General features: G+C 53.1%; 5 protein-coding genes and 1 long non-coding RNA gene across 32 annotated transcripts; 4 read left to right on the forward strand and 2 right to left on the reverse strand.

Moving 5' to 3' along the window:
- Positions 1–41453: 41453 nt before the first annotated feature.
- On the reverse strand, positions 41454–69679 carry SPRY3 (sprouty RTK signaling antagonist 3). Of its 4 annotated transcripts, none has more exons than XM_080365370.1 (2): positions 54037–69679; positions 41454–48479 (listed from the first exon to the last, which is right to left on the reverse strand). In XM_080365370.1, the coding sequence occupies exon 2, from the start codon at positions 48430–48432 to the stop codon at positions 47512–47514; it is 921 nt and encodes a 306-aa protein (XP_080221496.1). In that variant the 5' UTR covers positions 48433–48479; positions 54037–69679; the 3' UTR covers positions 41454–47511. The 4 variants fall into 4 exon arrangements, with proteins under 4 accessions (XP_080221496.1, XP_080221495.1, XP_080221494.1 ...); XM_080365369.1 differs by having other exon boundaries at positions 52398–69679; XM_080365368.1 differs by having other exon boundaries at positions 41454–50407; positions 52398–69679.
- A 249-nt stretch (positions 69680–69928) lies between these two features.
- TMLHE (trimethyllysine hydroxylase, epsilon) lies at positions 69929–88374 on the forward strand. Of its 12 annotated transcripts, none has more exons than XM_080365350.1 (11): positions 69929–70087; positions 70298–70538; positions 71426–71519; positions 73192–73292; positions 76135–76316; positions 77746–77922; positions 78666–78945; positions 80059–80178; positions 83213–83449; positions 84156–84294; positions 85463–88374. In XM_080365350.1, the coding sequence occupies exons 5-11, from the start codon at positions 76136–76138 to the stop codon at positions 85592–85594; spliced, it is 1266 nt and encodes a 421-aa protein (XP_080221476.1). In that variant the 5' UTR covers positions 69929–70087; positions 70298–70538; positions 71426–71519; positions 73192–73292; position 76135; the 3' UTR covers positions 85595–88374. The 12 variants fall into 12 exon arrangements, with proteins under 12 accessions (XP_080221476.1, XP_080221473.1, XP_080221475.1 ...); XM_080365347.1 differs by lacking the exon at positions 71426–71519 and adding an exon at positions 71581–72748; XM_080365349.1 differs by lacking the exon at positions 71426–71519 and adding an exon at positions 71581–71636.
- Positions 86107–97051, reverse strand: LOC308053739. The gene is made up of 2 exons (XR_013923778.1): positions 96926–97051; positions 86107–94531 (listed from the first exon to the last, which is right to left on the reverse strand). It is a non-coding gene; the product is annotated as an uncharacterized lncRNA (long non-coding RNA).
- LOC308053725 (uncharacterized protein) lies at positions 96942–107302 on the forward strand. Its single transcript, XM_080365375.1, has 5 exons — positions 96942–97136; positions 97840–98241; positions 99682–99774; positions 100472–100515; positions 101595–107302. The coding sequence occupies exons 1-5, from the start codon at positions 97085–97087 to the stop codon at positions 101778–101780; spliced, it is 777 nt and encodes a 258-aa protein (XP_080221501.1). The 5' UTR covers positions 96942–97084; the 3' UTR covers positions 101781–107302.
- A 2050-nt stretch (positions 107303–109352) lies between these two features.
- On the forward strand, positions 109353–116901 carry LOC308053713 (uncharacterized protein). 10 transcript variants are annotated; one of them, XR_013923773.1, is made up of 12 exons: positions 109353–109471; positions 109581–109635; positions 111552–111896; positions 112852–113121; positions 113636–113752; positions 114306–114407; positions 114929–115051; positions 115276–115368; positions 115464–115537; positions 115703–115795; positions 116082–116139; positions 116720–116773. XR_013923773.1 is itself a non-coding variant. In XM_080365332.1 (12 exons), exons 2-12 carry the CDS (start codon positions 109581–109583, stop codon positions 116769–116771), a joined length of 1377 nt encoding a protein of 458 aa, XP_080221458.1. In that variant the 5' UTR covers positions 109353–109471; the 3' UTR covers positions 116772–116901. The 10 variants fall into 10 exon arrangements, 6 of the variants coding, with proteins under 6 accessions (XP_080221458.1, XP_080221460.1, XP_080221463.1 ...); XM_080365332.1 differs by having other exon boundaries at positions 115281–115368; positions 116720–116901; XR_013923772.1 differs by lacking the exon at positions 115464–115537 and having other exon boundaries at positions 115281–115368; positions 115929–116139; positions 116720–116901.
- Positions 116902–121158: 4257 nt separating this feature from the next.
- LOC308053714 (uncharacterized protein) lies at positions 121159–137002 on the forward strand. Of its 4 annotated transcripts, none has more exons than XM_080365338.1 (12): positions 121198–121294; positions 123767–123821; positions 124966–125133; positions 126428–126769; positions 129556–129825; positions 130022–130138; positions 131319–131420; positions 132401–132517; positions 132752–132847; positions 133193–133285; positions 134432–134508; positions 135526–137002. In XM_080365338.1, exons 3-12 carry the CDS (start codon positions 125100–125102, stop codon positions 135628–135630), a joined length of 1353 nt encoding a protein of 450 aa, XP_080221464.1. In that variant the 5' UTR covers positions 121198–121294; positions 123767–123821; positions 124966–125099; the 3' UTR covers positions 135631–137002. The 4 variants fall into 4 exon arrangements, with proteins under 4 accessions (XP_080221465.1, XP_080221464.1, XP_080221467.1 ...); XM_080365341.1 differs by having other exon boundaries at positions 126448–126769; XM_080365340.1 differs by having other exon boundaries at positions 121280–121294; positions 123767–123877.
- Positions 137003–137806: the final 804 nt, after the last annotated feature.

The raw sequence follows: 137806 nt of genomic DNA on the forward strand, positions 1-137806 counted from the left end.
TCAGCCCCGGCTCGACAAGCCTTGGCGGGGCAGGTTCGCTGCAGGCGGCGATGGGCACCGCTCCCAGCACGCACGCCCCAGCCCCGGCTGCAGGCAATGGGGTCCAGCGCCAGACGCGGGGCGGGATGCGGCGTGGGGGCCGTGGGGGCCCGTGGGGTCACCGGAGCCGGCGTCAGCTGTCAGGCAGAGCCACCCACCGCCGTTACCCACCCTGGCTGCTCGTGGCCGGGGGGCACACACAGACGGTGGGGAATGCAAAGGGGTGAAGGCGTTGCTGGAGCTCAGGTTTTCTCTGGGGTGCCGTGGTGGGGAAGCCCCAGCCTGTGCGAACAGGTACAGCAAAACCCACTGAGTCACATTGGGGAAAAATTGTTCGGATGTATAGGAAGGCTGGATTATCTTTTTCCCCCACCCGGCAAGAAAAAGAGATGTCCCTATGAAAAAGATGCTTTACCCTATTTCTGACCAAAACATTGTACTTCATTTGGCAGTTATCTGGACTTCAGCTTTAAGCTGTTTTCAGCATGTCATTTCCCTGTTTAGGACTATTTAAGAACCAGATCACCCCTCTGCAGCAAAAAGCTCCAACCAGCCAACTCCCCCCTAAATCAACTCTGTTTAACATTTTCTAATAAATTTCCCACTTTTTCATCTCTTTGAACTTGACTTGGGTTTCATGAACAGGTTTCAGTTCCGTTCAGGTGAACATGTGCATGAAATCCAAGTCAAGTGAAAGCTTTGCACAGGCTTGGAGAGGAAAAAGAAAGAAAAAGGGATTGAAGCACGATTCATTGTGGTTTAATTCAATGAAAAGTTCCACCATATTCTGTAAAAGAAGTAGAGTGTTCATTTTTGCAGTTTTATCAAAAGGCTCATTAAAGCTGATTATTTCTGGAGTTGAAGTAGGAAATTTCTTATGGATCTTATTTTTCACACTGAGAAAGATAATCCTCAACACTTCCCTACTCTTTGTGGCTCTGGAGTAAAATCTTGAGGGTTGAATCTAAGGAATTTAAGATCTCTGTTTGCCACGTGAACAGCCCATCCTTGGGCAGGTGGCAGCTAAGAGGTGAGAAAATACAGAGTAGCATCCTGGGGACCATCTTGGTAGTGGTGGTGACACTGGGGGGAGATTTTCCTGGGAGGTTGTCTCAAATACCACCGGGGTTCTCATATGGGGTAACGCTGTGGCTTTGGACCTCCTCCTTACCTCATGGTCACCTCTCCAGGAAAATCCCAGTGACCCAACAGGTTAATGCTGTTCCCACACTCACCTGCCCTTTCCCACATGCTGCCCCTGACCGCCTGTACCTGCTTTCTAGCTCTTAATCATCAGCTTTGCTGGGCAGCATCAGTCTTTTCATTGTTTTACCTCTTTGGTCCTATCAAGCTTCATCCAGTGTCACCAGGGTGGCTGGTCACACAGAAAGTGGGGTTCACCTGTGAGCAACCAGGAGGGGTGGCAATGAAGGGGTTAAAAAGAGGGGCTGTGCAGAGGGATGGGTAAATAGACATGGTTTATGGGGTGTCTGCCAGTTTGGGAACAGAACATTTGTACTAAAAGTACAATTTGGGGCTGGGTGGGGGTAGGGGTGGGGAGGCGTGTGTGGTCATGCCCTTGCAGAGGTCTGTGGGTTGGATACACACAGGCTGCGTGGTGTGCGCCCTGGGTCCCTGCTGCCACCGGGCTCCCCGAAAGTGGGATGCAATGAGCTGAGTGTGAGCAAGTCCGAGCTGAGTGTGAGCAAGTCTGCAGCCAGTTGTCCATTGCTGGGAGAGAGGAGGAGGAGGAGGAGGAGGAGGAGGGGGAACGGGTCTGCGTCCTCGCACAGGGAGGATTCCCAGGACACCCCTCACTGTCCACATGCTGCTCCCAGCTGCTCCCCTGCCCGCCACCAGCACATCTCCATAACATAAGCTGACACGGCTCCTGCGGGAAGAAGTGGGATTGAAAACCCTCCCTTCAAACCCTCTAATTGGAGTTAACTTTTGCCCTGGGAGTGACTCCATTACCAGGGAACCCCATGGAGGGGCAAGGGTAAGCTGGGGTTTGATGGGTCTAGACAAAAGTCGTTTTCCAAGACTCCCCCACTGCTTCACACCAGACTTTCTCCCATCCTTTCCCCTCCCACCACACTCTTTCCTCCTCTCCTGATCAGCTGCTCTCTGACTGGTAAAATGTTTATACTCCATGCAGATCCACAAATCAATTAGAGACACATTTAGCTGACATATGGCTTCTCCAGGTCCATTGCCTTGACTGATACAGCCAGAGGGAATAAAAGACCTGGGCTGGAGACCCTGTGTCCCACCCTTATGGACACCAACAGTTCTTAACGACCCTTTAAATCAGTTCTGCTTGAGGGATATGGGCCAAAGCCATTATCCTCTGACATTTATGACCATGACTCGCTGACTGCTCTGTCCCTACGGCTTCTGCAAGCCCACTGTTTTTACCTATCAAGACACTAGTAGTTCTTCTCTTCCCCCAGCACCAACCACCACATCTGGGCTGGGAGATCTTGACCTGCCTTGTCTGGAAAGAGCAGCAAATAACAGAGACTGCTGCCAGGCAACGAGGGGGAGGGAATGATTTTTCCCATCACTTCAATGTTTCTTCCTCCTTTGCTTCACCCGCAGCCACTACACATGGACAAGACCCAGCAGCCTCCAGAGCTGGCCCTCGTCTGTACAGAGACGGACACTGGAGATGCTCCAACAAAGCTCCAGTTAAGGCGAGCCTCTGCCCAACAAGCAGATTGGGAGGAAAAAGTCCTTTAAACACTGAACTGATGCACTGCAGAGGATCTTCTGCCTCCCCTGTGTCCATCTGAATTTGCTCTGCATTAATATATCAGCTAATAAAATACAAAAATAATTCTTAAAATGCTTCCACAGACTCTACACCAGATGATGGAAGAGGACCAGGTGCCTGGGTGACACACGGATGGTGGCCAGGCAGGGCAAGAAGGAAGGTGGGAGCAGGCAGATGGGGGGGACAGGGGCAGGAAAATGTGGAGGCTGCCACGTTTGGGCCACCACACTGGCCATGGGATTTGATGGAAATCATAAGTTATGCGACTTGTCCTAGATGTGTACCTTATAAGCCACAAAACCCTGCAGCCTGTCTGGGTTTGGCTCTGTGTAGATGAGGCACACTCCTGTCCCACCGTCCTCTGGTGACATTCCCCACATCCAGCTTTCTCAGGGTGAGGGGATATAATGAGCTTGTGGCTGTTCAACGCTCTGCATCCCCATGCAGTTGCACAGGGTGGGAATGGAGATGATACAGAGGGAACAGTGGCTTGGCCTGAGTTCAGGCTCAACACAGCCTCCAGGGATCCCATCTGAATATTATTTTTTTCAGGTTTCTCCCCTTAATGTGTGCTCTGAGTCCTCTGCAACCCTGTGTGAGACTGAACAAAAGTCAAGCCCAGACGCACTCCAGGTCAGATCCCCTCTGCGTTACCCGGCTGTGGCCATGCATCCTGCTACCACCATCTCTGTGCAGCTGGAGATACGAGGCAAACCCTGCCATATATTCCATCCCACCGATGCTGCTGTCTGACCAGTCCAGCTTTGCAGAAATGTCAAGGTGCCAAACATTTCACATCCTCTGCACTGTGCCTCTCCTATCGCACAACTTGGCATTTACCACCCCAGCCACAGCTGGGAAAGCTGGACCTTCCCCATCACTCTCCACTGATGAAGACTTCTTCCACTGGGCAGGCACAAACGCCGGGATGCAACAGCCTGGTCCCAAACCCATGCCCCACTGGTCCGTTCGTCTGTGAAGATTTGCCTCCAGAGCTACAGAAGCACAGAGCATCCACGTCACCTCCAGCCTCAGCAGGACACCCACCCGTGCCCAATGCTTCCAGGGGGAGCCATGGGGATTTCTGCACGCAGCCAGCCCTTGCAAAAAGAGGCTGCAGGTATGGGAACACAGCGTTCCTTGTTCTTCTGGGCTGAGCAAAGCCACCTCTTCAGCGTCTTTGGGACAGGAAAGGGAAGCCACCTCTCAGGCCATGGCTCTGGGGCTGCAGCTGCTGATGCATCGCCCCATCTAGTGGCAAAGGTGGCCAGAGGGATCTCTGCGGCCCCATTAATGCAGGAGAGATCAATGAACGGTTGCCCCTTGCTAAGTATTTTTAGTGTGCAAATGTTTCATGCTGTAATATATATCCCCTGGTTGAGGCTGAGCATGTCTCCATTTCCTTCCAGCATTACGAGGATGCCGCTGCAGCCAGACTGACGAGAGACTGGTTTCAATTATAACACGAGGAACCACATGTACGGGGCTGGTCCGTAATACGCTGCTGTGTGGAGAGCTGGGTGCTCTGGTAGTTCCAGTAAAGGTACAACGGTTTAAGTGGAAATGACTGGTATTGATCTTGGCAGGCAGATACCAGCAGAAGTAAAAATAAGCTGCTCTCAATTAACCTGCATTGATCTGAATTAAAAGAAAAATGGATCAGCCCTAAATAAAATACTAGCCTCTCAAGTCAGAGAGACTAGTGGTGGGTGGCTTTTTAGCAGAAACAGGTGTTTGACTCGAGAAAGGAAATGCCTGGTTTTAAAGTGCAGTGCTGGTTAGAAAAGCAGTGGTACAAGGCTGGATGTTCCCCATATTTTTCCCCTCTGTGGATGTCTTCCATATCACGGGGCCCTTGGTGTGCAGGTAAACAGAGCTGTTTTCGAGAAGCCAGTCTCCACAAGTCCACCAGGAACTTGTCCCACAGCAGGACCAAACGCAAGAGACTGGAAAATAGCCATGGATGAATAGATCGGAGTTACTCAGCCTTGGCAGCCTGCAGACCCTCTGCAGTGGTCAGCAGAGCAGGACCCAGAAGGAAGCCACGAAAGGTGCAATGGACCTTCTTCCCCAAGGACAAAGGCGTTTTTTGAGTAAATATCATAGACACACACTAGAAGAGACAAGCCCAAGTCCTGCTTCACTCTCTCAAGGTGATGCTTTGACTGTCCTGAGGCCAGCGCGCCGTAAGCCCCCAGGACACTGTGCTAGGTACTTCAGCCTGTTCTGAATCTCAGGCTTGGTGTTGGTGCTAAAATCATCAACCTAATGAGAGAACTGGCTTGAAGGCTTATGAGGAAGGCAAAGCTGACGCACAAGTCGTGAAAGACAACGCTATCTCCCCCCATGGAATTTATAGCACCCAGCACAACAGTTCCTGGGGGGCTAAGCCCTGCCAACAGACAGGGTCCTGCTGCATTCCAGGGTCACCAGGTACAGAGCGGAAAGGAGCAAGGATGGAGTCGAGACTTTGGACAGAGGGGAGTTCTCCACTGCATCTTTCTGCTCTGGGCTTCAGCTCATCTGCAGTTTGAACCTTCCTGCTTTCCCCATGGAGAATCTGGTTGAGGAAGAAACAGGAAAAGCTGGTCCAGGGAGCAGATCACGGAGGGAAATGATGCAGAGTCCCTCTGCAGTTGAGATGGGTTGTGGTATCTGAACTCTCTCTCACTCGTCTGCTCGGGTACTAAGAGTACGTCACCTGCCCAAGAAGTGGAGGAAGTGCTCAGCACTAATTCTCAAAAGATTTCCCTTGAAGGGCAAAAAGGAGAAGGGGTCCCTGCCCCGCAGCTCTGATGCATTGTCTCCACACCCCTGACTGTCCAGTGCTGTGACTTCTGCTGGAGTTTCTCTTTCAGGTCCCTGTTCTCTCCCATTTCTCAAAGCTGAATTTAACTCCATCTCCTGACCCATAAGCTCCATCACAGTAACTCCTCATAGCAGTCACAGGGTTATCAACCACCACAGCCCCTCCCTAGGCAGTGTGTAGCCCGATAAACCGAGACACTGACATTCTCTCCCTTCTTGCTGTCTAGCTCTGCCTATAGCTGTCACTCAGGTGTTGCTGGTCTTGGTGAACCACCAACCTAGGACACAGAAACAGGATTGCCTCTAGTAAGAAATATAAACTGGAAAAATCCCTGAGATAATGATAGAAGATGTAGAAGAAAATGTCAATGGCAAAAAAGACAAGACCAGAGAGGAGACACATTAATATGCTTAAATATGCAAGGTGTTCCTGCAAGGAGAGAGGCAACAGCCCTGGCTGGACAGGGCAAGAAGCGATGGATTTAGAACAGCAGCCAGGAGCACTGTGGTTAGGCAGTTTCTGTTTTGCACAGGCTGGGAAACTGAGGCCCAAGGAAGGAGCTGCAGAGAAGGGAAGAGTGGAGAAACGGGAACATATTCCCCAGAGGTCACAACTCCTTGCCTGACGCTGCGAGCTCTGGAGCAGAGCTGTCTAATGTGCACTAATGAACCTACTGCCCAAGGGGCTGGGAGAGTGAACTGAGCTGCTCTCCTGGGAAAGCAGAAGAGGGATTTGTGGCGAGCAGAAAAGCTGGCACTGCCCCCATACAGAAAGAAGGATTTGTGTGCCAAGCCTCTGCCTGGGGGAGTGCGAATGTCTGCTCTCCTGGCCTCCCCCTGCAGGATTTGAAATGGAGACTAATGCGACCTCAGGCACTGAAGAGGGACACACAGATGGGCTTTGAGATCCCTCAGTGGGCAGAGCACCCAGACTTTGGAAAAGTGAAACTTGGGTGTGCTGACTTTCCAAAATGATCTGTTACTGCAAGGGAATTCACAACTCCCTGAGGTTAAAATATTCTCCTTCCCCCTCCCCAAGCTCCATTGCTTCCCCGCAACCTGCAATCTGACCTACCCATCCTCTACTGCCACCTCTTTTCTACTAACTTTGGGCACAGTAGGTTTCTCTGTCTTCAAATTTCATTTAATGATGCTGAATACAGCTCATGGAGAGATTCAGACCCAGCTTCAGGTGGGCACCCACCCTGTCAAGCCTGACTCTTAATGTAAGCTTTCCCCATGCAGAAGGAGGCTTGGCTGGGACTGGTGCCTTCAGAAGACCTCTGGAATTAGTTCAGGACAGCCTTTCAGCATGCCTAGTTTGTTGAGACAGCGTGAACGCAAGGGAAGCCAAGGGAGCAGATGACAGGGGAAATTTTGAAGCTCTGTCTTTCAGACAGGACTGATAGCTGGGAGCCCCAGTCAGTGGGAGCAGGAGGCTGGGGGCTGCTCTGCAGGTAAGTGGCAGCGCTGGGCTCTGGCTGCCCTCCCACAGGCCACCCAAGAGGGCTGGGCCATTCTGCACGGTCTCCAGCATGAAACCCTGTAGCAGTCCAAGTAACCTCCAAGCAGCGGAGCTGCCCAAGTGATGCAAATCAGCATTGCCCCACTGGCCTGCCCTTGTCTTGCTGCTGGTAGGGCTTTCTTTGCCTATGCTATTCTCCTATCTCTTCTTCCTTTGTTTGTCCTTGCTTTTCCCAAAATATCTTCATGCTTAACTTATCTGTCATGTAATCCTTCCAGTGCTGCCACAGACAAAGTCCCTGGCACAGTAATCACACCAAAAACTGAACCAGGCAGGCAGATTCCTAGGTGCTACAGACAGCTGGGGCTCCCCAGGTACTGGAGGAGGATCTAGCCTCAGGAATCCCCAGATGGCTATGAGAAAGTAGAGTATCTGGTTCCCTCATCTGGTTCTCTGGTTCTGGAGACCAAAAAACCTCTCTGAGTGTGTGTAAACTCCAATAAATGTATGAGACCACCAACTGATCAGGACAGCAGGTTGAAGGATATAGTTCAGTGGGTGCACAACCTCAAATAGATCACTTTCAGCTTCTACAGCTCATCAGAATGATTTCTGCTTGTTTCTCTTAGTGGGAATGGACGGAGAGGTTTGGAAGAAGCAGCCTGAAGGGATAAGCAAGCAGGTTGTCCCTACATGCCCTTTAGAAGAGCAGTGGCTGAAACCCAGCAAGCCTTGGAGGAGCCATGCTGGGAGGTGGGAGAACACAGAGCTTGCAGAAGGACGAGGGAGCAACAGTTTCTCAGGGGACTCACTGAAGACCAGGACAGGCTGCCATGTTTGCCTCCTGTGCCATCCCCATCAGGAGCATGCTGCCTTGTGAGAGAGGAGAGCAAGGAAAGACAGCATCACTGGGGAGTGAAAGTACCATGGGAGACAAACACCTTCTGCAAGGGAAATCCAACGAGTGCAATGAGCCTGAGGCATCTCATTGAGGCCATGGACCACTCTGCTGCACGTGTGTGGCCAAAGCACGCTCAAGCAATAAGTCTGCATTACACTGATTGCTTTTCCTCAAGTTCAAAGGCATGAGTGATCCTCTAATAGCTCTCCAGAGCACTGGAAAGGTAGGTTGGCAACAGTGGGCGATGGCATATGTGCAAATCCACTTCTCAGCACTGACTCGCTAAAGAGGGACTGAAGCAGAAACAAGGACAATGGGGCTTATTTGGAGGAAAAAATAACATGTTGAAATAGAAACTAAGACAGAGAATCCTCTGGATATCTCGTGACCTGAGTGCAAAACAAGCACAGCCTCAAGCTTCATTCTTAAGCCTGAGCATCAACACTACCCAATGCCAACAACAGCTGCAGTGCAGCGCACAGCTGGGCTACAGCTGTCTTCCTGGCCTTGCAGCTAAAGGCAGCACATACCAGTACCCAACAAGTCCTACCGATCAGCCAGGTCTTACAAGATGCTCCATCACATGGCCCAGCTGGAGCTCACCAAATGAGGCAAACCGTTAACTCCCTTCTTAGGCCACCATGCAGAGAAACCTCCCCTGTGCAGGTAACATTTCTTGGTGAAAGTTCTGACATTGCTGAGTAAATCTGCCTGGGAGCAGAGGGCTGTTGCAGAGCTCCCACCCTCCACTCCCAAGGCAAGCTGACCCACAGTGCCGTTCCCCAGCACACATCGGCACAGCCAACCACACTCACACTCACACTCACACACACACCCCACACACACACTCTCTCTCTCACTCTCTCTCCAGGAACACATGTGCATCCCCCACTCCCCCACCCCATCACTCCTGGAGAAGGCAGGAGCAGACAAACCTGCCCAGACCCACACCAGGTAGAGTCTCATGGCTTTTCTGTTGATGCGGGCAGTTTAAGGACCTACTGAGAACAGTGGAAAACTGCTGGTCCACACTGCACTCAGTTTCCAGGCAGTGCCTATGTGAAGTTATAGTATCTACTAGTTGCAAAGAGACACAGAGTCTAACTCGCATCTTGGCACCTTACTCTCATTGATTTCAGATAGGAGTTAGGTGCCAGAACAGGAGTGAGGAGTGAGCTGAACCACCTGACTTAGGGCTGAAATACTACCGCTTCCCCAAATCATTGCTGCCACACCATATAGTCTGCGTCTATTTCAGGCGCTGTGTTCCCAGATGTACACTAAATGCTGGGAAAAGTGGCCCAACAGCCTGGATGTAAGACTGGGACTTGAAAGACCCGACTTCTCATTCTTGTGCACAGGGAATAGATGGAGGGCAAGGCTATGAGCAAGTCACTGCATACCTTTGGGGCTGAGCTTCCTTTTATCTGTAAAATACAGAGAATTTCCCAAGCAAATTTACCTGCTGTGCACCCAGATTCTTGTGTAAATTCACACTTTATCCTTTTGTAGCCGAGTCTCAGGGGACCCTAACAGTGGAGGGGAGCAGAAATGCATGTCACTTCCCACCACTGCCAGCTGCAAACTGCTCCGTCCACTGCTCAGACAGCAGGACTACCCCCAGGCTCCAGAGTGCTGTCTTGCTCCCACGTTGGCTGCTTTAGTTTGGGCTTCTGGGCTGGGTTTGGAGCTTTTTTTTTTATTTTTTTGGAGAGCACATTTATTAGGGAAGCCCTTTAATTTTTCCGTTTTGGAAGAACCCCAAATGGGCTTCCCGGCAAAACTAATGTGCAGGCGCTCGGCATTAAGCACTGAGTAATCCTGGAAGTACAGACCTGATGTCTCTACAGGCAGCAATAAACTTTTCAGCACAATATTGTAACCTCAACTCTTCCTCCTTTAATGGCTTTTCTCCGTGCCATTAGCATCGCTGCAGAACTTGCTGTGCGTGGCATGCGCGCCCGGACGCACGCAGGCGCACTCAGAAACAGGCAGGACCTTGGGAGTCAGGGCTCGGGGCAGCCGTTTCTCCAGCCTCCTTGGGTCGGGAATGCAGCCTGCAGGGTGAAACACACACCCAGATCCCAGCCAGGGCTTGAATGCTTCTTGCCTTTATCTTTCGCAGGATGCAATGGCCTTGTGCTAGTTTGGGAGCAGAGAAAAAGAATGGGGTAATCCTCCACAGCTGTCTGCTTCGGTGCCACCAGGGTCACATCTGGAACAAGACATGGTGTTTCACCCTGGGATAGGTTGGCACACGGCTCAAGCACCAAGTGCATGCAAATCAGATGATGAGGCAGGTCACATATGGAAAGGGATTTGAATGCTTAAGACCTAGTCTGTGTTGTGGCATCTGCCACCACGTCCTTAACGTTGACCCCAGTACAAGAAGATCACACATACATCTCCTCCAGGCTGCAGGACCACCTCGGGTCCCCAAAGCAGGGGTTGGGGAGAGCAAAAAAGGGGTCCGCAAGCTATAGCGAGGATTGAGGATCATGAGTGAGCCCCTTGGCTCCTGGGTTTCTTGGGGACTGGGTGTATGGCAGGTCCACACACCAGCATCTCCTGGCTCCTGTGAGCATCTATCCCTCTCCAGGGCCAAGTCTGGGGCCAAAGACAGATGTGGAGGTCTGGTGCAAGTTCAGGAATACGAACAGTTCTTGCGCAGCTGATGGCAACAGGTTGTCCTGGGCTGACCACCCCTCCTGTCAGAATGCAGCATACTGGGAAGGATTAGGATGCCTGGGAATAGGAGGTGGTTGCCTTGTGACACCTGTCACAGCAGCACCAGGAAGGGAGGACTCCCTTCCAGTTAGAGGGATGACAACAGGGTCTGGAAAACGAGTTTCCAACTACAGAGATATGGGAGCACTCGCAGAGAAGAGCCAGCTCAATTCCCCATCTTGGTTTTCTGCCGCTCTACCCACCGATGGCTGAGAAGGTTACGGAGGAAAAAAACTTGGGCTCTGGAGAGCCCTTCATCAGCTCAGCTGGCTCCCTCCAGTCAATTAAAAAGCACTACCGGTTGGCTTGGAGGAAGAACCAGCAGCAGAACCAAGTGCAAATTAATGCACGGAGGAAGGAGCGTTTTCTGCCACTCAGCAGCCTGAGCAGCCCCGACGTGAAGCAAGCTCAGCTGGGAAGAGCACAGGGCTGGGACCGGCTCCGCTGCCTCTAATTGCATTACATTACATGAGGCTGGGGAAGATCGCCATGAGCTGGGGGCCAGAGGGAGGGCCAGACCCCCAGCCTTCCCGAGCAAATTGGCATCTGTGACCTTGCAAGAAGGAAGATTTTGAGTGACACTGGGGCACTGCATCAGTGGTAGAAGCCTGGGAACCTGTATCAGCAAGTTTCAGCTCTTGGCTCTTTTTCTTCTTCATAAAATTAAAGATGTAACCCTTTCCTCTGAAAGCAGAGCTTTCTTTCTTCCATCTTCAAAAAATAATTACAAATTAAAAAGAAAAAAAAGGCAAATTTTCTCCTGGAGCCGATTTTTAAGCCCAACTGGCAATGTTTGAAGTTGTGTGAGACGGAAGATACTTTCAGACACTTCAGAAAAAGTCCAGCAAGCTAAATATCACAAAGTATCCATCTAGGGACACCAAGGACATCAGGGCTGTCATCTGGGTCTTTGGGCCAAGAATTGAGGCTACCCTGTCCTGTGCAGGATGCACCCCTGCATCTGGTTCTTAGATGGCTTGTCCCCAGGTCTGGTAGCTGGAGCGAAGGAATACAAACCTAAGAGCCCAAGAGCAAGCGAAATACGTAACTACTGACTCCCAAAAGCTAGAGAGACTCCTTTCTGCCTCCTGCTGCCTGCAGTTGAGTTTAGGTGACAGAATGTACCCATCTAAATTAACCAAGAATAACCAGCACCACCCAAGTGCTGCACAACTCCAAGAGCTCCCAGGTCATGCTTCCCAGCCTGCTTTGGGCTAAAGCAAAACCTCTCTGGGAGACTGAATCCCAGCTTTTCCCCAGAGTTTTGGATTTGGGATTAAGCAATACTGTCCCTGGGACTTGCAGCTCAGAGGAGGAACCTTAAGATACCCAGCAGTGAGGTCTTCCAACCCCGCAGCAGTGGCACCGACAGAGTCCCCACCTCAAGTTACAATGATCTGCACTGGGATGTGGATGCAGCTTCCTAGGAGCTTCCTAGGACGTACCCTTGGGTTTATGGCGTGCCAAAGCCCAGAGCATCGAGGCGTAACCCAAGTGGATTGCACCAAGGTGATGGACAGCCCGTGATTCCCTGGGATCGAAGGGAACTCAGCAAGCGAGAAGGATGTGGTCAAAGAGGACGTGAGCTGACACACTCACATGCACACAGCACTAAGTGCATGAGTCTATCTCTAGCAAAGTAGGTCACATCAACAAGAGGCTGGCTGAGCAAAATGGGACGCTCTGGTGTTACATTAACATTAACAAACATTAACATTAATATTATGAGTCGCTCGCTCCTCCCCCGGGGTCTCCTTGGACCTAGCTGTTCCTTCCTCACACTGGCAGAGCCCTGAAGAAGGAGAAAGGCCCTGGGAAAAGATGCAGAGAGTCCGACCCTTGTGATGTGCGGAGACGGGCAATCTCATAGAATCATAGAATCATTTAGGTTGCAAAAGGCCTTTGAGATCATCAGGTCCAACCATTCACCCAGCACTGACAAGCCCATCACTAAACCATGTCCCTAAGTGCCACATCTACACAGTTTTTCAAACACACCCAGGGATAGTGACTCCACCACCACCCTGAGCAGCCCGTTCCAGTGCTTGACCACTCTTTTGGTGGAGAAATTTTTCCTAATATCCAGTCTAATCCTCTCCTGGTGCAGTTCCCTGGAGATGGAGCCTGTGAGAGGGAATAGGGCTTAACTGCCGGCAATTGCAGGAGGCACGAAGAGGAGGAGGGCAGGCAGCAGCTGGGTATCCCAGCTGGCGGGCAGGTACAGGCAGGCAGAGGAGAGGCTGATGGACCAACTCTGATGCATCAGCAGTGCTTAGCATCTGTAGTGCCATCTTAACAGGCACCAAATATAAACCTTAAACATCTCCCCATGTTTTAGGGCCATCCCTTGGGCTCTCAGGCAGCTCTCCACTCTGCTCACTTCCCAGCCCAGGTGCCCAGGAGGAAGGAGCCTGTTTTCCTGCAGCCACCTTCCAGTGCAGGGGCTCTCCCTTCCTCTTCCTCTCCACTCATCACTTCAGTCCGTCTCAGCTGTCAGCCAGGGAGGGGATAGATCCAGATCCTACTTTTGCCAGCTCACCACAACCTGGAGTCACTGCCCTGAAGAAAGCTCCTGTTTAGATGGACCTTAAGACCTGTGACAGCCTGTGACGGTGGCAGGAAGGAAGGATGCTTTTCTCCAGCTTGGAGCAAATAAATAAATAAATAAATAAATAAGTCATCCCTAGAGCTCCCCAAAGGTGCCATTAAGGAGCAGAGAGTTAGTGATTAGTGGCAACAGGAAAGGGGGAAAAATTATAAACAAAGAAGTCATCGTCATGTCCATGGGGAGAGCACTTCTAAAAATCCTTTAACAGGGCTCATTAAAAATACATGGCCTCAGTGGCTGGCTATACATCCTGATTAGCCCATGACTTCAGCTCCTGGAGTCCACGGTGTTTCTGCTCCTCACCAAAGAAATAACAGCAGGTGGTCCATCGCAGCGGGCAGTGTGGCCAGCCCTCCATTGGCATGGAGAGATCAGGACCCCATGGAGCCCTGCAGACCTTCCTGCTAAGTATGGCACAGTGGGCACAGGCACAAGCTGATGCAAAACAGGTCCAACCCATTCATTCTGGGTAAGAAGCAGAATGGGAGAGAAGGAGGAGGAATCAGCAGGGACTACAAAGGCCCCAGACACGCGCTTGCAGGTGTTTCCTTCCACCTCGGACAGCCGCAGTCTTGACATGCGGCTCAAGGAAGGGGAACCTTTGCAAAACATCACCCTGTTTTATCCAGGTCTGCTGGAGCAGAGCCACGTGGCACCTTGGGTGGGATGCTGCAGGATGCTGTGCAAGTCTTTGCTGCAGCTGCGAGGGCCAGGTGCCCAGGTTAAAATTTGTGTGCGTCCTCTAACCTCCATCCTGCCTTGCTCTTCTGCTGGAGAACATGCAGTTCACCCACTCATTCAATCAGAGCAGTCCAAGGCCTCTTTCTTTTCTTTCCCCCCTTCCTTTAATGATATTAATATTTTATTACTTTTCATTGGAAGAAACATGCAAATGAATGTGTGTGGGAAGGCCCTGGAGTCTTCCAATGTTAACAAAACAAGTAAACAAGGACTGTCCTCCTTATGAACGATGTTAACACAATATACAAGTGTTGTTCTACAATCGATAACCTCATAGGAAACTCGGGTGGCTGGAGGCTTTGTTACTGCATTAACTCAGATTGTCATTAAAAGGTTTCTGCTTTGCTGATAATTTTTTTTTCCAAGCAATATGAGAATTTCTTTCAAACATTACCGTAGGATCAGAGAAACACAGGGCTGCACAGGACATCGTGGCTTCAGTGATCAATTCCTAGCATCTCGGGAGCTGTCCTATAATCCCTGAATGCTCCTAAGGCACCAGTGACATTTTCAACCCTAAGACTGGCATCTTAGGCACTAAGGCCAGAATCAAGAGGCAAAGTTGACTATAGCTTCACCTTGTTAGATAGTCTCAGTGCAGAGCAAGGAAAGATGAAGCAGAAAGCTTTGAAATCATCACCAACAGTGTCCTGACATCCCTGCTTGGGAAGGGAGATGAAGCCAGGAGTCCCTGCATCTCTGCACATGGCCCTCTACTGACCGAGCTAGAGGTTAGAGCTCTGCAAAGCTCCTACCCGATTTGGCTGCTTGCAGGAGACAGGTCCTCACTTGGGATCCTCAAATCTGGAAAGATGCAAAAGGCATGCTAAGATTTCACTATAAGGCACCCAGCCCGAAACACCTGGGTGAGAAGGAACATGAGATTTATTGCCATCAGTTTTTAGCCACTGATCTTATGACAGAACCTAATTCAAAGCCAAAGTTTCATGCAATATGAACCTCCCAATTCAGGTAAGTCAAAGTCCTACAGACACCACACTTGCCAAAAGTCACAAGAATTGCCATATTTTATGTGTGGGGTCCATGATGGTTTTGCATAGAAGTGTAGAAAAATAGGAGCATGACAGGAGAAAAGAGAAGAAAACCAAGATAGTACCACTTGCGGTAAATTCAAGTTAAACGTTACTGCAAGTGGGAGATGCAGCTGCAAAGTAGCCTGTAAGGCTGGGTCCATCCAGAAAGGTTTCTGGATTCTATTTCCTTGGATATTCAGGGTGTAAGAAAAGGAGCCGAGGAGGCCCTGCTGCACTAACCCATGTATCACAACACTGCCAACTTTCTTCTGGTTTTCTTCTTTTTTCAAATTCCTTCTGGTTTCACCCATCACTCACAGCATCTTGCGCATGAAAGGTGGAAATACTGGATGGGAAATCCCGCTTGTGTGGCTCTGCCTGAGAAGCAACAGCTGCACAGAGCAAACGGGACGCAGAGCTCCAGCACAGCAGCCGCGGCTCCCCATGACCAAGACAGTCCCTTCCCAGATCCGAGTCCCACAACTCACTCAATCACTTCCATAAACATCTCCCTTTGAAACAGCAGCCGTTTTTTTTCACTGCTTAGCCTGGCCTGGGCCAGTGGGTAGAGTAATTATGTTAATTCTGCCATCAAAATGATTAGCCATTCCATTTCAGCCAAGAAAATGCTGGAAATTGGCTCATGATTTATTCTGCGCTCTTATTTCATCTCATCCTTTTAACATGGCACTTGGGTCTCCCTGCAGCTCGCTGGCCAATTAGTCGAATCAAAGGAGGCACATAGAAATGCAGGCCTTAAACGCAGCTCGGTCCACACGTTGGCAGGATCTGGATGGATCCGTTCTCTGGGAGTTGGGGAAGTGACATCTCCTTTTCCCTGGAGATCCTCCACCAGGCTGGACTTTTCTCCTTCATGTTCAAGAAACCACCTCCTTGGGGGACGGGCAGCTCTTAAGTTCATGAGTTTCTCTGTGAAGTGGAGAATCTCTGAGCTCAGCCCGAAGATGAAAGAGACTGGTCTCTCACAACCTAAAATAGTGATAAAGCTGCTCAGAGAGAAACCCTGCTCCCAGCTGGAGGCACCCAGTAGTGACTGAGCCTGGAAGGGGCCAAGCTCCCCTCCTCATCCCTGCTCCTGGCCATGCTGGATGCCTCACCGTGACCACAGCATTTTTCTCTAATCTGCTTTCCAGTGTCCCCCATGGGATCTGCAGCACTTCCCTGGGAAATCTTCCATGGCCTGACACATCTCTCTGTCAAGATGTTTTCCCTGGCACTTCGTTTTAAATTAAAAGCCCCATTCTTCTTTGTTGCGTTCTTTTTATGCCCTGACGTGTTCTCTCCCTCCCTGCACAACCTTTTTGCTGAGAAACAATTCCTCCTATCATCCATTCAGAGAACTTGGCCCTTTCACCCTGCCAGCCACCTTTCCCTGGTCTGTCTTGATTTTTATTCTGATGCTTTAAAACTTTAGGTAATTCCTGTATCTTGAAGCCTGAGAGGTCCATGAAGTGTCCAGAGAGCATGTTGAGAGGGTCTTTCTGGAGCTGAGCAGAGCTCGGCCATGCTCTATCTGCCATGCCTTCAGCAAACCCCTCCAAAGATGTCCTGCTATGTCACCACACATCACAGCTCACACACGTGTCATCTCCTGTCCATGACACATTTCCATCCTCACTCTTGTGACCCATGGCACTGTCCCCAGGCACACACTTTGCTCCTCCAGCACAGCACCAGAGGGCTGCTCGGGTCCGTGTCTGCCTGCAAGGACACCCCACGTCCCTTCGCTGTCTGCACTGATGGGTTACAGGGCGGGACAGGTTCACCCTTCCAGGAGAAGTCGAGTCACAACTATTGTGGAGCGATTTGTCTCCTGCTGACCTGTCTCAGCCCAGCTCCTGCAAGCTGCTAAATGGAAGTGACTCCCAAGTTCTCCTGGGGCCACCTCCCCATTTATCTCAATGAGAGTGGTGACATCCCGGACTGTGATGCATGAGGCATGCCACCTTCCTCCACACCGTGACATCTCTGGGTTTTCTGCTTTGCTGCCTCTCTACCACACTCTCCCATGAGACACCCATCACCACTGGGGGTGACGGCTTCTGCTCTCAGTCCAGCAGGCAGCAATACTTCCTAGGAGAAAACACATTATTTGCGCTTTCCTCTTAAAAAAAAAAAAAAAAAAAAAAAAAAAAGAGGGGAAAAAACATCCATGGACATGTCCGAAATGCCAATGGGCTGCTTTTGAACTTTCTGCTTTGCTCCTCTCCAGGCGGTCTGGAATAACTCCACAGCCACAGGTGCTCCCCAGTGCTCTGGGGGAAGAAGGAAGAGTCACCAGTGCCCCAGCTGCCCTGAGGCACAGGGCAGCCCCACCAAAGGCAGCTCACCTGTCACTGTGGTGGCACTCAGGGCTTAGGGACAGGTGACCTCACACAGGAAATTTGGGACGGACACAGGGCTGAGGCCAGATGTCCCAAGCCCCAAACCGGTGCTTTATCCATGAAACTCAGAGAGATACCATCCCATGCCTCAGCAACAGGTCCTGGTGATATTCAGTGCCTCTTCCCCACCCTTGCACTGGGAAAAGTGTCCAAACAACATTAAAAAACAAAGTCAGGTTTCCAGCAGACCCCTGGAGTGGCAGTGCAGGAATGCCAGACTCCGGGAGAGGAGTAGAACGAAGCTGTTTTCCTTAATGTCTGCTTCTCTGTTAGAGATGTGCCCACTCCCAGACTAGAGACCCACCAGCAGCCGCCCCTGGCTCGCGGTGGGTCATCCAGCCTGAGCCACCAAAGGAGCACGCCAGCAGCCGCAACAGCGTACATCCACGTTGACAGGAATTGGGGATAGGTTTAAATCAATCCTTTCCCTGCCATCAAAGCAAGCAGAGTCCTTGCAAGAAGCTGCAGCCATACAGAATGACTTCTAAGTTATCCTTGCAAACCCCTTCAGTGGGAAAGTTTCCTCTGAACAGTGTGAGCAATGGGAATTTTGAGGGTTTACCCAAACAGCAGTGCCTTTCCCAAATTAAAATGCTACAAGGAGGGAAGGTGGAGAAAGCAACATCCCCCCGTGCTGCAGCCCTGAACTCGTCTGGCTGGCCACTCCGGAGCCAAGGGCTATAAATTACCAGGAAGTGACTTTTCTCGTAAATGGTTTTAATTTTTGTTTTTATGTTCGGAGGGGGAACTGTGTGATCTATAACACAACAGATTGCTGCTGGTTCTCCCATAGAGCTCTCGAGCTTCTCTCAGCCTTTTGTTTTTTCTGCTTTCCCATTAACGGGCAGCCCTAAAGGGAAGCCGAGGAGGTTCATTGTTGGTCAAGATCATTCCTAAGCCTGAGCCAGAGACCAACAGATGCAGTTGGTGCCCAATAAATGCCTTTTTCACGTCATAATTTCTCACTGAAAGGAGGTAGTGAAGTCTTAAAGGGAGATGCTGCTGTGCTTGCTGGGATATCCCCATTCTATGGGGGCTGCTGTGCTCCAGCACCTCCTCCGGGCTCAGCCCCTCCTTGCAGAGGTGCTTCGTGCTCAGATATGCATGGAGAGCATCCTGCAGAGATGGATTTTGAGCAGAGAGGCTTGTACCATACTCTTCTGAGACAAGGAGAGGCTGGTCAGTCGTGCGGGAGAGGAAGGACAGAAAGCTGTAAGGCTGCAGGTGGGGAGGGTTTTTGGGGACATGGAGGCAAGGGTCCTTCTAGCAAAGTATTTACGGCTTTCCCAGCTGCAGTGCCACAGCTTCTGCACCCTTGTGGGACAGTGATGGAGAAGATCACCCCAAATCATCTGGTATAGACAGAGCCACCCATTCACACTGCCTCTGTGGGATGCAGAACTGGGCAGATATCAGTCAGAGACACTAGCTGGTGGGTCACAAGCCCGCGGGGATCCAGGTGCAATCTAACAGCATGAATCGAGTTTGAGTTAGCCAAGGCAAGGCTGGGTTTGATCAGCTTGGCAGCCTAAAGAGAAGTACTGGTTGATCTCTCCTCCATGGCGCCTTTCAGTGAGAACACACCCCTTACTAGCAAGTCACCAGCTTTTTCACTGTCATAAACTTCTCGGGCTCCAGTGAGATGAAAGCTGTCATTAAACACAAAACACCATTACCAGGCCGAACATTACAGATGCTGCCAAAACCATGCCATGAAATCATAGGAACCTGAAACAGCTGCTAGAGAGCCGCAGAGATGCGGTCTGCACAGCAGCCCAGGTATGAGCTCCAGCACTGTCAAACCCCAGCTACAAATTAATGGTCCAGGACACAGGGAAGGTGTGTCCGAAGGTGGCACCAGCCCTCACATCTGCATCGAAGAGCTTTAGCTTGTTCAGACAAGAGTCAGTTCTCAGGGAGTACAAAAATCAGCTTCAAGCCTTTGCTCTGGATGTTCATTGCACACTTCCATGCATCCCTACTGCAAACAGTGTCATACGCCATGGCAGCCTAGCCAGGCATCCGCAGCAGCTCTAACCATGCCACCAGACCCCAGCCCGTGTCCCTGCCAGTGCCTCCACCACTCCTGCAAACTGAGCAGCCTCTGCTGCCTGCACACCAGTGCCCTGCTCGTCACTCCGAGCAGCCCAGGGTCCCGGCGCCGAGCAGGGCAGTGATGGGTTATCACACCAGCCCATTCCCCGTTAACACCACGGAGGTGGCATACATAAAAAAGCAGAGAGGCTGCAAAAAACTTCACAGAGGCTAGGAAACTGCTTCCTCTTCTCCTCTGGAGCTCAGCTGCCCCCAAAGTCAGCCCTGCTGAACAAGACCAGCCCTCTGGGAGGAAAACCCCGGGGTGGATACAGGTTTATGTATCCTTGAAAGGTTCCTGTATCCATGAAAGAGCCCACCTCACCCCTTGCCAGCAATCTCTCATCTCATTTCTAACAGCAACATGTTGAGCTTCAGCCCCTTCACCATGACCATTACCATTTTTACCATTTTCATCACCAGTGGCAATGCATTTCCTCCTCATCTTCTCCTTTTGCAAGGTCTGCACCCAGCCTCTACCTCTGTAATTCTTCCACACTTGCTCTCCTCATGTCCCTACCCACTGCCATGTCCCCAGCGGCTGTCATCAGGGCACACAAGTCCCCTCGCAGCACACTGGCTGGCACAGGGCACGCCTTGGCTACCACCCTCACTCCTGGGCTCTGGCCACATGCCACCTTGTCTCAACAGAAGCCCAAACCACTCCCCAAAGCACCAGTTGCCCCAGTTGTTCATCTGACCCTCCCTCCCTCCTTCTCTGGAGGCTACTGGCATCTGCAGGGCCATCAAGAAAGTCGGGCTGATGAAGCAGAGGGTATACAAGGAGATGCTGAGGGAACAGTGTTCTTACCCCAGAGGAAAGGAGTCCAGAGGGGGGATCTAACTGCTGCCTTCAGCTGCCTGGTGGGGAGTCACAGGTAGGACGGAGCCAGACTCCCAAAGGTGCACTGCAAAAACTCAGGGGCCAAAAGCCGCTATGAAGAAAAAACCCAGCTGAATAAGGGAAAGCAGGAGAGCGGACCTCAGGCTTGCAGAAGTCCCGTCCTCCACAGACCTTTCAGTGGTTTCTGCAGTACGGTGGGACAGAGCAGGAGCTGGATCTGGTTAACGCTGACCCAACAAGACCAGAGGTCGCTGCTGGGCCGTGGCTCTCCACCAGCCCGAGCAGTGGGACACGGAGCTCTCTGATGGGCTCGGCGATGGGGGGCCGAGCTCAGGGCAGCCTCGTTACCCCATTTACCATCCCGGCAGTTTTGCTGCATTGGCAGGTTCGGTCACAAGATGGAGCGGTTGCCCCATTTGTTATTCCTGGCTGGACACCACCGGGCTGTCCTCAGCCCCTGCTTCTGGGGAGCGGCGGGGATTTTTTGCAGCCTGGATCAGGGGGTTTTTCTTGGCTCAGGCCCCTGCTCCAGCAGATACCTGAGTCTGCACAAAGTTGCTCCTCAAACGCACCCTATGGCACCACATTCCTGCACATTCGTGCTCAGCAAAAGGTCCGCTCCGACCATCTGCACCGCCTGCCTTCCTCCCCCCACATCCCACCTCTGCCCATGCTCTAGCCCACTGCTGGGCTCTCTGCACCTGGACAAAATGTCTCTGTCCCCACATTTCAGGGGTTTTCAAAGCTACTGGGGATGAACATGCCTTTGACAGGACACCGTGGGTTCAGGTCCTCATGCCCAAGTGCCCTCAAGCTTCAGTGAGCAGCTGAAATCCCACCAGGGATGCAGAGCTCCCCTTGGCAACCAAGGCCACAGCCTGGTATTTTGGGATGTGATTGCACCTCATAACTCTCCAGGAGCACTGGGGACAGAGGAAGGGCTGCCCCATAGCTCAGGCGATGGCAGGACTGTTGGACATCCTGCCTGCAAGCACCATGGCAGGGAGGAGAGAGCCGGCCTGGGAGAGGCTGGAGGGAGAAAAAAGCCAGGGAGGGATGTAGGAGGCTGGCATCTGCCTGCGGGAAAGGTGGAGGTAGAGGAGCAACGAAGGAGGTGAGCAATGAGGTGGTCTCTTGGAGGTGGTGGCTGTGGAAGGAAATAAAATGGGGCAAGATACCCCTTTTTCAGCCGACACGGCACATCTGACGAGGTGGAGCAGTGAGATTGCAGTGTGCCATTGCACCGTTGATCTGGCCATGAAGAAGAGGTTCACCCTGAGTGTTCCTGGGGTCTTACTGCGACTCATGCCAGCTGGGCGCCTCCCAAGCAAACCACTTACATCAGAAAATGATGGCTCACTTGAACTGGAGCTGTTCCACTCCTCCATATCTCTCCTCATTAAAAACATGTTTGGAAAAAGTTGAAACATCCCGTTTTTCCACAGACACATTTTTCTTAGGACAGCTTTTCCCTCCTGAACCACGTTCTAAAGTTGATTGGCACAACAAAACAGCTTTTTTGGAGTGAGCAGCTCCAAAATAGTCATTTGGCCTCTCACTTCCCGACAGCTTTCATCAGGATGGGAAAACTGCAAGAGCTCGGGAAGAAATCCTTTCTCAGTAGCGCTGGCCATCAGACACCAGTCCAGCTAACTTATTCCCCATCCAAGCCAGCAGCACAAGGCGTGGCTGCATGGGCTCTTTGCCCCACACACTAAATGTTTCATGGAAGCTGGGGGCCGCCCAGCACAAAGCAAACAGCGTGAAGCCACATCTGTATAAACATCTGGGGAAGCTGGCCATAACCCTTCCTCCGGGATCCCTGGGACCTCTCAGTGTGTGTACAGCAAGCAAGGGAGAAATGCTTGAGCCTCACCCCCACCCCCAGTGGGCTTCAGAGAGGGAACAGCTCCAGCTCCTCTCCCATGGAGCTGTGGCTGGGGTGCAGCAAAGGTCTTGGTTTTTCAAACAACCCTTGTGTTCATCCCTCTGCACAGCCACCGACCTGCTGCCAACAGCTCCAGCCTTTCCACAAGAAGCGATCACTGAGGTCTCATCACCACAGGCAGAAGGTGCCAGGGGATCTCCTGAGCAGCGTAGACACCATGGATGTTCAGTGGGAGTCCTGTGGGGCTGGAGAGATGGGCAGGAGGCCCTGGGATAGATCCATGTGAGACAGCACGGTGCTGACCCCTCAGGGCTTGCTGGCTCCGGCAGAGAGCGAGCCTGTGACCACTTTGTTCAAGCCCACCAACGTTTGTGGGTCATACCCCTCAGTCCCAGCCCGCTGAGCACTGTGCTGATGGCTGATGGGGCTTGCACAGAGACAGGGGAGCCAAAATGTGCGTATTACCCCCAGGATCTGCTTGTCCCATGGCACCTGCCTGGGACTGACTAGATGTGGAGCAGCAATGGGTTTCTCCAGCAGCAACCAGACAAGAGTCGCAAGCAGCGCACAGTCTATCATCCTCTTCCTTCATGAGAGCCACTGCTTGGAATAAGAGAAGAGCTGAATTTTCCCAAGCTGCCCTCACCTGTTGGGTAGCAAATGAGGCCAAATTTCCCCCGTACAAAGAGTATCACCAACAAGTCCCGTTAACAACCTACACAAATAGTCCGAAAGTCCCATCTCCCCGGCTGGTCCTTCCCCGCCAGCTGCCCCGGCTGGTCTGGCTGCTCATTCCAGGCATGTTTCTCATGGCTGTCAGAGGAATGCAAAGCCCTGGGGTGTTCATGGACACCAGCACCAGATCTATTCTGAAAAGGGACAGCGGGGTGATGTCAGCGGAAACATATTTTTAACCCGCATTCGAATGAAAAGGAAAGGAGCCAGAGGAAATGCATAAAAAAAAAAAAAAAAAGACTCCTGACAATGAAGAGTCCAGCTTTGCTTTCAAGTTTTACTTTTCCCAGGACACTGACTCCCTCCTGCCCTCAGCCAAGAGGGAAAAGCGCGAGCGAGGGAGCGAGAAGCCTCCCCGCACAGCCCACAAACAGGAAACATCGGCTATATAAAGACTGGGGCTGCGTCAGGAGACAGAGGGGCAAGACATGGGATGTGCCAGGGCTCTGGGACACCCACCTGGACCACCAGCCCACCTGAAGATGGGCACACTGGCTGGGCAGGCTGTGCAGAGCAGGGCAGCTCCAATGCCATCCAACTTTCTTTTCTATGGCTGTGCAGCCAGTGTAAGCCAGCCAGTAGAAAGCTGCATCCTTGCATCCTCATTCACGGCAAGATAAACCCAGGGAAATGAAATACGAAGGGGCTGCTTCTGCAAGGAAAAGCCTTCAAACATTTTCTTTTCCAGAATACAGAGGACAGAGCCTGTTGTGTCGGGCAGCAGGCAGGGTTGCAGGTCCAAGCCATAGCTTGGCAGACAAAAATCCCTGCAGCAAAATCGGGAGGGGGGGTGTGTTGCAGCAGTAGGGCAGTAGGGGTTTTCTGGAGCCTCGGCACCCCAATTGCTACCAAACTTCCATCATCCCAACAGGATCTGGATCATCACCCCAGCAGGACCCAAATTTCACCCCTAGGGAAAGCCATTAACTTCAGATCCATTGCTGGCCAGAGCCAAGGGTGTCATTTTGATGGGGAAGAAGCAATGGGAAAACTTCTTCCCACTCTGTGTCCTGGAACATGGAGTGACCTGGTGGCTTGGGCATCCCGATGGCAGCAGAGGGGCTCCTGCAGCTGGCAGGAGGGGAAGGATGGAGCCAAGGTGGTCTGGGCAGGGGCAGCAGCCCTCATGGGCTTTGCAGTTTCCCATCTTCCAGGGAGCCTCAGGGGACACCTAACACCAACTTGCATCCTGGGAAATACTGTCCAGGTCAAATTGCTGTCCACCCTGCAGAGAGAGCCCATAAACCTTCCTGCACAGTCTAAACCAACCCCTTGTTTGTCTGCATCCCTCCCCAGAAATGCTCTGGGAACCCTCTGCTCCTCACCAGCCAGCTGCGATGCTGCACATGCATAAATAGCAATGCAGCGAGTTCTGAGAGAATAAAACCATCCAGTAGTCGGAGATCACTTCTCCTCTTCCCCACCCAGCTTGGCAGAGCCAGCGGGTCTCTCCCTCCCCTCCCCAGAGCTGGTCTGTCACTGGGGAATTACTGCTCTGAGCCTCTCCACCGGCCTGACAGCTGATCAATGCACAGAGGAAGGAGGTTCATCAGCCCCAGATGTGCCCCCTCGCCTTCCCCTCCTCTGAACCCATCCGTTCCCATCCAGCTAGCTGGGGAAGAGCCATTTGTTGAAACCTCTGCCAGAGAGGCTCATTAACACTATTTAATACCCCGTTTCCTGGAAGGCATGAGGTTCCTGGGGACAGAGAGGGAGAGGGGGAAGGAGGGAGGAAGGGATGGAGGGAATGGAGAGGTGGTACCCACATGCAGGGCATGCCTTGCCCCACATGGCACCATGTGCAGTGAGTAGGGCAGAAAGCAAATATCCACCCCACCCCACCCAGCCCCCAGAAAAGAGAAAACCTTGTCACTTCATTCGATTCCAAGTGGAACTGCTTTCTGGCTCCCCTCTCCATCCCTCTGGAGATACCCAAACAGATCACACAGGCACCCAAAGGCAGGGCTGAGACCCAGCAGCTGAGACTGAGGAGGGCAGGAGTGGGACCTCACAGGGCACACATGGCTCCAGGATGGCTGCAGGAGTGGATCCCCTCTACCCAGCCTGGAGATCTCCCCTGTGCTGTGTCCAGCTGTGATCTGTAAGGGGTGAGCCCTGGGCGGCTGGGGTGGACATGACTCCCAGCTCCGCATAGCCCACTGCCTAGTCAGAGGCTGCACGATGATGGGCCAGCATTTCCAAAGCCCTGGGGCCACATTTGCCCTCCAAGACTGGAACAGCACAGCTCTGCAGCTCCAAGCCCCAGCACACCACGGGTCAGCTGTCCAGGGGGCACTGACTGCCTCTTCTTTATTTCATTTTGCCTCCAGGGCTGAACTCCAGCCCAGAAGCTCTTCCCTAGACCTGAACATGGGAATTATTTTTAGCACGGCAGGCAGGAGGCAGGGGCCGAGAAGAGCCTGGACCTGGCTGCAGGAAAGCGGAGCTTGGCAAGGCAGGAAGGAGCCGGAGGGTGGATCCGAGGAGCACTCCCTGCCTGCAGCCACGGTGGCTCCTTCCTCTGTCACACACCACCGGCTTCCCAGAAACGGCCACCCAAGGGGAAGATGCTCGCCTGCCCGCCTGTGCACGCAGGGACCGTGGAGGAGCCCCGGGGGCAGGACAAGAGAGGGCAGAGGTGGCGGTGGGAGGAGAGGAGCTTCCAAGAGCACCCCGTGAGATCCCAGCCTGGGGGGATGTCCCCCACCGAGGCTACACCAGTCACTGGCTTTTGCCCCCATGCACTGCTGGTGGGAGCAGTGGGAGGATGGGGCTGCGGAGGGGAAACAGCTTGGCTCGGCCAGGGGCTGCGGTGCAGTGGCGCACAGGGAAGGGTGCTGCGAGGGGCGGGTTAGGGGAGCCTGAGAGCTGCACCGCTGCAACTGAGCAAGCAGGCACGAGTTAGATGCGCATAAGCATGCCTAAGTAGTGTACATCAGCAGGCTGGAAAGGGTCTGGACCCTGGCACAGAGGGCAGAAGTTGCTCCCTTCCCAGTGCTGGAGGAAGCCCTGAGGTTCCCACCCTCCCTGTGTGTTTGCAGCCCTGAAACTGCTGCCCCAGCAGCACCCCGGTGCTCTGGGGTGCCTGGCAAGGGCTGCTCACCCAAGCTGCCAGGTCCTCTACAAGCTCACAGGACAGGATTGAGAGCTTTCTGCTCTGCCAGTGCCTGGGTGGCATCAGTATGATGCTGGAGGACAGCTCCTTCACCTGGGAAGCAGGATAGACAAGGAATAAAAAGAACAGCTTGAAGCAGCAGTTCCCAGGCTTTAAGGCAAACCCTCAACTCAAGGGACTGTCTGATCTCAGCGTGCCACCTGCATCCCCATTTGCCTTATGCCAGTGAGATGACGCCCCCCACTCAGAGTGCCAGAAGAGCCATGGCAGAGCCCCAGCCTCCTTGCTGATGAAAATGTGGGCAGCACATTCCCTCATCAATCATTCAAATATTCTCCATGAACATAAAGCAGATGTGACAATCAGGGGCAAACCTGTTGGTGTGTGTTTCCTAAAGCAGTCTGCACCCACCTGCCTGATACATATCCAGGTTTTGTGTGTATTTGAGGAGGATTTCTTCTTTCTTGCCTCTTATTTTTGGGAAAGTCTATTTGCCTCAGTGGTCTGTCTGCCTTCAAAATTATGTGCCTGCCCTTGCTGTGTATCTGACATTTCTGGCACTTTGAGGTAGATTTACTTCCCTTTTAGGCAAGGAGACCTGGTAGACCAACCTTTATCTGCAAATCAGATTTCACCCTGAAATAGCTTTCCATCCCCCATGATTTACCCAAGCAAATGCAAAGTCTTGCTGCAGGGAAATTGTTTCCAGGCTTGCACCACCAAGTTCCTTGGATCTGATGGGCCTGGGAAAGTGCTTATTTGTGGGAGAAGGAAAAGCAAAAAGCAGCAGGGCCAAAAGTTTGCTTTGCTGTCCCTCCACTCAGCTTCCTGAGATGCTCCTGATCTCCTGGCCTGCAAACTGCCTGCAGGTATTCCCACAGTCCTCCCCCAGCTTTGATGGACAACTTCCTTCACGCTGAATGACATTTGGGGACCCACCAGGCTGTGTGAGGGGTTTCGAGGACTGCTGACCCAGCCTCCACCCTGCAACAGTGACAAGAATGAGCCCTTGCCCCCTCCTTAATCCACCTTCGCCCTGTCGCCGAGAGGAGCCAGTGAACCCTGTCCCCTGACCTGTTAAACGTGAAAGGGAGGAGGCAGCGAGGGGGGGGGAAGCCAGGACCCGCCGAGGCTGGCCAGCACTGGGCATCTCTGGGGGCTTCAGGCCACCCCCAGCACTCACCGCCCCGCATTGTGCAGGGGAGCGGGGAGGACGGGGCGCTGGGCATGACCCCATCCCGCCACACTCTGAAAGCCGCTTTTGTTGCGGGGCTGTCACCCGGGCCCAGGCATCCTGGCCTCTGGTTTCCAGGACGACAGGAGGAGGATGGGCTGATGGGGAAGAAGGTGAGAGACAGCAGCAAGGAGGTTTGGACAGTGCGGGCAAAAGTGAGTCCCAAACAGTGGCTCGGTGGTTTCTTCAAGGCACCCTGTTGCTGGCAGGGGAGATGCCAAAGCTGAGCCCTGAACTGCTGCCAAGCCCATGGCTGGTGTGGGGTGCGAAGGGGGTCAGGATGTGGCCCATGGGCTTGGCTCAGCTGTATTCCACAACAAGCGCGGTGGGGTCCTTTCTGCTCACATCTGTCGGTCTCAGATCAAACCCTCCCCAGCTCCCTCTTGCTCAAAGAGCACGGCACCAGTTGAGCTCATAATGGGACCGCTCAGTCCCAATGGCTACTTGCCCACCCTAGCCGCTAGCTCAGGCTGCCTCCAGCCCCCCTGACCCATCCCACCTACCTGGCAGAGCTCAGGTACATTTTTAGCCAAATATTTATGGCTTGCCCTTTTGCAGCTCTCCAGTTCCATCAGGTTTCAGAGGAGTTCAAAGGTGTTTCCCTGCCTCCTACGAGCTCTCGGTTATTTACTGCTGTCAGATGTTGGCAGCCCAGCTCTCATGGGCAACTGTATGGGGACGGTGTGCGCGTGGAAGTCGCTCATTGCTTCTGAGTAACTTCAGGACCAGCCACGAGCCTGGGGTGTGACGGGGCATTGCTTACAGTCCTGTGTACAAGACAGTCAGAAAGGGTGGGTGGTGAAAAGCAAAAGGCACTCCTTTGGGCTGGATATGAGAAAAAAGAAAAATATCAACTTTTCCAGGGAGATCTCTTAATGCTTGGGATTCTCCTTGGGCGAAACTATGCTAATCCTGCCCCATGGGCTATTTCAAGCAAGGGTGGCCTAGTTGTTGTAGCTGTTCTAGCTCTGGGGATGATCTTACTCTTCCTTCGGTGCTCAGAAGAGGACGGATATCATATTGGCGTGTTTCACTGCTGATCTCAAAGCCCGGCCTGTTCTGACCTGGGTGCCTTCACAGCACACAGTGCCACGAGCCTCTCGGATGCCTGCATCCAGCTCCCAGGCTGCAAAAAGGCTTTCCCAGGCCAGGACTTGGGGAAATCATTATCATTAAGAGCTAAAAAGGGCTCGCTTTTCTTACACACCCGCTGGCTTGTGGCTGGACTGACCTTTCCCAAACATGCCAACAGCCCCAGTGGTGACCAGATGAGCTACCAACCTCAGGCAAGCTCTGACCCACCGTCATGGTGGAGGAGAGAGCCTGTTCTCCTGCGCTTGGCCATCGGGCAGTGAAGTCTGGCCAGGAGGGGGAAACCAAAGGGGACTTCAGACTGGAGTTTCATCTTTCCATGTCATCTATTGTGTCCAAGGACACCGGAAAAGATTCAGCATTTGGGTCTTTTGGGATTACGTTGCTTCATGGAAAAGGAGAGGTGAATCGGGACTCTTGCTGGCATTCCTGGTTTGTTGTTTTTATTTTTCTTTGTAGAAGGTGCCTCATTGGGAGAATACAGCAGGGTAAAGTAGGAATTTCAAACTTTGAGAGTCCGGGGGTCTCGCATCCCTATAAAACTCCGTACTTATAAAGCTGCCAGGAATGACCAAGCACCAGTGATCTAGAAATGCCACGAGGGCTGCACCAGCACAAGCTTTGTGGAGCTGTGCAGCTGGCCGTGAGGGCGAGCACTGGCCCATTCCAGACCTGACTTAATGCTGTGGGTCAAAACAAGCTTTCTGACCACACCGCACCACCACTGCCGAAGGGACCGCTCGCTTCTACATCTCTTCAGGTGCTTCCCTGCTCTCATCGAGGGCAGGGAGAGAAGAACACCACATCCATCCATGAGCACGCAGGAACTTGTAGAGAGCTGGAAAAGAACTATCTGAGCTGGACAGGGTCCAGGGCAGCAGGGACACATGCCCCTCTGCTCAGGAAAAGAGCCAGAGAGACTTTTACCAGCTGCCCCAAATCACTGTTTTACATCCCATCTGAACAAAACCACTTCACCTTCCCTTTTTTTTGTGCTCGTACACACCTCTCCCTTCAGCATCAGCTGCCAGCATATGGGAGTGTGGTGGGCTATTTAAGGAAAACGCCCAATAACATTACAATTACTTACCATAAAAGCCTCATGTTTCCAAGAGCAGCCTAGTGTTCCAGGCACCTGTCCAACAAACTCAGAGTTTCTTACCTGCCCACTGCAGGATTCATATCCATCACACTTCCCAACAGACATCTAGATGTGCCATCACAAAACTGCAAGGCTCCGGAAGATCCCAGAACAGCTGCCGCACCTGTCCGCAGTGGGGACAGCGGCTAGCAGGACCCCGCCGCACTGCTGGGGGCTGCAGAGGGGGCTGCAAGCGACAACCAGCGTGGGAGAGGCAATGTCAAAAGCAGCAATTTGCCTCTGTCCAGGAACATCTGCCCAGCTTTGACCACTGCCATAGCACTAGCGTGGTCTCCCGATGGCCACAGCTTCTGGCAACAGCCGATGACAACGAAGGGGCCCAACAGGACCAGATGCCACTCTCACCTCCTAACACGGTCACCCTGATGCTGGAATGAGGCGGAAATAGACAATCGGAGCAAAAACAAAAGGGCTCATAAATGTTTTTCTTGGTCAGATCCCATGAGCCCAATCAGCAGTATCCGCAATGGCTTTTACAGACCAGGCTGGGCAGCGCGATTTTGTTCAAGTGTTCCCAGGGAACAAAAAAGCCATCATAAACATGTGTCTTGCTGAAAACAGACTTTCCAACATGAAAATGTGATTGTTCACCAGCAAAGTTACTTGTGGACTTGGGAAACAGTTCACGAGCAGAGGAGATGGTGTAACAGGATGTGGGCATCTAATCTCTCCGTACCAGTAGACAGTCATAAGCACTGGCACTTACCCAGCAGTCAGCTACAATTTGTTTGCACACAGGGTTTGCTGGAAAATTGCATCCAGCCGTCCAGTTAATAAAAATCATCCTCACACAGCTCACCAGCAGTGTTTGCTGAATGAGAGATGGATGCTAAATTATTCACTCTGCACCACCAGAGTCTCAGCGGTGGAAGAGAGGGGAGGAAGATTTCACTGCTGCTAGTCATGTTATGCTGTCAATTACGGAGCACTTCATTCTCAGGGCTGTAAGGCTACCATCTGGTACTAAATTCACCACAAAAAATGGAAAAAAAAAGAAGGCAGCATTTTTATGCATTGACTGCTCATCGTACAGCAGTTCTAGAACACGTCTTAACATTCATGAGAAGTACAAATCCAGGGGAAGTGTGGAGTGGAAGGGATAATATGCCATTTAGAGTTTCTGCCTACAGAGATGCAGGAGAAACATATGCGGGCACAAAACCCCATTCTGTCTAGCCTGTCTGGCACACCTGAGAGGTCAGTGGAGAGGGTGGACGTAGCATAAACTTCTGGATATGTCACTGGGCTTCACAGCCAGGCACTCTCCTGTTCTCCCAAGTATTCATCTGTTTTCTTTCGCTGCTGAACCACCTCTCACCCCACAAATTCTGAAGGGTTTTAACCCTGACAACCAGGGAAATGAAAACATTTGTAAGGAGGTCAGCATTATGGGAGGTCCTTGTTCTCAGTATGCAACTAGAAATGTCCAAAGTGGAAATTTTTGAGAAACTGCAGTTGGACTTCATGGCCAGGTGCTTTGGTGTCCATGGTGGAAATGTTTTGGGGGAACTGCATGGTGACAAGGCTCTGGCTGCATAACCTGTGTTTGGAAGCACACCCGGCCCTGCTGCATACTGCACAAAGCAATGTATTTTATCAGGAACCAAACAGGGGAGATACATTAAGTAGCAGAGTGGAGCGTGTCCCCACGGGCAGAGCTGGGGAGGAAGATAGAGCACCTTGGCTGGATATGAAAGGCTCCAGGAGAACAAAAGAAGAGAAGAAGGCAACAAAATCAGATGGGTAAACAAGCTCACTAGTTTGTCCATAGAGCCACAGACTTCCCGCACTGAACACCAGAGATTTCGGGCGGCTTTAATAAAGATGGAGATGAGGGCACCATGTGATTCATTAATCTTTTGCATGGCCCAGAGAGAGAGGGACAAAGACGCAGTACTGCCGTGTGCCTTCCCACAGGGCATCACAGTGCTGGGAAGAACTGAAATAACCACAGGATGCCCTGGGTAAGTCCATTAATCAAGAGGCTTCTTCCTTTTCATGCCTTTTTCCTCCAGGCCATGTACCTTTCACCCTCAGTACAACTCTGGAGATCACAGAGGCTGGTATCACATTTGGAGATGATGGGGAAGCTTGAAGATCTGGTTTAAGGTCTTCAACCTGCTGTGGCTTGGACTTAAAGCATCCACAATGCACTCAGGAAGACAAAACTTGAGCTGTCTGCTGCCTTCCCAGCCCATGCAGACTACATGAAGCTTGTGTTCCCATAATATACTGAACACACTCTATGTCCCTCCTCAGAACTCCCAGCATGGGGCTGAGGGCTCCAGTGAAGTCTATACAGTGAATCTGGTCTGGAAGACAAATGTAGACTCATTATAGGCAGCACAGATGTGCCTGGTAAGGTCCCATGGTAGCTGCAGAAAGTTCTTCAACCTCACCCATCCATTCTTTGTTTGGTCCTTTGCTAGGTCATTGCTCCGGAGAGAAGAGTCATCCTTCCTCCTGATGGGCCATCCAGCCACGTACTGGTGAGATCCCTCACATGAAGTCTGTACTGCTAGTGGAGGTGCCCAAAGAGGTGGCTGACCTTACAGAGTACCCCTGCTCCTGCGCGAAGTCTGAAACACGCTTGGAGAGAGGCACCAGTGAACTCTAAACCAGCCTCCACCCAGCGCAGAACTGTTCCACAGATTCTCATGTCCTCTGCTGGATTTCTGACAGTCTCCCATTCTGCTGGGACCAAGCAGCTGGTCTCTTTCAGTGACTCCTTTAGCACGTGTCTGGAGCTGAGGACCCATGTCCTGCCAAACACTACAAAGAGTCAGCAGAGGCAAGGGCATGAAAACTGGGGAACACCATGATGGAAAAGGGGAGTGACTGGGACACTCACCCTCTCCTTCTCTCAGGAGTCTGTCCCTCTTTGGGGACCTGAAGGAAGAGCCAGGCTGGAGTTTTCTGCTTCAAAGGTAGCTCAGGAGTTGACATTTTCAATAGGTTGTAAGGTGAGGAGTAAAGCAACCAGCTGATTCTAGGAAGACACCCTCCGTGTGGCACCAAAGCCACAGCCTTCACGGGGCTGGAACCCAGACATGGCATCCCGTGAGCTTTGTAGCTGAAGCTGTTGATTTACTTACCACAAGGGTCACTTTTGCAGCACATTTCATGGCTTGTGCCCCCTAACAGAAGAAGGATGCACTGATGGAAGGGGCAGAACCTGGTTCTCTCTCCTCAGCACCTCCTTACATGCCCCGTGCCATCTACTTGGCCCATTGGCTTGACCCTTTGGACACAGTGGCTCGTAGCAGAGGAAAAACCCTCTGATATAAGCCTTAATTTCCAGTCCTCTTTGGACTCTTCCACTTCTACCATCTCTTCCTGCTCTGGAGCCTGGACTGCTGAAGCTGCTGCTTTCTTCTCATCCCAATCACCTTGCCAGTTAAGAAGTGATGCTCCTGCACAGCCAGGGGTGCTGGATGCTCTTTTTACTTTCTAGCTCACTCTTTCCCCCTTTCTCTCTGAAGTTGGTCCTTCTGTCCTCAGGGAGCTGAGGGACATGCAGACGAAGGTAAACCCCACAGAATACCAGCTGGTAAAGCCCACGGGCTTGCCCTCCAGGTAAGGCTCTCTTGCACTTGTCCTGAGGTACAAACAAGGGCATTTTCCCTGTTATAAATTCTCTAGTGTGTCAGACTCATCCAGACCATTTCTTTCCCTCCAAAACACAGTGGGCTTTTAGCCCGAGCATTGGGGGGTGTTTGATTTTTAATGCTTACTTATTTATTTTTGACATTGCACAGTCCATTCCAGCACCCGCTTTATCTCCAGTGCTCTTTGACCCCCGCGTGTCAGGAGTTCAATCTGGTATGTTCCACTCTTTGCCCCCACTTAATTCTTTTTTAGCTGCTCAGCCTTTGAAACCTGGTGCCATATGCCAGCCCAAAAGAGCCCTGATCAATACCGGGGGACCACATCTCTGTGACCTTGCAACCTGCACCGTAAAGGGCAGAGCAGAGTGTTGGCCATGTTTTCATTACGAGATTTCAGCTGCATTTGTTGGGGGGGAGGGAGAGCCTTTCTTTCTTGCTTTCTTTCTTACTTTCTTTTCATGAAATTTAGTCCAGCTGGGACACCAGAGCTCCTGGCTGCTTGTCGACTCCTCTGCCTCATTTAATGAAAGTGAGCAAGAGAAGCGCTAAAAATCGGGATGCCTGAAAAGGTAAAATAGAAAGATCAGCACCACATCTCAGTATAAAAAAAGGAATTGTTCATGCCTGTCCCTTTCAGACGGCCCAAGTGCTTTGGGGGTGCAAATTCTGTCTCCCTTGTAATGGAGGGACCCATTAAAAAAATCGCTCAGTCTGCACAGAAGAGCCCTGGCAGCGACGTTGCTGCTTTGCCGGGGGGGCACCTGATCTCTCTCCCTCAAAGCTCAACCTCTTGCATGGCTGAGCCTCTGCCCCAGGGAAGGAGTCCCTAGGAAGGTGCTGCCAACCCACAGCTGGGGTGCATGGCCCTGCCTTGCACCCCATGTCACAGGCACAGGGGTGGGGGTTGAGGGGCTGTGTGAACCCTCTCAGGGAGCACTAGTCAAGAGCTGCTGTATTTGATAGCCACTCTTTTTTCAGGCACAGACCTGCCTCTTGGTCATTCATGTTTTTTTCTCCTCTGTGCAAAAGGTACAGGCACCTCCTTTCTGCCCTGGTTGCTTTCATTTTTAGAACAGGGAGACGAACAGATGAAAAGGGAAAAGCTTGCCGTGTCTCCTTGGGACCGCAGGGCTTTGATGGTACTGCTTCCAAAGGCAGATTTAACCCAGCTTCGCTGCAACAGGGAGGAAAACCCAGGGTTTAAGTCTAAGCCAAAAGTGTTCACCCAGGAATGGCCAACTACCACGTACCTGCAGGGTCCTCTCCGTTTGCTGCTGTGGGTCCCATCCCCATGGCGTTTGGTGCTGTGTCCCAGCACAGCAAAACTGCCAGGGGCCTTGTGGCAAGGCCGGGCTGATGGTGCTGCCTCCCCGTCTGCAACACACCAACACGTTCTTTCCCTTGGGCAGAGGCTGTTTCCCTTCTGGATATATGGATATGTACACCAACATTCCCAGTGATGGCTGGGAAAAAGCTACTCCCCTGCACAAGCACCAGCCCTCCAAGGGGTGCAGGACAGAGCATGAACATGCCATCAGCCACCACTGTGCGAGCCATGTATTGCCTGAGCCACCAGGCTCGGAACTCAGCAGCCAAGCCATGTTAAACCTCCTCGTTCCCCAGGGTGCTGAGCACAGAATCACAGAATCATTTAGGTTGGAAAAGACCTTTATGATCGTCAAGTCCAACCGTTACCCCAGCACTGCCAAGCCCACCACTAACCCATGGCCCTAAGCACCGCATCTACATGGTTTTTAAATACCTCCTGGGATGCACCTCCTGTTTCCCAGGTGTCTGCAGGGGGAAGAATGATCAGCCCACACCCTCAGTCAGCAATGGAAAGGGCCTGTGGGGTGATTTGACTGGTGTGGGTTTGGCTGCTGGTTGAAGGGTTTAATTCCTGGTGTTGGCACGATCGCCCAAACCAGTCCCTTTCCCCTCTCTTTTGCATCCACCTCTCTGCAGAGGCAGGGACAGCCCATGCCAGGCTCTGCGGGACAACAGCTATGTCCCATCAGGAGTAAAAGCACTTTTGAACTGTCCCTGCAGGCTACCACTTTGGGGCCAGCAGCTTGTACATGAATGACCCCCTCAGAGAACTTTTGGGGGCATTTTTGAGCTTAGACGAGCTGACGACTGCCCCCTTACCCTAATTACCCAAAGCCCCATGGGGTGACAGCACCACATCCCAGCTCTCCCCAGGGTGTCTGGGTTTCTCTCTGAGGCTGGAGAGCCAGGAAAGACCCCACACGCCTTGGTCTGTGACCCGAGTGTTTGCCCAAGGACATGAACGATGGGGCATGGTACACCTACAGGCAGTCCCTATCAGTGGCAAGGAGAGCCAATACCCCACGCAGAGGGCACTGCTGGGCACCATCTAATTAACCCTTCTGACAGCATCGATTAAAAATAAAGGGGCCTTCAGGTCCCTGCTGGAGTGGCCTATTTTACGTGTGCATCTCCTTGGTTTTGCCTCAGCATATGATGTTCAGGAGGTGGTTATTTCAGGAAAGGTACGCTATAGATAACTGATCTGCCAGCCAGGTGTCATATTCCTTCATTTATTTTCAATTACTTTGCCTCTTTAGCTCCAGTGAGAATTGCCTGGTGTCAATTCATTTGGTCACCTCCGTGCCTGCCGCACCTCTCCGGAGGCACTTCTCCGGTGTGGTGTGATCTCTCCCCAGGGGCAGCCTGTTACAAAACAGCTCTGCTTCTCTTTCAGCTTCATCTTGTTCTCATCTTTGGGGCCACCCCCAACCTTGTGCCCCTTGTAAGGGTCACACAGCATTTCTGGGAGGAGCAATGGTGTGAGCAGGCAGAGGAGAAAAGGTGAGAAACCCAAACTTTGAGGTGGGAGCCTCCTCTCTGCTCCTCAGGATGCTTACGATGGCAAATAAGCATGCAAAGGTTTCCTGCAAACCTCCTTCCCAAGTGCATCTTGCTGTCTTTACTTACCAAGTGGCAAGCGCAAAGCCCTGGACCTGCTCTGTCCCTTGGCTCATTGCTCTGAAGCTCATTTTCCCCCTCAGCTGCTGAACACAGAGCCAGTTCGGGAGTCTATGTGTGCACAGAGTGACCTGGAACAGGAGGGATGTTCTTCTCCTTTTGTGGGGAACTCCCCCAGGCAGAGCAGTCAGGATGAGGGTGGCAATCCAGGATGCCTTGGACCCTTCGTTCAGCTTCCCTATGCTATGTGCACACACGCAGAGACACCTCAGTCCCCTGGTGCAGAACCTGCCTCTCCTGGTCAAGACGCATGGCCACTGTTCACCTGGGATGGCACTGTCCCCTCGGAGGTGTGCTCACAGGTCTAGGCCAGTGACACCCTAAAGTCACCAGGGCACAGGAGTCAGGCACTGTCCTGAGCAGCATCAGGGTAAGGTGGTTTGTGCTTGTGGTCTCGGGGCTCATGTCATTCCCTCTTGTGGACTCTGCTTTGATCCTTTTTCTCCCTCCCAGTACTAATACCAAGACCACGCCATGCCCCTGCAGCAGCTCCTTCCCACTACCCAGCCCCTGCTCCCTCTGCAGCCCAGCCAGAGCTGTCTGCCGGCTCCCTGCCCACCCATCCAAGCCCACCCCAACCCCAGCTGCCTGTAACAGAGTTAGGGACAACTGCTGAGACAGACGGCATCATGCAGAGAAATGGGGACACTCCTGACAGGAGGAGACATCAGCATCGCCAGATGTGTCTGGGAGAGACAGCCCAGTCCTCCTGCCTCTTGCCAGAGAAACCCACACAGTGCTTTGTGGCTAAAGATGGGCTGAACCCTTCAAATCCAGATTCCCCTATGCCTAGGAGAAGTCCAGACCGGCAGTTTAAGTCTGGGCTCTCCTCTAGCTGAAGCCTCTCACGGTGGACTGCCTTTAGGATCAAGTACCTTCATGCTCGCTTACACTTATGGGCACGTTTTTACCCACCTGAGCCGCTCTCCAAGTGCGATCCGAGCCATTCCTGGCATGTCCCCACTCCCACTGGCACCGCTGAGCTGGCAGGGCTGGTGGCATGGGCTTGCTCATCTGCCTGCTCACTGTCAGCAGCATGGCCACCCCAGTGCTGATGGTGACAACAGCAGGGACCAAGAAGGGCATGATGTAATTTTCAGATCCATCAGGAAGTTCTCAGCAGTGATGTCTGGAAAAAAACCCAGCATTTTCCTGTGAAAAAGGGCACATTTGCTCTGGTTTCAATGAGAAAGAAAGAAATAGAAATCCTGGTAGTGACTGTCCTTAATTGATTAGTCATTTCTGCAGATGATAATTGCACATCAGAAGGCTGAGATCCCACTGTTTCATGCAAATGTCCTTACGAATAACAGCAAAGCACAGGGGAAGTGGATACAGGAAATAAATCCTTTAGAAGCTACCCAGGAGAATTTGGAGTTTGAGTTTCATTTCAGGAAAACAATTTTTGCTCTGAACATGCCTGCAAGAAATATCCTCATCCTCAGCCACTTCCCGAGCACAGAAACATGAAGCGGGAGGATGCTGTGGGAGCGCCCCGGTGAGGAGCTCTCCAGCCGGGGAAAAGCTTCTTCAGACACCAGTGGAGGACATTAAAATGCAGTTGGCTGCAGAGCCAGGGGCTGATACATTGCTGGTCGTGCTTGTGGGGTACGGCAGTAGCCCCAGGAAAACCAGCAGCCCTGCAGCTTGATGCATCAGTACCCAGTATCTGCCAAGGACAAAGCCTGAGGAAGGAGAGAGGTGTCCAGAGGAAAGAGCATGTCAGTGACTGGACTAAAATTGGAAGATGGACCTCCTGTCGCTCCTGCTTTTTGCATATCATCCCCAGTTTAAGGTCCTTCCTGCACATGGCAGTTTTCTGCACTCTCTGACATGGGGCTGGGGTGTCCAGTCTGACTCCTGATCCCTGGGCTGCGACGTCTGGGGCACCAGCAGAACCGCCAGCTCCTGGGCTCACATGAGAATCTCCGTGCTCATTTAATTATTTCTGCAAAGCTGCTAGCCCCAGTGTCTGGCAAAAGAGGCTTGTGAGCATGACTCAGTCAGCCTCCAAAAGCAGCAACGAAAAACAAGAATCTGCTGTGAGCTGCATCTTGATTTTTTAAGCCAATCTCATGATGTTTTGCAGGGCCAAAGCATGGGTCTGTAATATCAGGACAGTGCTATAAACTGCAGGCGCTTCTGCGGGCTTATAAGCAAATTGTCCCTTTTGCAAAAGGACCAGGGCACATTGTCACCACTGGGGTCACAGAGACCCCCTTGCTTGTAGGGAGCGAGGCCGCCCTGCATCCCCAGGGCTGCAGTCACAGCATGGGTGGACCCTTCACAGGTGTCATTTCTGGTTTGGGCTATTTCAAAGGCTCCTTGCTGCCCTCACGCCTGCCACCTTGCTGGTCCAGGTGAACCCCAAAGCTATGATCCCTCCAGGGCCCCACTGCTCGAACATCACTGACCAGCGCTGAACAGGGTTAGGCAAGGCGGACCCAGGGGGAACACCAGACTGTGCTCTCCTATCTGCCCACACCAGAGCAGCATCAGCTTCTTCAGGCCAGAGCGGTGGTCAGAGGTCTGCAGAGCAATATGGTGCCCTCAGCACTACGTGGAGGATGACTATGGCCAAGCAAGGAAAAGTTTATGGCTGTGGAGAAGCCACTGTGCAAATCCCTCCAGCCTAAACTCCTGCTCCATGGTCCCTACAGCCTATGGTGACAGCAGGGATCTAGATTTGACCTTCTACCTGGTCCTATCCAACTCCATGTGCCCAGGTTGCTACACACACATCACCTTCTGCGTGAGTTAAAAACCAGCTGGCATTTAATTATTCCTTTGTCTCCTCGTCACCGTCACTGATGAAGTCACTGATGAAGCAGGGCTGTGGATCCTCAGGGTAGGCTGAATTCCCCTGCTGACCCGCTGAAACTGCCACAGTTGCCAGGTTCAGATCCATTTTACCTTCAGATGTCTTCGGTGTGACGGGCTGTCGAGAGCTCCTTCCCTCTTTGTAGTCAGTGAAGAGAAATAGGCACTTTCAGGGCATGAGTCATCTGACCTATTTAGCCATCTTAGGAAGAGATGAATGACTCCTTAAGAGGGCTTGTTTCTTTCCGCTGTCTAGACAGCCAACCTCTTGACTGCAAACACCTACCCTTGCTCTCCTGGAGCACGCCAGGCACCCTTCCCAGGCTGGTGCCCGATGTTGGCTTCTTGGGTGTTTCCAGCACAGGCAGCGGGTTGGATGACACCTGGACATCCTCAGAGGGATTTGAGATTGGCCTAACTTTGCTCTCTCTGAAGGCAAGGGAAGATTTCAATGCCAAAAGGGTGGAAATCCACTTCTGGAAAACCTTCCCAGCCTCTAAGGGGGGTTTCATGGAGCTGAGTTTGCTCTGGCCATGCTGGTCCTAGGAGAGCACGGTACAGGCCATTTCAGCTCTGAACAAGCCCTGGCTGTGTTAGCCAAGAAAAAGTGACTTATTATTCTAGGCTCAACTAGCACGAGTGGCTCAGCCATGCAGGCGGTACAGCTATGTGACTGTGACCCGGTGCTACCACCAGTTCACCTGCGGCCCCGTGCTCTACGGTGTGTGCCATGGTGTGCTTGAGCCTGTGGAGTCTCTACCTGGTCTTCACACGGATGCTAAAGATTGTGCAGTTTAAAGAATGACCCTAATCTTTGAAGGAAGCCCAGCTGCTGTCACTTTTTGTGATTCAGGGGGGCATAATGACTTTCTTTACGCAGGAGAAAGAAACATCTAAGCAAGCATTACCATCTTTTTCAGATCATCATTGTCTGTGGGCCAGCCAGCTGTGCTTCTCCACAAATCTCACATCACAGTTCAGCTCCTGAGCTTTCCTTCACCCTTCTTCTACACGACCACAGCTGATAAAGATCCGCAGATGCCAGTAAGATTTGGTAGTATGAACTGATGAGGACAGGGAAGGCTTGGGAAGGTGGTACTATAGAAACCAAACGGGCTTTAACACAGTTAAAAGAAGGCTGTGCGTCCAGGAGCGATACTGGTTGGCTGTGTCCAAGAAAGCGGGACTTTGGCACTGAAAAAAGCCAATGGGTGACAAATGGTCTAAAGTAATCTTTTGTTTTAAAAGCAGGGAAAGAGTGAGTCACAGCAGGGATCAGACTCACATCTGTACTCCACATCCCTGAGGCAGATCCTGAGCACTGTGGCTGAGCCATTGGAACGTATTTTGGAAAGCATGCCCTGATACCAGCGACGGTACAAACAGGACTCCAAAACCAGTAAAACAGACTGAGAAAAGGCTCCATGGTGAAAGACACAGAGAATGCATGCTTTTAATGAAGCACGACGGTTGAGAGCGCTCTTGAGCACAGGTCTGGCCCAGCAAACCCATCCTACGGAAGGACCCTTGCAGCTAGAGGAAAGGGGTTCAGCTGGAATCAAGGGCTAGAAGCTGAAGCCAACAAATTCAGATGGGAATAAGGGAGGTGCCACCAACCATGGGATTCTTCAGCCACCAAATCTATGTGAAAGGACTTCACGCTCTGGAACTGCCTGAATAAAGATCCACCATCTCTGTGAGAGAAGAGCTTTGGGCGAGCAAAAGACACCCTCAAGCCAAGAAGTTACTGGGCTCTGTATATGCAGAAGTGCATGAAACACTGGCCTGTAATACGCATGGAGAGATGAGAAACACCAGCCTGATCCAGCAACTGCTGGTGCTATGGCCCAGATTCATCCTTTTGGGGCTAAACACATCACCAAGGCGCCTTCTGCAGCCGGTGGGAAGAGGTAGCTGTGTCCAAACTGCAGCTGCTCCTGCAGAAGATGTCCATTGCCCTGCGGCATCACCCCATCTCTTCTGGCATGGAAGAGGTTTTGGGAATGTGTGGGAATCTCTGTGGAGTGACCAAAATGCCCCAGATCTCAGGGATTTCTTACCCAACCCTTCTCTATTTGCTCCTGCCCTTTGCTACAAGAGCCTACACTTCCTCAAGGATCTGGCACAGTCACAGCAGGGAAGCACACACTGAGACTTTTTGAGGTTTTCTTTAAGCACCAGGAGAGGGCTACCAGGGGAGACCTCATGGAGTTAGAAGTGATGCCTCCAACACTCAACCCATACCAGTGCAAGCTCAGCCGCCCAGCGCCCCGCAGCCCATACAAGCCCTGTCGAACCAGGAGTCTGAGTCATGCCCTGGCCATCACGCAGACAAGAATGAGACCACATTCAAAATTAATATATATTTTTATTGAATAGTTGCTCTAAGTGGGCTTGTGAAGCCACCCATAGCATTACTTCTTTCATCTCAGCAGTGGTTCAGTAACAGTTAATTAGCTTTGCAAGAGAAGAAAACTGAACAGAAAAGGGTGCATTAAAATAAATAGGTTATTTTTTTTTCTTATCTTTAAAATAAACTTTTCAAATAAATACTTTGGGGTTTTTTTTATTTTTTTCCCTTAAAAGGTACAAGAGTATTGTCAAAAAACAGCCATCAGGTTATAAACATATATTATACCTTATAGAAAGGAACCCAAACAAAGAGAGGCGGGGGAGGGAATCTCTTTATACACTGTACAGAATGCCTTGGTACCAATTAAATGGAGAATTAGAGGCTTCGGTTCTTGGTACGAGGCCCTCCTTTGAAGCCAAGGGTGATCCGTCTCCTAAGGAGAATGTTGTGCTGAGGACACCTGGGGAGGCAGGAGGCTGCGCAGCCGCTGCCTGTCCGTCGAGCATCGCAAGGGCCTGAGGGAACTGCTGGAAAGGATGGGCAGAGGGGATGGGGGAAGGGAGAAAGGGGCTGTGCCAGGGCTGAGCGGCAGCAAGAGCAAGACGGGGACCAGCCGTGCCAGCTCTGGGATAGCAACACTCCATTCGGCTGATGCTGCAGCTGGGACAAAGGGCATGAGAAACCTCACCCCCAGTGCCCAGGCCAGCTCGCCGGGCTGGGTTTGGTCCTGCTCGTGCTGAAGCCCCTTGGGGTGCTGCAGGAAGGTGCAGTGGGAGAGAGACCCAGCGAGAGACCCTGCGCTGCTTCCCCTCGCCCAGCACTCGCACATCCACTGCCCCAGGGAGACGTGTGATGTCTCATCCATCCAACAACCCTCCCACCTGCAGCCCCCCTGCAAGGGCACCCTTCAGCCTCCCTGGCTTACACCCTCAGGGGATTCTCCTGCAGCATCACCCCAAGCTGGACAGCAGATCTCACCCACGCAAGCTCACAACCTGCACTCTGGAGTTTGCAGGAGATCCCGATGCTCACTGAGAAATACCCAGAAGCAGACTGAGCCCAAAGAGATCACAGCTCTGGTTTGGCCCACACGGGCCAGATGCTGACCAGCAGCCTCCAGCTGCTGCAAGCATCCCGCAGGTCTGGGCTCCATGGGCTCCTTGAAGAAGACAAGCCTGAACTGGATCCTACTAAAGACCAAGAATGGGCTTTGGGGTGGGGGTACATCATCCCTTACCTACTTTCCTCACAAGCTGATCACAAAGAAGTTAGACCTTCCAATATCTGAAGACCTTCCAGCTTCCTCCGGCCTCAAAACACCCAAGGGCCTGAGGCAGAGAGCAGCCTAAGAGAGCGGGTGCTGGAAACAGCAAGTCTGGGGCATGGCATGCTCCTCCCCTGTGCAGCCCAGCCCCTCAAATCTGGCAGCAGCTCCTCTCCCCCCACCGCTCATGCCTCTTTATTGCACTAAACGGTTATTCTGTGCTTTGGCATCTCATGGTCGATGACACTTGCCTGCCAGTCTTTGGGTTCACACATGGGCATGGGGAAGAGCAAATTCAATGGGATTCTGCAGGAATTTGAGAGTCCCAAAGAGCTTCCCTACCTTGTCCTTTGAGGGACTTGGCTGGCACTGATGTTCCTCAGGGATGGGCAGACAGCAGCCCAAGGACCACTTCTGTCCTTCTGCCAGGTGGGTTGGGGAGCTGGGATGGGAGAGACCCCACCTTGGTCCCCGGTGACCCCTCCTCAGCAGTGCTGGGACCGATCTCACGTTTGCCAGTAGGGAAGGAGGGGAGTGGGACCAAGGGAAGCCTCAGAGAAAGCAAGCACCAGCAGGAGCTCCTGCACGGATGGACCTTTGGACATCTGGGTGGGAAAAGGGGGGTCCTGCATGGGGAGCAGAGGAGGGGGAGCTCTGGTCCTGCTCAGCAACTCCTGCCTCCTGCTCCTTTGGCACCTGAGACTCTCTTCCCTTGTCTAAATCTGCCCTACAGCCTTGCAAGTTTCCTGGCAAAAAAACCCAACGTTCCCTCGCAAAGTGGATCCATCCTCGTCAAATCATGGGGTGCAGGGAAAACAGTGAACTCAGCATGTGACTCTCCCAAAAGAAAACCAAAAAAGACACGTCAGGACAGAGAGAAACCCAAAGTGCCAGGACAAGCAGCTGCAAACAAACATCTGGAGCAGATGTTATCTGACTCATTGCAGGGTGGGGCAGGAAAGGGGCTCTCAACCCCAACCAAAATTGGAGTCGTCTCTGCAGGGAAACAAAACTATCTGGCAGCCAGAGATGGGAAGGGAGCAGGATAGATCTGGTCTGAAGATGTTAGGAAAAGCTCAGGAAAAACCTCACGATCTGAGGCTACCCTCAGCCTTCCTGACCCCAGATGAGCACGGTGCCCCGGACCTGGCCTCCTTGGAGAGCTTTTGGCAAATCCCAACCTGTCCTTTCTGCTGAGAGCAAAGAACGGGAGCTGGCTGACCCCCCCTGGTGGGGTGGGAAGCAGTAACCCCACGTGAAGCCACCTGCCCCTACGAGCAGAGTAGGGCCCAACAGCTCCAAACTTCTCTAGCCCACACGAATGCAAGGTCTGGGTGCAGCTTTGCATTTTGCCCTCAACACAGTCAAAGCAAAGCCCTGTGCTGGTCTGCCGGACCTCAGTGCCCATCTGGGCTCTCCTCCTCTCCAGTTCCCTTCTACATGACCTGTATTTCATAAAATATATCTCAGAGGGTTGTCATTTCTTGGAGATGAGACATCCAGGAGACCTGGCCAGACTCCTCAGCCCTGCACCCAGGCTATGGCATGATTCCCTGGTAGAAGTGGGACTTCTGCACTGACCCAGAAAAAGTCCATTAGGTAGAAGGCTACTGGCAGGCGTCCTGGCCTCCTACCAATTACTGAAGGTAAATATGCTGCAATAGTAGTGCAGGGCTCCGCCTCGCCGTGCTACTGCCAAGGAAAACTGGCTCTGGGGAGCTGGTATGTGGACAGCCATCTTCTCATCCCACAGCTCCAGCACCTGGGGGAGGTCACCCCGTGCTTGCATGACTTGGGAGGCCGTGAAAATGATGAAGCTTCACATGTTGAGTCATTCCACCATCAGGAGAGGAAGCAATGAATTGCAAAGATACAGAGGTGGTAACTAAATTTATGAGTAGGATCCATTTAAAAAGGAGAAAAAAAATAAATCAAAGTAGAGCAAGTTGGAAAATTCTGTTCATTAGGTTTTTTTAAAAAGTTTCAATGAACTATTTCACATTCTCATTCCAATGAGGCAGTTCCTCAAATCCTCAGTGAAAAGGAGACATTTTTTTCCCCTAAAAAAGTTCTATACTTTTCAGGAAGAAGGAGTTTAATCAGCACCAACAGAAAAGTGAACCGAGCATTCAAAAGGAAGGGTGCCTCTTGATGGAAGTCTCTCCCCCGAACACTGCTTGGAAGTAGGGAGCCAAGCAATTATTGGCATATGGATAAATATGTTTGCAATATATTTCATAACTGCTGCCACAGAGACACGGACCAATCTTACGGAGGTACACACACCTACAGGGCATCCTCTATGAAGGTCGTTGCCTTAAAACCCAAACGATTTCAGAGTCCAGGGCTGTCCTCAAGGGATGGGCAAACTGCACAGACATGGCCCTCTCCCTTCCTAATGCCAGGAGATCCTCACTGTAACCCAGAGCATCATCCCGAATTCCCCACAGCTTATGGAAGCAGGCTCTCCGTTTTTGGCCAGAGGAAGCATCTTCCAACACCCCCACTCAGGCTGTAGGTGAAATCAGGGTGAGGGTTTTGGTCATGTCTGTAACACACCCCAGGCACAAACCTCACACCAGGGATGGGATTCATCTCCCTTTCCACAGGAAACCTTGAGTTCAGTGTTTGGGTCCCATTTGAGTCAAGGGAGATAAGCACCACCAGAACATAATTTAATGAATAATGTTTTCAAGCTGGATGAATCACTCTTTGGAACTGCTTTTCTCTGCAACAGAGGAAGCTTGGATCAGCCGCGACTTTTAGATAGCAAATGTATGGAAAGAGGAATCCCATGGTGAGAGTCTACCTCCTCCCTCACCCTACAGCCAGCACTAAATCCTACCCTCTCTCTGCAGAGCCCCCCCACCCAGGGACACTCCCCCACTCCCGACTACCTAGGAACTAAAGGTCTAGGATTAGTGATAAACAGACTGGGAAATCATCTTCCAGCATGTGCAAGTGTACCAGGAAGCCAAACCTTGCATCTGGCACCATTCACAGCAGTATCATGAATATTATTAGTAATAGACCTAGCCATCCTAATGTTATATTTATATATACAAAAATAGATCCACAGAACTCTACGTAAAGAGGTGGCTGAGGGAAGGCGACGGATGAGCCCTGGATAGCAGGGTCTTGGAGGAAGCCAAGGGACACATTGCATATATTTCTCCAGGAGGACCATTCGCTTCACTCTGCACTCACACACCTCAGAGGGGGGGACAGGCAGGCAGAGCCAAGCACCGGGACATCATTCTGGCTCCAAACTGCCCTGACAGATCAGCCGATGTCAGCAGGGTCACAACTGAGAGCTGGCGCCGTGCGTTTGCAAGCGGAGATGGGGCTGTGCCCAGGACCAGGGAGGAGTAACCCCCGACTGCAGCAACGGGTTGGGCTCATTATCATCCCAGCAAGTAAACCATGAAGCACTGACCCCAATTTGGGTTTCCTTCTGGTCTACAGATGGCCCAGCCCCGGGGCTTGGTTCAGACCCATCTCCCGTTTGCCACAGGCAGCCACCGTTGCAGAACACCTGCAGCAGTGCCAGCAGGGTTTGCCTGCCAGCATGACACTGGTGGTGGTGGTTTCCTTGCTGGAAAGCCAGGTGAGGACTCAAAGGCAGCTTCTGCTGGGATGGAAGGTCAGGCTCCTGTCTTTCAACATCCCCTCCTGCTCTCCACTTCCCTCCAGCCCAAAGCAGGGGCTGCAGGAGTCCCTGCTGAGGAGTCCCCCAGGACTGGCACTAATTGACAGGGAGAGCAGTGTGAGGCGTTGGGTCTTCAGTTGTTTGGTTGTTTGTTTTTTGTTTTTTTTTAAAGTGAATTCAGTGCTGGTGGAAGGTACCAGATCGGGGGGTTCTGGAGGCTTGATCAAGGAGCCGGTGCCTGTCGCATCTGCTCAGTAGTGGGATGGAGCTAGGCAGCAGCTCCCATTCCGCCAGGGTTGGAGCTCCGGAGGCAGCCCTTCGAGGCACTGAGAAATGAATGGCAATTTCAAACCAGATTCTTGTTCTCAGCCAAATCCCAGAGGGGACCTTTCCCTCGCTGCAGTCGGGCAGAAGCGAGTGGGTTGGGCTGCCTCCGATAGCTCCTTCCCCTGCCAGAAGGTTTCTAAAGCTTCCCACACCTTCCCTTCCTCTTTGAGACAGAAAAATACGATGGCACCTCATTTTGAAGCTCACTTGCTTCTCCCAGCAGCTTCCAAGCCTAGAGGGAAGCCACTGGCACCAGTGGGACCCTGTGGCACCCCAGCCCTTGGGGAAAGCAGACCTGTGGCCACATGAGAGGAGAGAGGCCACCCACAAAAAGTGCTGGAGCAAGATAAAGAGAGAGAGAAAGAGGTCTGGCTCCTGGAGGACTCTTGCACAGGGGATGCGTTGACCTGCCTCTTCCCCATATCAGGAAGGACCACACAGGGGGGCAGTGGCAGCTCCTAAAACCCTCTGAGAGCAGAGTCCCAAGGACCCCTCAGGTCACCCTTCTATGTGGGGCATGACCGGGGAGGGCACCCGCAGCTCTCTCTGCCTCTCCTGGTCCCTCACCCGGGTGTGCAAAACCGCCGTTTCCCACCAGCTGGGTGCCAGCTCCCCCAGCCACCCAGCTGCCTTTCTGCTCCCAGGGGCTGGGGGACCCCCACAGTTCACCTGTCTCATTCCCGGGAGGTGATGGTGGGTAGCAGGGAGCGCTGCAGAGCAGAGGGAGCTGAAGGAGTAGGGGGATGGAGGGGAGGGGAGAGGAGGAGGAGGCGGTGGAAAAGGAGCAAATCCTGCTTCTCCTCCCCGGGAGGGTCATACCGGCTTATCCAGCGTCTTGGGGAAAGGTGTGCCGCTGGAGGAGGAGATCTTTCTGCAGACCGTATTGGTGTGGCTCTGGCAGCGGCAGCCGGGTCGTTTCAGGCCATCATAACCCCGCTGGCAAAGTTTGAGGCACCCCAGAGTAGGAAAGTAGCAGCAGAGGCAGGGCATGAGGAGAGAGAGGAAGCTCATGGCAGCCCAGCGGGCACAGCAGGACCCCGGCCCGCAGGAGCAGGGGTCATCAGCGCAGGTGTCCTCGTCGTCAGTGGAGCAGTGGTAGAAGAGACCCTTGACGCAGCAGAGGCAAGTCCCGTAGTCGAGGAGGCTCTCGGGAGAGCAGAGGCAGCGCTGGTTGCAGAGCCAGCAGGAGGGCAGGCTGCGGGCAGCTGTGCAGCGGGCACACTTGCATCGCCCGCACTCCTCGCAGATGAAGAGGTGGCCGGTGTGGAGGGTGGGCTTGTCCGCCACCCCTTTCAGCGGCGATTCCTCCACTTTCAGCTCGCCAGCCCGGGGCTGCGTCCGGATGAGGGAGTGCCCGGAGTGGGAGGGCGTGAGGCTGCTCAGGAGGCGCTGGTCGGAGGCGGTGGTGCTCTGGGAGACGGAGCTGGCTGTGCTGGAATGGCTCATGTGTTGCTGCAAAGGCGGCATCTGGTGCTGTTGGCTGTGGCTGCGGTGCAGGTCCTGGAAGGTGGAAGACGCCAGGCGGTCCTGGGACCACTCTTGCTTGTGTGGTGCCTGGGACAGGGATGGGTTGGAGCGGGCTTGCTGGAAGCAGACAGCCGGTCTCTCCACGTAGTTGTTGCTGGCACGGATGGAGCGGATTTGGTCAATGGACAGGACCTGCTGGAAGTCCTCAGCGGGTGGGTCCATTGTCTCGTCACAACTGAGTTCAGCCACACTGGAAGAGAGCTGCATTTCCAGGAGCAAGGAGACCCTGCGGCATCAGGGTACATCTAAAAATCCTAAAGGATGGGGCAGGAAGACAGAGAAAACATCTGTGTTACATTTTATAATGGATCCCTCCACACAAACCAGGAGACAAAGACTGACTGGAGAACTCCTAGTGAACTTATTTCCAACAATCAGATTCAAAGTGCTTCTGTGCCTGGGGAGACTTGGGCTGGACACGTCCAAAGGGCAAGGGCCATAAGATCTGTCCCTTGGAATAGGTGGGCACAGCATCTCCCTGTGCTTTTGAGCGTTTTTTGTCCTTCCAGAGGTTTTCCCACCCCCTGCCAGCACTGACGGACCCCATCTATCCTCCCTCTCCTTCCCCAGGGGAAAGTGCCAGCCCTCTCTAGAGGAGGGGAAACTTGAAGCTGTGACTTATCCAGAGCCAGTGACAGAACTGGGAATGGCATCTCTGCCAGAGCAGGAGAATCTGTTTTGAGGCTTCCCAGCACACACCGAGCAGCCTCCCAGTGCCATGCCCTGTACACACCAGGGGCACAGGGATGGAGGGGATCTGAACACATTTCATTTCAGGCAGCATCAGTAACAAATCACATCTAGCGAGACACAGACTTGGCCAAGCCCACAGACTCCCCAAGCCCTGGCAGCTCCCACTGCAGCATCCCATCTTCCCATGTGCAACCCAGCCACAGCCCAGAAACCCGTTTACCCCCCGTCAGGAACACTGAGAAGGGCAGGTTTCTGTTTAACCTCGGCACAAACACAAGGTGAAGCAGGGAAAGCTGACTTGGCAGCAGGCAAGCCCCGTCTTGCTCCTTGCACTGAGGCTGCCATGCTGTTTGCTGCTGTTTTCAGGAAATGGCACTTCCCGAGTCCGCAGCGCTGGCAGCAGTGCCTGCTTTATCCAGAGGGAGGGTCAGGACCTTCCGAGGGCTGCAGGCTGCAGCAGGGAGGACCCATGTGTGTCCCCCCCGTCCCCCCCCGGTAGATCTGAGCTCATGGCATCAGCACCATCGCCAAAACCTGGGACTGCCAGACCTTGGTGCTGGGTGAAACCCCTTCAGAGAGAAGGCAGGCACGAGTGGGTCTGCAACAAGCCAGGTCTTGGCCCTTAGCAGGAAGGGAGAGGGAAACTTCCCACTCCTGCTGCCTGCAAAACGGGGCTGCCCAGGAGCACACAGAGGACAGAACCATTCGGTGCATGCCAGACCCCAGCCAAGAGCTTTCCCCCAGCACTTCCAGCCCAGGCTTCAATATTGGAGACGTGCCTTCCGTGCACAGCCAGCTTCCCCGGGACAAAGCCATTCTCCTCTAGCAGATCAAATGAGTGATCCTTCAGTGACACAGATATTGTCACAGTGCCCAGGCCTGCAGGAAGACTCTGTTTCAATAGGAAGCTCCCCACCAGCATTGCACATGGTCGGCAGGCCTGGCGGCTAGCAGCGGAGGCTTTCAAGTAGGTGAGGGGCCACAGGTAGAATCTGCTCATGCAGCAGACAGAGGCAGAGGGAAGATTGATTTTCATTAGCTAGGCTGACCTTGAAGAGCAGGGGAAAAGCAAAGGCAACTTTGACTGTTCAAGCAAGATCTCATACCTCCCATCCCCCTCCCTGGAAAGAAAAAGCAACCGATCTGCTTAGATTTGGGTTTTTTCCTGTGCATGGAGCCCACCTGCCTCCCCTCTGTGTAATTTCAAGCCAAATGCTCACCCCATCCAGGGAGACGCAGATGATGAATGAATGAGTTGCTCTCCCAGGACACCCACAATGGATGTGGACACCAATTAGTTTAACAGAAATACCAAGGTGAATTAGGAGGGCACGGCTGACACAGGGGAGGTTTCATGAGCGTGCTGCCAGGATGAGAATGGGCCAGAGGCAAAACACCCTCTCGTGAGCTGTTACCTGCTGCCACTGAGCTCCTCACCTGGGAAGGTCTTACTAAAGCACAGGCTGGTGACCTGAAGCCCCCTGGAACCCTAAAAAGATCAGGGGTGACATCTCAGCCTGCGGCTAGGACTGTGCAAAGGGGAGCAGAGAGCAGCCTCGGCGGGTTCCCATGTCCCTCACGACCCAGATCCCATCTTGGAGCGGGATCATTCAGGGGCTGATGCTGATGTGCACCCGGGGGGGAGCTGCTCACATCTGGGTGTCCATCCCCCCCGACCTGTGCGCTGAGATTTGGCAGTATTTGGGCATCAGGACTCAGCCTGATGTTCCCGTGTGGGGTTTGAACCCAGGTGGGACACAAAGCAAGAGACCGAGGCAGCAGAGGCTCCCTGTGATGGAGGTTGTGGAACTGGGAGATAAAGAGCAGCCAAAGGGCAGACCCGGTACAGCTACACCCAATCCCCTATGCAAGACCTAGAGCTCAGGAGACACCGGGAGCCCGGGAGCCGTGCTTAGGCAGGAGGAGATGCACAGGGGATGCTGCGGGGAGGAACAGAGCCCTGGGGAGAGCAGGCAGAGAGAGAAGCTGGCAATCGGGCCATGCAGTGTGTCACAACCTGGACACCTGGGCTCGACACAGCATCCCAGGCAAGGCAGGTCCTGGGCGGACCCCCAGCACTGAACGGGGACCCAAACGCTCCTGGATCTACAGTCCTCAAGCACAGGGGCTAGACACGGACCCAGGCTCACTGGCCGGGGGGAGGCAAAAGTCTCTCTGGGACCCAAAGGAATGTGAGCCAGAGGATCTGTGGGTCCCCGGGTCCAGCGGGATGCAGTGGGGAAGAGGGGCTTTATTACTGGGTCTGAGACCCTGCTCCTGCCCCCACACCCCCCCCAGGGGGAGCTCAGTGCCCCCCACTCGCTGCCAGCCCTCCCTGCTCCTCCAGCCCGATCCCGGGGCTGCGACCAGTCCATATCCCGGTGCCCCCTGTGCCAAGCGTCCCGGAGGCACTGCTGCACCACCCCCCGCCTACCTGCCCGTCGGGGGGGCACCGGGGCAGCGTGTCCCCAGCCTCCTCCTCCTCCTCACACCCTGCCTGCGAGGGAGGCATGCCAGCCCCGGAAACCGGGCGAGCTTTATGGCCGCCAGCAGCTCCAAACATATAAAGTTCGTGTGATAATGGGCCAGAGGAGGGATCGTAAAAGCAAATGATTTACAGGCTGGAGGTGGCTGCGAGCCGGGACGAGCTGCACAGGGCGCCCAGGTGGGAGACAAGGGCTCTCTCCCTCCGGAGGGACCCCCTCGCCCTGTCCCAGGCGCCGCGGGGTGCTGAGCCCCCAGCCCCGCTCCGCACGCCGCCCACGCGTGGCTGGGGGGGCTGCAGCCCCTGTGCACAGCCCCGCGGCGGGCCGGCTCCCCCCGCCTCCGTGCGCCGCAGCCCACGCGTGCCTGGGGCCCGGCTCCGGTCCGCAGCCCCCCGCCCCGCACAGCCCACGCGTTCCCGGGACCCCCGAGCACCTCCGTGCGCGCAGCCCGTTTCGCTTTCAGGACACCCCACGCGCAACTGACCCGCACCTCGCCCCCAGCCCCCCCCCCCGCGTGCCCAGGACCCCCGTTCCCTCGGCAAAGCAGCCCACGCGCCCCCCCCGCCCCCAGCCCCGCGCGTGTCCCCGTCCCGCCGGGCGGACTCACCCCACCGCCGCCGCCGCCGCCGGTCCATCCCCCGCCGGGCGCCCGGCGCCGGCCCCGGGGCAGCGGAGCGGGGCTGCCTAGGGACGGCCGGCGGCCGGCATGGGCGCGGGGCAGCGGCCGCCCCCCCGGCCCCGCAACGGCGCCGTGCTCCGCGCCGCGGGCAGCGGGAGCGGGGCCGGGCCGGGCCGCCGGCGGGGGCAGCGGGGCAGAGCCCGGGAGGGCCGCGGGGCTCCGGGTCGGGAATGCAGGCTGGTCCCCGGCGCTCCTTGTGAATGGGGGCAGCGCGGAGGATGGGAGGGAGGGAGGGATTTATTGCTGCCCGTTAGCATCTCTCTCTCCCTCTCTCTGCCGCTCGCCTTCCCGGAGCTGGAGCTCTTAACGCTTACCTAAGTGGCGTCATCCAGCTGAAATTGAATCGGCCCATTAGCAGTCCCCATAGAGCCCTGGGCATCCGCTCCCCAGATAATGACTGCAACGGAGCCGCGAGCAGCGCCGGGGCTGCGGGATGCAGCAGGCACTATTTAAACGTTTCCGTCTGCCTCGGGCTCCGCTTCCCGCCCTGCGCCCACCGGGACAGCCCGCCGCCCCCCCCCGGGACCGCGGGGACCCCGGCCGCCAGGGCATCGCGGTGCCGCCGCGCCCGGCCGGCGCTGGGGCAGGTGGTGCGGGGAGCGCGGCGGCTTCGGCTGCAAAGGGCCGGTGGCGACTGTCGGGCTCTGTCACCTTGGTCTGCAAATCGCTATGAAATGGGCACAGCCACCAGTCACCCTCCCGCCCTCCTGCGCCTGTCCAGCTCGCCTCTCCCTGGGCATCTCCGGAGGCATCACTGACAGCCCAGGCGCCGTCTGCCCCTGGTACGGCCAAAAAGTCTAAACTAACACCTGAATTAGCTCCTGTAATAGAAGCTTGGGGCAGAGAGGCTGGAAAGGGGCTTTTCTGCACTGAGATCCACAGACGTCCCATTTTCCCAGAAACAAAAGCCTCGGACTCGACGTCCAAACAGGACCTGGATGTTCTGTCCCAGACATTTCCCCGGGGCACTCCTTGTGCCGCTTTCCCTAAGGCAACAACCACTGCTCAGGAGCACCAAGGATCCTTGTGATACCCCTCGGTCCCATCTATGTAAATAAATCGGATGATTTGACAATCCCAGAGACACAAGGCCTCTCCTTGGTGACGCTGGACATCGCCTGTGGACCCCACCAGAGCTCCCACCCTCACTTTATTCCTCTCAACACTTCCAGGTTGGGCACCCATCCTTTCTGATAGCATTCGCCGAATAAGCAAAGCCACATTAACAGCTCGGGGAGGGCTAAGAACCTGTCTCCAAGCAGTGAAGCTGAAGTCATCAAGCCCTCAACCATGCCAGCCAAGCCCCTGGCAGCATGGGAACGCGCTCCCGCGGGGCGGGTAGCTGCCCAAGGCCCGGCTGCGCGTTGCTGGTGTTTGCTGCCGGTGGGTAATGCAGCGTCTGTGTGCGTGAGAGCAGGCTGCAGCGGGGAGGAAAGAGGGGGAGCCTGAATACAGGTGACAAAACCAGCTCTGCCACTTGTTGCTCTAACAGATGGGTGTAAACCAGGGTGATCCCACTGACCTCCATGGCTCGCTCCCAGCTGATGCCAGCAGAAGCACTGGAGTCCTCCCCAGCAGAGGCCAGGGACTCTGCTCTCCCAGCATGGTACCCAGATGAGCCTTTCCAGGCTCACTTTTAGGCACTTCTAGGCTGAGCGCTTCTCCATCTCCATAGGATCCCACCAGAGATGCTCCTCCAGGAGGACTTTCTCCAAGAGGAACAAGTCCCTGATAGCATCCCTCAGCCTTGGCTACAGCTCAGAGCCTTAACGCTGCATCTCCCTGTGCTCCCACGAGCCCCTCCTCCCCATCGCTCTCAGCTCTGTCTTTAAAGGCGCAGAAAGGAACCGAGTTGCCCAATTCCCAGTGACTGCCAGCTGGCTGTGAGCACCTGACTCCTAAAAGCACGTGTGATGTCCTCCCTTTCTCCCAGCCCCATTTTATCACTCCCACCTTGAGGTGCTGGTGATTCAGGCTTCCCTCCGCTGCCTCACAGCATCCCTAGCACAGCCTGCATCGTGCTCAGCCAGCGCTGCTTTATTCTTCACCCGCTGCCGAGGGAGGGCCAAAAAGGCATGAATGCAGAGATACCGAGACAAGTGGGAGGGTGGGAAGCGGAGGGAGAATAGCAGCCTCCTGGTGAGTTATTGACCGCAGCATCTCTGAAGAGGAGGGCTGGGAACCTGAATGCATTTGCAAAGCAGAAAAGTTCAGAGCTGCTCCCAAAGGAAGGGTCTGAGATAGAGCCGCCGGTGGGTTTTCAGAGGGTTTTTGGCTGTTGGAAGAGGGATGTGGTCCCCTGACAGTGCACAGCCATGATGTCAGCCATGTCAGGGGAAGGTGTGAGACTCTGTTAGATTCCTGGTGAACTCTCCCCACGCAAGGTCTGCAGGAGTGAGTGGCTGCCCCTGGACTAAGGATTTAACAGCCCTCCTGCAGCCACCCACCGCTGCCTCTGCCCAGTCTCAGCCACTACCTGCAACTCATCCCAGCTCCTCTTAACTGGCCTTTTGAACTGGTTTCATTCCTCCTTCCAGTCTGAATCTGCCACCTTTTAACCCCTCAAATGTCCTTGGGGTCCTGTCCAAAGGGACCAGAAGAGAAGCAGCTGCCAGAAGCCCCATCCTCTGCCCTTACTGTAGGGACTGTCAGCACATCTCCTGCCTGGGGACCTCTGATAGCACCCAGATACGGTCACTGAGATGGCAACAGCTCGTCCTCATGTTCCCAACTCCAGCTGAGCCCCCTTGACAAGTCCTCAGCACCTGTTGCAGATCTCTGCCTTGGAGGAACCCTCATCCCTGGCAATCCCAGCAGGCTGCCAGCAATTCCTCCCTGCTTTGCTCTTTCCACTCCACCTGCATATCCCAAACACCACAAAAAAGGTGGGGAGTTAGTCGCCTCCTTTCCCCTCCTCAAAAAGTGTTTTGCTAGATACACATACATGTTCACAAGACCAAAAGAGCTAAATCTGGAGCCTGGAGAACTTAGCTGCAATTTTAAAACAACCAGGAGAGCTCAGCACTGTTTTCCAGGCACACTGTCCAGCCGCCTCCAAGCCTGACCACCTCTGGTCTTGCTGGTGCAGACAGCAGCCGAACAATTAAGCGCTGTGAATCAGTCCAGAAGCGGGAAGCGGAGAGGAGAATATCCCAGAGCAAGGCTGAAGATGTCTGATCTCTTCTGATGCTATTTGCCAAGCTTGGGCACAGGGGGAGGGTCATCAGTTAAAGATGATGGGGGGGGGGGGGGGGGAGGAGAGGATAAAGAGAACATGCAATTCCCCTAATTAAATCAGCCAGAAACAATGAGGTGCTGGTGCCCTCTAATTTTTAGATTCACAGATTTTAGGGCCAGAAGGGACCGTGATGTTCATCTAGCCTGACAGTCTGTATTATGTAAAAGCCACTTGAAGCCAGACAGTGCCACTAGCTTTTTAGAAACAACAGCAAGTGCCGGGGAACTTATTAAAAGATCGAGATTCTCTGAAGGTGGAGAGACATGTGGCTCTCAACACACGCTCTGGTAAGGAGGAGGCCAGGTACATCCACCCCACTGGGCTCAAGCTGAACAGACGGCAGCACTGGGGGAAAGAAAACATAATTTTCCTTCCATGTCACACCGTTCCTTTGCCCAGCAAAGACGGATAAGCAAGCAAGGAAAAAAAAAAGCAATCCCTTCCTTGTATTTCCTTTTTGAATCTTCCCTAGTCCCTGGAAAAGAAACACCCTACAGGGATCCTGGCCCCGAGACATCTCTTGGTGTACATGCTTTGGTGTAAAACCCCACCGTTTGCAGGGGTGCAGATTTGTAGCAATGAGAGCTGAGCCCGACCTGCCATGCGAGCCAGATCCTGAGCTCCTTACTCAGCCTGCAGCACCACAGAGGTGTAGTCATTGACTGCAATGTGAGTTTCTCTCTGAAGATGGAGCCAGGCAGCATAAAACATCAATAAAGATCTCAGGATGCGTCCCTTTAATGAGCTGAGATTGTAACACGCTGACGGAGCTTGCCAGAAGCTGCCCATTCTGTCAGGAGGAGTAGATCCTGCTGGAGAAGTGTTAAGTGGGTCCTGCTGACTCACTGATGCAGATGGCTCCATCCCCACGCTGACGGCGGTGAGGCAGGAGGTACTGTCTCAGGGGAGAGCATCCAGCGCAGGGGCTGAGCTGGTACCCCGGCATGTGAACCCAGCCGGAGGGTGAATGCAAAAGGAGGTGTATTGGGGTTTTTTGTCCGTGTCCCACTGTGCGTAGCTCAGGGTGTCCCGGTGCATCAGTGGGCTCCCTGTGCCTCCACGGCAGCTCTTTTTGTACAGAAAATATGTTTGTCCCCACGAGGTCCCTGCCCAAATCCTTATCGCCCCCCGCAGCAGAGAAACCAGAGCAAAGACATGACTCAAGCAGCAAGTGTGGCTTCTAATGTTGTACACAGAGAGCCCAACCCTGAGGTCCTTGGGAACCTGCGCAGGGCGGGTAAAGCCGGACAGGGCACTGGTTATAGAGATATTGGGGGGGGGGGGGGTATCAATATAAGCATATCCTTGCTGGAAAATTGTTAACTCCACCTTCCAGCTCCCTGGAAGGACTGGCAGGTGCCTGAGCACCTGTTCCGCCTGCGGTACAGGCAGCCAGCTCTGGAGCTGGACCCCTCGCACCGTATCAGCCAGCTGGCTGCAAGGGGTTCCTCCTTTGGCAGGCGAAGGGTGCAGAGCTGAAGGAGTCTTGTTCCTATTAGGAACAGGCTGCCTTTGGTGAGCCAAAGCCTGAGGTCTGTGTGGGGTGCCGTGTGGGAAGGTGATGTCTATTTCCCTAGCCAAAACCCGTTGCTACACCCACCAGGGAATCAGGTACCAAAGGGTTTGCACTCTCCAGACCCTAACTGTCCCCAGAGAGCCTGTGGAGCACCGGTCCCTCTTGCCAGGCTTGACCCAGTGTCTGCCGGACATATGCTCTTCATCCGACCTCTGTCTGTATGGCACCTTCAAGCCCTGGCTTGATGGGGATGTGAGGCTCCCATGACTGTCTCTTCTGTCCCCAAGCCCTCTGGGCCAACTCTCTCCCTGGCTTCTATGCCCCATGCTCCCTGTGCTTGCTTCTCCACCACCCTGATTTTTCCTAGGAGCAGTCACCACCCACCGTTTCAGGTCTTCAGGCTTTCCAGAGGTCCCAGACTGAGCTCCACCATGTCTATCAGGCATCCCTCCTGCAGATGCCCGAGTGCACTCAGGTCTCCACCAACCAGCTGGTCCATGCACCCAGCAGCAGATCTTCCACCTCCTGCTCCCCTCCAAGCCCAGGTACCTGACCCGAGCATCCTCCCTCGCCTGGGTACCACGCTTCCCAACCCAGACCAAGCCCTCTCATGCCCCACTGAGCAAAATTCCTTCCCCGGGGATGGAGGTGGTGGGCAGGGGGGGTGGGAGGCAGCTCCCCCCAATTTCTTTGCCTTCAGCACTTTGAGTTCCCGTTTCAATGTCACTTTAACTTGAGCGTGCGCGTGTGCAGGGGAGAAAGGCTCAGTATTAAATTGCCAATCTGGTCACATGTTGCCTGGGATTTGGCCGTAGCTAAGCAGCACCACCCCCGCATTCACTTTTTTGGCTGGTGACTCCTCTGCTTGGTGTAAGGCAGAGCCGGCAAAGAATAGGAGAAACCGGAGGGAGAAGGAAAAAAAAATAATAAAAAAAATAAGGCGAGTCATTGTGAATGTCAGGAGCTCCTCGGCTGCGGGTGTGACAGCGATCCTCCCCCTCCAAACTTGCTCCGGGTGAGAGCCAAAGAGAGAGGATTTCATTAGGATCTGGTAGCAGGCTATTTTCAGAGCTGACATCCTACCCACGGCTAAAAATAGCTGGTCCCCTCCACGCAAACCAGGGTTTCTTTTCTGTTAAACTTTAATAAACCTCAGCAAGGCTCAGACCTTGCTTTCTCCCCACACTTTGCTCCCTTGCTTGCCCCTCTTACTTCCATCATCCCTTGCTTTCCCTTTTTGCCATCCCTCATTTCCCACTGCCCCGGAGTCCTCTCCTACCTAGTCCCAGCTTGCAGGGACTGGAGTGGAGGCATCACCGCAGTGGGGCTTGGGGAGCGGAGGGCTGGGGTCGCCTCCTACCCCAAAGCAGCATCCTGCACATGGAGCCGGGGGCTCTGGGTGGCCAAGAAGGCAGTGAGGCCTTGAGACCCCTGGGCTGCTGCCAGGTGCAGGCAGGGAGCCTCCGGCACCCCTCCAGATCTCAGCCCCGCTCCCTCGGAGTGCCCCAAAAGCAGGGGCTGCACACGCTGCACCCCAGGAAGGTGCAAAAGCACAGCTGGAGCGCGGGTGGAGCCAGCCCAGCCGCAGCCCCAGGGCCTGACCCCCACCAAAGGAAGATGCTTTGCTTTGGTGCCCCACGCTCAGGCGTGGGGAACCCAGGGCACACGGCCGGGCTGGACTCGCGGGGTCACAGCACGAAGCTGTCCCACCTGTAGAGGCTGGCTCCAGCACTCAGCTGCAGTCACCTCTAAGAGGGCTCTCCTGAAAACACCGCCAGCCTAAAAACTGCGTCCCTCCCCGGGGGGGCTCTCCCTCTCCTGCTACGGCTGGCCCTCCTCTCCGAGGGGCTGTAGCAATTCCCTCCCTTCATTAGCACTGCCACCTCAGAGGTATTTATAGCCAGCACCTACCCCCTCCTCTGGGCTTTTTTAAAGACAACACAAATTAAACTCCTTCCTGAGCTCCTCTTTAGTCCAGCCTGGCAGCCCCAAATCCCATGGCTCGGAATAACCAACCCCTGCAGAGACCTTCCCTGCTCAGTGCATGCACCCTCCCTCTTCCAGCCCCAAAACTTCCACGGCTCCCGGCCCGGCACAGCCAAACCTCAGCAGAGGCTGCAGCCAGTCCGCGCTCTGCTGCTCCTCGGATGGAGCCAAGGGTCACCCTCAGCTGCCTTCTCGGCTCCCCCCAGCCACCCATCGGTCCCTGCCAGCTCGGAGCATCCCTCGCACCCACATCCCCAGGCAGCCTCGCACACCCAGGTGCGCGGGCAGGGCCGGTGAGGGCCGGCCTGGCACACCTCGGGGACAGCCAGGGGGACTGGGAGCAGTCTCATCAGCTCAGCCCAGCGCCCACCAGCACGGTGGGCTCCGCTCGCCTTCTCCCTCCGCCCCACGCCGGGTGTGCACCGGCCCTTTGGAGGCCCTGGCCGCCGGCCAGCCAGCCATTTCCTGGTAATCTAATAGCTGCAGCAGATGAACTGAAAATGCATTTCCTGCCACCGTGCTGTAAAATTTTTATTAATGTAAGGAGAGAACGGAGCGCTGGCTCATGCCGCCCGGGGCCGCAGCGGGGCGGAGGGCAGTGGGACCTCGGCAGAGCAGCCGGGGGCTGCAGGGACAGCAGCTGTGCCCCGGTGATGCTGCCAGAAGGTGGAAGTATAGGGCTGCATCCCCCCACTGGCAGCATCGCGGTACGGGGAAACTGAGGCACGGGCAAGGGAAGTGCCTCCCATGGAAGTAAAATTAGGCAGCAGTCCCCCAGTTGCCTCCCCAGGGCAAAGGACCATGCGGGTGGGTTTTGCAAGGGGGGCTCATGGGGATGGAGGCACGGGGAGAGGAGCCAGCGTGCCTTGGTGGATGGGCACTGCGGTGGGAGACCTGCCACACATTGCTGCCTGCCCTCCGTGTGGCATCTCACCCACCTCCTGCCTGTCTTCATGCCCTGGGCTGACTCCTTCCCAGCTGGAAAAGGGACATCCCAGTTAAAATCCCCCATTAAGGCTCTCCTGTGTAAGGAACAGCCTATAGCAGCCAGTAAATAATGACCACCAGCCTCCGAGTTTGCCTGGGAAGGGCGCAGAAATGCTTGCTAGGGAGGAGAGAGGTGCTGCAGCTGGGACACGCGTGTCCTCGCAGCTCTATTTCGGCAGCAGTTGCTCTTTCCACCCACGATCTAGAGCCCGCAGGGGCTCTGCAAAGGACCTGCAGAGCCAGCAGCCAGCTCGGCATCCTCTCCACACCCCACTTGAGCATCCCCCTCCCCACTGACCCCCAGCCCCTACATCCCACTCGGGGACAGTGTCACCACCCCAGGGTATCCAGCTGGTGACATCCCTGTGGTGACAGGGAGCAGGCAGCCCTGGGGCCACGGAGCTGGAGCCGTTTGCACAGCCCTTTTCCCACTCGGAGCCTGCTCCCTGTGCCAAGGCAGAGCTAAATTGGAAAAACACACACAATGACCTCTTGTGGAATGTAGTATGAATATTTGATAGGTCTAATGTAATCATATCCAATCGATACAGGCAGGAATATCTCTCCCCCTCCTCCCCTGCGCTCTCACTCTGCCCTGTCCCTTCCTCTCTTTCCCTCTCTCTCCCTCGCTCTCTCTTTCATTAATGCATTCTCCACTTTACATTATTTATTAACTTCCTTCCTTTTTTTTATTTAGAAAAAATAAATTAAATAACAGTGGTTATCTGGAGGCTTGGACCCACCTGCCTAAGCGCTTTTGGGTCAGGCAAAAACTTTTCTGACCTTCTCTCACCTCCTCGCCTTCCTTTGCTGAGACAGGGAGGGTCTGCCACAGGGCTGTGACCCCCTGACACCCCATCCCTCACTGCCCCTCAACACAGCCCATATCTCACCTCCCCAGGGCATTGCTCTGGTATAAGCCCCGAAAATCCCCTGGGCACATCCACCCATTGCACATGGCACAGCAGAAGATGCCCCAAGCCCATAAGCAAGCCCCTGAGGCACAGGCAATGCCATGGAGGTTGAGGGTCTCCAGGTCAGGCCAGAAGGACAGTGCTCCCACCTCCAGCATGGCAGAGCTCCCCCACTGCCTCCCAAACCAAGCCTGGCTAGGGCAGCGACATGGGCAGGGTGGTGGTCAGACCCGTGGGGAGCCGATGCTCTGCTCCAGGGTCTCACAAACCCAGCTCATCTGTCCCTCGCTGTAGTTCCCAGAAAAAGCATCTTCTAAGATAGGCTTCAGGGCTCCATTGGAGGGTGGTGGTAAGCGGTGGCACCAGTGTCCCCCTGCTGCCTGCAGCCCCCCAAACCCCACCTTTCGGCAGTGGCTGGAGCTTGTCTGGCTGCAGATCCCAGCCACTGGCACTTGGTGAGGTGGGACCCACAAGCGGGAGGAATGGGAGGCTAAGCCCACCACAGGGAGGGGTCTTCTGGCACATTGCCACCGATGACGGGTGAACTCCAGCCCACGCCCCCCACTCCACACCTGCAGAGCTGGTGACAGAGAGCAGCGGAGATGCTTGAAGCCCCTTAATGGGCTGGGAAAGGTGAGGAGGAGGTTGAAGCTTCCTATATGGGGCTGGACTCTCCCCAAAGCTACTTCCAGAGCTTCCCAGAGCAGCCAGGCATATTTTGGCAGTCCAGGGGTGCTCCCTGGGGATGCTGCTGGTCCATGCTGCCCTGCCAGGGTGGGCTGAGCACAGGGCAAGCCCTGGGTAGGGACAACCACACTGTCTGCCTCTGTGCCAAGAGCCCTGACACCAAGACCCCCCCAGGGCCACTTAATAGGGAAAAGAGACCCTAGGCTGGAGAGCTGCATTCCTCCACTCCAAGCAGAGCTGGACCTGAGGGGCCACGGAAAAGCTGGGGCAGGGCCAGGTTCGGCTGCAGGCAGTGAGAAAGTCGAGGCGAGTGGGGAAAGGGGGCTGTGCAGCAGCCAAAGCAGTGACCCCGGGGAGGAGGGTACCCCTGGGGCTGGGGTGTGGGGGTGAGCAGAGGGGGTGAACCCAGGGATGCCCTGAGGGAGCTGGCAGGCAGCCCTCCCCCGTCATGCTGCCTTCAACTGCTCCCAAATACAGCAACTGGCAAAAAGGGGGACCTGCACGCACCACCCCTCTCTTGAAGGTGGGTGGCAACAGGACATGCCTTGCTCGGAGACTGCATCAGCAGGGCTGGCCACCTTGCAAGGAGAGACCACGGTGTTTTGTTGGGCAATTTTGAGCTGGGGAGCCCCACTACGGGACTCCGTCCACCTCCCGATGGCCATGCTGCTGCCGGGTCCCAGCAGGGTGGGAGAGAAGCCATGGCCTGAGCCCCTGGTGCAGGCAATCAGGCACAGGGGTGATGCTGGGGAGCACATACAAGAGCCACAGAACAGACCTGGGGACATGCAACATGGGTCCTAGTGGGGCTCTGAACCTCAGCTGGGATGAGGTCCTGGGTTTAATGGGCACAGTCTCTGCAAGGCTCCCACCTGACTCATCCCACCTTCTTCCACTCATCCCCAGGGGAGGTCAATCTCCTTCCTCCTCGGGTACCTGCTCTGGGGCAGGAAGAGCATCCACCCGCAGGACAGGAGAGGAAATTCTGGTTGTATAGAGCCTCATAAAGGCTCACCTTTCCCCTGTCTCCAGGGGGAGGCATGGGCAGGTGCAGATGCTGCCTCATCCCTGCACCAGCACCTGGGTGTCTGTCCCTCTATGGACACCCCCTTTTCCCAGGCAGGGCAATGTGAGGCTGAATATTTTATTTTCCATGAGGGAAGGGTGTGAGAGCAGCCTGGGAGAGGACCTGCTGCTCCAAATACACAGGTAACAAAGTCAAAGGAAGGACTTGTCTTTTCCCACAGTTGGCAGCTCCTCCCTTTCTGGAGGACACCACCAAGCACATATTAATGGAAATCAGGAAATTAAGTCAGTTCATGGTTCCTTGACTCAGTTTACCACTTCTGATAGGTGCAATGGCTTATTCTTTGCCTGCAGTTATTTGGGAAGCATCCTTTCTTCTCCCATGCTATGGGAGATGTGGCAGACCCCCAGGGCACAGCCAAAGGAGGAGGTTGGCCACTGCTTTCCAAGATACCATGATCCAAAGCACCTTTGCCGGGGGTTATCACAGAGCAGGCTAGAAGGAGGGCAGTGATCCAGCCTCAATGTTGGCCATAGCTTCTCCCCCACTGCTAGTGTCCCCAGGCAGCCTGGGGGATATGCGGGATTTCAGCTGGGAACAGGCCTGAGAAAATCATGGGCTCCCTGTGGAAAGCACATCTGGATCCACCTGGGTCTGTTTGGAGAGAGAAAAGGATCATTCATCCCTGAAGAGGGAAGGCTGAGAGTTTCCTGCTTCCCCACTGAAGGTTTCCAGACGGGTCCCGTGGAGGAGCTGCATGTCCCCACCACTGGGTCTCATAAACCAGGGCTGCTCAGGGCACAGGGGAGGTAGAGCCACCCAGGTCTCCCAGCAAACCAAGATGTAGCACTGGTGGGGCCCTGGGGGACTGTGACAGCTCTCCCCAGACGGCTCCTCCATCACCCTCGTGCCTGGCTCACGGATGCACCAGCACTGCCGTCGCACATGTCACCGCTGCCCAGCCCCAGCGCACGCTCCCCTCGTGGCTGGGTTATGCTGAACCAGGAAAATCAATAGTGGCTGTCTGCTGATGGCCAGACCGGGCGGGGGGGTCAGACGGAGGGGAGGCAGGGGCTGAGGCGAGGCAGGGGGACAGAGGAAGAGCAGGGGGACCCCAGAGGCTCGGGGAAAGGCAGCAGAGCTGCATGGCAGAAGGTTTGGGCAGAGACCTGCAAGGGTTTGTCTCCCATCCCCAGAGGGTCTGCAGGATTCACCCTGCTGATGCAGCCCCCTTCTCCCAGCCCCCTGGCAGAGACCCGGCTGCCATAGACACACGGGAACCGGCAGGGACTCTGCTTTAATGCAAATCACTTATTGACCCTGCAGAGCTGAGGGCGGAGGAAGATTGAAAGGAGGAAGTGTAGGGAAAGAGCTCCAATTAGCAGCATCAAAGCTATATATTATCTTCTGGAACGAGTGCCCTGGCCAGCAGGCAGCAAGCCAGCGCAGTGGCTGCTGTGCAGCATGGTGCTGGGGGTGACCTGGCCTTGCACAGAGCCCGGGGACCCCCCAGAGCATCCCCACTCACCCCCCAAGAAAGCCCCCAGTGCCCACCACCCTCCCCCGCAGGCAGAGGCTGCGCAGCTCAGGGCGGCCCTTGGCCACACGCACCCAGTTGGGAGAAGGGAGCCGGAGCTGGGGAACCTGCCAGGTGGCTGCTGGGACCAGGGAAGGGGCAGGTGACATCGTGCCAAAGGATGGGCAGAGAAGGACCTTCCTCCTCGGCCATTTGCCCTCTCCTCACGGGATCCAGATGCCCGTGGTGGTGCTCTACATCATTTCAGTGATTCCCTCTCACTTTCCCAAGACACTGAGAAGAAGAAATTTACTCAAGAGCCCTGGGAAAAACAGCTCCATGGCAGACAAGCGAGAGGTAAAAGAGCTGCTGGGGTGTGGGGCCCAAGGCAGGAGGTTTGGAGCCACCAGCAGGAGCTGGGTGCTGGAGGGTCATGCCCATATTTCCTGCTGTCCTCCCCGAAGGAGGGGACACCCAAAGGGTGTCTTCAGGGCCCCTCCATTGCCGCAAAGAAAAAAACATTGAGAGCAAATGCTCCACTTCTAACAGAGAGAGAACCCTCTGTCGCCTTCCTGCTCCACCACTTCCTACCATGCCTCTGCCTCCAGTACCTCCAGCATCTTCACGTACCCTGCAAGGGTCCCACGGACTCGTTTCCTGAGCCCACCCACACGTGCCTCTGACCCCAGGATCCCAGGGGATGAGGAAGGGTCTCACATCCCCAGAGACACCCCAGCATCCCTGGGCAGACACTGTTCCCAGGAGAGCTTCAGAGGTTTCCTGAGCTGAACAAGCCCCCGTTGTGTGTTCCCCTTTCCCTTGAACTGCCTCCCTGTCCTCAACAGGGAGCTGGGAGCGAGAGGACCACAAAGCCTCCAGCTCCCCCACGGCACATATTCAATATCCCATAAATGTTTGTCTTTTACAGGACACGTCAAGCACATACTCCAGCTTGCAGGAAGGAGACTTGCCAACCTAACGGCTCATGTCAGGAGCTGTGGGATGAGCTCCTGATTCCTCAGACCTGCGAGCACTGCCTCCTCCTGTCTGGGGTCTGTACTGGCCTCAGACATCAGAGGATGCCCGCAGTTGAGTGCAACCTGTGAAGAGGGTGAAGGTCTGTGAGAAGAGCACAGCTCACACCCGAGCCCAGATCCCTTCTGGGTTCTCCCCCTCCATGGTCCTACAGGCAGGGGCAAACCATGGGTCCGGCCGCACCATGGCTCTGGAGCTCAGAAGGTGACACCAGGGTGGGGTGGAGGAACCCCAGATTGGAAGGAGATGCTCTCCTTGCAGACATCCCACTGAGAACGGTCCCGTGAGCTGGTGACAAAGGTGCTGCCGGTCCAAGGGGGAGCGGAGGCAGCTGGCAGCACGCAGCCCCCAGGCCAAGCTCATCGGAGAGAAACCGTGACGTAAGGCTGGGGGAAGCAGGGTCCTGGCCTTTCCCAGGCTCCGCCGTGCTCCACGCTCCAGTTCCCTGCCAGTTTATCAGCCACTGGAGTGCAACCAAGGGAACATGGGCCAGGACAGAACAAACAAACATCCGAGTTTGGGCTTCCTTCCTTCCTTCGAACAACCAAAAAAAAAAAAAAAAAGGGGGGTGGGGGTGGTGGAATTAAATTCATTTTAAAAAAGCAAAACTGAAACAAGTCAAATAAATAAGCATTTTTGTTTCTGTGGGGATGTGATGCATTTTTGGGAGTGGGAGCTTGGCCTCGGGGAGAAGTAATGCCAGAGCAGCAAAGCCAGTGACAGCACAGGTGGCCCCATGGGCAGCTCACCACTGCACCCAGAGGGACCCGGCGCGTGTCCCTCGGCTCCGATAGCCCTTGGATCAAGCGCTGTGCAGGTGTCAGGATCGCAGCCACACTGGGGGCTTTGCCTCAGGTTTTACCTCGCATTCTTATCACCATTGTGCACGCCAGCTTCTCCTGCTAGCCTCTACTCCCTCAACCCTCTTGAAATCACTGACCAGTATCACTCTAAGAGACAGAAGTTTAGAGGCAACTTTAGTCCTAAGAAGTGTCATGAAAGGACAGAGTGAGGAGGAACAGAGGGGCTCAGCCCCTTAAGACACACCAGAAAATCCCCCTGGACTCTCAGGTCCCTAACACAGCCACATTTCACCAGTTCATAGCCTATTGAGAGGGGAAGTTCTGGTGGGCAGAGGTTGTTTTGCCCTTTTCATTTCATTACAACAACCTTGCAGCATGGGTCAGTTAAGACCAACCAGCAACTGGAGCTCCAGTCCCTGGACCCTCCTAACCCTGACCTCCCAAAGGTCCTCCGGATTTTCCTCCCATCTTTACTATGCTGTGTTATCCATGATGGGGTTTGTTGGGTTGAGATGGGCCAGGTTGGTTCGTTCATGTTGGTTGGGTTGTGTCACTCTCGTTGGGTTGTGTTATGTTGGATCACTGGCGTTGGGTTGGGTTGTTTTGGGCCACTCACATTGGGTTGCGGTGGGCTGGGCTGCATCATTCAGGTTGGATTGTATCGAGTTGTGCTGTTTGGGTTGAGTTGGGCTGGATGTGCATCAGAATAACATAGTTCCTACACCCAAACTGACATCTTTCAGAATTTTTGTCCTGTGAGTGTCCCACACTCATTTCCAGGAACATCCCCTGTCCGCTCAGGCGCCTATTGTTCTGGTTGCTCTTGTGGAAATTGCCATGTTTCCTGTAAAACGTGAATTTCCTGTCTTGACATGCGGAAATGTCCCCCAATTTTTGCCAGCGTGGAAGCCACGTGTAAAGAGAAACCTGCGTGTGCCCTGCACGTCACAGAAAGCACCACCTGACATCAGCACCGGCAACACAACCCCTAAGAAATCCTGTGAGCAGGGAAGGGTGACAGATTTCTTGCACGGCCCGTCAGAGGGGAATGAGCGAGCCAAACGGAGGATGCATCTGTAGGATGCAGAGTCACTTTCCTCTGTGCGTGGTGATGCGCTGCTGACCTCGGAGCCCCACGGCATTGGAGCTGCTGCAGGGACTGGCAGGGCCTTTCCCAGGCAGAGGGCTAATTCTGTATCCCCCGGGCCGGATGCGGTATCTCGTCACCAGCACCCATTAGGGAAGGGAAGAGCATTGTGTGGGCTGTTGCTTTTTTTAAAACCGTTTCTTGACCCCAGGTCTAGCATGCGAGTGAGAGCCGCTGCTGGAGGAAGGAGGGGAGAAGAGGAGGGGGGGCAGAAAATTCCCAGGTCCCAGCTCTCCCTGGGAAATCCCCAGAAAGCTCCCAGGCGCTTTCTTTCCCAGCACACAACATACTACGTGCCAGGGCCAAGCAGCAGGTGCATGTCCAAAGCGCTGGGCATCTGGGGGAGAGGGTAGCCAGCCAGCGCACCTCCAAGGGGGACTGGGGTTGTGGCACTGCCAGCCCCTGCCCCACAAGACGCGGCAGGTCCAAGCTCAGCTCTGCAGGGCACAAGAGGGACTGCACACCCTGGTGAGCTCATCTACGTGAGACACAAACCATGGGACATCCTGATGCTGCTGCACTGCTCGTCCTAAACGCAGCCAGCGGAGACACCACAGGAGGGGGATTTTTCCTCCCCAGAGCCCCCCAGACCCTTAGCAGCTTTTCAGCTGATTCACTGTTTATTCGTGTCTGCTCACATCCACCGCTCACGACAGGAATACACCTGGATCTTGCAGACACCCAGGCGCTGTGTCAGAGGTGCTGAGCACCAGGGCATGGTGGGAGAGGGGCTGGGGCTGGGGCTTCCTGCCAGGCCCATGGTGTGCGGGAGAAGGACCAAGACACGGGGCGAGGCACCGGGTGAGCATGAGGAGCATGGGGCTAGCCACTGCCTGCAGCCATGCAGCTGCTGCCTCCCCTGGGGAGCTGGCATCAGGGCACGATTGCACCCCGGCAGCCTGGGAAGGGCCCGCGCCAAATTCTCATGGAGGCTGAGATGCCTCTGCCGTGAGCTCACCGAGTGACTAACTTGTTTATCTCCCTTGGGAGCTGTACCAAGTTTTTGGGAAGCAGCAGATCCCCGCCAGCTCCTCTGCCTGTTCCAGGCGCCGCCCCCACCCCTTTCCTGAAAAACACTCTCGGAAAAACAGAAAGCTGTGGTGACACACCACCACGTCCCCTCGCTGTGAAGGCAATCACAGCAAGTGGCTGTTCCACCTCTTGCCAGACCAGCACACCCAGGAGTGCGACAGTAGGGAAACTGAAAGGACTCTAAAGGCCCACGTTCTGGAAAACTGGGCATGGAAATTGCAGTACAGCACAGACTCCACACTGGGGAGAAGCATACAGTGCTTCGCTGGGGCGAACTGTCTATGCAGGTACCATGGAGGAGCAACCCAGACCTCATCCTGCCCCATCTCCAGCACATGAGACAGGGCAGCTGCTTGCCAGGGATGTGGCCACCAGCCCAGAGCGATCTCCGAGGATGCCAGGGCTCAGCACCACTCAGGATGCATCCGATGTGCTGAGTGGCAGCAGGGTTAGCCTGCTTGGGGATGTTCTGCCCTCCCCGTTGCCTGCCAGCACAGCATGTCCCCAGGTGACAGGGACATCATGGGACACCCTTCAGGCCAGGCAGCGGCCACGGACCATCTGCAGGGAGGAACAGGGTCCAGGGGGTGCTTCTCCCCAGCACGACAGATGCTGGAGATGGACAACAGATGGGCAACTGCTGATGGGACAAGCAGGGGTGGAATCCATTCCTCTACAAAAGCATCATCTTATAAGCATATGACCGATGGGTTAAAGCAATCCACATGTAAGCAAACTTCAGAGCTCCAGTGCCACCATGCGTCATGTATCCTCACCCCACGCTGCCATCCCCATGCCACCTGCGCTTTCGGATCTATCTCCCTCTGGATCCGTGCCCAAAGGCGACTCGGCACCACAATCCTGCACTGAAGATGCTTCATGCTAGAGAAAAGAATTAAATACCCGGGGGCTAGAGCTGCTGCTTCGAGGAAGCCCAGGGTGTCCGCCCTTGCTCAGGGCAGGGCGCCCAGCAGGTCTGGCGGGGGATGCCCCAGGGCACCTTCAGGGCCAGGAACGGGCCCCAGAGGCGGGGGAGGGCGAAGGGGCCGGGGGGAGGCGGCAGCCACCACGGCCGGGACCAGGCAGCCCGCGCCGCCCCTCAGCCTCCCGCCCTGCACCCTGGTGCCTTTAAATGAAAACCGGCATTTTATACCCCAAATAGGTAGCGTCTGCCCCGCCCCGCCCCGCGCGGTACGGGCAGCTCCCGAGGCTCGGCCCGGCCCCGCTCCCTGGCACGCCTTGTCCCTCCCCGGGCGCAGACCGCAGCCAAGCCGGGAGAAGCAGCAGGCCAGGGACGGATGCAGGGACAGGACCGCTGCCTCCGAGCCGGCGCTGGCCCCAGCGCCAAGCCCAGCACCGGACCCAGTCCCAGCTCAAAGCCCAGCACCAAGCCCGACCCGGCCCGGCCCCGCTGCCAGCGGCAACACGGCGGCCCCGCCGCCGGGCCGGGCGCCGGCACAGCGCGCATGCGCGGCTCCGACACTCCCCCTCCCCGCGACGCTCTGGGCTGCGGCGTGCCCCTCTATGGTTCCCCCCGGGGCGCTCCACGGTTAAAGCACCGAAGCAGCTCATCACACGCCCCCGCTGCTTCTCGCCCGGAGCCTCTCCGGAGAGTCTCGCTGCGCGCAGAGGCTTTTCGCCACCTCCGCGCCCTAGGACAGCCAGGTCTTCATAGGGCGTGCAGTGCTCTGGCCGCCCTCCCCGTCTCTATGGTGTGTTCGGCGCTCTACGTAGCGGCCTCCCAGCTCTTCACAGCCACCAGGGCCGCGGTCTGTGGCGCCTCCTGCCGCCGCCCGGTGCGGGCCCTGCCTTGCTCCTCTCCCGCGGAGCGCGGGGCCGGCCCGGTCCGTGTGACCGCCGTGCTCTCGGCATCACACATCGTCTCTATGGGCGCGGCGCTCTACCCGGCAGGTCGCTCTCTATGGCGGGCGGCGCTCTAGCCCAGCCCGCCCGCGCTCGGTGGGGCAGCCCCGCCCCGGGGCGGCCCGCGGCGCCGGTTGACGCCGCCTGAGGCGGCCGCGGTCCCGCCGCTGCTGCCCGGCCCCGCGGGCCTGGGGCCAGGTGGAGCCGCTCAGGAGGAGCTGGGGCGGCTCCGAGCTCCGGGGGAGCTGCCGAGGTGGGTCGGGGCCTGAGGCGGGGGCTCCTTAGCGGCCCTCGGGGCCCGGTACGGGCTGTCGTGCCGGGGCTGGCTGCGGGGCCTGGCCCGGGCCCTGCGCTCCGTGCTGGGAGGGGGCGGGCGGCGCGGGGGCTGCTCGGAGGCCGGCGCTGCGGGCGGGCCGGGCGCTCAGCGTGCGGTTGGTAACGTGGCGTTTTCCGCGTGCCTCAGCGAGCTCCAGTTGCAGCAGCCGCGGCGCCCCGGGCAGCGCCGGCCCCGAGCTGCCGCAGCCGGCGTGGGAAAGCCTCCGGGCGGCCGTTGCACCGGGTGGGTGCAGGGCCCAGCCGGAGGGAGCAGGGCAGAGCCGCGACCACCAGCGCGGACCCTGTGTCGTCCCTGCAGCGCCCCAGGCCCGTGGGAAGCCTCGCTCCGTCCTTTCCCCCACCTCAGCCCCGTGCTCGCACGGCCCCAGGTAACGTTACGGGCCCGGGGTTCAGACGGGGATTAAGACGTCAGATCCCCTTAGTTTGTGATTAAAAGCTTGCAGCCAAGGGCAGCGCGTGGGCAGAGCTGTTTTCCTCTCCTTCCCTGATAAAACGCAACCCCTCCCTGCCTGGGAGAGCTGCCTGGCCCTTCTGCCAGGGCAGGATTCAGACTGGGTGCATGAAGTGATTTACTAACAGGAGTTTACTGTCGTAAGTATCCCTGTGGGAGATATACCACGAGGGCTGGCTGCTTTGCTGAAGAAAAGAATTAGAGCTTGTTTCTGTTAAGCTGTGCAGCCTGAAAAGGCTTTGCTTGAGATAGCTGAAGAAACAGCAAACGGGAGACTGCAGTAAGGCTATGGAAAGGGGGTCTGGAGTCAGGCGGCTGGTGTTAAACGTGGGGTGAGCAGATAATTACCTTTATTTCTAGGAGAATGAAGTAGCTGCGAAGCTGGTAGTGTCTGGGATGTCTTTATTAGCTCCTTAATTTAATTGAAATCCCTTGCGGGGAAGGGCTGGAAGGATAATCTGATTCCTGACAGCTGAGATCTCATACAGTTGTCTGCTGTGGCAGAGCAGTCTGCAGTGGGGGGGCAGGAGCCTTTCTCAGCAGGGAACAGGCAATCAGCCTTTTGTTTCTTTTGTAATTAATAGGTAAGCTAGGTCAGCTCAGGATTTTAAACCTTGAACTCCGCTGGCAATGGAGCAACTGTGTCTGCCGTTCCAGGGGGCTTGGCCCACCACAGGGGTTTGTCACCTGGGTTCGTGTACTTGGCTCCTCTGGTTCTGGCGCAGCAGCTCTGTCACAGGCTTTGCTGCACTCCTCTCTATCCGCATTCCCTTTCTTTATTAATTTATTTCTCTCTTTTTGAAGTATGAGGCCTGTTGTGCTACCAGAAATTTTCCTGTTTCTTATGGATCAGAAACCTTTGCTTTAGCCAGACGCTTCTAGCAGTGAGAAAGGATGCGTGAGTATAATCCACTGAACGTTTGGAAAAGTTTAATGAAAAACACATATTTTTTTTTCAGATGCCAAATGAGCTTGAAAAACAGGCTGGACATGCTGTCACAGAGTGATGAAACAGGTCTGTTCACAGCACCAGCAGTTAGGGCACTGGAGCTGCTTCCCTAATGCCAACAGGCCAGTGTTGCTCTGTTCCTGGAAGGTTTTAGCTAAATACTGGTTGAAGACCACAGATCGGTGTGGTTTCTCCTTCCATATATGTTTTCATTGGTGGAACTATTTGGTCACTAATTTTTCCAGCTCATTATTTTTCTTTGCTCAAAATGGGAATTGTGGCTTTTTATCAAAGAGGTTAAAAACAATATTGGTTACTTCAAAGGCTTCTTGTGTGAGCAGTGTGACAAACTGCTCAAGGGCCAGAAGGGAAGTCTGGACAGACAAGTCCCTGCTGAGGGCCAGCTCTTCCTTCTGCCTCCTTTCACAGCCTGTCTCTTGTCTTTTCTCTCAAGAGACTTATGATAATTCCTCAAATCACAATATATTTGAGTTTTCTCCATTTCCCTCTAGCACCTGCTGCCCTGTTCCTCTTGTTCACCCTGTCACTTCAAGTGTGAGTTCTGTGCAGGCTCCTGTTTTTCATCTACCATGTGGTGGACTCTTCCATAGGATGAGCCACACAGAACATATTCACATATAATGGCTGCATGGGGTTTTGTCTTGCTTTGGGAGAGGGGCAGGCTTGGTAACTGAACATGACTCCCTTCCCAAAGTCCACTTGCATTTACATACAGGGTCATTCAATGTCTTCTTCCTCCTGCCTTTTCTTTTTGAATTTCAAGGGAAATTTTGTCTTGAAATCTCTTAGCTGTTGCATTTTGCTGCTACCCAGGTGAGCTGTGTGTGGTCTGGACAGCTAAAGATGAGAAGCATAAAGGCGAAGTAAACAGGAAGACTGGGGGGAAAGAGCTGTTCGCATAACTAATTCCAGCCAGGAGAAAGCTGTTAGCTCTCACTAAACAAACACAAAGGCAAAATGTAAATCCTCTCAAATCATATAGCCTTTTTTGTTGTTTTTTTTCAACTCCTCTTAGTTTCAGTATCTCTTGGAAAAATTTAATTTAGGGCTTCTCTGTGAGCTGTTTGTGGTGTCTGCTTCCTGCAAGAACAGCAGAGATGCAAGAGGTCTCGTTGATTAAATATCTGGTTCACTTACTATTCCCTGTTTTTTCTCTGGTAAGTGTTGATATTGGAAGAGGGTGAGATAAAAGGAGCGTGTGCAGAAAGATACAACTTCAGCTGGAGCTGCCCCAGGCAGAGGCCACTTCCTAAATGGATTTGTAGATGAGCTTTTCCAGTCAGTTTTGGGTCCTGTGTGAGGAGACATGAGACATGTGCAAATAAGCTTGCTGCTTCCCTGCCTGCTGCCGTTGGGTTAGTGGACATCCTTGGTACCCAAAAGTTAAACTGAGCAAGTGTCTTCCCTCCCATGTGTCTTTCTCAAAGAATAGTCTCAAGCTTTGTAAGCTGTGATGCTTGGTTCAGGGAGTTAAATAATGTCCTGCCAATAAACTTCATAGTCAACTTCTGGGTTTCTATAGCTGTAGATTTTCTTTGCTTAGTGTTAAGTTTGCGTGTCAGATTTGCTAATTCTTTTTTCCTATACTAAATTTTCAAAGCTGGGGAGGTCGCACATGTTGGAAAGCATTTTCCGAGGACTTAGCACGGGTCTTTCTACAAAACTGATATTCTGGCTGGCTGGAGACTACTAAAGAGAAAAGTGAGTATTCTTGTGTGTCTTCAGATGCCTGGTAGCTCTGGCTCAGGCTGTGTAAGTTCTCTGGTGCCCCATTTTCTTGGTCTGTAGTGAGAATGCTGGAGTCTTTCAGGATGTTGCAGCTCAGTCGGTATTTATAAAGAATTTCACAGGCTTTGCAGCAGTATTTGAAGTGCAAGGTCAGTTGTGTTAGCAGAGATCTTGGTTACTGGAGGTGTCAGGCAGCCAGCAAGGAGCTCCCGCTGCCTGCCCTCCTGTGTGGAGTGAGACATCAGCTTCTGAGCTGTTTCATGTCTTGTATTAACGATCTGGGCGAGGGGACCAAGGCTGGGCCATGCTGACCTGCTGGGGGAGGCAGGGGGCTGCAGGGGGGCTGGGCTGAGGGGCGATGGCTGAGGCCGGTGGTGTGAGGCTCAGCACTGCTCTGTGCCCGGGGGGACACCAGCCCCAGGCAGCTGGGGGCTGGGAACTGCCTGGCGGGAAAGGGCCTGGGGGGGCGGCTGGATATGACCCGCAGGGTGCCCAGGTGGCCAAGGCCAACAGCACCCTGGCTGGTAGCCGAAACAGCGTGGCCAGCAGGAGCAGGGCAGTGACCGTCCCTTGGCGATGGTGCGGCCGCCCCTCGAGCCCTGGGGGCAGGTTTGGGCCCCGCAGGGCAGGGGGGGCACTGGGGGGCTGGAGCGTGTCCAGCGCCGGGCAGGGGCTGGGGTGGGGGCTGGAGCACAAGTCCTGTGGGGAGCAGCTGGGGGAGCTGGGGGGGTTCAGCCTGGAGAAAAGGAGGCTCAGGGGGGACCTTCTCACTCCCTACAGCTGCCTGACAGGGGCGTGTAGCGAGGTGGGGGTTGGTCTCCTCTCTCAAGTAACAGAGGAAACAGCCTCAAGTTGTACCAGGAGAGGTTTAAGCAGGATGTTAGGAAAAATTTCTTCACCAACAGGGCTGTCCGGCTCTGGGACAGGCTGCCCAGGGAAGTGGTGGAGTCACCATCTACAAAGATGTGTTTGGGGACATAGCTTAGTGGTGGTGGCCTTGGCAGTGCTGGGTTAATGGTTGAACTCAATCTTAAAGGTCTTTTTCACCTAAGTGATTCTATGATTGTATGGCTTCCAGGACAGCCCGATTCCCTGCAGCCTGCTGAGGAGTGACTATTGCATTTTAGCAGCCACAGAAATCAGAAAATTCTGAGTTGAAATCTTTCTGTAGTGCTCACACTGTCAGGGACTTGTGCACAGGCTGTGGCCAAAAACCTTGCAAAACTTGGTAGCTGAAAAGTGCATCTTACTCTCAAACCATGTTCTCTTTATAAAAATGTTTGCACTTTTTTTTTTCCCTAGAGCTGGCTGTCTGCATTATTTTATTTTTTTTCTGGCTTAGCAAATTGTTGTCTGGCAATGTGGCACCTCTGCTGATTTCATTGTTATTGCCAGCTTTTGAGATCTATGCATTGAATCAGCTATGAAGTAGGAAAGCAGGCTGGATGGCCAAAGCGTCAGTGTCTGTACTCTCCAGATAAGAAAATGAAGGAAAATCGGAAGTCTAGGATAAGAAATGCTTTCTGAGTCTGTGCTCTTATCCAGTGGCACCACATTTCTATGCGCTTCAGACCAAAGTGCTGTTAAAATCCTGCTGGGTTTAGACCTGACCTCCAGAAATTAATAAACATGACAGCACATGTAGACTCTAGCTTCATATCTTAAAACTTGTAAGGTTTTTGCCCTTGCTCTTTGTATTGAAGAGTTTTTACAAATCTCCCTCTGAGAAATCACCTTCTAATCTCCAACCTAAAATTAACCACAATTGGTTTCCTTTTCCATGCCAGCTGTGTCCTTCAGTAGAAGTAGAGATCTTCTTCCTCCTTGTTGTTTTGCATACTTTTTCCAGAACTGACCTAATTACTGTATTCCCCTAGTTCTTGCTTCTGTAACCAAGGTCACTTTTCCCTGCTTCCCTGGTCTCTGTAGTTCTGTGTGGGAATGGTGAATTCAAACTGGGAAGGCTGGAGAAGGGACAAGACCTGCAGCAGACGAGGCTTTGCCAGTATTTAGCACAAGAACATTGCACGCACAGCTGTCTCTTCTGGAATTGCTTTGCCTGGTAAATCCTAGGATCTCATCTGTGTGTTCTCAGGACTGTGTTCTGCAGTGGTTTATGGTGGTCACAAAATAAGCAAGACAGCCTTGTCTCTCCTCCTTCTGCTTCCAGCTGATGCGTGTGGATTGGATTAGCTTGCTTGTTTAAAAACATTGGTTGACCCCTAATGGTTAATTCCCTGTTGCTTCTGTTACATGCAGTTTTTGAGGGCAGCCAGTTTTCACATGCAACGTCCTGGTCTTCCTCTGGAGTGTTGGTGATGCCTACTATCTACTGCAGCTGCTCTGAGCAAGGGTTGCCCAATTTCACGGAGATTGTTGCAGCCTGTGTGATGTTAACAATAAGCGTGGGTTGTAGGCACGGGAAAAAGCTTGGCAGCGTGCCTGACTGTGTTGTCACTGGGAGAATACAAAAGTGACAATGGTACTTGGACTTGGCAGTGAAAGCATTTAATATGAGACTCTCCAAACTCTGTGTTCAGCTTATTTTTCATGTCCAGATGGTGCTTGGGAGGTAAGTGACTCTCTCCTCTGGCCAGGCTGCCAGTCATCGTGCCCACTTCTCTTCTTCCTCCTCAATGGGCTAGGTCTCACTCATCTTTTTTGTCAGTAAATTACAGTTCTGGAGGATGATACTGGCTTTCCCAGAAATGCTTCCAGTACCTGGCACAAGAGTGTAGAGATTGAGACCAGGATGTGATACAGTAGCACAGCCGAGTCACCTTGTTCTTTCCCTTCTCTCTCTCCTGATTCTCAGGATGTGGTGCAGGAGGCTGGCATGTCTGTTCAAGGTGCCGTGCCAGCTGAGTGGAAGTGCAAGACATCACTTGCTGTGGCTGTCCCGTGACAGAAGGGCTGTCCTCGGTGCTGCAGCTCGCTGGCATCACACAGCCCCAGAGTCCCTCAAATGTGCCTGGCAGTTACATGGTGACCATTTAGGTAGGTGTGTTGGGTGCGTGTGTACCTGATTTTGAGTCTGTCTGGGGAGAGGAGTGAGATTTTTTTATTTTTTTTTCTGCCCTTGTTTCCTGGGAGTGATTTTTATTTTTTTTTTCCTTCTGAAATGGCCTGCATTAGAGGGATGCACACTGGAGTCTGTTTCATGTTCCCTTTGGGAATTCCCAAAGGCAGGGCGGAGCAGGTTTCTCTGCTGGCGGTAAGTCTTTTACGATAAACAAGACAATACTAAATCAGAAATCAAATCAAGGGATTCCTGAGCCTTGGCCTGTCAGTCGCTTGTTTTCTGCGTAGTGCTCTGACCGGCAGGCAGGATGGCTGGTTTGGTGTGTGCCTGGCTGTCTTGCCCCCACTTGTGCAGGTTTTCTTTAAAACATTGATGCATGAAACGCTGTTGCTGAAGCAGGTTTGCAAGCAGCCTGTCTGTCTGTGTGGCTGGATGGCATGAGCAGCAGGGGGCATAAAAGCCTTTTTCATGCAAATGTACCTCACCGAGAGACCGCTTAAAGAAAGAGCAAGGAGAGCGTGTCTTAATGTGAAGTTATGGAGCAAGCCAGTTGTGAATGCTGTCTAATGCTGATATTTGTCCTGTTCTTGGAGGTGACTTGACAACTGAGGCATATGTTTCCCCATGGCCTGTTTGATTTGGTCCAGTGCCTGTCTGCCAGGGTGATGGCCACTGAGGCTAATAATGAGATGTTGGTTATCTAAGCCTCTTGTAAGCAAAGGGAACAGCTCAGTACTTTATCCAACACAGTGGCCCCAAGAAAGGCTGTTGTTTTCCCCCTGCAAGGTGACCTCTGATAGCTGGATTTCAAAGCTGAGTGGGACTAGAGCAGGAAGGGCTCTCCTGTTGCCTCTGCTGGCTCTGACCCCCATCTGAAGGGCTTTGAGTATTCCTGAGCTGTCCTGGGATGGAACAAGGAGGAGAGGTGTTATTGTAATGCTAAGCGGATAGCAAAGCTTTGCATCGAGGTCTTGATGTTGCCTGTAATGTTTGTACAGTTTGGATGCCGGTGTGATTATTTGATTCACTCTTCCCTGTAATTCCTGTGCTGGGGTCTACAACTATGTCATGTACAGCAGCTGTTGTACAGTTCAGAGTTTATGGCTTGTTGAAGAGGTAAGTATGTGACCAGCGTGTTTGTTGGCCACGCTTCTTCCTGTTGCAGGATGAGATTGCCTGTAGGCTTGGTGAGAAGGGAGGCAGTGGTGAGATCACTGACAGCCAGGCCTTTTAAGAAGATATTCTGCCTGGTCTTCATGTGACAGGCTAGCTTAATGTACGTAAAGAGGCACTGCATCCCCTGTAAGTGGGATCATAACTTGTGGGCTCTTGGCTTCAGTTCTTGATTCTCTTTCTTCTCACTGTTCACACCAGTGCATCTTTTGAGCCTGTCCCTCTTTGCAGAACTCAGGTATGCGAACACACTGATGCGCTTCGATTTTGTGTGGCTGCGGGACCACTGCCGCTCTGCTTCCTGCTACAATGCCAAGACGAACCAGCGCAGCTTGGACACGGCTAGTGTGGACCTGGGTATCAAACCCAAGGCTGTCCGAGTGGATGAGACCACACTCTTCCTCACGTGTAAGAAGCAAAGCACCTGTGCCCTTTGTATTTCATGGACCACCAGCCCTGCTTGGAGGGAGCCGTATTGCTGGATCCCACTCTTAGCTTTGCTGGGAGAGGGCAACCTTATTTTTAAATCAGTAGCTGTTTTGGGAGGGGGTTAGCTGTAAGCAGGCTTTAAACACTGCTGCTCTTAGCAGCATGTAAGTGCATCAGTCTTCAATCTGTGTCTGTTTTCCCCAGCCCTTTTTGGGTAGAGCTGTGTGTATCTTCACTGTCTGCATATTTTACCCGTTTGTTTGCACACAGCAGCTATGCAGGTAGTGAACAAATTGGTCAAGAAATGGTTGGTTTTCTTTTCATTAACCTGTCCTGTTTGAGCTGGTGTCCCTCATCAGAATTCACATTTTCTGTCCTTTCTCCTTGGCTTCCCAGCTGCTTTCTTCCTTTTGTTGTAGCTTACCTTCTTTTATGGGCCTGTCTTCAATGCTTTACTTCTCCTTGGAGTCCTGTCAGTAGAAAACAAACCCACTGAAATTGAAATACTTGGCTCTGAATTTGGAGTTGTTGCAGCAGCGACAAGGCTTTTGGGACTTGTGGCCTTAACCAGATAATATTTTGGGTGGCATCGGAGTGCAAAGAGTCTGTCACCAGACAAAATTAAAAGGATGGGGACTGTCCTAGACTGGCGGTTGCGCTGACCATGATCTCGGGCTGTTCAGTGCAATTGTGGTGACTGCGACTCTTCTCCCTTGTCAAAGGGCCGGATGGGCACGTGACGCGGTATGGGCTGGAGTGGCTGGTGAAGAACAGCTATGAGGGGCAGAAGCAGCAGGTCATGCACCCGCGGATTCTCTGGAATGCAGAAATTTACCGCCAAGCCCAGGTCCCATCCATCGACTGCCGGAGTTTCCTGGAGACAGATGAGGGGCTAAAGGAATTCCTGCAAAACTTCTTGTTATATGGGATTGCTTTTGTAGAGAATGTCACTCCCACCAAAGAGGACACGGAAATTTTGGCGGAAAGGATCAGCTTAATCAGGTAACTAGGGCTGCCCTGGGAAGGCCACTGACCATGTTGTAGAGGAGCTGTGAAGCGTAGACTGCCGTTTTCTTCTTGTTTGTGTGCTGCTGCCGTATCCTATATATTGTACAGTGTTTGTAAACAGAAGGTTTGGGTCTTCTACAGCCTCTGGCCACTCTGCTTGAACTGAGATGGAGTATTGCACTGTGGGATCTGACCTCTTTTTAGAGGGAAGTCTGGAGTCAGCAGGTTATGGAACTGCCTCAGGAGCATATGATGACTTTTGCGATAGTGGGGTTGTGCACAGGGAGGAGTGACTGAAGGAAGTAGCCTGTCTGGGAAGACTAGAGCTTTGCAAGGAGAGACATTTCCTGTTATGACTTGAAAGGTTAGGAAGGGCAGCCCTGGCCCTGGGAGCCAGGGAGATCAAAAACAATTTGTAGCTCTTGCTAAATAAAAATATTGAGAAATATTTCTTCTGTGTTTCTTTAGAACACACCAACAGCATGGCAGGTTGGGATTTAAGTTTAGGTTTTTGTCCAAGCTACAGAAACAGTTGAACTTGCCTTGGGCCATTGGAAGAGGAGGATTTTCTTCTAGCGAATTGTCACTCCGAATAGAAATGAGGGGCTCCAAGAATATCCAGCCAACTCTCTTTCTCCAGGCACCCTCACCCTGTAGTGCTTGTCCCTGCCTTCTGTCTGTCCCCTTCTGCAAATGTTGTAGTGGGGACACGGGTGAAAATTCAGGATCCTAAGAACAAGAAATGGGATAGTTGGGTAACTGCAGTGGGTACAAGCAAGGGCTAGGTGCACTCTGGCAACTCCTCATCCCTCAGTGGCTTCCTTGATTTGACTGAGACTGATGTTTGGTGTGGCAAGGTCATCTGTATCTGTGGAGGGGAAGCAAGTCTCGCTCCCATCAGTCTTTCGGGAAGGAAAGGGAAATTAAGTACTAGAAGCAGCATTAGAAGCACCATCTCTCGACAATGTGACTTCCGTTAAGTTGTTCTGCCTTAAGTTCTTGTGTACATAGGATGGAGAGGAGCAACTTCATATGCAGGAGAGGATCTGTTTTACCAGCGCGCTGATCCCTGCAGTGCTGTGTGATAACTGCCTGCCTCTTTTGCAGGGAGACCATTTATGGTAGAATGTGGTACTTTACCTCTGACTTCTCTCGGGGGGACACTGCCTACACCAAGCTGGCTCTGGATCGTCACACCGACACAACCTACTTCCAGGAGCCCTGCGGGTAAGTGCTTTGGCTGGTTCACAGACACAAAGTGCAGAAGGCAGGAGCAATTAGCAGTGATGCTGTGATGCTTGGGCTTCATTGTCTCCAGTGCTACTGATGGGATGTACTACTGCTAGTCACACAGCAATTCTGGGCCCTCTCTGATCCCTGTGGACTGGGGAGGTCTGTAGATCTATGCTCGGAACTTCTTTACTGCCTGCATTCTGGAAGACCTAGGACATGACTGTTAGTGCTGGCTGCTGCTTGGTATTGCTGTGGTTCAAGCAGTTTTCATAGCCACAAAGATGGCTCAGCGCTGTAGTTGTTTCTGTGCTACTCTGAAGCCTCTCTACGGAAATCCCCCTCCTCTGTCTCTGAACTGACAGACAGCATTCAACCTCACAGGAATGAGCAGCTGATTTGGTCTCTTGGGTACATCTGGCAAAGCGGCAAGCTCTCCTTGCCTGCATCAGCACTGTCTCTTTTGCTGGCTGAGCTCTGTCAGCGGTAGCCTCTGGGAGAGGAGGGAGAACAGCTGGGTTTGGCACAGCCCGCAGTGACTGTCTCTGTGCTCCCAGGCTGTGTGAGTGGTTGCTGATGGATGTGCTGTGCTCACATATGCTCTGTGCTGTTGCTCTGTTTCAGTTCAAACAGGTTGGGGTTTGCATTTTGGCAGTGGTTCCAGCCCTGTAGGTAGTTAGAAACCCGGCTTCCCCAGCCCTTCGAAGTTCACAGCTGTCTGCTTGTAAAAGCAGTTTGTAGCTACAGCACTGTTTCCCAAATTCTAGCTTGCAAATGGCTTTTCTGATACACCCTCTGGGGTGTGAGTTTTATACACAGAGAAGGGAAGGCAGCAGCCTCGGTCATGGTTCACAGTGAAGTATAAGAGGCTTAGGCTTAATTTCTATCTTAATTTTTTTTTTTGGCTGCTTTTATTTCAATCAAGAGGGGAATCATCAGGAAATGGCCTGGAGTGGAACGGGTGGAAGTACTGTGATCTGGTATGGCACTAGGGCTAGAAAGAGGAGTCCTTCAGTCCACACCTCCTGCCCTAGGGCAAGATTAGCTCTTCCCAAGTGAGGCTGTTAACTTGCTAAACATCTTAATGGAGAAGGCCTGTGGTGCAAAGAAGAGGTGAGATCTGTTGGCTGCATGGGGATTTCAGAGCAGCTCTTCAGACCAGGAAAGGTCGAGTTACCCAGGTGCTGAGCACTGTTGTCTGTGCCCAACCAGGCAGGAAGCTTTTGGGCAGTAGCATTTGTCGAGCTCCTTCAGAACATCAGGAGCAAAGTAAGTGGATTTTATTGTGCTCTGTGGAGCTGGAAGTAGATGCATAAAGCATAGGTCCTGCCACACACTTCAAGCCAGATCTAGTTGGCGTCTCTGTTCCAAGTACACAGCTGACTGCAGAGCCCACGTGCTTTCGTGACCTATGCAGCGTTAACCTGCTTGGCTGACTTGTTTTAGGAGCTCACAAGATCTTCCCCAAAATCAAATGAAAAGAGTAATTAGTAATCAGAACTTCAGCCTACAAAAGACCTTTGATTAAACTGCTTGGTGCCAGAACTATAGAGCTCATTAGTTATTTTTATACCTTTTCTACTTGGAAAGGTTCCCTGCAGGTAGGTGTATTCTCATCTGCAGCCAACTGAAGTATATCAAGCAATGACAGCATGGGCTAAATTAGTAGGGCAAACAAACCATCAGTGCTTGCAATTCTGCAAAACCATAGTTGTGCAGGAAGAACATGAATTTCTTGCTTTCCTGAGCCCCCATCTCTGTCAGAAATCCCTTCTTCCCAGACTGTTTCAGACTTACTTCCAACACACTTGAAACGGTCTTTGACCTGCTTCTAAATGAAATGAGGTGTTTTTCAAGAAAGATGTGTTCATTTGAATGTCTGCTTTCCACCCATGCTTTGGCTGAATTCAGCCAAATGTGACAGGTCTCCAGTTAAATTATTGCAGAGTAGAGGATAGAAACTCCCCAGGCTATGGGAAAGACTTTGATGTTATCTCACTCATCAGGTACCAGAGAGCCTGCCCTCTGAAGAGACTTTCCCAGTGCACCCAGCTGCAGGAGGTTGTTGCCTTTGAGGCACAGGGTGTTCTTTGCTCCTGTGCTTGTGGACTAACTTTGTAAAATTATCCTGAAAATGTTGTGGGTAGAAGGGTGACTGATCACCCAGGTGAAAAGGTGCTGGTGAGGGTGGAGCTGGGAGGTCCTGCCACATCACTTGCTGTGGGTCTGGGTTAAGAGGCTCAGAAGGGAGATCAGAAGGTAAGGGCTTTCCCAGAAGGTCACAGTTAATTTTCTAACAAGTGAGGTTGATACACTGTGAAAATTGGGAGTAGGTGGCTTGAGGCAGCTCCTGGGTATTTGTTCCTAACAGTACAATGCCTATGTTGCTTGGATGAAGGAAAAGAGAAGCTTCAGAGAAGTAACAGAAGGACAAAAGCTGAGTTGGATGGCTTCCCACTAGGGAGGGGATGTCCATGTAGGTAAGCTGCTTACTGGGGAATCCTCCGCTCCAAGCTTTCTAAAGGGTCTTTAATGTATTGCCTTGAGGAATGTCTCCTGCGTATGGGAGACCACGATGTACGTGCTTTTGAATGAGAGTCACCCTGGACTCCCCTTGTAGCTCCTGGAGACCTCAACAGTACAACCAGCATGACAGTTAAAGACATTTTGTTTTGAGATGCTCTAGAGAAGTTCTGTGCTTTTGAACCTCTGCATCCTACTGCCTGCATGGGTTTTGGGTGACACGGGCCTGATCCTACACCACCTGAAGTCTCCCAGACTCATGTCACTTGATTTGGGAGGCAATGTAGGCAGTTCTCTCAGAAAGGAAGCTGTGTGAGATTGGGCCTGAAGAAATGGCAGGTACAGCCATTTCTTGCCGGTCTGTCTCCATCCCCTGGCAGGTCTTGGTGAAATAAGAAGGGCGGTGCATCCATCTGCATCTGGCTGTGTCGGTGGGGAGCACCTTCTGTCCATGGGACAGGCAACCAAGGTCTTTTCTCTTGTGCTCTGGGTTCTCTCGCCCGTGCAGCATCCAGGTGTTTCACTGCCTGAAGCACGAGGGCACAGGCGGGCGGACGCTGCTGGTGGATGGTTTCTATGCAGCAGAGCAGGTTCTCCAGCAAGCCCCTGATCAATTCGAGCTGCTCAGCAAGGTGCCGTTGAAGCACGAGTATGTTGAGAACGTGGGAGACTGTCACAATCACATGATTGGAGTCGGGCCGGTTCTCAATGTCTATCCCTGGAACAACGAGCTTTATCTGATCAGGTAACATCAACATGAGACCTCTTTTTTTATGGGAAGGAGAGGGGGTTGTGGCAGGTGGTAGTGGTTTTCCAGAAGATACCATAAACTAAAAACCAGTGTATGTTTGAGGGGCAAGGGTGAAACCACAGAAAAGCGCTGCATTTCCTCCTGGGCTGTGCGTTACCGCTTTAGAGGAAGTGTCAGAACCACCGATACAAAGGCAGGTGTCAGTACTGAGCTTTGATATTTGGGGTTTTTTCCCTGCTCCTGTCATCCTTTCAGCTCCATGCCCTCATCTCTCTTTGCTTGAGAGGCAGTAGAATTCAGCCCTTCTCTGAAAAAGCCTCTAGAAACTAGCCTGGCATACAGGGAACATGGGTAGTGCGGACTGGTCCCCTTCTGTAGGAAATTTGGGCTGCTTTCTGAGGCTCTGGCTTGTCCTAGTGCAGGAGGCTGTCTAGCATTGCCTTGCACTCGTATTCTGAACAGCCCTCAGTCTTGCCTGTTGTTGTGATGCATCCTTCTGTAGAAAATCAGCAAGAAGAGTTTTACTTGACAGTAAACTCCTTGCTCCCAGTGCTGTGTATCTTCCTGAAAGTCCTGTGCTTGCAGCATAGCCTCCCTTAAATACTGACTAATCCTACAGGATCCTGAGGTTCCCTTTGGAAATACCTGGCTGGGCTTGTGGAGCCGTGTGGGGAGTCTCTAACCTCTTCTTTGCTTGTAGATACAATAACTATGATCGTGCCGTTATCAACACAGTGCCTTACGATATTGTACATCGCTGGTACGCTGCGCACCGCACACTCACCACGGAGCTCAGGAGACCAGAAAATGAACTGTGGGTCAAACTGAAGCCAGGCAAGGTAGGACTTGGAGTTGGAAGGCTTGTCTGTGTTTGGTGCAGGGAGGGAGGCAGGGTGCTCTTCTGGATGTGCAGACTTGTTGCCACTAAGGTAAATCCTTCAGGCAAGCTCCATATACTGCAGTTTTCCTCTTTACAGCTGCTTTAAGGTGCCCTGTGTTACAGCATTGGCATCTCCTGTGTATGTGTTCCTACTGTCCTAAAAATATACGAGCTTCCAGGTAAAGCAGAAGTTTACTTCAAACTCTGCCTCAGAGGACAGTTAGTCCAAGCTGGGGGAGACGAGGAAGATCTTTCCAGCCACTGAAATGAGGACCCTCGGAAGCAGAGGGGCTGCAAACACTTAACTTTCAGCCTCTAACTTAATCCAGAAGAAGATTTTACTTTGATAGCGATATAAAGGTGTGGGAAGCTGAATTTACTTCTGTTCGGAGGTTATATTTGGACCCTTAAATTGCCAGTGAATCACAGGAGACCTGGGCCATCTTCACTGTCACAGAAATGGCGAAGGTGCCTTAGCACACCTTGGTATTTAAAGGAAAAAGCTCTGCCCTGTGTTTGAAAGGCTGATGCTACATACAGCTGTGGAGGAGCTTGAAGGGCTAAACCCACAGCTGTGGACTTGAAGGTGTTACAGTGCCTGGCTTCTTCCTTCAGCTGTGCCTGCTTGAAAGGGGCTTTATTCCTACAGGGTCTAGACTCAGCCTGAGCCCAAAAATGAAAGGGTCTAGCAGGGAAAGTGGTCAGAGCCCCTGCCCCTCTCTGTTCCTAAGGGTGCCGTGGTGGGAAGTGACACTTACAGGCAGAAGATGGCCACTTTCTGTTGCTGGTGAGCTATTGCCAAATCTTTCAAGCAGAAAAGCAAGGAAACAACCCAGAATGTATTTCTGTGCTTTGCTAGCTGTTGTGTTTTAACTTGTGGTTAGCAGCAGAGCAGAACTGCTGGCTTCAGGTAAAACAGCTGTGCTAGAGCACATGAAACATCTGGCTAGAGTCTCGTGTTGTCTGACGGTGGTGAACAGGAGGAAGGGTCATGCCCACTGTGGCATGGTCTTACTTGCTTTTCCAGTCTCTGGGGATCTGGAGCTCCAGGACCTTTTCTGTCAGAGGGTCCTGGTCCTGGCTGCAGTGGTTGCCTTTCTTCTGACAGCCTTTTCTCTTCACTGCAGGCACTGTTCGTAGATAACTGGCGTGTCCTGCACGGACGGGAAGCGTTCACAGGGTACCGCCAGCTCTGTGGCTGTTACCTGACGAGAGATGATGTGCTGAACACCGCACGCGTACTGGGACTCCAAGCTTAGCCCGGACCGCCCTCTGCGGAGCAGCAGTCAGACCTCCGGCACCACCACGCTGGTGCATCACCATGACTAAGATGTTGCACATACTTCAGGCACCTCCACCCTCTCTAAGCAGTTCTCGGTGCCTCCTCAGGAGAGGGAGCAGGTGGAAGCCAAAGGTTATGGGAGCTTTATGGGACCGTATTCTGCCTTTGAGCATGGTCAGCTCTTGCTGTCTGTGTACCCAGCCTGGTCTTTCCAGCCTGTCAGTCTGTGCCAGCTCTGCTGGATGAGAGCGAATCATACCATGGGAAGTGTGCCTGGCACCTACTGATGTGAAGTGATCCTCCGATCTAAGTGCCTTCAGGATCTGAAGTCTTTGCATTTTTCCCTATTGTTCAGCCTTTTTTGTCAGTTGGCAGTTCGAGTCTGGCTTTTTTTAGCGGAGCAGAAAGGAAATCTCCGGGGTCTTGTCTCACCCCAGGCTGAACTTCACCCTCTTCTAGAGAAAATGGAAATCTGTGGTCCCTATCTGATGAAAATGCCACTACTCAAACTGAGGGCTGTTGACGTATTTCAGTGCTTGCTTTCCTCTTAAACATACTACGTACCCCCTTAGCAGCCACTGACACAAGCTGTGCTGCTTGAGAGATGGCCAGGAAGGAGAACTTGGTGCAGTTAGGGTATTTCTGAAAAGGTTTAGGTTAGAAGGAAAGGGGGAAGTAGCAAGATCTGCATGTTGGGAAGGAGAGGTGACTGTGTTAGATGGGGGATGTGTTTCTCATGTTTCCTTGACTTCCAGTAATGTAATGCTGGCTTCTTCCTGCCTGTTGCGCTGTGCTTGTATCAAGGGCAAGTGCTCAGCAGCTACAGTATTTGCTGACAAATTTCCTACTGTGCCTGCTCTTTCATCTTTTCTGAAGAAGGAATTTGTGTTGCGTCATCGTTAAACTGGCTGCTGCATGAGGCTGACCATTGAGGAGTTTGTTCTTTTTCCATCAGATTCTTTGCATGTGAAGGTAATGAACACAGAGGTGACTTTCAGCTCCTGGTAGCTGGGAGGATAAATTGGAGTCTGGCAGGGCCATAAAAGCAAGTTCTGTCGTTATTAGAAACACTGGAATTTTAGAATGGAGAGGGGATTTTAGGATTTGTTTATTTTTCATTCTATATCTTTTGAGGGTGTTTGCTCTGCTCTGACGAGAGAGACCTTAAAACGGGGCTGGTCCCTCTCCTGGCTTTCCTGCGCAAGCAATATGCTCTTGGGTCCAAGGTATGAGTGCAGTGCTAAACTTGCTGTCCTCATTTAATCTAAACACTGAATATATAGATCCTAGTGTTAAGAGGCACTCTTGAAAGCTTTTTTTTTATTTTTTTCCATGTGGACCAAGCGATGTGATGCGGTCTCTCACAGTATTTCCGTCGTGAGTTGGAAGGGGTTTCTGAGTGAAGGCTTGGCAGGGAGCTGTTGATCAGAGGATGAGTGAGGAAGTGAAGCTTGAGCAGTGGTGGCAGGTAATGCAAGCTTGAAGTGAACTGGCTTCTGTCAGGTACGTCTCCCCAGGCCTGTGAACAGCAGCCTCAGACACAGGCAGGAGCTCTCATTTTCCTCTAGGCTGAGGCAGTGAATTCCTTGAGCAGCCTGCAGTGTGTGTTCTGTTACTTTCTTTATCAGGCATTTTGTTCATAGGTTCTCCTGAGGTGCCAGTTATGCCAGCATGACTTAGATGCAAAGTTTAACAAATCTTCATGCATCGTGTTGAAGTGGCAACCCACAGCGGTTACGTGTGCTCCCCCTCACACGGCTCGGGTGCGCTGGGGTTGGTTTCACCCTGTGCTGCTGGGTGAAGCTGTGGCCTGGAGCATGGGGGAAGAGGTGGTGACAAAAAGCGATCTCTGTGTTAGCTGATGAAGGAGAGGACAAAGGGGTCCTGATCAGTATTTGAAACCCTTGAGTAGCGGAGCTGTCTTTCAAATTATTTGGGGGTATCAAGAGTTCCTGAGCTCTTTTTTGCCTCTCTGTGCCTCCGGGATGTGAGGGAAGGTGCTTGGGTATCATGGAAACCTTCCCTTAGTCAATGAGATCAGCTTTACTTTCCCCTGCTCATGGGACCTCTGTCTCGGTCAGCTGCAAGCTGAATCTGCCGCTACCCTGAGCTGGAGTGTGCAGGACTCTGGCTAGCACAAGGGAGAACCGACCAAATTCTGTTTGATGACAGATTGTCGTGACATACGTGCCTTTCTGACAAGGAACACAGTGACTGTAGCTCTGCCTCCCACCGTGGCTGGTGCTGCCAAGGGCCGTGGTCTTCAGAAACCAACCTCTTACCAGCCAACTCCAAGCCAACACACTCCTCAAAGTGATTGTGTAATCTCTTTGGAGGAAAATTTTTCACTGCGAATGTAGAAGAAACACATTTCCTCATAGGTATTATCCAAATTAATGTAGCCACCCCAACAATAAAATGTGGAGTGGAGAGAGCTTTGTTTAAATCTTGTGCTTTATGTCTCCCCACTTCCCAAGAGGGCTAAATTCTTCCTAAGCGGCTTGTGAGCATTAAAACTTTATTTGAAGGAACAGGACTTCTTGGCAGCTGCCACCTGTCTGACACTGGCGTTTGTTGTGCTGTGTTACAGAGCAGGTTGTTTGCTGTAATGGTATCAGATCTGGTTTTGTAATCGGGCTTTTTCAGTTCTTTCAGCCAATAAATGATGAACAGCTTCCTTCTTCTATACTGGTGATCCAATGTATGTGTTTTAAAAACATTTTCCACAACTAAGAAATAAAGTCTTCAAATAAATGATTTATAAGTAGTCAGCTTAACAAAATACGTATTTCAAGCAATCAGGAACTTGAAAATGAGTGTATTGCCCACCAAGTGTGGAATAAACATGAGGAGCAGTAAAGTGATGCATCTCCGTTGACTTCTCATCGTTCATTCTTCCACTGGCCACAGGAAGGCAGAAGATGCAAGAAATTCATATTAAAAAGTCAACGAGGAGTGTCACCCCTGTGTGGCTTTGGGGATGTTGCTGCTGTTTCTTTTGCTGTGCTATAGGTGTTTCTTCTGGGACTCCTTCCCTTCCTCGTGGCTGCATAGCACAGCCCATCATTCAGCTTTTGGTGTTCCAGGGTCCTCAGTCCTTTGGTGAAACCAGGCACACACACCCCTCTTTTACCTGCTCATCGCATCAGGAACCCCTGTTTTTCCTCCAGTATGCCCCAGGGCTCTGGTTTCCTCCCAGGGTGCTCCAGAGCCCCTTGCTCCCCCCCAGGTTGCAGGATTGCTCCGTTTCATCTCTTGGCATATCCTCTCTTTGCATTTTGGTCCCCTCAGGGCCGCCAGGAGCCTTGTGCTCCTGACAGGACTTGCATAAAAAAGAAATAAGCTGTTTTCAGTGCTGCAAAGAATAATTTGGTAGAGAGACTACCAAAGAAAAAAAGGAAAAGAATGCATGTATTGTTCTTGCAAATGTCTGATTCATGCTTCGCTCAATTACAGTCTTTATGTAGTGATTAAAAGCCTTTTCTTATATGAAAAAAAAAAGTTTAATTCTGCTCTTGCTGAATGAATACTGAAATTATTTTTAACTAAGCTGAAAAGTATTTACATTTGTAGCTTTAGTCCTCATTTCATTCCTTTTTGGCTACTGGAAAATACAGAAGCTATTTTAATAGGGGCCTTCAGCTTACTTAACTAAAAATTTTTTACCTAAAGTTAATTATTAAAGATCTTCATTCCAACCTGAACTGTCAGGATCAGAGAGACAGGAACGGTTTTGCTATGGAAATGGGGCAATTTGTATTTACAGGAGAACAAGGTGGAAGCAAATTAATACGTGGCAAGTATCACAATTTTGAGGAAAAACAGACAGTGCAAGCAAATCTTGTAATTGCCTTCAGTGGGCTGCAGGAAGGGTGGGCTGCCCTTCGCAGCGTGTGAGGTACCAAAGGCAACATGCAAACCTGATGGTAACGGTGTCCCCTGGGAACTCCTCCTTACACCTCCTGCTCCTCTCAAATTCTTGAATAACCCGCAGCAGCAGAGACATCTCTGGTTTGAGTTGGCAGTTTTGAGCAGGGATGTGTTCGGTACTCTCTCTCCCATGCGCCCAACGATGGGTATCTGTTCATTTTACCCATTTTACCTCTTTTCTCCTCCCCTTTTTCTGGTTGAACTTCAGAGACCTCCTTAGTCATCAGCCAGAGAAAGGACGTATTCGTTGACAGATCGTGCTACCTGCTCGTGGGAGGTACCGGTTTCTGGCTCATTACTGTTCATTCGTTACCTGTGCTGTCATAGCACTTGGAGCCGAGAGAATGTAACAGGGGTAAATACATTAGATCAGGGATGGAAGCAAATTATCACCTGGCCCCCTTTAATAATTTCAATTATTAAATTCAATAATTCAATTTCTAACTTCAGTAGATTTACTGAAACAAAGGGAAAACCTTTACAAATTCACAGGAGCCTGGTGATCATAGCACCAGACCGAGATTTTCCAAGTGATTAATTATTCTGCTGTTCTTTCGCACCAACCAGATATGCACAATTGACTTGTGGTTAATTAATCCCTTATAGCATCTCTGAAAGGGCTGGGCACAGCAGCGGTGGGGCTGAAGGGGCCTGGGGAGGCAGGACTGGCAGAGCACCCCCCCTCCGCTCAGCGCGCAGCTCCTGCTCCTCTGCCCTCCGGCCCAAAGAGGCAAAAAAGAGACAAAAAAGGGGGTTTTATGTAAACACAGCCATGAGAGCTCTCCATAAAACCTGTTGCTCTAAAGCATTTTGATTTCAGTCAACAGCCAAACCTCACATTGTTTTACAGGCAGGTTATTTGATTATTTTACTGGAAAAAAGCTGAAGGCAAAACCTGCTTTGTGGTTCGGAAACTCCTGTTGGGCCCCCCCTGGAGCAGATCAGTCCTGCCCCGGGAAACACCAGCAGGGAATTCTAATTGAGCAGATTTTGGTAGAGTTTGTGCCTGAAAACACTGGAAAGGGGGAAAGCAGAAGGTGTAAGGCCACAAGGGGTGAAAGACTGCTGCTGAGCAGGAAAGAAGAAATAAAGAGAAAATAAAGATTCCCAGGAGTCAGAGTTACATTCTGAGAAAACATTGCATGTTTAAAGACACATCCCCATCCAGCAGTTAAGGATACTTTTAAATACGCATATGTAAGCCCGGGTGAAATGTAAGCAGAAGTTTTACTATCAACATTCGCTGAGTCAGATGGTTCAGTGTCAAAAAAAAAAAAAAAAAAAAGAGGAAGAAAAAGACACTTGTGAAAAACACAGATCTAACTGAACGCAGGAAAGAGAGCATTAGCCCCTTCTCCTGCACAAAAATCCTTCTGTTAAAACACTGGTTATGCAGAAAACAGATTTTTCAGGGGAAAGCATCTGTCAAGCAGCACGTTTGTTCTGGTACATCCAGAAAGGTGATCAAGGGGGTGTCGCACCCGCTGCTGGTTACTGCCTGCCCCCCACCTGCGAGCAGTTACTCTGCGTAGAGGTTTGTATTTTGCTGATGTGCGTGTTAATGTAAAATACAGGAGCCACAGATGGCGATGCTTTATGCTTAGTGACATGCAAGAGGGGGCAAAACTATTCCTTGCATAAGTTTAGAGAAAGAAAAAACAAGTATGTTTTGAATGGCAAGGTTATATGTACCCAAGCCCTCGAGGAGTTTTCATTTAGCTCAGCTGGGAAAGCTGAGGTGCTCCAGCTGATGAGCTCTGCAAACAGCCTGAAACCCCTCGGCACAACCCCAGCCCCTGACAATGCTTTGCATCAGCAAGTTTGCAGCAAATCACCTGGATAAAGGCTGCACATCAGCTTTTTCCTCCGGTTTTCAGGTTTAATCTCGATTTCCACAAGGTTTTTCATTTTATTCCTATGTCCTTTCCACATGCCTGTATCTTTCTGGATATTGTAAACAAATACTTTAATGTGGCTCCAGGTGCAGAGGATTTGAAGGCAATTAGGTGATAAAACGGCAGTCTTTTCCCATGAGTGTGTTGATGAATTATGGTCCATAAAGTCATCCTCAAAGCTTTCCCTAGGGAAGGGAAGAAGAGAAGGGGTTGTGGTGTTTTTTTCTGTGTTAAAAATGAGTGGGAAGGAAGCGGAGAAAGGTCTCTTTGTGAGCAGCGGTAACCGGCTGGGCTCTGATATGTCACAGAGCAGGGGATTTTTCCACTATTTCCACGGTGTGTTGGAGGAAGCCAGAAGGAGACTGCTATGTCCCAAAATCAGATGGTCCTCACTAGGAAAATGTATCGTTAACCCAGATACAGAGATGACCCTCTGCAGCACCTGTGGTTTGGGGTTATTTCTGAGTGCCAGGGGTGTGAACGGAGGCACCTCCAGTGGCACTGCGGTGGGAAGAGACCTTTTCTGCTGTACTTTCCTGAAACCAAGGGTCTAACTAGCATTTGTCTGTAGATATTAGCGAAGCAGATGGTTTCCCTGAGTTGGTGGGGAGGAAGGAAGGGGTGGGAGCTGGATGTGTCTTGTTTGCCCACGAGCGACGGGCTCTGCTGTGAAGCCTGGCAGGTCGAGGGTTTCGCAGAGGCCGCTGTAACAGGTCATGTTTTTAATGTTCGTGCACTTTTAATCCCTGTTTGTTACTCTCAGTGTTTTGCAAATCCATATTACAGTGTGGCTCCTCCAGCTCTACTGCAGATGAAGATATTATTAAATGTCTAATTTTTGCTGCCGGCACTCTGCACATGCGAGGTGGGGGCTTCTCACGGCACACAGATAATGCTGCTTTTGCACCACTGAGCCCGTTCTGCAGCCCTGGTACTCTCACCTCCTGCCCTGGCATTGCTCACGGCTCTAAAAAAGCCTTTGCATGACAGTGTGTACATGGCACAGGAGCCCCCAGACCAAAGCCAAGGTTCCCCAGCTGCCGGGACCTCAGAAATGGATGCTCAGGTATTTCTGCAGTGGTTGCATCAATTCCTGAGCGTGCACACAACTCTGGAAGCAAAAGAAGCCTCTAAAGAAAACACCTATACCGCTATGGTTTTGTTTTTAGAAATAACTACAGAGCTGTGAGGGGAAGGCAGGATGTTTCTGTGTCAACACTGAAAAAGCACCAGGGAAGGGACCTTCTGCCTCCTGGGTGGCCACCCACGGTGGTTGGTGGGGCTGGGGATGAGTTCATCTGCTGCGCTTGTAGGTTCCATCTCTGAAAGACTCCTCAGGTGAGTGCTGGTGGCTGTGGCCAGCTGCAGGAGGCTGAGGTCTGCCCCTAAATCCCAGCTGTGCTCCCCAAAGCTGACCCACAGCGGAGCCATGCGAGGAGGGACAGGCTTTGTGAAGTGTGTGAGGGCTTCTGCAACACAGCCAGGTCCATCAGTCCAAAAGAGGCCAGAGGCACTGGATGCTGCGGGGTGCCGTGCTCAGGACGGGGATGTCACAAGGCTTCTGCAAAGCAAATGCAAATTTTGTGATGTGCCTCATGAGGTCGGGGGGCTCTGACAAGTCCAGCGATGCTTCAGTTCAGGGAGGAAGGGACCCCTGCAAAGCTTCTACCAGCCCCCTTCATCCTTCAACATTCCTCGGGATGGATTTGTTGGCAAACTGAAGGCCTTATAGTCACAACGCCTTGTGCTTGTGCAGCTAAGGAGATCTCCAGGAAAAACCCAACCTCAGTTCAAGGCAAGCTGCTGATCCCATCGCAGACCTGAGTCAGCCTGGATGGTGAATGGGACGAGGAGTCTGGTGGGAGAGGGGCAGCAGGGCTGGGGCTGGGTGCAGGGACACGGGGCTGGGCGAGCTGCTGAGGGATGTTTTGTAGTGTGAACCAGGGCGAGACCTGCGAGTGAGCTGTGAGCCCGTCAGCTGGAGAGCGAGAGCGGGATCAGGCCCTTCACACCCCTGCGAGTGCCGTGTGTGGGTGCAGGGGTGCCGGTGGCTGTGCCAACCTGCCAGTGGCTGGTGGTAGGAAAGTGCCTGCGTGCACTGGGGTCTGTGCTCTGTCTCCTTGCTGCCTGGGCTGGGGAACAGGACCCACTTTGGCTTTGGTGGACCAGGACCACTCCCTGGGCTCGTGAAACCCCCCTGGGTCAGCTCCTCTTAACATAAAGCTCAATTACTGAACACCAATGTTTTATATTTACTTTAAAAGCAATGACTTGTAGAAACATACATATTCAGATGGTGTTTCCCAGCTTTTAGCTTATTAAGAAAATGAGTGCTAACATCCGAAGGCATCATTCCTGTTGCTTTTCCTTCTGTACATCTCAACTGTGTGTTGATGGGGCTGGGGTTGGTTTAGATTTTGGGGGTGGAAAAGGAGGCAGCTGGAGGTGCTGTAGCATCCACCCAGAGCCAGGCTAACCCCGGGCTCAGGCAGAGCTGGTGCAGGGGAGGGGGCAGAGCGGGAGGGGGCTGGGCTAGAGGGTGTCTGGCGAAGGAGAGCAGCCTTGGGGAAAGAGGTAAAAACACAGAGTAAAATGCAGTCCTCTCAAATTCTCCTTTGTTCCCAAATCCTGATAGACGTTTTCTGCCCTCTAGAAACTGCTGCTCTTTCCTTGGCCATCACTATCCTCTGCAGCTCCTTCATCAACCTCTTGAAATGTCACTGCCCCCCTTCCTGTTCACCCACCTGCTTTGACACCAACCCTCCAGCCTCCCCGCTGGAGACTTCTGAGGTACCTTCATCCCTCCAGTACATCCCTGAGCCCTCCCCTGGGCTGGCTGCATCCTGCCACCCTGGCCCTTGTGTGTCCTGAGAGCAGGTAGCATCCTTCTGAGCTGAAGAGGGATTGCAGAGGCACTGACGTGTGGCCAGACTTCCCCAGGGCCATCTCAAGTAGTTCAAAGTCAATTGGCCGGAGCTGCTGACCACCGACCTCCTGCCTGAGACACGTCCTCATGAAAATTTTGAGGTCGGCACAGATGCAGTTTCTCATGAGTGTGTCCTCACTGCACCTCCAAGGCAAGACATGAGCTCTTTGCAGGGGTACTGCACCCTCTGCTCCATCCTGATGCTCGTCGGTAAGTCTGGGATGGGGCAGGCAGAAAGTGACTTGGGGGATGTAGAAGCTGGGACTGGGGCAATGCTTTCTGTTCACTGCTTCTGCTGGTGTAGTAGTCAATGCTGGTAATCTCTGGGCAGCCCACAAAGGGTGATAACAGCAGGGTTATCAGTTCTCAGCTGCCCGTGTTCATCACTGCATCTGCAATTCAGAAGATCTCTTCTGCTTTCATCTATGTGATGATAACATACGTGAAAAGGCTTTCCCTGGTTTCAGATGTGAGTTGGAAATCACAAATGGAACCCTGAGAGAGCATTCATAACAGCTGGCCCAACCCCTGGTGATGTCCATTTCCCGAAGGAAAGAAAAATTCTCTCAGGCTGATGGACCAGTGTTTCCCAGCCCACACAGCTCCCTGCAAGCGCTGCGCAGGCAGAGCCCCTCGCTGCCAGCTTTCACAGCTGCAGCCAGACAGTTTGGGGATAACTTCTGCTTTGTTCCCACAGCCAAGCTCCTGGGAGGCATCAGACGTGGTGTCCCACTCAGTCCCAGGGACGGAGCAGGCAGAGCCGGCTGCAGCACGGGGCAGCTCCGCAGCTGCGCTGATGCCGCTTCCCGAAGCTTTTGGGTGCTGCTCGAGGGAAGAGGTGAACGTGCAGGAGCGGCTACATGTGGTACCCCAGGGAAACGTCGCAGCTCGGGGCAGCGCCCTTGCAGCAATGCCTGCGCAGCTTAAATGTGCTGAACAATTTCTGAGGCTTGTTTTCCTTGCGCCACCTGCTCTGGTTGTCCCCTTGCTGGTGCAGGAGCCCCGGGAGCCGGTGAAGGCAGCAGCCGTCCTACTGCGAAGTGAATGTGCTTTGCACTGCAGCACCTCCCACTCGCTCTGCCTGAGCAAACGTGCCCCCAGCATGCCTGCTCAGCAGGCAGAGACCCGTGGTTTCCCCAGTATAAAATGGTCTTCCAGTGGCCCTGTGTGACTGAGGTTTCTTTCCTCTGTGGGAGGTGGCATGTGCTTCGCCCTGTGCCCAGCCCCAAGTGGCAGCAGCTGCCACCCCGACCTGCCCGTGGGCATGCGGTGGAGGTGCCTGCCCCCTGCCCCCCCCCCCTCCCCGACCACCCCATCCCTGCAGGGCAGAGGGCTCAGGGCTGGGGTCTCAAGCAAGCGCTTCCACCCTGGCACGTTCCTGGTTTGCCAGCGATGGTGCGGACACCTCCGCAGCAGCACTTTGTGTCTCCCCCTGCCCTGGATCAGCTCTCCATCCCAGTGAGGGGAAGGTGCCCTGTTTGTCACCAACCAGATAGCCCTTGCCCCAGCGCAGCGCTGCTCCCTGCACTCAAATACCCCTCTCCCCATTCAGCACCCCTCTCCAGTGGAATAAGCACCCCTCCCTCCAACAGCCTGCTCCCCACAACAGCCAAGGCTGTGTCTGCAGTATCGCTTTGGGCTCTTCCAGCTGCCGAGCCAGAGGGGAGATAATTTTCCAAAGGTTCTGGCAATCCCAAAAAGGGCAAAGCACCTCAGCGTGGGGCTGCCAGGAACCGGGGGCTGCTTTTGCAGGGTATTTTCTGGTTGTCCCCTGAGGGTGAGAAAGTGGACACCTCTCAGCATTGTCCATGGTCACGTTCCTGCTGTGACCAGGCGAGATGAGGTGACCCCATGCACATCTTATGGTGCTGTTGCAGCCAAGAGGGCTGTAGAGCTTCGTAGCCCCGTCCCCGCTGCAGCCGTGCTCCTCCAGCGCTGGCCCGCATCCCACCATGGTGGTCACAAAGCCGTGGTCAGCTCTGAGAAGAAGCAACCAAGATTAAGTTGAACTAGACCGACAGGGCTCTGCTGCTGCTCCAGCTGCCTCTCAGGCGGGACGGCTGCGTGAGAGAGAGCCCCAACCCACCACCTTGCAATCACCCTTGCTAACGAGGTGCTGGCCATCATGAACCTGGGGGCAGGAGCTGGCATGGGGCACTGGGTGTTCCCTGGGGCAGAGCTGTCCCCTTGCTCCCATGTTTGCAGCTCCCCCTTGTCCTTGCCATGCTCCGTGGTCACGGCAGCAGCTCTCTGCCACGAGCAGTGCCTGCTTTGGGCTCCCCCAGCCCCCCAGGAGCAGCACCTCCCTCTGCAGCACTGGGCTCCCCCTCATCTCTGCCTGCTGGGACCTGTGCTGAGCCTGCCCGCGGCTCTGCTCCTCTGGCTGGGGCTTTGCAAGCCCTTTCTCCTGGGTGAGGGCCGGCAGCCAGCTGGCTGTCCCCCGGGACCCCTACTCTTCCCCAGGTCCCACCGCCAGCAGTTGCAGCAGCCTGTGGGCTGCGATCGCCGAGCACAGGAAGAAAGCCTGGGCTTGCGCTGGGGGCTGAGGAAGAGTCACCGACTTCCTCCTCTGTCAAGGCGACAGCTCGGAGATGCTCGCTGGCTGCCTCGGTGCCGACTCTGACCGCTCTGACCCCGCGCTGGCAGCGTGGTGACCGGCTGCCCAGAGCTCCCGCTTCTCCTGCTGCAGTGGGGCTGGCCCCAGCACCCAGAGGAGATGTCCTCCGGCTGGTGCCGTTGGAGCCTCGGCTCCCTCCTGCTGCTCCTCGGTGAGTCTGGGCTGCGCTGGGGTCCCAGGGCACAGGGTGTGCTGCCGGGAGCAGCTCACAGAGGGGTCCGTGGAGGGTGATGGTGGTGTGGCTCCTTGGCTGGGTGGTGGCGACAGCACGCTGGTGGCACCCAGGAATCCCGTCCCTGTGACAGCTGGCAATGGGGACCTGCTCTGGCGTCAGTCCCAGGCAAGGTCATGGTGGCAGGGGCTGCTCCATCCGCTGGTAGATGAGGAGTGGGAGGGGGCTGTGCCTTTGCCTCCCCTTCTCCTATCAGGGTGCAAGGACCAAGAGCTGCTTCACGTGGAGGTGGCCAGAGAGGCAAACCCAGCTGTGGAACGGTGCAGTGTGCGCAAGGGCCAAGGCACAAATAACACCGGGGGTGTTGGATGGCTGGGGCCCATCTCACAGCTCCCTGCGGGGCTGCTGCTCTGGCTCACGGGCAGGCGCAGACCACACAGCTCCCTGCAAGCGCTGTGCAGGCAGAGCCCCTCTCTGCCAGAGCTCGGGTCCCCTGTGAAGCCCCCCAAAAACAGGGATGCAGCAGCTGCGTGTTGCTGAGAAGCAGCTTCTGTGCGTGGGGCTGCGGCGCAGGGGGAGGTGGGGCGAGGTCCTGCGTGGGGCTGTGTTTAAAGAGGGGAAGGGGCAGTGGGTCCAGCCTGTGCTCTCTCACCACTCATCTGCCTCTTGCCCTTCTCTGCAGGGAGAAACCTGAGTATCCATGTCAAAATCCATCAGGATTCGGTCAATGGCACCGTGGGTGAGTCTGTGCTGCTGCCCATCTCCTACAGGTTTGATGGTGCCCCTTGCTTCCCAGTGTCGATTCGCTGGACACTCAATGACAGCCAGGGCCCGCTCACCACCTGCACGGTGCGCAACTGCTCCCTGGGTGCCAGAGGCACTCCCAGCTCCTGCTTTGCAACTTGTTTCACCCGTGCCACGTACCAGAGCCGCACGAAGGTCTTTCCGGAGAATGGGTCCCTGCTGCTGCAGAACCTGCGGCTCAGCGATAGCAGAGGCTACACTGTCGTGTTCGGACCACCACACCAAACCTTGACCATCACCCTGACGGTACATGAGCAGCCTTCCAGCCCACCGCATCCAGGTAAGCATGACTGTGCTCAGCATAGGCACGTCCCACACAGCCCCCGCCACACGTACGGATGGAGTGGGTGCTGGAGTATTTGTCCCTCCTCTTGAAGGGACGAGCTTCTGCGGTGAAGGGAGAAATTCCAGGGATGTCTTATACAGTGCTGTAGGTCTTTTCTTCCTATGATAGAGAACCCATCCTGTCCCACAGTGCCAGCTCCACCACAGTGTAAGGGCTTCCTCTGCCGCTGGTTGTCTCTGATGAGAAATGCTCTTCTGCCAATCTTGCGGTTACCCAACGCAAATGGCTGCAGATGAGAGGTGGGTGGGTTTGGGTCCTGTGCTGGAATAAATCCAGTATTCACTGGGGAGAGCGGGGTGCTCGGGGATAAATCTTTGGTTAAGAAAAATATACCAAGCGATTGCTGTTTATGACCATGCAAGATGCGTATATCATGGGGCAGCCAGCTGCGCTGCCACACGGTCCTGATGATGTGCCCCACACCCATCTGTGTCACTGTGTGTGTCTCTGGCTGTTCCCTGGTTGGTTTATCACTCGCCACAGTGTACAAAGGGGTTTTGAAGACCGAACTTTGCACTCAGTAAATTCGCAATTCCCTCCTTGGGTTTTGCTTCCCCTGCTGGGTCTCCGCCATCTCTCAAGGCACAAGGCACAGCATGCCTCCTGCGTACCAGTGACTCTTCCTCAGCTCTGCTGCCACCCTGCGAACAAAGCACATGAAATAATCTCTGTGGCAGTATCTGCCGTGGGTCAGAACAAATCCATGTATGAACATCTGTGCCTTCTGTGGTAGGACTAGCGAGCTCCTTCCCTGGCCCCTCCAGCAGTGCCATGAGGCATGCACATGGCTCGTGCTCTCTGCAGGACAGAAATGTCTCTGAGAATATTTTCTGGGCTGATACTCAAGTTCCAGCCTCTGGCTGGCCTGGGGTGAAGCTGTCGGCTGTCTTCCCGGTACTGTGGCCAGGGAACCCTCCTGCACAGCCCCTGCACTTCCACGTGGCTTTGGGGCTGGGGGAAGATGCCGATCACAAAACCCAGGGACCAGTTATGAGGCTGAGCCCTGCCTGGCTCCATGCTGAGCACCCGCAGTACCCAGGTCCAGCACTTCCAAGGGCTGCTGGTGCCAGTCACAGCACCCCCCCGGCGCAGGGCATGCAGCCCATGGGGTGCACACTCTGCAGGCAGATGTGCAGCAGTCGGTGCAGGAAAGGAAACTCAGTGATGCCTGAGCTGTAGGTGTGGGTTGGCTTTTTGCAATGCGGTATTTCCTCTCACCTGCTTGCCTATAGTGCTACTTTCCAGCTCTTCGTGCTGCTTTCTGATCCCAAGAGTGCTGAAATCAGCAGGAGCGCTCTGGAAAATGTGGTGAAGCTACTGCAGTTAGAAAACACTGTTGCTTAAGAAATACACCACCTATTTTATTTCAAACAGATGAGAGCAGCCAAGGCCTTTACTATGCAGTTTGGATTTGTCCTTCAATCTTCCCCCTGCTATTCCTGCTGTTCTACTGCGCAAGGCGCCGAGGTGAGTGGATCTGCTCTGGCTTTTTATCCTTCCAGGCTGCACCCTCCAGCTTGCACAGGCATATTCCCGGGTGTTACAGGTAGTGAAGGGCTCCGGAGTTGCCTGGGTTCTGCTCTTCACACCAAAATTATTCCTTCTGTAAGAGCATCTCTCAAATGTGCCACCTCCTTCCAGTCATAAGAGTCACTGAATATATTTCAAGTTCATAATGCAGCTTAGCAGAGCTAAGGGGGTGTTGCAATGGTTTTCTGGAGAACTCATACCTTTTGGCACTGAGACCAGAATCAAGATACTGTAACATCTGTCATCTGTAAAAGAGGTACAATTTCAAGGACTTTGAAACACACCCTCTAAGTGTGGCCATGACTGTTCTGTTGTAGCTACTTTAGAACTACACCTGGGGAGGGTATCTTGGGATGTTTTCACTTTAAAGCAAGCTGACAAGGTGCATATCCCCACAGCTTCCATTAGTGATGTCTTCCAAATCTGCATCCCTGAGGATGCCTTCAGCAGGAAACAAATACATTTCTTTTCAAGGGAGAGAATGTAGTTACAGAAATCTCCACCTTAAAAGCAAAATCCACACCACCTCGCCAGTGAAAGTGCCAGTAGGGTGATCCTGGTTCTCCAGTGCTGGGAGAGAGGAAGGTGTAGACCATCAATGTCTCTGCCAGATAATAAAACTCTTTTTTCCTAGGTGCAGCTCGGCAGCAGAAGAGGAAAGTCATTGAACAACAGCAGGTACAGGGGAAAATCGGAAAGCTTTTGCACACAGGCAGCTGGGTAACTGCTAACCGCTGGCTTGAATAAGACGTACTGAGCTGCAAGAATTGGGTGCTGGGTATAAAATCAGGAAGTTAATTCATTACTGTAAGGGAAGGCTGCAAAGCGCCTGCCCTTTCCCCAACCGCACTGCGGCTGCACGCTTCCCCTCCACCTCCCCCCCAGGCAGACCCCGAGGCACCGCCAGCCTTCCCTCCCTGGCCCAGGAGCCCCGGGACAGCCTTGCCCAGCAGCAGCAAGGAAAATGCCAAATGGATACATGCAGAGAAACGTGCAGACAGTCATCCCTTCCCTGCTTCCCAGCCAACCAAACTTACCTTAAAGCGCTTCTCCAGAGATCAGCGTGGATGATCTCGGGACTTGTCTCACACGGAGTTTTACCCATGAAAAATAAAGCAGAGAAAGAGGTAAAAAAAAACTAAGAAGGAGACATGAGAGCCAGATGGCTCAAGTCATTGCTCTGCCCACCACGTAGTGCTGGAGAAGCTGATGCCTTGGGGGTGGCAGATGTCCCAGAAGTACTACGGTACCCCAGAAAGCATGTCATGCAGGTACTTCCAGCCAACAGTTTTTCTACATGAAGAGGCCAAAGAGGGTTTTGTGCTTTTTTTTTTTTTTTTTTTTTTCCCCCAGTGAAAATAGCTCAGGTTGAGGGCAGGTTCCCCACCCCTGTGCTCTCTGGTCTGGAAATGCAACAAAACTTCAGCAGAGGTTTTCATCTCCCTTTCCAGTGTCCATCAAGCTCCCCCATCAGCTCCCCAGGTTGTGTCTGTTTTAGCTGAGAGGTCCTTGGGCAGAGTAGATGTCACCCTCCGGTGTACCTGATGGGCTGAGCCACTTTTGCATCCATGGGGTAGGGTTGCTGGAACCAATGTTCCCCCCTGCTATCGCAAGTGAGGGCCACCTGGGCTTTACATAGCTCCCGCCTCTGCCGGCTCCTGGTGGTGCAGACCAGCAGTAGCTCTGGACCCTTCCTGATCCCCACGCAGCCTCTGGAGAAGGCTCTCATCTTTGGTATTTCCTTTGTATTTCTCTAGGTCTCCAGCATGGAGGAGGCCCACGTGGAAAGCGCTGCAGTGGGGAACGTGGCAACCATTTATGCCACAGTTGCAGACAGGTTTGAACAGTCACAGCCAAGACCGACACCAGAGGTCATGTATGCATCTATAACTTCTCCTGGTCCCACAGGGCTGGACCCTGGCCCCTACCATCTCCTGGTTTGACTGTGGGAGCTGCAGGACCATCGCAGAAGGTAGTTGTGCCTCAAAGCAAAGAGGATGTTTTTGTCACTGATGCTGCCTGTGCTGATGCTCCCCCTCCGGCAGCTCTGCATGCTAAGCCTAGGTTGTAAAGGGCTGCGAGCAACAGAGTACAGAAATGCATTAGTTTGCCTTGAACTGCAGCCTCTCTTGAATTTGAGGAGGTGAGCTGGTTTTAACTCCTGCTTGAGGCTTCCTCAGAGTACAGAGCCATCCAACATAAGAAATGCCTAAGGCAAAGGCAAATCAAGAGTTTGTCTGTGGGAAGTCCACAGGGTAATGGAGAGCATCAAATAGATTTTAGTTGTGTGTCCCAAGTTCACTATCATATTGTTCCTTGTCATATTAAAAGAATGTATGAAGATACTTTACTCTGAAAAGTTGTCCTTATTTTTGTAAGTATGGCAAGTAATTGATGAGCAGATTCTTCCTACAATGATGTTTGCTTGACCTTGGGATCCCAGGGCAACAGGTTCCTCTGTTGTTTTGAAATGTCCTTTTGAAGCACAAGGATGGTCCTGGCACCTAGTGCTGTTTCCTCAGAATGGTATGCATGGGTGGAAGAAAGCTGAGCTGTGTAGTTCTAGTTTAAAATCAAAAGGCAGCATCTCCCTCAGCAGCACTAGCATTTTCAGGCATCTTTAAAATGCAGTGAGGGCATAAATGGATTTTGTTTCCCTCTGGGTTTTGCGGAAAGCCAGGTAGTATGGACCAAAACATGGCTACATACAATAAAAAGTGGATGCTATAGAAGGATGAGAGCCCTTGGCATCTCCCAATGGCAGCTGCTGTTGGTACATGTGATGATGCCAGGCTGCAGGGCAGGATTCCCTTGGAACAGAGCATGGAAGGCACTGCTGCTGCCTCTCTTCCTTTTGAGTGTTCCTCTGTCATCTGGGATGACATTCAAGAGGGATGATGCTGAAGATGATGTTCAAAGTACCAAGCACAAGGAGGCTGCTCCCACCGGTGCTGCACCTTCACTCCTGCCCTCTTCCTTCCAGGAAGCAAGGAAAGAGCATCCAACACTTTCAGCAGCGCTGAAGGCTGCCGCCAACACTCCTGACTGCTGCTAGCCAAGGAAGAAATCTTTTCCTGGAGAAAGACATGCAGTGGCACGTGCAGCTTTTGCTTTCTTCTCAGCTGCATCTCCAGCTGAGCATCCACCAGCCATTCTCCTGGCAGTAGGTGGAAGACCTGCCTCGTGGCCTGGCATCTCTGCTCTTGGAAAGCCCTGCCAGCAGTCAGGATGGCAGAGCTCTGCTGCAGAAAACAGAAGCATTTTGTGGTTCAGTGCAGTCACAAAAACTGAATGTTTGTGTTTGGTAAAGATAGACCTACTGCTGTGGTTAATGTGAGGCTTTAAGTTCAGGAGAGATGAAAGTACTAAAAAAAGTGAAGTACACAGGCCATACGGCTTTCAGTCTTCAGGCTAAAGCACATACGGTTACTGCCTTACTGCCAGTCCTCTTGGCAGAGCTGGGGGCTCTGGACTTTGGAAACACCATCCCTGGGGAATGCAGGGGGAGGGAGGCAAGAGAGGATGCTCAGGACACTGATCTGGTCCTTGACACCTGCCAGCAGCCACACAGCTCATTGAAAGGGTCAGCAGAATAACCCCCCATGCCTGGTGAGCCACAAAATCATCTCAGGATTGGAGCAAAATGAAGACCTAGAACTAAATTTGTGCATCCACTAATCACCCAGAAACACAACTGCCCCACTACCAGTATCTGTGTCTCCCAGAACAGACTCCCTCCTGGAGAAAATACCTCCGGGGAGCCCAGCCCATGGGCTGACTTACAGAAACACACCAGGCTGAGCCCCTGCTTCCCAGAAGGTAAAACCAAGAGGCAGGAGCAAGCCCTGATGCTCTGCCAAACCATGAGTGCAGTAAAGCTCCTTAGCTGCCGCAGGGCACGGACCGCCCCAGACCTCCCTCCCCTCGCCCTGGCCTGCGCTTTGTGCAGTGGTACCCAGCGGGGAGGGACAACCCATCACCTTGAAGCTGCACATGCCCTGAGCTGCTGGTTTGTTTTGGACACTTGCATGTGGACCTGCGCTTCACGAGGGGATTAAATCCCCACTGCGGGACTCGAGTCTTGGTGTTACACCAGGAGCTGCGGCACCCCTACGAGGTGGGCTGACCTCGGCTCAGGTGTTTTCTTGAGCTACAGGAATGAGGTAAGCTTTGACTGGCCATCTTCCTTCTTCTGGGCCTGGAAAGCAGAGCTAGCTAGCAAAATCCGCGTGGTGGGCTGGTGTGTTTCTCCATATGAAGTGCCTGGGGTACGAGGCTTAACTCCGAGCAGCGTGCTGGCATGGGGCTTGATCAGGTGTAGCACAAAGGTGCAATGTGGTATTTTTGTGGTTTACTGACCCTGCTCAGCCTCGTTAGAGCTGCTTCTGCAAACAACCCTTTTCCCAGGGGTGAGGTCTGCCGTCTCTTTAAGCTTATTCCCCATCAATAGCCAGCATCAGCTTTTGAAAGACAGGTCTCTGGGGCTGGAGCCCTTGGTGCAGAGGGCAGGAGGGCTGCTCTGGCAGGAAGGAGCTGTGCCGCAGGGCTGGCCCCTCTCTGGCCCGGTGAGCTGGCAGTGGCGTGGAAAGGAAGGGACCAGCGAGGTCTCAGCGAGCAGCAGATTCCTGGACAGTTTGCAGAAGAGCTGCAGTTTTCATCTTTGCTTTAGCATGCTTGTAGGAAGACTAAGCTTAGTTACTTTCTAAAAACTCGCTTGCTTTTCCCCTTCTTGTTTTGAGCTAATATTCAGTTTCTGCCATGCTCAGCCTGTCAGGCATAATTAGGAGGAAGGCTGGGTTTTGGCTTGACTGGAGGCCCAGGATTTGGGATGATGGGTTTAACGGGATCTTCAGCAGTGAGGTGCTGCTTGCACTCATTTTTTTTGTCAGTTGTATAATGTGCATGTCATTTGCCAAACATGTCAACCAGGAAAAACAGGCTCTTCCATTACATGCCTGCTCTGGAGCTTGCAGGCTCTGGTCCATTTGCTTTAGCCTATGCATCGCTGCCAGCAGCGGCTGCTCTTCCCACCAGACAGATGAGCTGGGTAGCAGTAGATCCACACACCTCCGAAGAGAGGCAAGTGTCTGCTGTGGCTGGCAAGATGCTGCATTAGCACTAATTACATGCGATTTTGTGCTCATGAGGCTTACCCAGACCTGTCCTCGATGCTGGCTGATACACTAGCCGGATAACTGCCTTTGTGGCTTCGTGCTGTTGAAATGCTGTACTTCTTTGGTAGACTGCAAGTCTACCAAATCTTGGTAGACTGGGGGAGGACAATGCAGGCCCCACACAGCGGAGCAGCTGTGAAGCCCTCACCACAAGCCCACAGCTCCTCTTGCAGCCCCAGAGACCAAGCGCCTGCAAGGCTGCAGCTGGGGTCTCATCTCCGTGGGAGGGAGAACACATTGCATGCAAACCGGAGAAGAAACTGCAGAAATTACTGGAGGAAAAAAATACAAGTGCAAGGAGACAAGGCTGGCCACACTTGCTCCACCATGCTCTTCACGCATGCTTCCCCATTTCTACCTTCTCCACCCTTCGCTCACCCTGAGCTCCCACCACAGGTGGTGTTGGGTCTTTGCCTACGCTGTGTCTCCCGTCCCTGTCTCTAACCCACGCCGTAGCCTTAACAGCTGCCTCCGCCTTTTCATTTCCTTCTCTGAGCAGCATCTTCACCAAGCTTTGCCCCCAGGCACTTGTTTGCTCTTTGAAGCTCTTAAAGGTCAGTGTAGCTCAGTGCTTGCAGACCTCAGGTGCGCGCTGGCTGCATCTCAGTGCAAGGCTTCCTCCAGCGGGGTACGTCTAGCCTTGTATTTTAAAGTCTTCAAGTGGCACACTGGCCCTCTCAACAGCCTTGCTGCTTGTCATAATTTATTCCTCCATGTTTCAATCCATCTTAGGTCCATGTGGCTGAATGTCTTCCTTTGAGACTGCTGCTGGGGACAAAGGACATGGCCGAGGCACCCAATGCCTTCCCGCTGAGGCTGGCCTTCAGCAGCTCCAGGGCCTGCAGAAAGTCCACAGCGAGGAGGACTCTCTTGGGGGCAGAGGATCAGGTTAGGCAGCACCTAAGCAAGCTGGGCAAGCTAGTCATAGAGCGGTTTGGGTTGAAAGGGACCTGGGCCCTGAGATGCCATCTCCCATAGCATCCTCATAGAAAAGGTGATGAAGTATGAGTGAGATAAGTGGATTTATCAGTTTTTTGGGTTGAAAACTTGCTGAACAACTGGACCCAGACACAGTCCTTGACAACCTGCTTCTAGGTGCCCCTGCATGAGCAGGGGCTTGGACTAGTTCACCTCCAGAGCCAACCTCAGCTGTTCTGGTGTTCTGAGATTCAGCCATACTATTTGTTTAGAGGGAAAAACTGTCACAGTTGTCCCTTGCACAGGGGTTTCTCAGAGCCTACGACATGCGTATCATGGCTACCTGAGCTGATCTAAGGCGATGAACACAGCATGGTCAAGATTACAGTTGTCTGCCAAAGCTTCGAGCTGCACCTCTCTGCACCTTCTTCACTGGGACTGATCAGGTGAATCTGACTCCTTTTTAGTGGTTGGTTTTTTCCCTTTTGTTTCATCCTAGATGCAGAATTTCCGGACACCCCCGTACACACAGCTGGATGCAGACACCTCTGCTGAGCACCCATATGAATATCTGTGATGGCCAGGAGCATGCTGGCCACAGCAAGGTCCTCTCCTTACCCAACTGCCCCAGCATGCTACTGTCCACATCAGTAATTTTGTGGGCAGGACTCAGGAGTCTTTCCCCTTTCCCCTTGACTGTAGAGGGGTGGTAGTTTGTCTACTCCAGCTTGGGGACCACAGAAGGGGGTGAGCAGCAGCAGCTGCTCCATGCACATGCTTGTTGCACCCTGGGCTTGCTCCTGCTGGGGATGGAGGGCTCTCCAACCACTATCTGCAACAGGGGTGCTGAGTTCAACCAGCAGATGCAATTTATTTTTCATCTGCTCACTTCTGATTTCTGCCAGAGACCAACAATTGCCCCTTTGTGACTTAGGAGTTGCAGCAGCATGGGACTGGGAAAAGAGAAGGACCTGGGGTTCTGCTTTTAGACACCCTGCAGTATGATTTTCACATCTGCTGATGGTCGCCCGCTGCTCTTATCTCTCTCCAACCACAACAAGCTGCACTGGCCAGAAGCAGTGAGTGTGCAAATTCTTCCTCACAGCCAATATTTACAGGGTTTTGTGCTGCTCTATTTGCTGTTTGGTCTCTTCCAGCCCCTCAGAAGGTGCAGGGTGCAACACAAGTGACAGAAAAGACAGTTAAGTGCTAGTGGAAATGTGCCTTGTTTTTTCATTCAGTTTATCTAAGATTAAGTTGAGAATATGTTTTTAAAGTTTCCTTCCAGCAGCCTGGAAGGATTCATGTGGCCAGAGTAGCATGACTGATAAAAACTACTCTTTGGAGCAATTAAATGAAGAGGTGCATGTGGATGATGGGGACATGGTGGGAGCAGGGGGTGGGCAACACTCATCTACAGTAGCTCACCTTTCCTGCAAGGAAATGAAATAACCTGTCTGAAGAACAGAAGCTGCATCCTGCAGTGGGTGAACGGTTGCACATTGATGCATCCATTGCAGCTGCCAAGGGCTACCCAAGAAATGTGCTGCTCCAGGGAGGGAACGTCCCTGGGGAAAGGACACAGTTGCATTTTCCAGCTCAAATCTTGTGCCTGTGCCTTTGCACTGCTTGCGGTTGCTTTTAGCTTCTCAGACATCCCAAGCTCATGCAAAATGCATGCAGAATGCAGCAGCCCATTGCTGTGATGGCAAAAAGCCAATGGGCTTGTGATATGACCCTGCAAATACCCGGCCCTGCATTGAGGAACCGAGCAGATGGGAGCAGAGAACCTGCGCTCTGCTGGGCACAGGGTAAACGAGAAGTTAAATTAAATGCACAGTTGGCAACAAAACATTGTGAAAGGCAGAACCTGAGTGGGAGCAGCCTCCCCTCTAACACAAACACCAAAACCATGTTTGGCATAAGTTTGTACCAACCTAGTTGTAAGCTCCACTCATCTTAAAGATCATTGTCCTTCCTGTCCAAAAAGGTCTGTCCTGCCCCTGGGCCTGCAGGTGGGCGACAGTCGCAGCCTGGGCTCCAGCCTGGGGCTAAGCAGCCCTTCTCAGGGTGTAGGAAGCTGCTGCAGTCAGCAGAAGTGGCAGATTACAGCACGAGGAACATCAAAACCCTAAGCCGGTGTGCAAGGTGCAGCTAGGTTTTGTGGTGGTGAGAAATGAGAAGCAACCCACTGTCTCTCTCTTGGATAACCACAGGGAGCACTGGGGACCTCCCAGAGAGAAAACGCACAAAGCCAGCATCACCCAGGCAAAATCAAACTGGTAATACCAGCTGCAGCTGAGATTGTGTGCGGAATGGTGTCAGGAATAAATTTGTAGATGGATGCCGCAAAAGGAAGACCAAGGGGGGAAAGTAATTACAAGCACATTTATTTGGAAGGAGACAGGTGGAGAAAGGAAGGGTCAAGAAATGGGAAAAGGGATGGCAAGGGCAGCATCGGGCTGAGCACGGCATACAGGTCAGGCGGGAGGTGTGGGCTGGGTGCTTTCCCTGGCTGATGGAGCCAGCAGGTGTCACCGTGTTGGTGCTCTGGACCTGATGACATCTGTATTCACCCACTTTTTCCTAATGCTTAACACACAGCGGTCGTGTCCCAGACACATCTTGCTCTGGTTTTGGTGGTCCATGCGAGTCAGACAGGGCCAGCCGCGCTCGGCGGGGCAGGAAAGCTTTCCCCTGTGCTCTGGGGCCAAGCTCAAACCTTCCCAAGTCTCTCATACCCCTGCTCTCCTGTCTAGAGCATGAAATTTGGTCACCAGGTGCTCCTCTGATCCCAGGAGTGTCTCCTCCTTAAACTAGAATTCCCTTTGCAGAAAGCTTGTGGGACATGGATGATCTCAGTCTACACCTGCCTTGCTGGAGGAAAAAGGCACTTGCAGTGGGACAAGTGTTTTGGAGCTCTGTCTGAGCCCCTGGCCACTGCTAGGAACAGGCTGGAGGATGAGTTGAACCTCTGCTCTGCTCAGGCCACTGGGCTCCTCTCCCAGGGACAGGATGGAAGATGATGGAGCTGTAAGAAAGGGACAGGGATGGATCTTCTGGACTCAGACCGTGGAAATGATCAGGGACATCCCCTGTAACTCATACTGCTGTGAGAACTGACATAGGAAAGTTCTCCTAGAAGCAGAGTTGGATGAGTTATTCCCTCTGGTTTGGCCTGGCAATCAAGCTCAGCATTTCTTGGAGGGGGACCACTTCTGGGGTGCACTGCAGCTCTGCCCCGGCAGAAAGGCCGTCCGGGCTCTGAGTGCCAGGAGCCGGCCGTGCAGGTAGTGAGCAGGCAGCTCTGCCTGCCCACGCTGCCCACTCGCAGCGCCGGGGAGTGGCCAGCACCGACGAGCACGGGGGTAAGAGCGGGCAGCTGCTGCCCGACAGCGGGAGCCTCCCAGGAAGGGTCCCCAGGGAGGCGCAGTCGGCAGGAACACAGTGAGGCTGGAGCCAGACCAGACTGGGACCAACCACCGCACTGCCCTCGTCAGCGTCAGAAATCCAGTCCTGACAACTGTGGAACTCCTCACACGGTACAGCCTGACCGGTTACTCTTATTGCAGAGTGGAATTCAAGGCAGTTTTGAAGGAAATTAAGACATTTTAAAAGCATAGCAATTTTTGAGCTGTTCTTCCTTGACAGATGCTGACGTGCAGTTCCGCAAAGCGGCTGGGGACCAGCTGGCTGCTCCTTGCAGGTAAATTGTCCCCAGGCTGGGCCAGGTGCCAGTGCCATCCAGTGCTCTGTGGGCCAGATCCTTGCCTGTTGCAAACCTGCAGCAAGCCCGAGGCTTCAGCAGGGCTTTGCAAGTGTGCATGGGCATCTCCGGTCCTTTTAAGTTAGATTTTTTAGATGGGGCAAAACGCTTAACCTGGAAGGGAACGGTGTCTCTGCTTCGCTCTTTAAAGACAGAGGAAGGAGAAGCAGCTCAAGAGCTAGGCACTGTGCCGAGGCTAAAAGGGTACTGCAGACAGATTTATACGGGGGCTGATATATGCAAACCCACAAAATTTATTGCAGTTATACTCATGTGAGCAATCTCACTGTGGTCCTTATATATGTACTAACTGCCCTGAAGCACAGATGTACAAAGATTTTCAGAGCCAGCAATTACCCATTAATCAAGTCACCAAAACCCATTACAATGTACCTAGAGTTTTGGATGCCATGGTGTGAGCAAGCTCTGTTTGAGTGTCTATAGGATAAGCTTTGAATATTGCAGTTGTAAAAGATGCCTGTGATTAAGTATTTTATCTTATCTTCTACTAGTGGTACCCTGTGTCCTGTATAAGTAGTGTTTTCCCAGACCAAAGGGATTTTCCGTCGTAAGATTGTTTCTTCTCCTTGCATGTCTTAAAGTTTGGGGGGCATGAAGGCACAGAAATAAAAGCTGGTAGCTGTTTCTCAAGGTTATGAGAGCGAGAAATTAAAATCATCAGATGAGCTTGATTTACACCTATTTTCTTTCCCACTTATGCTGCAAAATTGCTAAGAGAAATCACCAGTCAGAGTGCAAGGGGCAATTTCCAGGATTGTTTGCAGAGGCAGCAGGCGGCAGTGTAAATGCACGCAAACATCTGCTTATCGGGGCAGGAAGCGAGACACGGTGGAGAGGGAGAAGAGCAAACACAGCCGGTGCAGCTGGTGGGTCTGAGATTAGCATCTGTGGATGCTCATGCACATCCTGCCTGCCGAGCATCCCTCCGCCTCGCTGCCTGAGCGGGGTGCTGGGGGCCGCAGGTGCTGGAAATGTCTTTCCATGACATCCCCTTTGTTGGGAAGCATGGCTGTGGTCGTTCAGTGAAGGGTGGCTGGGAACAGGCTGGGATCACTGCCGCTGGTCCCCATCTCAGCGAGACTCAGATGCTCCCGTGCAAGGGCTAGACTGAGCGAGGACCTTTAGCAGAAATCTTGGTGCCCCCTTCCGAGCAGCCTCCTAGGAGCCCTAGGACTGCTGCTGGCAAGTAACTGAACCTCTGCCGGTGTAGATAAATACCCTTTTGGGGTTTCCTCTGCCTATGGCTGGCTTCTTGCTTTACACCTTTTAGCCTCACCTTTTTTTTAAAGCATCCCCTTTTACAAGACAGTGATTTCTGCCTGGCTTTTTTTTTTTTTTTCTTCTTTTTTCCCCCTGGGCTGGGAGCTGTGACCTTACCCACAGCAGCTCCTCTAGAGGTCTTCAAGCGCCTGTTAGAGCCCCAGTCATGCCAAGCCCAGAAATTGCCATGTGTTTTGGGGAGACGGCTGTGTCCCTCTCGGCTGGGAGCTGGTGGACACTTTCAGCCCCAGACAAGACCAGTAACTGGGAATTTGCCGTGGAAATTAGATCAGGATTAGAAAGTCCCTTCTGGGTCCAGACTGGGAAGAAATGTCACCACAATACACACAAAATTCAAGTAGCAAAAGCTCACAGCCCTGCAGCCATGTATCTGCAAGCACCCTGTGCTGTATTTAGCACCTATATCAGCTCCAGCTGGGATGTCTCCCTGCCTGGCAGCATGACGGGCAATGGCGATGCCTTTGTGAGAGGCTGTGACCAAGTGGCAGCCTCTCCCAAGCCACGCCAACTTGTTCTGTCTCCCCCAGCTCAGCTTCCTTTTCCCTGCCATCCAGGGCTGCTGGTGCCTTTGCAACAGGCCATAGAAGCGGTGGGACCCCTCGAGAGAAAAGCTGCTGCTGTGGGATCCTCGGTGCTGCTTCCTGGGCCGGAAAACATCACGCACATCTACTCCATGCAGTGGGAGTACCTCAATGGCACTAGCTCCCGCACCATCCTGCAGTACTACAGGGGGTCTCACAACACTGCCATCCACGTGCCCTATGCAGGACGAGCCATTTTCCATCCAGCCAATGGATCTCTCTTGCTGGAGGATGTCCAGGAAAGCGACAGTGGCATCTACAAAGTGACTGCCAACGTGGGAGACAGGGAGAGCCTGAGAATCCTGCTGGAAGTCCTCAGTAAGCGGTGGGCATGGGAGGGAGGACCGAGCTGATGGCCACAAGCTGAGCAGTGGTATGATTTGACTGGGTATGGACCATCAGCTGACAAAGGGGTTTGGAGAAGGAGTTTGGGCTGAGTCCAGCGGGTCAGTCGTGAGTTTCTTTGAACCTGTCGTGCATGGAGACATCACCAGGGAGGCTTTGAGAAGAGGTTCCAAACCTGTCCTAGGGCAGAAGGTCTGGCGATGCTGCCCAAGGAGACCTCCTGGGGTGCCTGGCTGTGACAAAGGGCTGGGGTCCACCTGGAGAAGGCAGTTTCCTCCCTTGTTTTTTATTCTAAGTGCAGGGAAGGAGGGACTGGTAGGATGCTGTCAACCCACTGCCACCTGTGGAGAGTACCTCCAGCACTTTTACAAAGGAGACCAGGTAGAGCTGATGGAGCTAAGCCCAGCAGGGTGAGCTTTATGGAGAAGTCGTGAAAAAAATCTTCCCCTCAGACCATACTAACTGATGTTTGCAATTTTCAGGCGCCAGCTGCTGCCACAGAGACAAGAGTACACTTTAATAACACAGAAGTTCCTCCTCAATATCTCTCTGGGCAATTTCCTTAATTTGCTTTGGCGTTATCCTTTCTCTGCAGTAAAACAATTGCTGCCATAATGTTACCACAGCCTTTCACCACCCACTTCTCCTTTCCACCTCACATAAATCTTAATGAATCTGCATCCTTTTCCTTTTTTTTTTCCTCTCATTTTCTGAGAGGAAAAAACACCCCGTATTTACCAATATGCAATAAAAGCAATAATTCTGCTAGAAAAAAAAGCCAAACCCAGAAAGTACAGCAGCCCTGTGCAGCATGGGACATTCGAAGGAGACTTAAGGAAGCTGCAGTGACAGCTGCAGCCCACATCCCCATCATAGATGCTCCAGGGCATGTCTGAGAGAAGTGCTGATGTTTCTGTTCCCTTTCTAGAGCCCGTGACTCGCCCTCAGCTCCAGAGCAGTGCTCTCGTGGCCCGGGCCACCGGCACGGTCCTCTGTGAGGTGATGGAGGGCAAGGTGGACACCATCACTTGGAAGAAGGATGGGCAGCCCATTCCCTCAGACAGAGGTTTCCACCTCTCCAACAGCCTCAGCATTTTGTACCTGAGGTCAGCAAAGAAGTCAGACTGTGGCTCCTACTCCTGCAACGCCAGCAATGGGATAAGCTGGCAAGAAACCTCCCTGAACGTCACCATTGCAGGTGATGGCTGCTGGGGCTTCACCTCCTGCTGCTTTTCCTTTTCTCCACCCTCTGCTGGGGATCCCTGGGTGGTTTCATCCCATCCCTTTGCCTCCATCCCCTCAAGGTCTGGCCATCCTCTTGTGAGGTTGTGGCCCACGTGCTGTTGGCAGGAGCTCCCCATCGTAGGATGGTCAGCAGCCATCCCAGTCCCTGATCCCCCCAAGGCACCGTCCTTGGCAAGACGGGTGGCAGGAGACTGGCTGCTCCCACTTGGAGAAGGTCCCAAGTGATGGCCCTAGGCTGAGGTGATGGTGAGCAGGACGTGGGCGGTGGGGTGGCCGGGAAGCCTGTGGGCAGCATGCACCCCAGGCTGGGCATCTCGTGGGCTGCAGCCTGCTGCAGAAAGTGCCGATTTTGCCACCAGGTGGCAAATAAATTGAATCTGTCCTGGTGATGGAGGAGCCCATCAGAGCCATCCATGCTGGTCCTGCCAGTGGCCTGATGCCTGGCTGCTCGGGTGTTTTCTTCCCAGGTCTCTCCCCTCCCTTGCAGGACGCACTGAGGGTTGCAGTGGTTGCCGTGGTCTTTGCTGCCGTCTCAGGATGGGGATTAATTTTTCCTGTCTGCCAGTCTGACAAGCTAAGAATAAGTGAGTCTGCAGTTGTGGGGCAGCCAAAACCTCATTTCTCTGGTCTGGTGGGGGAGAGCAAGGAGCATTGCCATGGGAAGAGCTGGAAATCAGCTAATTCCCCTTCTTGCTGTGTGAACACCTCATCTTCACATCATCCGACAAGTCTTTATAAGCACAGAGAAACTTTCCCTGGCAAAATTTTTTAGTGGCAAAAATGGATTTACTCTGTTTTCAAGCTAGGTTAGATTCTGGTTCTTCCCAGATAGTTTTGTTCTAGAGAGCTGAGGTGATCGATTGACACTTTTATAGAAAAAGACGTTTCTCAGGAGCATTTTTTGATTACAAAGCTCTGTTTTTAAGAGAATATGCTTAATACACTGTACTGGGGGGAAAAGAGCCCTTTCCAGGTACCCACGCTAAAGAGCGGGTCAAACCCACCAGGCCTGGCCAGGGATAGCCCACAGCATCCCGGGTGAGGACAAGCTGCATCCCACCCTGAGGAAGGGGTGGGACTGGCACAGGGCATCCCGGGGGTTCACTCCAGTCACCCCACGCTGCTCTGGGTGTCTAGGGGGGGAGCTGTGGAGATGGCTCAGCGCCTACACCTGCGGGCTGGTGTGCGTCGCCTCCATCCTGGCAGGCACCGCCGGGATCCTCTGGATGCGAGAGGAAGGTAGGAGGTGGCTGTGGGGTTTGAGGTGGGGGGTGGCGTGATGCAGACCCCACTCCTTTCCCTGCACAGGGCACGGTGCAGAAAAGCAATCCTTGCTGTGCAGACCAGTGGGGTGAGGACCTTGTGGCAGATGTAGGGTCTCACGGGGGTCAGAGAGGAAGGGGTGCCCTGGAGAGGGAGGGTCCCACAGCTAAACACGTGGGGATAGACCCAGACAGAGCGACATGTGTCTTCCCCATGAGTGATCTCAGCCAGTGGGGGGGCCTGGACCACCGTGTGGGTTACACACCCACCCACACAATGAATGTAGCTATTTGCCCCTTCCCAGAGCCCTTTCCCAGGGCCTGTTGCAGAAGGGCAGTTAAAACGCTCAAGGGATGGAGAGGCTGCTTGCAAGGACAGGGTGAAAACGCTGGGAGCCGGGAGAGGGTGGGAAAGGGATAAGGTGGAGGGTTACAAAGTGGTGCAGGTGGCAGACAGATGCAAGAACCAGTAGTCTGCCTTGTCCTGTTTTCTTTCAGGCCCTTCTATTGCAATCATATTGCCAGAGATCGCCCTTACATACGTGATCGTGGTAACCTTCCTGGTCTCTGCCACAGTAACCTTCCAGCCTACAAAGCTCATCCAACTGAAAAGTAAAACAGGTGAGATGTTTTACCAGGGATGGCAGGGAGGGAGATAAAACTGGGCCATGAGGTTTTTATTTTGCCAAAAATCTCATCCTTGACTTTTTTACATAAAAACTTCATTTCTACTTCTGTGCTAACTCAGGCTGGTGGATTCCACACCAGACAGTGGGTGAGGGCAGACCCCCATCCACGTCTCGTAACACACATTAACATCACTTTGTGATCTTTCCCTTGGCCAGCACAGCGCACGATGGGCTATGCTGCTCCTGGAGGAGTGGTTTCGGTGGTGCTGACGACCAGCTTCCTCATAAAAAACATCCACCATCGCCACGGTGAGAGGGGATGCTCCAGGGACCACCCCAAGGATTTATCACACTGAGGCTAAAACTTGCCCACGATATGTAATCCCTATATCCTTTCAACTCAGCCATTGGGAGTCAGACCTGCTCAAAAAAAACCCAAAACAACAAAACCAAAAAACCAACAAATTGGAGTTTTCAGGCAAGAGGAATCTTTGCAAAAGCAAAACTAGTTTTCAGACTTCCATTAATTTTTCCTTGTTTTTTTTGCCATATGTACATCTTTTCACAGTGGCAATTTGTCTTTCTCCTTTCTCTTTTGCTCCGGATGGCATTTCGTGCTGACACCTGGTTTCTTTGACCACAGAAGAAGGATGCACCGAGTTCGTGGACTTGACCGTCCTCACGGTCAGCACGGCGGCCGTGTCTGCCCTCCCGCTCCTTGCCATCTTCCTCTCCTGTAAGTCTTCCAGCTCCTTGGTCTCCCTGCCACCCCCCACCCCACCCCCCCGAGTGCCCTATATTTAGCAAGCTGGTTTCCCTCTGTCCCCACACGATCAAGCAGCCATGTGAATTATTTGACATTTGCTCAGTTCTTGTGAAGACCCCCAGACCTCTCCACTGACCATTTCCCTTCCCCGGGGAGCCCCTGACACCAGCCCCCAAGTACAAGATCCTGTACGGTGCATTCGGTGCCTCTCGTACACTTTCTCCTGATGCCTGGGAACAGACTTGTCCTTTCACAGATCACACGACTCAGGGGTGGCTGAAGGAACGTGACTCCGGCTGGGTGGAGAAGGCAAGGTGAATCCTCTATTGCCTTTTTCCCTGTAAATTCATACCATCTTGAAGTGCAAAGAGTGGGATATAGAAACTATCCTGTGCCCTGTTTTAAGTTCTAGACCCAAGAAAGATGCAGTCCGGTGCTGCTCTCCCAGCCTTGATTTTGTCTTGGGTTCAGGTAGCTCTGGGAGAGGTCACCATCCAGCAAAACACTTGAGTGCCTGCTCAAATCTCCCTCCTGGCCTTAGCCTGAAGCCTTTAAGCCTTAATTCCTGCTGGTTTCATCCCAGCACTTTGGATTTTTCAGCCATTTGGGTTTAGGCAACCTGGATGCCCTGCAGGAAAGCCCACAGAGCATCACAACCTCATGGGCCTCAGCCAGCTTCACTTTGCCCCAGCCAAAACCCTCCTGAGATACAAAGGAACAAGTATCACACCCACAGGCGTTTATAGGGTCTTGTCATGTCTCTGGGCCATGCAAGGGTGGGCACGGGGAGAGGCCACCGCAGCCCTCGCCCCTGCGAGGGGCAGGACTGGAGGGGGTCACTAGAGCCCCTGCCTCCAGCGATGCTCAGCACGTCCCACCTCCTCTTCCTTCCAGGTCCTTTGAAATGTCTCAGCCCAGCAGCAGGGATGCTGTTCCCACCTGTTAGAGGTTTGTCAGGGTGTTTCTCGCTTGGTTGAGTCAACCCAATCTTTCTTCCTAGTTTAATGGGTTTAGGGCTTTCTGTTTCAGTGGGTTGGAACTTCTGTGACACCTCTAATAAAGGGCAATGAACTCGTTTCTGCTTTTTTTTTTTATTATTATTTAACACAGAATGGGGGGAGGGGGGAGGAGCAAAATGCACATTTTCCCCCTTCCTTTCTCTTTCAAAACAGGCCCTAAAGTAGAGAAGCACTTTCAGAAATAGTTGCAGGAGTCTCTCTCACTAGTTTATGGCGATAAGATAATGAAGCCACATCTTTTTTTAAGCTTACATGGGTAACCAAATGCACCTACCCCACCCTTCCCCACAGCCATGCTTGACTTGTTGCTCCCTGGTGCATGTTTTGGTGATGGCTGAGGGTGTCTCAGGCTCTCTTCCCCTGAATCCACACCTCTACGTGCTGCCTGACCCCCTTAGTGTGGGACAGCATCTCCACGGGTCAGCTGTCCCCCCAGCTGCGAGGCTCAGGGAGGGGGGACCAGCGGCTGACCTGAGCCTGCTCTTTAAGCTGTTTGCTTAGATGCAAATCAGTCTGTACAAGCCCTGACCCCATGCTGGGGTGTGGTGATGTTATCTCCTCCACTCCCCACTGGGTTTTCCTGCCTACAAGGACGGACTCAGTTGTGGGACAGTGGTTTTGGGGTGATGGTGGGGGTTTGGATGCTGCCTACATGGAAGCAAGGGTGGTCTCACTCTGCCTGGTCAGCAGGAATCTGGATCCTCATTAACTCCTTTTTTTTTCCCAGTTCCTCCTTGGGTTTTCCTGCCTGAATAGACAGAGTCACATCCACATCTCGGCTCTGCTTTTTCCCCCTTTGCTGTGTAGAGAAACAACAGCTCCTGGGCCTCTTGTATCAAGAAAACAGGGAAAAATCCTGTTACCTTAAGCAGGAACCGTACTTTCTACAGACCCCTCTCCAAACAACCTGGCTTGGGAAGAGCGTGCAACTGAGTATCAGGAGTTAAGTAAGACGGAGACATGAGGAAAATATACACTAAAATGAGAAGTGGGGATTTGAACTCTGAGCACCCTGTGGTTTTGCCCTTTGGCTAAGCAATGACTTGTGGCTGGTTTTAGCCGTTAGGATACAGAGAAACCACAACTCCTACCTTGATCTTAGGCGAGTGTTCATTCTGGCTTAAGGGCCACCAGGCTGCAAAAGGCCACAGAGGTCATTATAGCCTTTAACATCAGCTAATTTGCACAAAGCAAATCGGGCAGCAGAGAGTCATCAGGGGCAAAGGAACTCACAGACCCAGCAAGTATCACAGGCAAAATGGCCTCATCCCATCAGGATGCCAATGTGACAGTCAGCTTCTGGCTGGTACTGCTCTCAGGTACCAGCCTGTACCAGAGACCGCAGCTGTACTACAGGCATTACCCATTTCTATGGCTTTGTAAAGTCCCTTTTTCAGTGTTCCCCCCACCAGGTATTCCTGCAAACATAATAAGCCCTGCAGTTCTGCATGTGGGAAACCTCTTGGCCAGCCCAAGGATTGCTGCCACTTGTAAAGGGAATTTTCTCCCTCTTACAAGCACCATGTCACAAAAATCTCTAATTAATAATGGACAGGAGCTTCTCCAGGGGCATGGGCTGTGTTTATATCTCATCCTTTACAGGAAGGATGAGCCTTCATCCTAGTTTCAGCTGGAATAGAATTAATGTTCTCAGGAGCCGGTACGGTGGATTTAGCACTGGATTTAGCATGAGAACAATGTTGATAACACACGGATGGTTTCGGTTGTTGCTGGGTAATGTTTATACAAAGTCAAGGACTTTTCAGTTTCTCAGACCTTGCCAGCAAGGGGGCTGGGGGCGGCACGGGAAATGGAAAGGTGGGACACAGCCAGGACAGCTGGGCTATTCCATGCCACTGAACATCATGCTGAGTATGTATAAGCTGGGGGAAGAAGGAAGTGGGCATGTTCAGCGTTAGAGTGTTTGTCTTTCCAAGCCCCTGGTCCACGTGATGGGGCCCCTGCTCTCCTGGGGGTGGCTGAGCACCTGCCCATGGGAAGCGGTGAATGAATTCCTTGTTCTGCTTTGCTGAGTGCATGGCTTTTTCTTTACCTGTTAAAATGCCTTTACTTCAGCCCACAAGTTTCCTCACTTTTACTCTTCCAGTCCCTCTTTTCTCTCCCCCATCCCTCTGGGCAGGGGGGAGCAGCTGCCTGGTGCTTAGTCACCAGCCGGAGCTAAAACCAGGACAACCTTACATCCTGCTTCCCTGTTGCCCTAGTGCAATGAATATGAATTATATATTGAATTTGTGTTTGCTTAGCCCTTGTCAGCAGTGTCTCTGGCTTTTCTGTAATACCATTAAGGTTAAAAAAAAAAAAATGGCTGATTTAATCTAGCAGGCTAAACTAGCCATGCTGAGGGTGCATGGCTGTGCAGGACCATGGCCAGGTGGCTTTTGAATGCTGATAAGGCTGGAGACTCCAGAACCTCTGTGGGCAACCACCTGGTCACCCTCACAGTAAGACAGGTTTTTTTCTCTTTGGATTAAATTCCCTTTTTAATGTGTGCTTGTTGCCTCTTGGCCTGGACCACTGGAAAGTCTGGTCCGTCTTTGTTACAACCCCTTTTAGACGTTTATCCCACTTGATGAGACCCTCGGGAGCCTCCAGGCTGAACAGTCCCAGCTCTCCCAGCCTCTCCCTGGATGACAGATGCTTAGTTACCCGTATCACCTTTGTGGCCCCTTGCTGGTCTCTCTCCAGTAAACACATATTCTTCCTGTACTGGGGAGCCCAGAACTGGACACAGCACTCCAGACGGGGACTCACCAGTGCTCAGTGGTGAAGGGTCATCCCCCTCGACCTGCAATGTTCCTCCTAATTCAGCCCAGGACACCACTGGCCACCTTCGCTGCATGGGCACGTTGCTGGCTTGTGGTCAACCATGCAGCCGCTTGATCACTCCCCCCACCCAGAGGGATGGGGAGGAGAATTGGAAAGGAATCTAAAACTCGAAACTTTGGGAAACCAAAAAGTCCTTGACTTAGTATAAACATTACCCAGCAACAACTAAAAACATCAGTGCCTTATCAACATCGTTCTCACATCATAGCCAAAACCCAGCACTGTACTGGCTACTAAGAAGAAAATTAACTCCATCACAGCTGAAACTAGGACACAAAGAAATTTTTTATGGTGAGGGTGGTGAGACACTGTCACAGGTTGCCCAGAAAGTTGTGAATGTCAGATCCCTGAAAGTGTCCAAGGCCAGGTTAGATGGGGCTTTGAGCAACCTAATGTAGTGAAAGATGTTACTGCCTATGGCAGGGGTGTTGGGCTGGATCGTCTTTGAAGATCTCTTCCAACCCAAACCTGTGATTCTGTGGTGTCCACCGAGACCCCCAGGCTCTGTAGAGCTGCTTCGAAGCCAGCCAGCCCCTACTTGTCCTGGTGCCTGGGGCTGCTCCTTCACAGGGGCAGGACTTCACATGTCCCCTTGTTGCATGAGGCCCCTCTCAGCCCAATTCTGCAGCCTGTTAAGTCCCTCTGAATGGCAGCATGACCCTTGGGTGGCCCAGCCGCTCCTCCCAGCTTTGTGACATTGGCAAACTGGCTGAGAGTGTGCTCTGTCCTGTCATCCAGGTCATTAATGAAGATGCTCAACAGCACTGACCCCTTACTGACCCCCAGGATGCACCATTAGCAACAGCCCTCCAGACCTGGCCCCTCAGCCAGTTCTCACCCATCCCACTGCCCATGTAGCTGACTGTACTTGGTCAGGTTGTTTATGAGAATGTTAGGAGAGACAGTGTCAAAAGACCAGCTTGCCAAGTGCAATGGTGGTGAGTAGAAGGAGGCACTTAATGAGGAGCCAGAGATCCCAGGGGGTAGGGATGGGCTGGAGACATTTCCTAGAGCTGAAGTGTCTCTTGTGGAGTAGAAAGCTGAAGGTCCAGGTCCCTGCAGGGGTGGATGCACAGGGCAAAGGGAGCATCTCTCTGCATGGTGGTCCCATTGCTTAGGAAGCAGATGAGCTGCAGGCATGGGGCAGCCAGGGGCTGAGCAGAAGCCAGGTCACCGCTGCTCCCGGGGCTTTCCACAAGCAGGTGGACTTCTGCCGGCGGTGGCTGGGGTGGAGGTGGCTGGGATGATGGAGGGGTAGGGATGGAGGGCGCAGGGGTGATGGCGGGGCAGGGATGGAGGGCACTGGGGTGGAGGTAGCAAGGATGGAGGGCGCCGGAGCGATGGAGGGGCAAGGATGGAGGCGGCTTCGGCTGCCGGTGGCCCTCGAGGCTCTCGGGCAGCTGCCGGGGGGAGCAGCGGGGTACCCGCGCCGGACGCGTGCTCAGAGCGGGGGCCGGGATGCCGGGCGGGCGGGCAGCCAAGGGGGGGAGCAGCCTGGGGGCGGGCAGCCGGGGAGGGGGGGGCAGCCCTGAGCCCGCCCCCGCTCCCGCCCGCTCCCTCTCGGCGAGGCGCGGCTCAGCGGCACGGCCGTCCCGGAGCCACGGTGAGAGTCGCGGGGACGGCTGCGGGCTGCGGGCTGTAGCCCTGTGGGATCGGGAACTGGGCTTGGAGGGAGGGGAGCGAGGGGACCGGGAGCGGGGGGCTGGGGGGGTGGGGGCGGGGACGGGAGCGGAGGGGGCGGGGACGGGAGCGAGGGGACAGGGGGCCGGGGACCGGAGCGGGGGGACCGGAGCGATGGGGCTGGGGGCTGGAGTGATAGGGGCGGCTGGAGCAATGGGGACGGAGGGATGAGGCAGGGGCCGGAGGGGATTCTCCCTCCCCAGCGCTTCCCTCTGGCCGCAGGCGCTCTCCCCCACCAGGAACCGGGATCCCCACCCAGCCCCAGAAATACTAAACAAACACAGGAGCAGGATTCGTTGTCAGCTCTCGCAGGCTGTTTGCGCAGCGCCGGGACGGCTCCCCCCGCCGCCCCCTGCCCGATTACCGGCGCCCACCGAGCGCCCTGCCCCGGCTGGCGCGGCCCGGAGCTCCCGCACCCCGCCAGGGCACCCCCGGGACCCCGCCAGGGCACCCCGCACCCCGCCAGGGCACCCCCGCATCTCGCCAGGGCACCCCCGGGACCCCGCCAGGGCACCCCGCACCCCGCCGCTGGGGTGGGCTGGAGCCCCCTCGCACGGGAGCAGCTCACCGTTCGGTGGCCTTTTGTGACTCTGCCGAGCTTAATTTATCTGTCCTACCCACAGGATGGAAAGAGGTTAGACAAGGGCAGGGTGAAGTTACAAGACTGTGAGAAGTAGCATATAATTCTTGAGTGCTTCTTGGTTTATTTAGAGCAGCACTTAAGCATAAAGCTGCTCTTTTCTAGATTTTTGGTTACTCTTCCTTCTGGTTTGAGCACAAAGGGATCTGGGGGCTTTTTAGGTTGTCTCTGTTCCTGTCAGCCACGAAGAACCTTCATGATTGTCTTGCCACAGGACTTCAGTTTTTACCGTTTTTCTCCTTGTCACCAAGTGTAGCAGTTCCTTTGTTCCTTTTGCTGTGTGTCAGCAGATGTGAAACCGAGAGAGCAGAGCTAGATGTGGGGTTTCATGTTTGCTAATGTGATACGTAATCTTCCAAAGCTGTGGGATGACTTACAATAGGAAGATTTGCATCTTTTTTATTATTGTGTTGGGAAATGCACAGCACCCTTCTGCAGGAACTGGCATCGCCTAGCTTGTTCAGGAGACATTCTTCCAGCTAAAGGTGGTGTTTGAGCAGCCCCATCCCATGGGGAGCCAGCCAGCCCCCAGCCCCTGCTCAGATAAGGCCTGGCCTAACACCCTCCCCCCCTTCCTTCTGCCAGGGGCTGATATGAGGCTGTGTCACCATCTGTGCTTTCCCAACACAGCTGCTGGTGAAATGGTGCCTGCATCCGAGCTGATTGCATTCATCTCCACCCCACGAACAGCTGCCACTTGCCTTGTCAGACCACAGAAGGCCCTTAGCTCACTTCAGGCATTGGCAGCTGCAACCACCAGAGGAGGAGAAGGCAGCTGCCACTCTGGTGGAGCATTTCTTTGGCCCCTCCATCCCTAAAGGATCCTCTCACCCGCCTCCGGCAGCTGGCAGGGCTTCCTGTGTTGCTTGCAGGAAGCTGGTTAATGTCTCAGCAGCTCTCACCGCCTGCAAGGAAACTGTAGTGCTGGGGAGCTTCCTTTTCCCAAACACAGACAGTTTTTTGCTTGGCTACGTGGTGCGTCAGTCATTGGCATAGCTCCGGCTCATAGAATAAGCCCTTTTGTAGCAGCTAAAACCAGCTGCTGCACCTCCCATTCCTGTAAAAGGCTGGATGACAGGCTGCAGCACCGCAGATGCGTTTCCCGAAAGTCATATGCCTTCCTTGTAAGGAAGATCCACAGACATTCCTTAAAAAGACCTCTTTGTAAAGCCCTAGCAGGCTGGAGTAAAACCCCTCCTCTGCTTCTAATTAGACCTGTTGGTTAATGAGAGAATAAAATACCATTTATGAGGAAATCCTACAACAGAAACAATAGGATTTTTCTGGTCTCCATATACCTGCTAATCTGGGAAGAGCACAATAAGTTCATGTAAGACACGAAGGCCTTCAAATAACCAGCTTTCTACACGTTGACATGGCTTTTCAGCCTGCAGCAGCTGCTCTGTCCCAGATAATGCAGGTTTTTAGGTGTACAGAAGCCAAATCAGCCTTAACTGGGGAAACTTTCCCCAGAACTTTATTTCCTGAATTCCTTTTAGCAAGGCAGAATCCAGGGACGTGCAATTGGCTCCTCCAGTGGTGGGGGCGTCCTAGGCTGGAGGTCTCTGCCACAGGGGTGAACACAACATACCTTGGCTGTGCTTGCTTCCCTGGGGCTTTGGGTTGGTTTTGTTTCTCTTCTGCCTCTTGGGGTCGGGGGGCTGGGCCAGGGGGCTGCTTGGCCGGGTCCGGGAGGGCATGCCAGGTACACTGTGCACATCGGCAGCTCCATGGTGGAATTGCCTTCCCTTTTAGATGCAGCTCTGCTGTTTGCTGGGTTCCCCAGAGGAAAGCTGGATGCTGCCAGGAGGTAACATCTCTCTGAAGGGAGCTCAGCCTTCTCCCCTGCAATTCCTCACTTCAGAAGTTAGTTCCTTAGCTACCACCAGCCTCAGTTTCTTTATGTTTCTAAAATAAACCATAATAGACCGTCTTGACCTGTTCTGCTCCTGGCTCATACTCTAATCACAGGACAGTGAAAACCCTTTGCAAAAAAATTGTCCTACTGCCCTCACCCTTGCTCCAGAGCCTTGAAAAACCCGACAGCAAATGCAGACCCTGTTGTCCAAACATTCAGGCTTTCAGCCTGGCTCTGCAAACCAGCTCTGAGCACTGCTCCCTTTCAAATAACGCCCCACCGCCCAGCGCGTTGGAGACAGGCAGGTTGTTCTTGACCTCTGTCCTGCCCACCGATTGACACAGTGTTGCAGTTGAGGCAAAAGGTCTCTAAAAAAAGTTGCAGAAGACCCAGAGAACAGCAGCCAAAATAATAAGGAGCTTGCAAGGAAAGCCTGAAAAGTCTGGGAGTTTTCAGGCTGGAGAGGAGGGGGTGGGAAAGAGGATGGGATGGAGGTTTTTGAAGTTGTGAACGTGATGCATAAGGCAGATGCGGAGCCCACATTCGCTCCATGCCAAGAGTCAGGGCTGCTTGAGGAAGCAATAGAGTGGGTTAAACCAGAGAGAAGAAAATACTTCTGCAGGTGTCGATGTGTGATCATGGGACTCCTGCTACCTTGGGAGGCTGTGGAGGTGGTTGCTAAATGTAAATGGGCAATTGCATGGCCAGCAGATGCAGAAATAAATACCAAAAGGAGGAGGCAGGGCTGTACCTGCTAGCATCGTAAAGCTGCAGCACAGAAGGGCTGCAGAAAGCGGCCAGGCACTCTGGTCCCCCCCAGTAACTGCTGTGCCTGTCCTGGTCTTGATGCTGTTGGATGTTGGTGATCTTTGTGTCTAGGAGATCTTTCTTTCTGTGATTGCTGTGCTGAATTGGTGCTGAACACAGACATGATCGTGATGGTTTCCCTGAGCTGCGCTCTTACAGGCGGCACACGCTCGGGTGGCTGTACAGCAACCCCCTGCTTCAGCCTGTGCCGGCTGTGGAGACACCACTGGAGACATGGGGAAGGTTGGGGGCTCCCCCATCACTGTGCTGATTCCCCTTCACCTTTCAGAATCCCTGCATGGCAGATGCTGACGCTGCTTTTCACCGGCCCATCCACCATGCCCAGAGCAGCCATCCCAAGAGCATGTCACTGCAGAAGGAGCTCATCTCTCATGCTGGTTTGAAAGCCTGCAGGGTTTTACCATGTTAACCTGGCTGCAGACGGCTGTCATAGGCTGTGAGTATGAAAAGGGACTTGTGTGGGGCTTGCAACAGCTATGAGCATATGTTTGCAGAGTTTCTGTGCTCTCCTTGCTTCCCTGCTCCAGGTTGCAGCCGTGTTGGTCAAGGTACGCACTCTGGGGAGCCATCCTGGCAGGTGCCACCTTCCTCCCAGTGCTGCGGCATCACTGTACCTGGGTACCACCAGTGCCTCTTCCAAGCAGCTCTCTTCCACTGCATGCCTAAGGATTTCTTCCCTGTGGGCCTCTTCTCTGCTTTCTGACCATGGTGTACGCTCCAGTACCCTTCCTCTTTCCTTAGATGAGCTTTCCCTTTGGTACCTGTTACTGTAGCTTGTTCCCTCTTCAGCAACCAGCATAACCTTTTACATGTGCTAAAAGTGGCTCCAGGATGATGGTTCTGGCAGATTGGGGGCTGGAGGTATGTGTGACTTTCTGCTTGCTAAAATCTTTAACATCAGCAGTGCAACGGTAGGATTCTTGTGGGATTGTACTGCCAAAGGTATGTTTCAGGGTGGCATTTAGAGACACACACACTCCCCCACACCCATTAGCTTCATTCTCCCCCGGGGAAACCATAAAAGGGTCGCATGTCAAAGCCTGTTTGGATTCCTTTTCATGCTAAAAACAGCTTATCTACGCAGCAGTTGCACCAGAGAACCGTTGCATTACTCAGAGGTGCCAGGAAATGCGAATACGTGATGTATTTTCCAGATGCATGAGGTTGCTGGGCACCTGGCTGAGTGGGAGCATTGGTTTCGCAGGGCTTAACCTCCCCGTGAGAGGATGGTGAGGCCAAGGCTGAATGTGCCGGTAGGTTTTAACAGCATTCAGCTCTCAGACAGCAGTTAAACAGCAGCCAGGACCATGTAGTCCCAACAAAGTGCATTTCAGAGCTTGTTTGTCAAGCAATGCTCTTCTTTCCAGGTGCTGAGGAAGCAGGTCGAGATCCAGGGCTGAAGCTGCACTGATGATAGTCCCTGTTAGCAATTCCTAATGTGCAGAAAACCCTCAAAATCCAGATTCCCATTTTTGTTCCAAAGGGCAAGGAATTGTCTTAACCAGCTGAGAAGCATTTATACAACACGCTGATAAAAATGTTAGAGTTTTTATCCTAGCAAAGGAGGAAGAAAGTCCTCTGTTACGTTATGTGGCACAACACAATTCAGGAAGTCAGTCTGTAGATTGTACCAAAAAAAGAAAAAATAGGATGTACAAGCAGACTAAATTGCTCGTTGGCTTTTGCTTTAAAATTAACCCATCTTGCTCTGGCATCTCTCCTGTTTCCAGACCTGTTGCTGATTTTGCAGGGGTCCTCCGCAGCAGTGGAAATCACAGAAAGAAGAACTGCAACTGAAGGATCCTCCATCATGATGCATGCACCGGATATCAAGAATGTAAACTACACTGAGTGGGAATACATAAGGAACGCCACCCCTGAATTCATCCTGCAGTACTATGCACATTTCCAGTCTCCAACCATTTACTCAGCTTACCAAGGCAGAGTGATTTTCTATCCAAAGAATGGTTCCATTCTCCTGCAGAGGTTACAAGAGATGGACAGTGGCATCTATAAAGCAACAGTCGATCTGATGCAAGATAAAGCTAGGACAACGTTCCTTGAAGTTATCAGTAAGTCAAACGTGTTGAGCGGATAGTTTTCTCAGACAAATATTTGCCAGTTGGTGCAGCAAACAGCTTGACAGGATGGCAACCAGAATAGAGCCATAGGATCATAGAATGTCTCGGGTTGGAAGGGATCCATAAGGCTCATTGAGTCCAGCTCCCTGCTCCTCACAGGACCACCTAACACTAAACCATATGACTAAGAGGGTTGTCCAGATGCTCCTTGTACTCTGATGGGCTTGGTGCCATGACCACTTCCCTGGGAAGCCTGGTCCAGGGACTGACAACCCTCTCAGGGAGGAACCTTTCCCTAATGTCCAATCTGAACTTCCCCTGACACAGCTTCCTTCCATTTCCTCATGTCCTATCACTGGTCACCAGAGAGAGGAGATCAGGACCTCCCCTCTGCTGCCCTCCTTGAGGAGGCTGTAGACTGTGATGAGGTCACCCCTCAGCGATGAGGTCACCCCTCAGCCTTCTCTTCTCCAGGTAGAACAAGACCTCAGCTGCTCCCAAGTCTCACCCTTGAGGTCTTTCACCATCTTGGTCACCCTCCTCTAGGCACCCTCTAATAGTTTCATGTCCTTTTTGTACTGAGGCACCCAAAACTGCACACAGAACTCGAGGCAGGGCCGCACCAGTGTGGTAGAGTGGGGCAGTGTCCCTCGCCCAGCTAATGATGCTGTGCTTGATGCCCCCCAGGGCACGGCTGGCCCTTTGGGCTGCTGGGGCACACTGTTGACTATTCAACTTGCCATCAACCCAGACCCCCAGATCTCTTTCCACAGGTCTGCTCTCCAGCCTCTCGCCCCCCAGTTTGTACGCAGAACCAAGATTACCCCATCCCAGGTGGAGAATCTGGCACTTGGTCTTGTTGAATGTCATATGCTCAGTGACTGTCCAGCTCTGTAGTCTATCCAGATCTCTCTGCAAGGCGTCTGTACCCTCAAGGGAGTCCACAGCTCCTCCTAGTTCAGCAAATTTACTTAATGTACATTCGACTCCTGCATCCAGATCACTTAAAAGAACATTAAAGAACAGATGCCCTAAAACTGAGCCCCGGGGAACCCCACTGGTGACTGGTCACCAGCCTGATGTCACCCCATTTACTGTAACTCTTTGAGCCCGACCTGTCACTGGTCGCTCCCACAGCATGCGCTGGGCTCACCTGGCCGTGTGCTGCAACACCCGTCGCGGGACGCTGTGAGAGACGGTATCAAAAGGTTTGCTAAAATCCCAAACCCCCACATTTACTGGCTTCCCGTGGTCGGCTAGATGGGTGACCTTGTCATAAAAGGAAATAAAGTTACTTAAGCAGGACTTGCCCCCGTGAACCCATGCTGCCAGTGAGCAATGACTGCATTGTCTCGCAAGTGTTTTTTGGATAACTCCCAGAATAACCTTCTCCATAATTTTACCAGGCACTGAAGTGAGACTGACAGGCCTGTAGTTACCATGGTCTGTCTTCTTGGTCTTCTTGAAAACTGGGACATTTGCCAGCTTCCATTTGTCTGGGAGCTCTTCAGATTCCCAAGACCATTGAAAAATAATGGAGAGAGGTTCCTGCGATAACATCAGCCAGCTCTTTAGGTACCCTGGGATGGATCCCATCGGACTTACGTGCATCCAGCTGGAGCAGCAAGTCTCGAACTAGAGGAGGATTTCTGGTTTCATCGCTGCCTTGAAAGAGGTAGACTGGAGACCCTACAAGGGCTGCTGGGAAATGCCAGAGGGTTTTTTCCAACTGTGTCTGGCTGTGGATTGAGCTCCTGGTTGGGATATCAGGCTGCATGATGCCTTCATCCTGGAGTGACAGAAATGGGGGGCACCTTCTGCCTTAAATTTATGTAGTTGTTGTGTCATAAACAGCCGCTCCTGGGAAGCATATGGCATAAAATTCCCTCAAGAGAAGGAATTGCTGATCACATCTGATGAGCAGAACAAATGCCGTGGTAATGATTTGAGGACCTCAGGAGCTGCAGGTTGTCCCTTGAGACTGGGGCCAGAAGCTCCTTGGCAGCAGGCCCAGAATAAGCTGCTGCCTCACCAATAGCCCTGCTCATCCCTTCAGGATCAGATCCTGAGACCAGCTGGGTTTATGAAGGCTTTTCACTGGAAGGTGGGTCTGCCAGGCAGGTCTCCTGTGGCTGATCTCCCATGGCTCCCTGCAGAAGCTCCCCCAGAACAGCTCCAGGCCCTGCAGACTCTGTTCCTTCACACCAGCCCTGCCTTACTCTGTCTGTGAATTTCTCTGAAAAAAATAAACAGAAATGAGAGCTCACCCTGTTTTGAAGTGCCCTTTCCTAGAGCTCAGCATCACTACATGAGCATACTGCATGTAGTGTAGGGATGGACTTCAGCCAGGGGTGAAGGACCTCAGGAGCATGTGGTTGCTACCAATTGGAAACCCAGATACAGTTAAGAGCAGCCCCGACCGGTGCAGGTACCTAGGCGTGAGCTGAGGGACAGGGTCGGCCCTCCTTTGGCACATGGCAGGAGTCTCCAGCATGCAAGGCTTGCTTCTCCATGCTTTGGTCCATGTGGACTTGGACCAGTTTAAAGACAGGGAGCAGCAGAGTCTCACGTTGCTGCTCTTTGAACTTGGTGGATGATGCCCTGCTCACTGCAGTATCTTCTCTCCCTCCAAAATAACCTGGGCGGTAAATCAGAAGGGAAGGACCTGCTCGCTCCCCAAGGGGCTCGGTATTCTTGCATGTCACCCAGTTTTCAGGTCCAAAGCAGGGAGCACTCACGCTCCTGGGAGTGCTGCCATGCCGCTCTCTACTTTTCAGAGCCTGTGCCCCAGCCTGAGCTCCAGTTCAGTTCAAACCTGGCAGGTTCGCCCATCAAGCTGATCTGCGTGGTGCCAGAGGGAACAGTGGCTTCCATCTCCTGGAAGAAGGACGGACGTCCCCTTCCCCCTGAAAAGTGCTATCTGCTCCCTGGGGACACCACCACGCTGCAAATACGGAGCGGGGAGAAGTCAGACTGCGGCTCCTACTCCTGCAACATCAGCAACGTGATAAGCTGGAAGGAGGCAGCCCTGAACCTGACGGTCACAGGTTAGCCTTGTGGGTCCAGCGGTTGGTCGTGTTGTCACAGGTCCGCCCCACAGCTGTCTCTCACGGGCTTTTCTGAGCAAGTAAGACACAGGACTCATCCGTCAGGTTTTCCAGCACTTTGCGGTTTTCTGGGATCCCCGCTCTGTGTGCCAGGGTTGTCCCCAGCGTGGGGTTTCCCTCCTGCTCTGCCTTGCAGGTCTCACATCTCCTCTGTACCACGTGCAGAGGCTGGCCGTCATCACGCTGATGTTCACCACTGTCTCCACCATCGGCTTCATTATAGTGGTCTGTCAGCCGAAGGAACACAGGTTCGGTGAGTGCCAGGACTACACCCCAGCCCCCTAAAATAAGCCCTTGTCTCCCCACCGTGGACAGGGCAGGCAGCAGAAAGCCTCAGTCAAGCTCCTTCTCCCCTGTCATCCTAATTCACTTTGGTGGTGGGAAGAAACATGCTCAGCTCGTGCATTTCTTCTTATGCCTCTGTAGCTTGCACAGAAGATAAAGCTCCCTAGAAGCCGGTAATCCCAAATGGCTTTGTGAGAGACGGAGCCAAAAATATCAGTACCAAGCACACGAGCCATTCCTCTCCCATTCCTTCAGGCGTCCCTGGGAAGAAATAAAAAGTGCAAGATGGACAGTTAGTGGTGGGCTTGGCAGTGCTGAGTTAGCGGTTGGACTTGATGATCTTAAAGGTCTTTTCCAACCTAAATAATTCTGTGATTCTGTGAGACGCAGGCTGCATGGGAAGAGCCTCCCTGCCTGGAGTTGGCCAAAGATCGTGTCTCATGGGTTTTGGTGACCAAGCACACTGGTGTTTGGGTCGACATTGGACCCGTACCCAAGGACCATACAGATTAACACGGGTGCTTCAGTAGCAACACATGTATAGAAAACAATCCTAAAGACTAGCTGACAGCTAGTCCTTCTGCACAGTCGTCGTAATCTGCTAGTGCATCCTTCTACCCACCAGGAACAATCTCCAGAGTCGTGGAGACCATCTGGAGAGCAGAGGTGAAGCCCTAAAGCTGGCAGGGAAGCTCTCCCATGTACGTTTGTCTCTCAGCATGAAAACCGGGAACAGGTGTAGGCAGTGGCGTTAGGTCTTGCTCTTGGGGGTGATCTCCCCTGAGGAGCCTGGTGCTGGTGGGGAGAGCTTGTGCCTTGTGGGCTTCCCCCTACGAAATGGGTCTCCGGAGGAAACCCAGCACTTGTCAGGTCATTATAGGAGGCAAAATCCTGAGCAGAAGCATCTCACGAGGTGGAACTGGCATCTGGTTCAGGGTGAAACAACCCCAGATCTGGCTGCTTTCTCCTGGTTCCTCTTGCAGTCAAAGCAAGGCCTTGATAGCTCACCAGGTTTTCTTTTCAGGGTTTCTAAACCTCAGGGATTCAATTATTTACAAAGAAAGCCTGTGCTTGTTTTTACCTTCCCTTTGCAGGCTGCACCCATCCTGTTTATGTGGTACTGAGTACACTTGCCCTTTTTTTCTCAGGAAATGAGGCACAGAAACATGTACTTCTGTCCATCCATGGACTGCTGTGTATCTCCTCTCTCCTCCTGCTTGCCATCTCCATCATCTGGATGCAGGAAGAAGGTAGGATTCATTTAACCTGATTTGTTCATGATTGCTTCAGTGTCTCATCTTTCTTCTTTCCCCGGATCTTTACAGTAGCATCTTCGATGCAGCAGTATTTGATTTGGATAAACTGACATTAGATTTCACTGCTCTGAGCCTGCAGGATCCTCTTTCTCTGCTCCTTTGAAACCGAAGGGCTACATTTGTCCCTTTGTGCTCTTCAGGTACCACTACCCCTTCTCCAGGACTTCTCAAAAATTAAAAAGCAGTTCAGAAACCACTTCCACCAGACATTAACAGACCACGGGCGATGAACACAAAGTCTGGCTGTTCTAAAACTGCTCTGTAGCCAGTGTTTCCCCGCCCTGGGCTGAGGCTATGGATTTGTCATGCCACAGGCACTTATTTGCTACACGCTGAGCTGCAAGCAGACGTTAAGGCAAAGAACCCCAGAGAAGCTCCCCTGAAACATTCAGGTCTTCTCCTCATTCCCTGTTGAAAGAAGGGTGTTGCCTGTGTGTACACTTATAATAAATATTGCTTGCTAACAGCTTCCAGGATAAAACGTGTCCTCAGCTGTAGGATAGGGTCCCCTGGCCAGCAGCGCTGAGCCAGTCCCGCAGCCTGTGCCAGCGCCTCGCCACGCTCACAGGGAAGAATTTCTGCCTTGTATCTAAAGCAAATCAACCCTCTTTCAATTTAAAGCCATTGCCCCTTGTCCTGTCACTACAGGCCCTTGTAAAAGGCCCCTCTCCAGCTTTCATGTCGAGCCCTTTTGGTACTGGAAGCTGCTCTAAGTCTCCCTGGAGCCTTCTCTTCTCCAGGCTGAACAAGAAGTCCTGCTCCTGCTGCTCAGCCCCATTGCACAGGGTGACGGATCCTGCCCTCCCAGATGCAGCAGTTGGGTGCAGTGTTGCCACAAGCCAACGTCCTTTGCCTTGTCCTTGCTGCGTCCACCAGTTTCCATCTCGCTTTCTGGTTTACTTCTATTCCTACAGGGGTTTCTGCTGCCTTGATCCTTCTTGGGCTGTTCTTCTTTGCTGCCACAATAGGAACTACCTGGGTGGCAACAGCAGTGGTGTGGAAACCAGCAGCTTTCAACCCCTTCAAAATGTGTAAGTTGCTGTTTATGATCTAAACCTCTGGTGGAAAAGGCCTGCTAAGAGCCCAGGAGCAAACTCCTCAGGTTTTCCTCCCAAGGAGGGAGCGGAGGCTCGGCACGCTGCTGCAGCGCATGCCCAGACATTGCCCATTGCTCATCCTCCCACCGAAGCCCAGCTCCCCGGCATGCCAGCCTGCATTCCTCATGCATTTTCCTCTCATCCATCAGCAGTTTTTCCCTCTCCCAGGGCACCGTGTCATCCGGAACAGTACAGCCCCCACAGCAATCATTGTCAACTTGTTGTTTACCACCTTCTTGCTCCACAATATCCAAAAGCTCCACGGTAAGGGGTGGCTTGTGTTTGCACTGCTTGTGCCTTTCCTCGCCTTTCTTCTGGGGAGCAGTGAGGTATCTGGGGGGGCAGAGAGAGTCCTTAGGTGGATTTGCATGGCTGGTCCTGCAAGAAACCTTGTTGTGGTTGATGTAGTTGTGGCAGCTTCAAGCTGAGGTTGTAGCTCTTAGGTAGCAAAGTGAGGTTCACCTAGGTGGCTCCGTGATTTGAAACACAGAGATCCCCCTTCTCCATCACATAGAAGTCTCTGGATGAAAGTCAGGGTGCCTAAATGTTCAGAGGGCGGAGGTGGCCAGAGGGGCAGCTGCTGACAAGTTCTCCCTTTCTCTTTGGCAGAGCGAGGCTGCTCAGAGGCCGTTGATCTGACAAACAGCTGCATCCTTGCTGCTGTAGCAATCCTCCTAGTGCTGCTGCTCCTCCTCCTGTCATGTAAGTAGCTCCGCAGTTTCTTTTCAGGATCTGTAAGAAGCTCAGCCACTGAGACCCCCCAGGCTCAGCTCTCACACACACCCCTGGCAGCGGGTATGAGTGAAGATGCTTTCGGTTAAATAATAGCCTGACTTCTAAAGAGCAGGACTGTCCAAATCAGCTGAGGACCCAACTCTAGTGTCTGTCCTTTTAGGGAAGCTACAGGAGGCACTGGTCCCTGGTCCTTGCCAGCACCACTGTTTTGTGGATGCTCAAGGAAAGTGAGTTTTGCCTTCAGAAAGTCCTGCCGTAGCCTTCCCTAGCAACAGCCATACTCTGGTCAAAAAAAAACCCTCAGCTATAGCAAGATTTCAGAGAAGAAAACTATTTAATAAAAAGACAGAAATAGGTTTGGGAACATCTTATGACCCAGGAGAGCAGCTGATCAGTCATCCCAGTGAAGGGAGGCTTGCAGAGTGAGGTCACGTAGTTCATTTTCCATCCCTCCAGCTCTGGGATGGGAGGGAAGAGGTCAGGGAAGTGATTTCCACACATCTACCATGGTTTTTCCAGTTTCCTCTTTTAAAGTTCCTGGTTTCTGTGGTATTGTGATGTGAATCCCCTCATTGCTGTGACTAGCGATATCTGACCTCTGGCAGAGACAGGCTCTGCAGTGACCCGCTGTCAAGGGCTGGCTGCCCACTCCAGAGGGCTCAGCCTTTGGGATCACATGTAGCATCTTAGGGAACGGGTAAGAAGAAGGGTCAAGAGCATGCTGAGAAGAGGATGCCCTTGAGGAGAAAGGATCAAAAGGGGACTCATGCCTTCCCAGAGTGCAGAGAGCATTTCCAAGTCTGAAACATAGAAAATACTGCAGCGAGGCCATGCAGGCAAAGAGAGGCAGGTTAGAGCTGCAGGGGCTTGCAGGCAAGGCGGGTGCCATAAGCAGAAGTCCACTCTCCACGCCACCTTCTTGCTTCCCCCTCCCTGAAATGGGGCTCTGCCAGTTTTGGAAAGAGAGGGGCTCTGCCCAGTGGCGGGCTCCCCCCTTCACTGCTCTCTGCAGCCAGCTTTACTTCACCCACCCCATGAAACGCAGGGGGTGGCCTGAATGGCTGGGGTGCTGTTGGAATCCCAGGAATTACTTGGTCTTTCCTTTATTTTCAGATTGCAGGAATAAGTGGAAAGAGAAGACGATGAAAAGCCAGGAGACCACCCGGAACACACAAGCCATGTCCATCTTGGTAACTCACTGCCATCAGCTCGTTCTCTGCTATTGCAAATCCTTATTATTTAATGATGAATATTTAATTCATAGTGAATATTTATGAATATTTAATTTGTAATAAGAAGGAAGCATCTGCCTGGCCTTCCTGCAGAATGCTATGGGCTCTGTCCTCACCCTGGGGAAAGATGCTGCTGGGTGCTGGTGCTGTAGTGCAGCTTGGTCCCACGCGACCTGTGGGGTCACTGCCCTGTCCTGGGGAGCTTTCTGGCTTTTTGGCTGTGGTGGACAATGCCCTGAGCACTGCGGTTTCGCCTGCCTGTACCAGCACTGCAGGGACATGCTCAACTGCCCAAAGAAGCATCTCAGTGTCCCAGACATGCTGGTTCTCAGGGCTGCTGCACTTTGATTTGGTAAAAACATTCTGTTCTACCATACCTAACCCAAACCAGCTACAAATAAGGCACAGAAGAAAACCACAGGTCCTTTACCCACAACAGCAATGCTACAGATGCGTGTCTCTTGTATTTGCTTTACGCTTTGCTTCTTCCGCCCCACTCGTTCTTGAAGAAACCTCCCTCCCTCCCACGCAGCACCACCAGCGCAGCAGCAGACCTGCCACAGCCCTTCCCCCTCCCCCTCCTTATCGCTGAGATGCCAGAAGGATCTGCGGGCCAGGGGAGCCCCTCACTTTCTTCTCCTGCAGCTGAGCCTTAGGCTTGATGTCAGCACAGGGGCCGATGCTGCACCCCTGCATTTTGGGGGTGCTGGTGCACATGCAGCTGTGGCCTTCCCCTGTCTCTGGCGGGGTCATGGTGCGGGGAGGGGGGATTTACTGCCTCCCTCCAGGCCAGTCTCTTGGGGGTGATTTAGGGGTTGGGATGTTTGAGTGCAACGGCACCATGTGCCAGGGTGGGGGCTTGTCTCAGGGCTGGGCCAACCTGTCCCCCACCCAGAAGCGTGGCTTCCTATGGGATGCTTCACAGTGGGGAACCTTTTTTGCCACCAAACGACACAGTCCCTGTATTTTTGGCAGATGATGGAAGATATCCCAGGACGGATGCAGGGAAAGGAGCGAAGTGCTGCCCCTCCTGCCCCTCCGCCAGCTGGGGAGCCGCACTGCCATGCCACGGGCAGCTGAGGAAGAGCCCTGAGGAGCTGGGAAGCTGCTGTCAGCCAAAGCAAGCCCTCCGTGAGCTCTGCACCTACCCCAGCACTAGTGAGGCAAGGCTTTTGGCAAAAATCCTGCCAAAATGCTGCCACCCAGGTCCCCAGGTGATAGGTCCAAATGGGAAATAATATGCCCCCTCGGCCAGTTCCCCTGCTGTCTATTCATAAAACACAGGCTACAAGAAAATAAGAGCCATTGCCCTTGCTCACGTTGGTTGTTACCAAAGCAAGGGCAGCTTTTCCATGAACCAGAAATTGTATCAGACTCCAAGGTGGGGGTTAACCATCCTCACTAATGCTGTCACACCACATGCCTTTTTTGTTAGTACATTAATGAGTCAAAAAAACCCCAACCAAAACCCAAAAGACATGTAAAATATCAGTCGAGGAGAAAAGCTGATGCTCTGGAGCATTTTGAGGAATTTATTCCAGTTGCCTCAACCAGAATATATTGGTGCTGTTAATTAGTATAGACAACTGCAGAAGAGTGGATTAACTCCCAGCTTTAGCCACTAGCCCAGACACTATTTGTTCCGGTACAAAAGACACACGTACCATGCTGCCCAAGCAGTGCCGAGATGTGCTGCTGCCAGAGCTGCCCTGCCTGTGCTTTTGCTTCTGAAGCTTGAACTTGCCCTAGGTTTGCTTTCAGCAGAGCTCTGCCCACGTGAGAACCCCACTGTCACCACCGAGCACGGTGCTGCTCTCTGCACCACTTCGTCCTCCTGCCTTTGCAAAGACCTTCTTAAGGTGCAGCGAGTCAGGCTGGTGGTTCTGAGGGGCGGCAGCTCTGTGATCACACCTTCCCCTCTAGCTTGCCTTCCCTCAGTTTTGCAAGGCAGATGTCCCCGCATTGCATCACCTGCCCGCCTGTCCTACACAGACACTTGGCCTTCCTTGCCAGCTCCCCCAGGCACTCCATTGCCCTCACACTCCCAGCCTTGGAAAGGATGCCTTACCTTTGGGAAGGATGTCCAGGAAAGGCAGCTCCATCAGCATCCCACGTACCTTTGCGGTGGGATTATTTACTCCATTTTAAAGCATCCCTGATCTAGGTTGGCCTGAGCTGATTTCCTTTCCCTGGGGCCCTTAACCGACCCGCAGTCATGCCATGACCTTCAGCTCTGGAAAAAAAAAAAACCTGATCCTTGCAGGAAAACTTAGCATTAAGTTCTGCCAAGATCTTTTGGGTTTTGTCTCCTTTGGACAGGATGTCAGCTCTAAAACACGTTCATCCAAAAGAAAAAAAAAAAAAGCACCACCAAACCAAAGGAAAAAATAGCCTTATGTTGCTTTTTTCTTCACTTTGTTACAGTCATTTTAGTAAACATATGTCACATAGATGCTTCTTGTGTATCCCTGTTTTGCTTCGTCAAGCAGAAAACGACCCCACCCTATTCCCGGCCCCGCGGAGGGGCTGGTTGTGCCCTGGCCAGTGCTGGCCCAGGTTTCGCTGGCCCGGCGCAAATTCAAGGCTTCACTGCCTTTTCGGCCACTGCCCTGGGCTCCCCGGCCAGCGCAGGTTTCCATGGCCGGAAAGGGGAATGCTGTCCTGGGAACAAAGCAGCTTCTCATTCTTGCATTGGACATGCCTTTTCCTGCCTGCTGAGCTGCGAGGCGGGGACAGGGCTTGAGGTCTCCCCTGGTGCCACCGGGAATTGTCCAAGCCCTGCTTCCCCTGCCCGAGCTCTGGCTGGCTGAGTGCCCCTGGCCCTGCCAAGTTCCCACCGAGCCGTGCTGGCAGGGATGCTGTGGATAGCACAGGGCTCATTTCCCACGATCACTTACCCTGTTGGGACATCCCTTGTCCCCAGATAGGCACACCAGGCTGGATTCAGGGTGTCCCTCCTTGCTGGGGGAGGAACAGCCCTCTCCCTGGCTGGATGTGGGGTGCAGGGGACCACTTCAAGCAGGATGGGTGCTCCTCCAGTGTGGCTCGGCCAGGGATGGAAAGTCCCAGCCCAGGGACACGTGTCCAGTACAGCTTGCCTGCGAGAGTGCAGCTGCAGGCAGCAAATGGAGTAATTTGGGATGTCGGGCATCAAACCTGGGGGGCAGATCTGAGCCTTCCCCATTTTTTGCCCCCGCTGAGTCCAGAGCACCGGAGAGGAGGAGGACAGGGAGAAGGAGTGATGGCAGGGCCAGGC

This window comes from Falco punctatus (assembly GCF_963210335.1).
Source record: "Falco punctatus genome assembly, chromosome: 15".
NCBI classification, from domain to species: Eukaryota; Metazoa; Chordata; class Aves; order Falconiformes; family Falconidae; genus Falco; species Falco punctatus.

Coding starts and splice junctions, on each gene's coding strand:
- SPRY3 (XM_080365370.1), bottom strand. CDS start 48,432: ATGCAGCTCTCTTCCAGTGTGGCTGAACTCAGTTGTGACGAGACAATG.
- TMLHE (XM_080365342.1), top strand. CDS start 75,833: ATGAGACTCTCCAAACTCTGTGTTCAGCTTATTTTTCATGTCCAGATG. Junction 76,317..77,745: donor GTTACATGGTGACCATTTAG/GTAGGTGTGTTG, acceptor CCCTCTTTGCAG/AACTCAGGTATGCGAACACA. Junction 77,923..78,665: donor GACCACACTCTTCCTCACGT/GTAAGAAGCAAA, acceptor CCCTTGTCAAAG/GGCCGGATGGGCACGTGACG.
- LOC308053725 (XM_080365375.1), top strand. CDS start 97,085: ATGTCCTCCGGCTGGTGCCGTTGGAGCCTCGGCTCCCTCCTGCTGCTC. Junction 98,242..99,681: donor TTCCAGCCCACCGCATCCAG/GTAAGCATGACT, acceptor TATTTCAAACAG/ATGAGAGCAGCCAAGGCCTT. Junction 100,516..101,594: donor AAGTCATTGAACAACAGCAG/GTACAGGGGAAA, acceptor GTATTTCTCTAG/GTCTCCAGCATGGAGGAGGC.
- LOC308053713 (XM_080365332.1), top strand. CDS start 109,581: ATGCTGACGTGCAGTTCCGCAAAGCGGCTGGGGACCAGCTGGCTGCTC. Junction 113,122..113,635: donor CCTGAACGTCACCATTGCAG/GTGATGGCTGCT, acceptor TTTTCTTCCCAG/GTCTCTCCCCTCCCTTGCAG. Junction 115,052..115,280: donor CCAACTGAAAAGTAAAACAG/GTGAGATGTTTT, acceptor TGGCCAGCACAG/CGCACGATGGGCTATGCTGC.
- LOC308053714 (XM_080365339.1), top strand. CDS start 125,100: ATGTTAACCTGGCTGCAGACGGCTGTCATAGGCT. Junction 129,826..130,021: donor CCTGAACCTGACGGTCACAG/GTTAGCCTTGTG, acceptor TCTGCCTTGCAG/GTCTCACATCTCCTCTGTAC. Junction 134,509..135,525: donor CACAAGCCATGTCCATCTTG/GTAACTCACTGC, acceptor TATTTTTGGCAG/ATGATGGAAGATATCCCAGG.